General features: G+C 35.7%; 2 protein-coding genes across 13 annotated transcripts; both read right to left on the bottom strand.

Moving 5' to 3' along the window:
• Positions 1 to 7672: 7672 nt before the first annotated feature.
• LOC6049490 (transmembrane protein 87A) lies at positions 7673 to 16164 on the bottom strand. The gene is made up of 7 exons (XM_038257575.1): positions 15928 to 16164; positions 15627 to 15687; positions 15469 to 15566; positions 14789 to 15414; positions 14339 to 14732; positions 14198 to 14285; positions 7673 to 8033 (listed from the first exon to the last, which is right to left on the bottom strand). Exons 1-7 carry the CDS (start codon positions 16021 to 16023, stop codon positions 7810 to 7812), a joined length of 1587 nt encoding a protein of 528 aa, XP_038113503.1. The 5' UTR covers positions 16024 to 16164; the 3' UTR covers positions 7673 to 7809.
• Positions 16165 to 22182: 6018 nt separating this feature from the next.
• Positions 22183 to 84811, bottom strand: LOC6049489 (dachshund homolog 2). Of its 12 annotated transcripts, none has more exons than XM_038257571.1 (11): positions 83071 to 84808; positions 56080 to 56106; positions 49992 to 50173; positions 43398 to 43602; positions 43214 to 43323; positions 42910 to 43110; positions 42455 to 42757; positions 34790 to 34873; positions 34268 to 34414; positions 33790 to 34191; positions 22183 to 24440 (listed from the first exon to the last, which is right to left on the bottom strand). In XM_038257571.1, exons 1-11 carry the CDS (start codon positions 83901 to 83903, stop codon positions 24310 to 24312), a joined length of 2625 nt encoding a protein of 874 aa, XP_038113499.1. In that variant the 5' UTR covers positions 83904 to 84808; the 3' UTR covers positions 22183 to 24309. The 12 variants fall into 12 exon arrangements, with proteins under 12 accessions (XP_038113499.1, XP_038113500.1, XP_038113490.1 ...); XM_038257572.1 differs by having other exon boundaries at positions 49992 to 50167; XM_038257562.1 differs by having other exon boundaries at positions 49986 to 50194; positions 83071 to 84804.
• Between the last annotated feature and the right edge of the window lie 44633 nt (positions 84812 to 129444).

The raw sequence follows: 129444 nt of genomic DNA, 5'->3' as shown, positions 1-129444 counted from the left end.
AACACCTGCCTCAAGGCAAGTCTAGTTGTTTTGTAATCATAAGTTTTTCAAAATATCCAAGTATTGAAAAGATTTTTATTTCGCTGAAAAAAAAACTTTTTTTGGTGCTGTACATTGGAATTCCACAAAAATTGAAAATATTTTTTATCGATTCCAGACAAGCTAAATATGATTTCAAACGCAGGAAAATGCATTTCTGGTTGTTTTCAGCTGATTAGACTTATATTTTCTTTAAAATTTTGAAGTTTTTGAAAAAAAAAAATGTTTTTGCCCCGATTTTGAACCGATTTTGAAGCGGGGCGACAGAAACCTTGAAATTTTTTTGCAACGGCCTAAAAGCATAAACAAATTAAAGCGTAAATTTTTATGGTACGTAGGGTAGAGTAGTCATCAATGAGACACGGGGAACAATGATAAAATGGCTCTCACAAGTCGTAGTTTCAACCAATCAGGCTCATATTTGGGGGAAAGGTGTGTCTACTGGATACACGTCTGCCATATTAGTGGCTTTGGTTATGGACGCTCCCTTGAAAAGTTATTCATAAATGTTTGATTCTGGGGTGTAAAAGTAAATTATGGACAAAAATTACTTTTTCGCTCGTAGGCTGCCATTTACACCAAAACTAATATTTCTTCAAATTTCTTTCGACGTTCCATAGGGATTAAGTTGGGCTACAATGTCCTTTCATTAGATTTGGCCAAAATTTAGAATATACTCAGAATCCAGGGCTGTCTCATTGTTCCCCACTCATTTCAGCCCATGGGTAACAATGAGACACTTTGATTTTTCTTCAATAAACTTTTCGAAATCGATGGAAATCTTTCAAAACATGAATTAAAAGTGATTTTTGGCATATTTGTAGAGTTTAAACTTCATTAAACCAAAAATACAAAGTTATTTGGTATTAATATATGGATTTTACAAAATTGAAATACTTTTTAGTGTAACTTTTGTTATTAAAAGTTTCATGTTGGCAAAATTGCTCTAAAATGTTCAAGGCAAGTCACCTGCAATGGAACAATACAAAAACATGATGTTTTGCTAGAAAAATGTTGATTTTCGTAGAGTGTCTCATTGTTCCCCAGCTGTCTCATTGTTCCTGCCAAGTGCGTCTACAATGAGACAGTTGAATAACTCTGGCTGTAGATGTCGGATCGATCTCATATTTTTGTCAATGTTAGAACACATTAAAAGAATGATAATGCAACTAAAAGCTCATTAAAACATGCTGATGAAAAAATTAGAAAAATCGTTGAAAGTTGAAAACCAAAAGTGTCTCATTGATGACTACCCTACCCTATTTTATAGATGAAGCACTAGCAATAACTTCACATATTTTTAAATATTTTTTTACATTTGATTCCAATACAAGTTATTATTTTTATGAAAAGTGTAAGGCTATAATAAATTTTATCACAATTTTTATTCCTCAACTTAACGCATTTACCGTACTACATGATTAAAAAATTGTAATGAAAATTAATGTAGTTAGTCGTCTTTTCAATTACTTAAGCTACGCATAATTTCGCAAAAGGTTAGAGCAGGCCTGACCAACGTCCGGCCCGCGATGTTATTTTGAAAATAGTTCTATGACTGGCCCAAAAGGCTGTTCATGAAATACTCAATATATAAATTGAGTGCCCGAGCAGACGGAAATAACTTGGGAAGGTCAGTTTTTGATATTGTGAGAAGATCGAAATATGTTATTGGGATGATCGGATTAGTTGTTAAAATAACAAAAATCAATAACAAAAATTTGTTCGAAGAATAACTTAAACTGTTATTATGTTGTTATTTCAATAACAAACCAATAACACAGAAGGAATCATGAAGCAATAACAAGATTTGTTATTTTGTGTGGAGAGGTGGAGCAGCATAATAACAAAAAATGTTATTGAACTGGTTTGTCTCTATAACAAAAAAAGTTACGGTTTTGGTTTATTTGTATCTTGCAAATATACCTGCAGTTGCCATAACTCTTCTGTACTAGTCAGGGCTGCAGAGTCGGATTCCTCCAAGCGACTTTAATTCCATACTTTGAAGACAACTCCGACTCTGGATGCAGGATATGACGTCAACGACGACTTCAGCTCTCCAAAAATACCCGACTTCACAGATTCCGACTCCAAGTAAAAGTTGCTGAAAATTAGCTGAATCCGCTCCGAGGTCTCACTCCAGCTCGAACTTCAACGTCAGCTCCGACTTCCTGGTTCTGTGAAAATAATAACAGTTTTTGTTATTCACGCTTCAAAAATTCTCAATAAATAAATCAATTCCGTTAGGGAATTTAACAAAATTAAAAAAAAAATTAACTCTCAAAAGTTAATTTTATCGGATAAATTTTTGCTTGAAATAATGACCCCGACAAAATTGGTCAAAATTATCCCAAAGATCTAAACATATTTAACAAAAAAATAATAATAATAATAACAGATTATGATTGAAACTTTTCCATTGGTGCGATTTATGGTAATTTTATTTCTAAGTCAATATACCGAACGAATAACAAATTTTGTTATTAGGAGAGTTTTTGAAATGTATAACATTTCCTCTTATTAGCGTGTTATTAAACATTTTCAATATAATATCACTCCAATACCAAATTTTGTTATTTTATCAGAAACTGTTATTTTTTTTCTTCTTGAAGTTGAACTTCAGGATAAAATAAGAACACTTTTTGTTATTTTAACAGGATTTGTTATTGAAACATTATTTATTTTGTTATAACCGTCTGGCCGGGATGTCAAAAGAAAAATAATTTTGGTTTTAAATTTTCAGATATAACAAAACATTTATTTGATCTATTTTTGCTTTTTACATAAAATTCTGCTTATTCATCGTTTTGTTTGGATTTTGTTTTTTTTACATTTTACATTTAAAAATTCATTATGTTTGAATTTAATTCTTATCATTTCTATACTCATATTGTCAGAATCAATTATTTATATTGAAAATGTTCAAAAAGACTGAAAGACTTCAAATTCATTTTATTTTATTTTTATTTTTCATAGGCAAAATAATGTTTTTTTTTTCAGAACAACTTTTCAATGATAAAGTTTTGCTGGAAAAAAAGCTTTAAAAATCAAATTAATCATGTCGAAAATTAAGATCGTTGCTAATTTTTAAAAAATACTAAAAAAAATCTAAATACGTAAAGAAATCCAATTGATTTTTTTCAATAATTTTCAATAATAAATAATAATAAATTTTAAGAAAGACGAATAAAAAACTACCACACCCAAAGGAAAAATATGTATCAAAATCTGCAACAGTGGATTTGCTGCAGAAAATGTTACATTTTCTAAAAGTTTTTGCAGCAAGCTCATAGCTCATTTTTGCCCGCGTGTAAACATGTCAGCGATCTGCAGTTCTCACCAATACATATAATGCTGGGGCGTCCCCGAGCAACACTCCAGAGAGAAGAATATGTTGGTGCTCTGTTCCTCTCAATTCATCAAGCGTCCATGGCGCGGTGGTAGCGTGTCGGACCAATAACCAAGAAGTTGATAGTTTTTTTTTTCTCCAATACAATCAATCAGCCGTCGGTAATGGCGATAATTGTTGGTAACGGGCAAAAATGTCATACCCCTACATCACAAAAAATGCATGAGGACAGAATGCATGCAGATTCTGATATAATTTCATGCCGTCATGATTCACAATCATGCGACTGCCAGTTGGGTGCAGTTGGGTGCAGAAATATATTTTTCTACACTGTTTTAAATTTCGTGTCATAAAAATTATTTTAAAATGTTTTGTAAAATATTTGAATAAAGATGCACAACAACGCAACGATTCAATAATTTTTATCTTTTTTCATTGATTTTTCAAACTTTTTTTTTACGGAGCGAGGTGGGACAGCTAGGATCTCGGCTAGGATCAAGTCAGTCCAAGTCCGGTAATAATTTTTATCTTTTTTCATTGATTTTTCAAACTTGAAAAAAAAACTTGCAACGACGACATTAGATTTTTCAAGTCAATAATATCAGCGTATTTTATTTCAATCAACAAAACAATTTTAATACGATTTTAAACAAAACAAATAAAAATAAAACAAATAAACACATAATTGAAAGTTATCTTTGTTTTTCTTTCAGGATATATGAATTTTATTTACAACACTACATTATTTATTTGTTTACTTGAAACAACCTAACAAAATAAACTTTATGAAAGAAAATGTTTACTTTTACCAACATTAGTTCCGGCCCGCCACTGCATCAGAAAAATCCGATCTGGCCCACAATGTCAAAAGGTTGGGCACCCTTGGGTTAGAGTTAGAGTTAGAGACCGAGCCATGTAGCCCAGTGGTAACGCTTCCGCCTCGTAAGCGGTAAATCGGGGTTCAAATCCCGGCTCGGACCAACACAACTGGCGATCTTTTCCCTTCTGGATTCGATTGCTTAGTAAAGGGAAGGTAGTGTATCGTCACAAACTGGACCTTATCAAGACACCTTAGGGAGACAAACTATGGAATGTTAACATTAACCTTAACATGTTAACATTAAGTTGATTAATAAACTGTCACTGAATCCGCTTTGTAAATGCCGGCCCGATACTCTTCACGGGTGTTCCCCTCAGGAACAGAGAAAGATTTACTTTTTTTTGAGTGTTTACGATTAAGCACTTAAACTTTCACAAAGATCTGTATTTTTTTTCGAAAGCACTCAAATCTTCATAATTTACATTATGGATATCAAACAACACAGAATGATGTCTATATTTTTATGGCTAAAATTTCCACAAAATACTGTTTTCTTTTAATACTCATTTTTATATAATTTGCATTTTTTTTAACTAGCAGATTAGAGGATTTACCATAAAGTACAAAATTTTAGAACAAATTACCAAATTTTTTAAATCTAAAACTTGCATTTTTGCATTAGGCTGGTACAAATATTTTTAAAAGTTTTAGTCACCCCCTTCAAAATTGTCCCGAAAAATCAGGGGGCAAAAAAAAATATTTTTACAATAAACTTCAAAATTTCAATGAAAATTCAAGTGCAACCAGCTGAAATCAAATTAAAATACATTCTCCTGCGTTTAAAATCATTTTTTGCATGTTTGGGTTTATTAAAAAATCTTAAGATTTTTAGAAAATTTTGATGCAAAATCTTTTTTACGATACAATTTTTGTTTTTGTCAGATCTTAGATTTTTTGAAAACTAATGATTGCAAAACAACTGAACTAGTGTAAAATGCATTTTAAAACACTTTTTTCATTTAATTGTGAAGATTATGGCTTGTTATTTTAATTTTTATATTTTTTTATTTTTGCCATCCCCCTTGACCTCAGCTAGGGCCGAGGGACAAAAACTTTTTTAAATATTTGCATCGACCTTATGGGTTTTCCCAAAATCAAAGTTTCCAAAAATACCATATTTAAAAAATACTCTTATTTTAATAATTGGATAAGATTTAAACGACGATTCCAAACTATAAAAATTTACGTATTTTCAAAACAAAATGAGCATGTTTGAAAAAATACACACTTTTCTTCATTTTATGCAAATTCAACTATTTTACAAAAAAATAAGGTATTTTGTAAAATTTCATAAAAATTTCGAAATAAAAAAAATATCAACAAATTTCAAAATTTTAACGTACCTAATTGTAAGTGCAATCAGCTAAAAACGAAGAAAAGTTCATTGCCCTTCGTTTATAATCAGTTTTAACAATTTTGAGTTAAGTTTTCTTAAATATTTTTATTTTTTTTAATTTTCTTTGTTTAGTACCGCAAAATGGATTGTTATTCCATTATTTATTATTTTTATATTTTTGAAACTGAAATCTATATTTTCTCTACAAATCTAACTAATCACCTCAAATTAATTCGGATGAAATGGTGCGGAGTCATGATTTTTTGAAAGTTATCATTTTCTTTTGGTCATCCTAATGTCCAAACAAAAAAACGTGGGGAATTGATGTATTTCAAATTAATATTTTTTGAAATATTTTTCATGAAAATACGGAATTTTGTGTACATTTAAGTGGTTTTTTACCTAAAGCTCTTGTTCAATAAAAAAATTTGCAAAATTTTACGTCGTTTGATACTCATATTGCAAAAAATAAAAATACGGGTATTTAAAAAAAAAAAAAAGACTCGCAAAAATATAAAATTTCCCATAAAACGCCACATCCCATGATTTTTTACCTGTTCTGTCACGAAAAATTGTGGAGATTTTGAAACCATTTTTGTATTATTTTTCATAATAAATACATGTTTTCGTAATTTTGAGTACGCCATCAAATCAATCAAATCTGTTTGTCATGTTTGATTAAATTATGTTATTGGAATGAGTTTTATTGAATGAACGATTTAGAGTAGAATTGTTGCGCAGTATCTGACCCTAAGCCTACTGCGATCACCGGCTTTGTTTCGATTTCGGCATTTTCTCATTCGAATTCAATCACAATCACTGATCTTTTTTTATTTGCAACACGGGTATTTATACACAAAACCGAATTTGAGAAGCACTGCTTTTGCAACTTCCTTTGTATAATTTTATCCGATTGGTGTCTACCCAAAATTGTGTAAAGATAAGCTTGCATTAAGTGCTTTATCGATTATCCTAAATGGAAGCTTTTAACGTGCTGCCATCTATATTTCAATTTGCAAAGCATCAGCTGAAGTCATTCCAAGTTCTTATTGGATTGTTCACCGTTTCTCCAAGAAAACTAGGATTTTCGAAGTATTCAACAAACGACCCGCTACTCTCAATGTCTATTTTATTTGTAGTTCTCAATAGCTCCTGCGGAATAGCGCTTAATCACGCGTCACTTTCTGTCTATGGTTATAGTTATGCAATAAATTTACAGAAAAATTAATAATGTATAAATGTCTCACTATTTACAAAAAGGAGCTTTGTATCATCAACCTACCCAATAGATCCAAATTGCGCTACACTCTAAAAGGAAAGAGGAAAAGAAACAGACGAATCTCTGCGTTTCTTGTTTTTGTCATTGATCCTAAACTTTTGTTAGGTTAAGGTTAAATGTTTGTAGTTCACTTTGAAGTAGAGACGTATGTTTAATATATTTTTCATGATGAAAAAACGCATATAAAATCGCTAGACGGAACTTGTGTTTTCCTTGGAATTAGAGGAATAGTAGCTATTTCATCGACATTTCTTTTCTAGAAGACTAATAAAAAACGCCTAACTAAGATCCTTGCGTTTTGTCGGACTTTTCTATAAATATTACTGTGTTTTTTTTCTCTCTACAAATATGGATTATTACAACTTAAGATGAGCCAAAGTAAACAGTCACAGATACGCACAAAAATAATCGTACTTTTAAGCAAATTATACTTCGGATACGTTTATACTAAAGAGATAATTCGCGGAATTGTGGATACACTAAAACCCCCGATTACGCTCAGGCGTTACGCTTTTTGTTAGGTTGATTAATCGAAAACAGTGTAATGTTTCTACAATCTATTGAAATCAATTTGTAGATCTGCACAAGACGTATAAATTGCTTTAAAAAGATTGCAAAAATGTTGCGTCGTTTCAGAGAAATCGACAAAATACAAAGCGTAACGCCTGAGCGTAATCGGGGGTTTTAGTGTAATCGAAATAATTCGGATGGAAGTGGTGTCAAATCAAAATCGAACCTGCTTCTTCTACTTCCTGCTGGTACTGACTAGCGCCTGACTCTTCTCGTCTATTGTTGTTTTCTTGTCCGGATTTTTATCTTTTGCTGTAAAAACCAAAATATCTAAACCATTTTTTTCTTCCGCAAAAAAAAGAAAGAAAGCATTTCGGTCCAACTTTGTCCCCAACCCTCCCCACCTAAATGTTTTTTGTTTATTGCATCTTGGACACCTCGAACTTGGTGTTGACGATTTCCTCGTCCGAGTCGAGCACCGGCAGGGCCGCGTCCGCAATCGCCGCCGGGATGTTGTCCTCGACCCACTTCAGGTCGTCCTCCTCGGTGGTGGGACTCTTGGCCGAGTTAGGCTTGGGGGAGGCGCTGCGAGCGCCGCGCATCTTGACGCCGTACGCGTCCGACACAAATTGTTCCTCCTCGTCTGGAAAAAAAAGCAAGGAATAATTAAAAACATTGTTTTAATTTATTTTATTTTTTTCACTGACAATCCAGGCAAAAATATGTAACTGTGCCGATTTTGAGCCAATTCATTAATGGTTTATTGATCGAAGATGTTTGTATGAGAAAATTTGCAAAAAATTCACAAAATTTTCCAAATGTAAGATTTTTGTAGGAACTTCAATTCCATACAACTTTGTCGAAGGGTGCGAAATGCTCCGAGTTGATCCCGATTTTTGGTGATTTATTTTTGTTAAAAATTATTTTCCTTATAGGGGAAGGTGGGGCAAGACGACCATATGGGGCAAGAGGAACAATCGCTCGTACGGCCGTAATTTTTACAATTTTGATTATTTCCAGTATGAGGAATTGTTGCTAGCAGTGCAATTAACTAATTCTACTACCACGTAACCGCCAAAACGACGTAAACGCCACGGAGCATAAGATTTAATGAAGTTTTTTAAAAACCTTTGTTTTCTTATAATATTTGGAAAGTACAAAATAAGGCTTACGGCTCGTTTTAAGGCTCATTTTATCAAAATCCTATTTTTCCTAGATCAGTAGTGTTCCAACCAATGATTTGCACCTATTAGAAAGTATGATTTAACTTTTGGTTCTTTTTTTTGTTGAGAGCTTTTAGAAATCTTGTTCAGGTGGGGCAAGTGTACCATATGGATTTTTAGTATGGAAAAAATACGAATTTCTGCAACAACATATTTTATTGGGAAATAAATACAAAAAAGTTCTTAAAACTGATAAACAAATGTTAAAAAAAAAGTTCCTACAAAATAAAGTGATACTATGAAAATTTACTATTTATCATCTAAGCAATAATTTGTTTTCGTAAAAACGATCAAATTTTTAGTAAAATATTATTATTAAACCTAAAAGTGAAAGAAACGTTTTAAATACATTCTAATCTGATGTTTCAAAGTGATAGCAGTTCACTTGTTAGCAAATTAACATGTTGTTTCATGCATCGTTCCTCTTGCCCCAACGGGTTGTTCGTCTTGCCCCACTAGTTGAGTAGAACGTACGGAAAATCAGAAATTTTAAAATCAATTTTTAACATTGAAAAACAGGATTTTTTCAAAATTTGTTCTGTCAAAGTCTTAGTCAAGACCTGAAATAAGATGATTATTAAAAAATCCGACAGATGTTTTAACGTTTTAATGGGTTTTAACGAGGATTTCCTTAGCTTGTTACACTTGCCCCACTTTCCCCTATACTTTCTTTTCAAGTATGTAAGCTGATTTCTTTTCATAGCATTGCTAATAACTCATCGGAATCATCTTGTTTTCTCTTCAGGGTGATCACTCAAATCCCATTTTAAAATTCCCGACTTTTTCCCGACTTTTCCAGCAACGCAAATGATAGACATTTCTTAACTTAAGAATGATTTCAAACAAAAAACCCTTTATAAAACGTCACAAAAATCTTAATGAATTTTAACAAAAAATTAACAATTATCATAAAAACAGAAACTTAGTTTTTATTATTTTGATTCAGAGTAGAAACATAAACAATAAGTCTTTGAAAAATAACCGAAAGCTTTTTAAAAAATACTTATAATTAAAATGTTCAATGTTTTTAAAACTGGCAAACGTTGAGTTCGTTTCAACTGGAAACGAAAAAAAGTTTTTTGATTTTATTTTAATATAAAACAAAGAACGCTTCAAAACTTATAGCTGAATTCAAAGAATTTAGAAAAATATCTAGGAATTCGTTTAAAAAATGTTTTTACCAAATTCCCTTTTTCAATTTTGTAAATTTAGATATTAAATTGTTGAATCAATGATGATGTATCTAACTGTCAGTATTGAACTATTTTAATTTTATTCAATGAAAAATTCAGTTAGATAAGATTTTAGTCTAACAAATTATTTATATTGAAATGATTTAAAAATGCTTGCAATAACTTAAATCAAAATTTCTTCGATTTATTTTTTAGCAATTTCGTTTTTTTACTTAAAACAGTTTTGTTTTTCATTCAAAACGAACAACGATTGAATTTTATTCAATATAAAGTTTTCCGATAACTGAAAATCAAGCTTTATTGACACCTAAAAACTCGATCCGGCGACCTCTTGATTGTTAGTCCGCGCGGTAAGATTAATCCACACCGACCTCTAGCAAAAATATTGAAAATCATTTTAATCATAAAAAAAATCTGAGTCAAATGCATTTTAAATGTTTTAAATATCATTTTCTTTCTCAAACAGATTGAAATAGTGATCTTGAATTCAAGGTAAAATAATAAAGAATTAAATTGAGCGTATTTAATTTATAAATTGTACGAAATATTACAAAATATTTCCAGAGATAAAAAATAATTTTCACCTTAGTATGCTTTTGATTCCCAACTTTACCCCAGTTTTTGACAACAAATCACAAATTCCAGACGTCTACAAACCGTGAGGTCGGCGACAGGTGGGGTGGTGTGGTCGGTTACACCCGGACTGGTGGCAAGCTTGTCAAAAAGTGAACCTCACTTTTGACAGTCCATATAGGGTGAATGCTCCATAAACTGGTTGCACAAAATAGGGTATACAGGCCATTTATAAGTAAATTTGAAAATAAGTTTATTTAATATTTAGGTTTGTAATTTGAAATTGTTATTTATTGTTTAGTTATTTTTTTTGTTAAGACCGAGCCATGCGGTAAGGCTTCCGCCTCGCAAATGGGAGTTCAGAACCCCATAGCTGGTGATCGTTTTCCTTCTGGATACGATTTCTAAGTAAAGGAAAGGTAGTTTATCGTCACAAGCTGTACATTATCTTCTTGGAATATTGACATTTAACCTCATTTAACACTAAAATATGTTAATAAAGTTAACATTTAAAAAATGTGAACGATTGATTTCGTCCTCAAAAGGCTGGATAATATTTTATTTGTTCTAGTTATTTATTTTTCGACAAAACATATTAAAAATTATTCATCAAAAACACAATTTGAAATATTTTTTCACAAAAAAAAAACTTTTTTTCAATTGCACATTTGTTGGCTCTTTTACCCTATATTTAGCGTCAGAGGGGTAAAGCGACCAAATAGCGGGGTCCACGGTCCAACCAATGTGAGTATCGCGGCCCATACATACAATTTGACAATCTTGCCATCAGGCTGGTTACACCCCACTTTGGTGCTGCGGAGGCGGATGCGGAGCGACGAGCGGTCTTAGGAGTCTTCAAGAACCCGGGTGAGCGCGTTTCTTGTTAGCTTCTCAAGTATGTTGGTGTGTGTGAGGAGGAATGAATGATGAGTGAGAGCCACTTGCGGGTGAAGACTGTTTAAACATGTGAGTTCCATCCACTGAGTGGTGAACGAGGTGGTGAATTTTGACGATATGCACGCTTGTCCTGAATTATAAATTTGCTAACATTACTGAAAATTTAACCTAATTTTGGGTACGCGGTTGTTTTGGAGTTTTGATTTGTTGAAGTTTGGGCTCATTTCAATTTTGATCTGTGCATGTTGACATGTTTGCAAGAATAATTTCAGAATTAATGATTAAAGATTTAAGCTGCATTAGGGGTTCGTTCATAAACCACGCGGCCTTCAAATTTGAAATTTTCAACATCCCCCACGCCAACGTGGCTTTTTCTTCAAACAAAATTTCAACTTTTTGTATGGAGCGTGCTTTTTCGTCAGACCTCTCACCTACTTCCCCCATGTGGTGTATGCACCAGCCCTAGTGGTACAGTCTAAAATGTCTATGGTTTATGTGTGTATGAGAGTGTGGCTGAGCTTATTTGTACTTTATTTTCATATTTAAGCCGCGTAAAATCTAAAAATCGGTCGACAAATCATACCAAATAGACACATAATCGTCGGTTATATGGTGCATTGTTCAATAATTACTTAGGCATAATGCTTTGTTCTGCTTTAGCGGATTCAGTTCGATTTGCAACAATCTTGATTATTTTTCTGTCGTTCGTTTGTTTGTCAACTGTGCCGGTAGATTGATTCATCGGATTTTTTCGTTAAAATTTGTTGATCGTAATAGTTTATTCCAACTAGCAGTTTTAGTATTAACTCATCAAACTATCCATTTTTTCAAGAGTAAAGCGTCTTTTATTACTGTTTTTGATATTTACTCGCGTTATCATATAAACATTAAAATATACTGATAAGTCCAGCCCATAGCACTTCTGCTCGGTTGGCACGCGTTCGATTAAAAAAAACTATTTATCTTTCCGCAGCCGGCTGCCTAAGATTTAAAATTTTCAACCGATAAACAAAATGCTCATGGTCACATCACTGCCACTCGTGAATCCTGACCTCATACCAATCTACTAACCCCCTCAAAACTCATGTGATACTTTGTCGGAGAAGCAGTCGATTGGGCGGTCTCTATCACTCAAGTATCGGACTAACATTCCCATCCACTTCCCCGTGACTCTACCACTGGTCGTGGCCGGCGCCGGTATTGATCAGCATGATAGGGGCCTTTGAGAAGTTGCGAAGCGAGGAAAGATAGCACCCACTTATCTTCCACGGCTCGTGGATGTAACTTCTGGAGGTCCTGGTAAATAACGGAGTAGCAACTGCGGGTGGGCACCTATGCTTATGCTTATGCTTATCTTAATCACAAATTCCAGACTTTTTCCCGATTTTTGGCGGATTTTGGCGAATACCTGACTTTCCCGATTTCCCGACTTGAGTGGCCACCCTGTTTAATCTTCTTGCATCCTTCGAATTGGATTTCCTACAACTGTGAGATACGATTTTTTGAAAATAAAAACTGGGTTTTTCGATGCGCCACGCGAAAAAAGGGAAAATGACGAAATCGGCAAAAAAAAAATACACTGCGATAACTTGAAAATTTTAGCGATGACAAGGCTTAGTGATTTTTCACGCTCGGAAATAGCAAATTTTACGGGGACCTCTATTTCAAAACACCAAATTTCACGCAAATTTCGCGGAACGTGAAAAATGTTAAAATAACTCTGAAAATTTTAAGTGCTGTGGATTTTGAAATTATACATTAAAAAAAATAGTAGTAACAGTTTTACTACAGCGAATGAAAACAATACTAAATTTAGGTAGTTTCAAAAAAACTTAAAAATCTAAATAATTCTTCAAATAGTTCAAAGTAAGCTAATCAATTGAAATTACCTACACAGAAAAAAAATCATTGTAATATTACATCTGGGAAGGGGTACATCTTTTATGTCAGAAAAAAAGGTGTAATTTTACCTCTGGAAATGTGTAATTTTACCACTTTTCTGGTGTAATATCACTTTTTCTGTCTAAATTGAGGTAAAATTACATCATAAAAGAGGTCATATTCAACCTTCCAAAATTACAGCTTCCAAATTTACATTATTTTTTACTGTGTAAATAACCTCTGTAGTAGTAATATTTATCACGATTTCATTTGAAAAAAAATTCTGAAAATTGATAAATTTCAAGAATTTTACATCGTCCGCGAAATCGTCAAAATTCAATAACCCTTTATTATTAATTGAACATGCAATTGCTTAATTCTACTCTAGTTCTTATGATTATTTTCATCCCTTTCCGTTTGATAATATATTTTGAGAAAAATCGTAGCAGTTTCACAAAAACATAAAATTTCACGGGATTTCGCGGAAAAAGCCAAATTTCGCGGATTTCACGCTATCCGCGAAATCATGAAATTTCACTAACCCTAGCGAAGACCTATACATGTTAGGGTACCAAAAGTGGCGTATTTACACCGGATTCGAGTGGTAGAAATGACACTTTTCCTAAAGGAACAAATCGTAGGAAAAAGCATAAACTGCAACAATAGACTTCATTATCGACTTTTTCCCAATTTTTCGACTTAACGTGAAGACTTCCATCATTGTCATGATTTTTCGTTCAGAGATAAAAATTTTGCGTCGCGTGATGATCAATTTTCTTCGAAAATGATCAACGGCTTCACCTTAATTGCCGTCGTTTCCTACTTTACAGTGTACAACTTTGATGAAACGCACCCACATTAGTTGCTGGTATGGTTACCTCCACAGTTGGCACATTTGATGCGCGACTTGGTTGACTCTCTCAAATTTGCCTCTCGTGACAGTAAACACGCCACGAAATGTCTGTTTCAACGCATCTTAGAGGAGCCAAGTTCGAAGTACAACAGGTATAGGGTGTGCGTAGCTTTTTACTCATACTCACCATCATCCTCGTCCTCCGGATTATCCAGCAGCGGAGTGAACGCGTACCGCTGGTTGTTGTTCGTCGGGCGCCACAGAATCATAATCACCTGAATAAGCAGAGATTAGCAGTCAGATTTCCTTTAACTTTGACCATTCTTACCAGCAGCAGCGTCGAGAACAGCACGTGCCAGAAGGCGTCGTCCACCCACAGCTCCTTCCAGTCGGTCAGGCAGTCCGCGAAGCGGTGCGTCTTGATCGAGTACAGCATAAACACGACCGACGCCAGCACGGCAAAGATGAGCGTGTTGGTAAAGTGTCGGTAGAGCGAGAGTTTGACCATGTTCCGTCGCAACCGGAGCGTGCGCGTGGTCTGGACGAGCGAGGTGAAGATCCACCAGCAGATGGCGGAGTCCAGGACTGCGAGCGGGATGCTAGCGACTAGGAGTTGGTCGTTTTTGGTGTGCATTATCCGGAGGAAGCTCTCGACGCAGGCGAGGACCAGGTAGAGGACGCCGGTGCCGACGACGCGGTGCAGCATCGGGCCGAGGCGGGGCCTTTGGGGAAGGGGGTTTGTTAGAGATGGATTGATGGAGGGTTTTTTGATACTTACTTGACGATTCCAAAGCCCAGCGACACGATGATAACCAACATCCGGGCGAGGGTTCGCTTGCCGCAGGAGACCCACTCCGCGAACAGGACCATCCCCTTGACGGGGATTCCCGTCGAGTTGACGCTCTGGTACTCGCCGTAAAACACGGCCTTCTCGAGCATCCCCAGCAGGATGACGCCGCCGATCCAGAACTGAATCCGGAGAAGGTCGCGCCACTGCAGGAACGAAACCGTCAGCCAGATGATGCCGAGGATGACGTAAACTCCACACATGGCGCCGTAGAACGGCAGCAGCGGCCAATCGACGGCCGACAGGAACCCGTTCGGGCCCTTCATCTCGACGTGCACGTTCGCCTGGTAGTCCTCTTTGGACTCGATCCGCAGGATGAAGATGTACAGCCCGTCCTTGGGGATGGTGAAGATCGAGTGCGGTTCCGACTGGCCCACCTCACGGCGCGTTTTGGCCGGAGACGGGGCTTTCTCGTCCGGAACCACCACGGCCTCCTTAAGCTTCAGCTCGGGTAGGCTGATGTGGCCACCGGAGGTACACGATTCCGTGATCGGATCCGACGTCACCTTGGAGTGGTTCGGCGTCGAGAAGAACTCGTCGTACTGCGGGTTGCCCGACTGAAAAAAAAAACAATTAGCTAGTGAAATGGTCAGAAATTCTGAAAATCTTACGTTCCGGACGTATTCTTCCCAACATTTTAGTTCCAGCAACATCCAGGAGATTTGCAACGGAACTGTTGGCTTCTGAGAATCTAACGGAGAGCAGCTTACTAAAAAGAGATGAAGACATTAATATTTATAACTACTGATACCCCATCCCACCCCCTTACTCTGCGTGTAAATCCGAAATCCGGCGTAGACCGACTTCGGAATCGGCATGTATCGACCATCCTGCAATCAAAAACAAACAAAACCTCATTAAAAAGTTAAGCCGGCGCGCGTCGTCGCTGAATCACAACACCAAAACACTCACACAGCAAGCCGTGATTACTCAGCCGGCCCGCTGCTAAGCAGCGGCAGCCTACTAATTCTACAATGTTTTTTCCCTTCGCAAAAACTGAAAAAAAAACTTGCAGACGTAGCCGCCGCCGTCCCAGAAAGAGACAAGACGAAAAAAAATCTCGCACTCACCGTCGACAGCGTAAAGTCCCACTTGCCCTGCTCGGGGAAGGCCACCAGCAGGCCGACCAGGGACGCCCAACAACTGGCCAGCAGCAGCAGCTTCATGGTTCCGCGTTACCTCGAATAAAAAATTACCGATTTGTGGCCGTCGTCCGAAAATCGTCCCACATCTGCCGAGCCTCGGTCCCTTTTCTCGTTTTGAAACACCACTTTTTCACTCGATTTTGACAGCTGGCCAAACATTCGGGTTGTGTCACTGAAGAAAGGGGTGGTGGGTCGATTGGTTTGGCAACACGGCCGGTGGGTGCGATTTGGAGGCGGAGTAGGGTGGGTTTTTGTTCATAATTTTTTTAAATTTAAAAAATCCAGAGTTTTTCTTGAAAAGGTCCTATAAACTATTGTCTTTCATATGTTTATAGGACCTAATCAAAAAAAAGTCGAGAAATGTACTTAAAAAAATCTATAGGAGCGGCCGTGGCTGACTAGTTCAAGGGGTAGGACAGTGAGTAACTGAGTGACTCAAATTCTCAAAATGACTCAATGTTACTCAAAGTTACTCAATTTTCCTCCTGAACGATTTTCAACCAGGTTACGGAATGTTTGAATATACATTTTGACAGGTGTGCGTGTTAACAAACATGTTTGGTAAGGAAATATTTTTTAGCTCGAAATCTGCCGGGATGCTGCGCAAGTTCCGCTATTTTGAATTGATTCGACGGAACCATTCCGGAGTGATAACACGGCGACGATGTCGATGTGGAAGTAGTTCCAAGGAATGGTGCGGTTCGTGATCCTTAAATGCGCCCACGAGGCGGTTCTCAACTTTGTGGCAAGCTGGCTTCCGCAAACTCAACCGCTCCGGCCTTTGCTCCGGCATAGCTGGTAACCAGTTGGCAGTACATTGTGGCCTACCGGGAGCTAAACCCATTGCGGCTACTGATTGTTCTCCTAGGTGCTTTGGAAATAGCAACTTTCCGGTGGAACAAAGGAGAGCGGCCCAAATCTTAAGTTCAAGGTTGGAACCTGTCTTGGACGGCTTCTGTAACTTGGCCAAACTCAAAGCTGTTTATCGAACGAATCGCCTACCGTCGTAACACGTCGTCAATACCTAAATTAATGTAACGTTTGGACAAAATGATCGATCAAAAGAACTTCCTGAAAAGGCGAATCTTCCCGATCGAGATGAGATCACCTTTGGCGTCCGGAAATGGTTGGTAACTTGTGGTGCTGCCAAGGAAACGCGACGGTGGTCATCGGTACGATTAAAGACTGAATATTACATATCGGATGAACCATGGGTCAGAAAGCTTGTTGCTATGGGAGTGTTCCGGAACCTGGAAATTTTTGCCCCGAAAGAAGGTGCTTTTAATTGGGATATGCGTTAAAAGATTAACGATTCTTATTAAATTATACTTAAATTTATTTTAATGTGAGTGATTAACGTTGTTACATGTTGATGCTTGTCTCGGTTTCTCAATGACCATCGTTGACCTTCTAACCATTTTGTTTCCTTCCGCCTCAATGAACATATTCGCCAGGGCTCCAGGTCAAATTGGTCCCACTGGTTTTGAGTCCGGCCGGTGGCGTCGGCCCGCTCTTTCCGTTTCGAGCTCGGGTTGCGAATAATGGTTAGCCTTCTTACCATCCGTTTCCTTGCCGATCGTGAACATAATATAGCTGCTAAAACCGTCACTCTTCCCTAACTTCCCGGTGGCTTTTGCCGGTAACTTAATTATCCTACAGATAAAAAGAGAGTTCAGTTAGCTATTTCAATGTCAAGTTTGGCAAATAAACCTGGCAACGGAGCCGTTACCTTCGACTAAGGAACTGTGGCCACGATGGGATGAGAGCTTCCAGCGGTGACAGTTTCCGATTCCGGACCACCAGTAGCCGATACCTAGATTTTTCGTGTCGGTTCCAGCAAGGTAGTTCCGGCCAACCAGCTAAAAAGAAATCGTGTCCTGTTCTTCTCCATCGGCGCTTGTGTTGCTCATCCTCATCTGGAAAAAAACACATTTTCAACTTACGTAATTTTCAGTAATGCCCTTCTCCCGGTGGAACCTACCACGTCATTCATCGTGGAACGGAATTGCCTGCTAGAATCGATTTAATTGTGGCGCGGAAAAAATCCCGCTCGAAATTGTTTTCGTTATGTGCGAATTGCCACTGTCAGATTTGAAATGTCAGTGTCAAAATTCGTTACGTCCTTTGTGAAAATTGAGAAATTCTGAGTAACGAGAGTGGCTCAATTTGACTCAATGTTATTCAAAATTTCTCAAAATCACTCACTGTCCTACCCCTTGGACTAGTTACGGTGTTCGCTTTGTAAGCGAATGGTTCTGGGTTCGATGCCCATCTGCTCCCAACGAGAAAGTTTAGAACACAGAAATTAGAAATGATAAATATGAACGAAAAATCAAAGTCGCTCGAGGCGGGGTTCGAACCCCCGTCCTTTGGATTGGTAAGCAAAAATGCTAACCACTAGGCCATGTCGACTTAGTGAACTTGGACTGGAAATAAGAATACTGTTACAGAGAGCGAGTTGTGGCGCTATAACCACGGCGAATAGTGTCCAAGGCATTCGTGGAAATACAATGTCCCATCCCAGAGGGTCCCGGAGTACCAAACCTTCTTAGCATGGTGCTCCCAACGAATACAACCAAAATCTCGGAGCGTATGGTGGTGTGTCCCCACGCTTCTTCCTCCCCTGTCGATTCAGAATTGTGTTGTTGTTCGAACACTCAGTGCTCAAACTCAACCCAATTACGAGTCATCTCTGCGATACGGCTTTACGCAGTAGGCCTGGCCGCTTTAATGCTTGTGTTGTTTCAATGCATTCCGATGCAATGGCGCACTACAAATGTTAATAAATGACAAGAAGAATGCTAGGCGTCATCTAACCTAAGGCACTCTCCAGGATCCCTTCGAAAGATTGGCTGCGCTAGGGTCTGATTAGATTAGAAATGTACTTAAAAAAATCAGCGGCAAGGAAAAAAGTATTTCTAACCTTTCAATTCAATTTTTTTATCATTAATCAAGGAACCGCCCTAACTTGTTAAAAAGTTTGTGGGTACAAAGGTTTATGTCCAAGCTAAACAGAAATGGGTTAATTTATAGAGGGCAAAAAGTTTACACTCGTACTACTTGAATTTGAAATTCAATTCTGGAGTTTTTTTTTTGGAATGTTCAAATAAACCTAATTTTCTATTTTTGAATTTTGGGTGTTTTTTAATACCCCTGACTCAAGACAGTTTCAAAAACACCCAAAACGCAAAAACTGGAAATTTGGTTTGTGGACTTTTTTAAAAAAAACTCCAGAATTTTAAGTTAGCATTCCTATATAACCGAACAGCGAAAATTTGAATCGTAATTCTTCGATGCTTTGCGCCATCTGTCGGAATTATGGAGCTTTTAATCGCGAATTTCATTTTTGTAAATAAACAATTTTGTATATTTGTCCCGCAAGCACATTTGAGCTCAAAATTTAGCCCGGTTTCCAAAAACTTTGAGCACCTCTGACTTGAAAGCTTCAAGGTTGGAAATGTACACATTTTGTTGCTTTGAATCTGGTCTAACCGAAACCACTCATAAATCCGTAGAAACAGTTCAATAGGACGATTCTGCATTTGTAAACAAGCAGTCTATCCCTTTTGCTCAAGTGACAGTTCACGTCAAGTAAGAAGGGGATAGACTGCTTGTTTAAAAACGCAGATTCGGCCTATTGAAATGTTACTACGGAAATATCAAAATGTTAGCTACTATTTCTTTCATAACATACTTTGCCAAAGGTACTAATAGATTACTTTTTGCCTTCCTCACTGAGGTAAGGCTATCGAGAAATTAAAAGTACAACATGGAGTTAAATTTTCTGTCAAGCTGCTGTGAAGTTTACCATGGCAGCTGCGAAAGTTTCACTCCATGTTACCGGCTCACATCTCTCTTTTTAATTTCTCGATAATCCTGCTCTAAAAATTAACTTTTTATTGAGAGCTCAGAGACACACCTTCATGCATACTTATCGAATCAGAATCCAAAACTGAACAATGTCTGTGTGTGTGTGTGTGTGTGTGTGTGTTCTAAATCCTTGCCAAGTTATTATTGACCCTGAGTTAGGCCATGACTCTTTTTACCTGGAAGACGACATTCGAAGATAAACGACAACTGGTAGTATCAAGTGGTTAAGAACCGAAAAAAAATCACCAGATCACAGACGGGATTCGAACCCGTACCACCCACGTCTCTAGCGGGGTACTCTACCCTTAAGCCACCGTAATCCTTGAGATTCTAGTTGTCCCAAGACACCAAAGTAGTGTTCAGCTGTAGATTTGATCGCACAACGATACTAATAGAATTGTATACACTTACATTTCCATTTTTTATTACCAAACCTCAAAATTGTATGAAGACTTGTATGAAAAAACTAATGATATGTACCAATTACCTTTATAGGGAATACAAGGATGAAGTTTCATATAAAAATATTTGTGAAATGGAGAGAAGAAATGTGGGTCCAAAACTTAACTTTTGTTTGTGTAGTGAAGATGTCAATGATTTTCTGTTTATTGATTTCTGATTTTACATTGCTTTTCTGTTAGTACTGTAGGGATCGAGGCTGGTAAAAGCACAGACAAGTAAAAGTAAATACGTGAAAAATAAAATATACGTTGACAAAACAAGGGATAGGGAACGTGACCGAGAGAAAAGGGAAATAGGGATAGGAAAGAGGACCGAGAGATAAAGGAAAAAACCAAGAGAGAAAGAGATAAAATCAGTCTTGATGAGAAGCTGCTAAGGGAAAGTCAGATTACTCTCTTGATTCGAAAGATGTCGGGAGATCACAAGTATATCGTTCGCTCTCCATATGCATCCTCATAATAAATAAAAATGTCAACATTGTCCTCGTCTTTCCATTGCTCTAGACCAGATCGATCAGTCGGCGAACGACGAACAATAGATTTCAAAACCGGATCAGCTGTTACAGATACCGATTATAGCATTTGATACAATGTATAAGGGATGGCCAAACCGTACACTTCTTCCACGAAGACCAGTTCTTTGTCGGTCGTCGATTGAGCAACCTCTGCTCAAAAATAAATAACTTATTAGTAGGCAATAAGTATCAACTTTGTGGTGTAGACCCCACAGGATTATAGGTGACCATGATTTAGTTTTAAAATAAAATCAATTTGGCATTGAAGAAAAATTGCATTCAGCAAAAAATACCAACAATTTTACAGTTATTTTGCTGATGTTCTAAAATTCAATAAGCTTGATCCAGCAATATCTAGCAGTAACAAATAGAATATAAGACTGTTCTTTTACCTTTAATGTACTATTGAAGGCTTATGCATTTGAGACTCCTGAAATCATTTTGGGTGGTGGTAAAAATCCAGAATTCCATTTATTATATAACAAAGAACATGGAACTAAAGGGCATTGATATAATTAAGAGATTCTTAATGATATCTTTCTTGCGTGACATTTTAGGTACTTGAATCTCACGTCCCTAGTAGAGATGGAGTCTGCAACAATGCAATTTTTTGTTGGGTTAGCTAGCCGATAAGCCTTTTGACGTTCAATTACAGCTTATAAAAACGTTTTTAAAAATTTCCAGTGATAAATAGCTTAATAGGAAGTGAGCACGCAAGTTTCTATCCAAAGTTTTACAAAATAAGTTGTTAAAATAGTGATAATCAGCAAATTAGATGGAGTTAGCAGAAAGTGTTGAACCTGTCAAACATACGAACAAGCAAAAAAAATCATAATATCTCATAATATTAGCATAGCATAGCATAGCATAGCATAACGGGTCTGCACCACGCTGTAGGGGGTGCCACAATGGTCAATTCAATATTCTTAGACAATTTGATTGCTGCCCGGTACAACCAAAAATATCTAAGAACGTAAATTTCCACACTGTGCTCCAAGGCTACGCCCATACAGTCCCGTGGGGATTTAGGAGGGGATGTTTTTGTTGTTCACTAGTGGCAAAAGTGCAGGGAACCCATGCGACTTTTAAACGTGAACGGAATATTTTTTGGGAGGTTTGGAATGGGGGTTAGGGGACTTTCATCGGGCCGATGAACATAATATCTCATAATATTCAAGATAGAATAAATCGTAATGACTTATCTTTGGAAATAAGTTTAAAATGGATTTTAAATGGATTTTAGGGGATTGAGAATATTGCAATCCCGCCTTAGGGCACTCATATTTTATCAGGGAAATAATGGTGATATTAACTCAATCGAACTGATACAAGTGTTCCCATATTTTTGGTATTTTATTTGACCTTTCTAATAGCACAGAGCATTTAATTTTACAGCGGATTTTTTTTCTTTATCTTGTGTTGTGTGTGTGTGTGTTTTTCTTTTTTTCTGTAATGTACGTTTCATACCATAGTAAGTTTTAAAAAAATCTTGTGTTTATCTGTTTTTTTTTCTTATCGTTTTCTTATTTTCATCATCTTTTGATTGATTTTTTGTTTTCTTTATTTGCATGTTTATTTCCTCATCTACCTCATCGTTCAACAATAAGCCCTTAAATATATAGAAAAAAAAAAAAACAGAAATTATTCGTTGCGAATAATTTAACGTAATACGGTTTACTTTTTTTTTCCTCCAATAATTTCACCCCACCTACACTGGTTTACATGTTAGCTGTAATTTTACTTGTTTTATTATATGATTTTTGTTTTGTTATGTATAATATAGATACAATACGTTTGTGTGTGTGTTTTGTTGTTGTTGATAAATAGCGGTTGTTATTGATTTGATCTGTTACCTGTTAGCGTGTCTGCTTAAAAAATCGTAAAATAAAAATAAATAAATCAACTCGAACAAGAGTTGCCTTGCTTCTGTTCTCCAACTTTTGGTTCACATTTAAATGCGGAAGAGAAATACATAAAAGTGTGTTTGTGTTTTATGTCAGTGTTTTCTGTGTGTGAAATTGTGCTCAACACGGTTGCAATCTTTGTACATAAAAAAAGCTTTAGCTTTTTAAAAAATGATTCTACTTAAATCTGCGTTTTTCTTTTCAGTGTGTGTTTGTGTATAAAATAAGTTTGTTTTATTCCCGAGATGGTTTATTTATGCTGTTTTTTTTATGCGCTAACGATCACTATCACTTGTTTGTGTGTGTGTTTTTTGTGTGTGTTTATGTTACAACTTTCACTAATACTCCATTAAACAATTAGCTTGGAAGAAATTAACCCGGAAATATACTAAGTACTTTCACGATGTGTGTTTGTTGTGATTTTATTTTCTTGCAAAAACACGAAACTAATACTTTATTCACATGTTTTTAAATATGTTTTATTTATTTTTTTAGTACAAGTGTGTGTTTGTGATTACAGTACGGTCGCGATTTACGTGTGTGTGTGTGTTTGTTTCGTGTGTTCGAATAAAGTTTAACTTTTACAGACGAGATTGATCCATTCAATAAATACAGAAATATTTGTACAAAACTCAAAAGTTTGCGTAAGGAAACGAAAGGTTGAAAAAACATTTGTGCTAAGTTAGTTGTACTAAAAATAAGTTTTGTTTTGCTTTCATCCTGCTCACTTGCCCTAAATATTCATCTACTTAACATCAATTGACCACAAATAATTTTTACAAGTTTTGGTTTTAATGTGTTTTATTTTGTAGCACGGAGAAAAATGTCGTCAGCATTTTCATGAGAAATTGCACCAACAAAACTTTTCTCAGTGTTCGGATATTTTCTCGTTCTGATAAATAATGAGAGCAATCGTAGAGTTTAGAGTGCGCGTTCTGGGTTTTGAGATCTTGTCCTATTCTATTTGTTTTGAAATTGCGTGTTTCTTTCCGTGTGTGTTTATTTTGACGTTTGCAGTTTTGATTCGTTTCGAATGTGTGTTCTGTGTGTTGTTTTATTTCAGTGTTCGTGGTTTAATTGTAAAACTTACACGCTAATTCTGTCTTTCTACGTTTACAATTTTGTTTTTTTTTCAATTTTCTATCTCTTTTTTCAATACACATTCAATCAAAATTCAATAAATACATGTTTTTCTTCTATCATTAAAATCTTAGTCTCAGTTCGAAGATGTTATTTTTTTTTCTCTCCACCCGATTTGAGCGAATCAAACAAGTGCCTCTCCCTCTCTCTTTCTATTTGAAATGGTTTTGTTGCACGTGAGCCAATTTGCCTAGTTGCTGCGCTGCATTTTGCTATCAAGTTTCCGAGCCGTTTTTTTGCCTCAGTGTAATTGCACATCGCCAGTGCCAGTGCCAGTATAGAACTTCCGCCACAGCAACAACGGCAAAGTGTCCAATTCAACGCCACCATCGTCGTCGTCGTCATAGCCTCCTTAGTCGAGAGGAGCAGCAGAAGAAGAATTGCAGTCGATGAAAAGATTAGCCATAATTGCTGGAACTAAGTGGCACTGCTGTACAGGACCGAGTTTTTGTAGTAATTGGAACGGTCCTGGAGTGGGCCCTTGACTTCGCCCTCGGCCGCCTGTTGTCGCACTTTGCGCTCGAGCTCCAGCTCTTGAGCCAAGGATTCTGTGGAAATTGAAGAGTTGAGAGATACAACATTAAAACTCGAAACAACAAAAAAAAATCTCAAAAGGGAAATTTTTCACCCGAGGATATGTTTTGCGAATGACACCTGGCAGAGGGCAAAAGAGACCAAAGCAGTTATAAAAATCAAATTTTCTCCTGCGAGCGCCGAAAGCGCTCTCCTGATGGTAATCTGATTTAAATATTCATTCTTATCTGAAAAAAAAAACCCTAACTGGAGAGGGGAAAAAAGAAAGAATCTTGGCGTGTCAATTTGGTGGCGTGTGGATTTCATCAAACGGACGCGAGGCTGGGGACTGATTTGTGAAGGATGATTATTTTGTGTAATTTTTTTTTGTTTCTTCTTCGATCATAAAATTTTGTGGAGGTGCACTGCGGGTAATGTGAAAGACTCAATTAGTTTTTTGTTTGTTTTAGAGCTTTGGACCAGAAATTGAGGAGAAAATAAACGTTTTAGACAGTTGAGCAATTAAACGTAACCTCAGGCATTTAATATATCCAGTACACGAATAAAATCTTGATTCATGGTTGCAAGAACCTTAAACAATTCGGTGCTGCTTGAATGAAGTAAAACAAAAATCTTAATTTAATTTATTAGTATTCGTTTTCAAAGTTGCTCCCTATTCATAATTGGTTCGTAAAAAAGTGACTGAAATTTTTTTTTTTTCAGAAAACTTCAAAATTTGTAAAGAGCTTGTAATGGTTTTTTTTTTCAAAATAATTAGAATAGTACAATTTTGGTAAGGGACCATCCATAAACCACGTGCTGAATCGTTCGGTAGACTAAAAATTACAGAATTTGGTAAAAACATACCGAAGTTCATTGTTGTTTGTCATACAACCGATATTTGGAAAAAAAACTTTCAGTTTGACAGATCGTTTATCGATCTAAACTTAATCGATTTTTCAACCACCAAATTCGGTAAATAAAATCCAACTGTGTGAAGTTTGCATTTTAGCAAATATTTGAACTGGTCAAATGAATAGCACAAAATATTGAAAGATAGTTTTTTTTTGAAATCTAATAATGCAAACCGATTGGGCTCCAAATTTCAGCTTTATTGAAAAAAAAAAACAACAAAACAATTAAGGATCAATTATTGGAAGTAGAGTAATTGCATGTATTTTCATCGGGCATCTAATGTTAGCATATCGTTTCGTTATAAGCGTTTTCACAACATATCTTACAATAAATAACTTATTAGATTAGCTTGACGGAAACATAAAAAAAAATTGCCCTGCCAAGCAAATACAAAAGTGTTAAAGTGATTTAACTACTTTCCTTGTTTTAGAAATAGAAAAAAATGAGTAAACTTGTGTGTATAACTTTTGAGGTATTTTTTTAATTTCACCATAAAAATTACACAAAAAAATATTGATCGTTTATCAGACATTTTTCGAAGAATCTCCAAAATTAGAATTTTCGCTAATGAAAGATTAGAAAAAAACGATTCCGAAAATCAAGTCTGGACTGTACATAAGGAAATTATGCATATTGCAAAAAGAAAATTTATAATACTGTTTTTAGTCCTACTCACAAAATTAAAAAAATCCAGCTAAATATTTTGCATTTTTTTTTTCATTATATCAGGTAATGTTTTATATCTTAGGTAAACTTTCCAAAGGAAAAAATCAGTCAAACAACTTAAACATTAATAGTTAAATTATGTTGAAATAAATATTATCATTAAAAAAAACAAGTTTATGAAACATGTAAGGAATTCGCATTGCTGATAGGGAGATTTTTAATAAATTTTACAATTTTAAAATTATTTGTTGGTTAAAAATATTTCAAATCAAGCAATCGAAATAAAAAAAAACTGATATTTTTTAGAGATGTTTGTTTTATTAATGTGATTTGAAAAATAAGTAAAAGGATTACGAAACTTGTATTTTATTAAAGAAACCATCCAATATATGAGGTCTTTAGCATAAATTGATGTTCAATAAATTCATTGATTAGGTTTTTTTTAAATGTTTTTTATCAAAAATGTTAAAAAATTTAGAAAAAGTTCGCCCACATCCGTGAAATTAAATAAACTTTTCCCATTCAAACACGTACCATTATAATGTCTCACTTGGCACTGCAGCCTATATCATGGCCTACCCAGACCAGCTCCCCTTCCCACCCTCCCCTAACATTCCCACCTTGCTCGATACAATGTAGCCAAACATTTTTGGCATACCTTTTTTCGCCCTCCCCAGCCGCGCCAAACACATCGCAGCAATCCACGCGGGAAATGTAAGAAACGCGCAACAATTTTCCTATGCCTACTGCGGAGCAGCTACTTGGATTGACTTGTTCAAGGTGGAGCAAAGGGGGCGGGGTTCACATAATATCTCTGTTTGCTTTAACGTTTCTTGTTGGGGGGCCCGCGGCTCATTGCAATGTGATTTTTCGGCGCGTTTTCTTCGCGGTACAATAATATGCAAAAAAAAAGAAAAGAAAGAATCGCGCGGCTTTTCACCGTGCATTTCATCCCGACTGTGACGATCCTCCCCTCCGGGGGGAAGTGAACAGAAGAAATGAACCGCCGGAGCATTGTGACGTCGTCGTGTGCGGTAATAATAATAGCAGACAACAGAAGCTCGCTCACTTGAATGATGAACCAGCAAGGATCAGAGGACGAAGAGTTCTTTTTTTTTTAAGCTGGGGGAGACCTGCACCAAAATGAATAAATTGGATTATGTTTATGAAAAAACATTTAATACAAATATGGGAACAAGTCGAATGGAAAGTTCTTTTTCGCATAAGTACTTTTTCATTTCGGGGGTTCTTTTGATGACGAAGGGTACAGGGTGAGGTGGGGTAAAGTCTTTGTCCACAGGGCAAACTGCGGAGAAAAGAAAGTTTCCATTGCTCACTTTTAATATATATTTAAATTTGGCGAGCCCAAATTGCTCATCGCTCGCAGTACATCCAAGCGTGCCGAGCGTTCCAAATGTAGCGAAAAACTCTTCACGGCAGTAGGCTTTTCCGACAACTTTTCCTCGGGCCCGCACTAAACAGCCAAAGCCAACTTGGATGAATTACCCTCCAAAGGGCAAAAGGGAAATAAAACTGGATTGATGTAAAAATGGCAAAATGATTATGAAAATGGATCTAACTTTGTTATGTTACGATTGACATCATTATTGTCATCATTTGTTTTTCGTCGTCCTCCTCCCCCTCTCGGTGACATTACTCGGAGAGAGAAAGTAAGTGCCCTGTTTTCCCCCTGGAAATGTCCTGCTGGTGATGTTTGCGATTTCCCAACGGGGGTGCTGCTGCACTCCTCTTAGCAATATTGAGTGCAAAGCCAGCAAAGGCAATAGCAAGGTTCAGCGCTTTTCAATAGCGCGCTGATAACGCGATTTGCTCGACGAAAAAAAGAAAATGCTGGCGCGACAAAATTTGCATATTATTTCACAAAACGACTACGACGACGGTGAAGAAATTCAGGTCGCACCGGCCGTGTAATGTGGCGTGGAAATGTCTTTTTGATATCGATGAAATTACCCTGCCGCCGCCGCCGCCGACCGGAACTAATAAAATTATAGAAGAATTATGCTTGTTGCGTAAACGAGGCCGTTTTTCGGTGGTGAGTTCTGGTTCTTTGTTTGAAGCGAGGGATTAGCTCGTAATTTGAATAGAGTTTCGAACTGGTTTTAGTGGGCAGTTTACTTTACGGAATGTCTTTTATTTTTAAGATGTATCTTTTACATTTTAGTGCACGAATAAAACACATATTTTGATGATAAACAAACACTGAAATAAAAAAAGGACAAAATTCCTTTATTCTAGGAATTTGCCTCCTTTCCTTATTTAGTAATTCGAAAAACACAATTACTAAATCAGGAAAGGTGGCAAAATTCCTAAAATAAATCATGTTTATTTTTCAGTGTTTAGTTCTAAAGAAAGAGTTTTTGCAATTCCGCTGTGAACTCTCAACTTTTCCTACCCTTCTGGAGAAACGAAACGGCCTACTTTTTCACTACCTAAAAAAACTGAATGGAATTTTAATACCTTTCAATACCAGTGCTGAAAACTTCTACTTTTCAGCACTGAAATGGGAGCTTAAAAGTTGTATCGAAAAGTAAAATTTTTAATATTTTTTTGTTTTAACTGGTGAATTTACTAAACACATGAATGTTTGACATAAAATTTCATTCAAGAAGCGTTTTTCGGAATTGAGCAATTCTCTGAGATTTCGGTCATTCGATTTTTTTTGTATTTTTTAATCCGGCTGAAACTTTTTTGGTGCCTTCGGTATGCCCAAAGAAGCCATTTTGCATCATTAGTTTGTCCATATAATTTTCCATACAAATTTGGCAGCTGTCCATACAAAAATGATATGTGAAAATTCAAAAATCTGTATCTTTTGAAGGAATTTTTTGATCGATTTGGTGTCTTCGGCAAAGTTGTAGGTATAAATATGGACTACACTGAAAAAAATTGATACACGATAAAAAAAAAATTGGTGATTTTTAATTTAACTTTTTGTCACTAAAACTTGATTTGCAAAAAAACACTATTTTTAATTTTTTTCATTTTTTGATATGTTTTAGAGGACATAAAATGCCAACTTTTCAGAAATTTCAGAATGGGCAAAATCTTTGACCGAGTTATGATTTTGAATCAATACAGATTTTTCAAAAATCGAAATATTGGTCGCAAAAATTTTCAACTTCATTTTCCGATGTAAAATCAATTTGCAATCAAAAAGTACTTTAGTGAATTTTTGAAAAAGTGCACCATTTTCAAGTTATAACCTTTTTTAGGTAACTTTTTTGAAAATAGTCGCAGTTTTTCATTTTTTAAAAATAGTGCCCATGTTTGCCCACTATTGAAAAAAATATTTTTGAAAAGCTGAGAAAATTCTCTATATTTTGCTTCTTCGGACTTTGTTGATACGACCCTTAGTTGCTGAGATATTGCCATGCAAAGGTTAAAAAACATGAAAATTGATGTTTTCTAAGTCTCACCCAAACAACCCACTATTTTCTAATGTCGATATCTCAGCAACTATAGGTCCGATTCACAATGTTAATATATGAAACATTTGTGAAATTTTCCGATCTTTTCGAAAAAAATATTTTCAAAATTCAAAATCAAGACTAACATTTCAAACAGGCCAAACATTCAATATTACGCCCATTTGAAATGTTAGTCTTGATTTAAAATTTTGAAAGTATTTTTTCGAAAAGATCGGAAAATTTCACGAATGTTTCATATATTAACATTGAAAATCGGACCTATAGTTGCTGAGATATCGACATTAGAAAATGGTGGGTTGTTTGGGTGAGACTTAGAAAACATCAATTTTCCTGTTTTTAACATTTGCATGGCAATATCTCAGCAACTAAGGGTCGTATCAACAAAGTCCGAAAAAGCAAAATATAGAGAATTTTCTCAACTTTCCAAAATATTTTTTCCAAAAGTGGGCAAACATGGGCACTATTTTAAAAATGAAAAACTGCGACTATTTTCAAAAAGTTACTTAAAAATGGCTATAACTTAAAACGGTACACTTTATCAAAATTTCACTAAAGTACTTTTGATTGCAAATTGATTTTACATCGAAAAATGAAGTTGAAAAATTTTGCGACCAATATTTCGATTTTTTTAAAAATCTGTATTGATTCAAAAATCATAACTCGGTCAAAGATTTTTGCCCATTCTGGAAATTTCTGAAAAGTTGGCATTTTATGTCTTCTAAAACATATCAAAAATGAAAAAATTAAAAATAGTGTTTTTGCAAATCAAGTTTTAGTGACAAAAGTTAAATTAAAAATCACCAAATTTTACCGTGTATCAATTTTTCAGTGTAGTCCATATCCATACCTACAACTTTGCCGAAGACACCAAATCGATCAAAAATTCCTTCAAAAGATACAGATTTTTGAATTTTCACATATCATTTTTGTATGGACAGCTGCCAAATTTGTATGGAAAATTATATGGACAAACTAATGATGCAAAATGGCTTCTTTGGGCATACCGAAGGCACCAAAAAAGTTTCAGCCGGATTAAAAAATACAAAAATTAAAATTAAAGAAAAAAGACCGATTCCGTAGAGAACTGCTCAATTGCAAAAAATGTTGTAAGCAACTCGTTGCAAATGAAGATTTTTTCAGCACTCGTCGTATTTATCCAACTTGTTGCATAAACTACTATTTCGTAGTTTTAATCGTTTTTGATCGGGGCCGCTGCAAATATTTTTTAAAGTTTATGTCCCTCGACTCTGAATAAAAAAGTTCAAACATTGAAATAACGAGGCACGTTTTCGTTTTCGTTTCGTTTCGTTTTACGGAGCAAGGTGGGGGACGCGGCCTCAAGTCAGTCCAAGTCCGGTTTCTTGTGGAAAATAGGGTAGTGGCCGAACTAGTATTGCATACCAAATGAACACCACCGGAAGACATAGAGGATCAGAAGGGGGAAGGTAAAAAGAATTTAGTGTAGGTGTGAGTGGTAAGAACATGGATGACTTGAACCGTTACGTTAATCTAAGTTTAAAACTGAATGAAGGAAATTTAAAATTATAACTCAAAGTGAAAGGCCCGGAAGAAATTGAATAAATATTTCTGAAGATTTTTGAATATTCAACTAACTGTAGATTAATACGAATGAGTCTATGATTTATTCCAACTCTTGATGGATTTTTTTAAAAACGTTACTGGAAACGAACAATGAAAACTAACTCGACTAGGGAGCATTAATCCCCCCATTCAATTTTGCAAAAATAAACAGGTACAAATAATAAATTAAATAACAATTGAGGAAAAATATTCCACATTACCTGAAAAACTAATAAATATAAACAAATAAAGATGACTTACTTGTTGGGGACATGTAGAAGTATGTGTTTCCGTTTTTTCGAAGCCAATGCATAGTAGTATAAATTCAACCAGACTTCAACATTTTAATGAAAAAAGTGTTTTAAAATGCATTATACACTTGTCCAGTTGTTTTGCCATCATTAGTTTCCAAAATATCCAGGACGAAAATTTTATTTTTCGAGAAAAATATTTTTTTTTGCGGTGCTGTACATTGCAATTTTATAAAAATGCAAAACATTTTTAAACAAGCCCAAACATGCTAAATATGATTATCAATGCAGAAAATGCATTTTAGATTGTTTTCAGTTGATTAGAATTCTATTGTCATGGAAACTTTGAAGTTTTTTGGAAAAATATTTTTTTTGCCCCCTGATTTTAAAGACCAATTTTGAAGGGGGGAGGGGGTGGGGCGACAAAAACATTGGAAAATATTTGCAACGGCCTTATCGGAATTTCATAAATATTCAAAATATTTTTAATCCACCACAAACATGCTGAATATGATTATCAATGCAGAAAAATGCATTTCAGATTGTTTTCAGTTGATTTGACATTTATTTTCTTTAAAATTTTGAGGTTTTTGGAAATGTTTGTTTGCCCCCTGAAATGACAGAAAACGAATTGTGAAAAATAAATCAGTACAGTCCAGACTTGATTATCCGAAGGCCTTGCAAACATTTCACTTCGGATAATGGAATTACAATTTTTATTTCACTGTCTTTTTTTGATTGTCGAGATTGAATATGAACCCTGCACTACTCTAATTTTTATATAATAGGCATTTTTTTTTAATTTAACTAAAATGGTGTCGAAGAACTCGAGTTTGATGTTAATAGTTTGAAATTGAAAAAAATCCGAAAATATTTGTTTGTTGATGATTCGATTATCCGAAGTCCTAAACAAACCTTCGAGTCCGTGACCGTGATTGAAAGAAAAAAAGAAAACTGAACTATTTTAAAGATAATTTTGTTTATTTCTGGGAGTTTCTGTTTTAAGTCGAAATAACCAATTCTTTGAAAATTGTTCGTTAAGAAAAATCTGTTGGTTTCTTATTTTTATCCCTTCTTGACAAGTTCTTTGAAAATAAATCGGGTTTGAAAACAAATCTATGAGTTTTCTCATTATTTTTATTGTTTAATTATTTTTGATAAATTTTCCTTCTTTAAGTTTTCGCATTTCCTTGGAAATATTTTTTTTTCTAAACGTATAGTGAAGAAGTCTATGAAATTTGGAATTCAATTAAGCATTTAAAGTTCTGTGAATGATTTAAAGAGATGGTTTTTGAATGTTTTTTCGGTGTTTTTTGGCATTAGCTGTTCTATTAAAAAATAACAGCTAAAAACCATTTTAGAATTACGCTTTTTCATTGTTTGCATTCTTCAAAACATGAGAAATTCTTCAAAAACATTTAGAAAGATTATTTATCCCAAAATTTATATAATGCATTTGAAAAAGAAAATTTCGAAATATCATTCATAATTATGGCCTTATTTTCAACTATTTCTGTGAGAGTTTGTTCTGAATACAAAAAAATACGAGGGGTAGTTGAATTATTTTGCAATAAAAAATAAAATAAATTATGACGGCAAAATAATACAAGCAATCCCTATCCATTAAAAAAACGTCAATTTGCAAAACGTCCCATTCGTCCTATTCAAAATGAACCAGATTTTAAATATGATCCCAAAAATGCTCTCAATTGGTTAAATTTGAACTACAGGATGGCAGTGTATTAAGAAAACGAATTTGATAACGAAACAGGCCATTAATCACTCAAATTTGACCTAATTGGAGTCGCAGAAGTCGAATTAAATTTTAAAAGTAGGAAGAAGAAAAACAAAACAAAAATGTCAAAAAATATAAAAAAATTAAAAGCGAGTCATAGTTTCAACAATTGAATGGAAATAAATAGTCATTTAAAATTAATTACAGTCAACTCTCTGGCTGTCGATCTTCTCGTTATCAATATTGCTCCAGCTGTCAATAAATTTTTCAGTCCCTTCAAGAAGCATGCTTTGATTTTTCGTTCTACAGTCGACTCTCTGGTTGTCAATATCCAAGGGACCGTCGAGGAAGAGAATCATCAGTTTACAGAACGGTGCAAAATGAAGACTCGATTGAAAATATTTTTTTTCCTGATACCCAGCTATGGGACAGAACGATGGCAACGTCACTAAACAAAAATAAACAAATGTCAAACACCCTTCAAAGCTTCGTTGGCTTTCAATCTATATCAGACCAATAACAAATTTTGTTATGATAACATAATATGTTATTCAACTCTTATCCAAAAAATGATTTTTCAAGAAGAATTCATAACACTTTTTGTTATTTTAACAGTATTTGTTATTGAAATGGCATGAATTTAGTTATTACCGTCTGTTCGGGAACGAGACAACAGGATTGCACTGAAATGTCATCGATTTTATTAAAATTATCAAGGACTGCTTAGATATCAGTGTCATTCGCAAAGAATCCTTAAAAAAGTTCATAACAATACTCTCAAACTCACCCGAATAGTTCTGCCAGAACGCCCCGGTCGCCATAATGTCCAGCCCGGGATAGTTCCAGCCCTTGCCGCCCTCCGGAATGTGGTGCGGCTGGGGTGGGCTCACCTCCTGGCTGGCCCCCCGCGACGACGAGTGCACCGGACTGCCCTCCTTCGAGAACCGTTCCGCCGACGATCCGCGCTCACCCCGGTCCCGATGCTCACGGGACTCCCCACCGCCGTGTTCCGCCGTGCGACTCCGGTCCGGCGTCGTCCGCATTCGGTCCGAGTCCGAGTTGTTCCGGTCTTCCCGGCCCAACTTGCCCTCCCGATGCTTTTCCCGCTCGCGCTCCTTTTCCCTCTCTTTCTCCCGCTCGGCCTCGCGTTCTCGCTCCTTCTCACGCTGCTGGTCGACGCTGATGTTTTCTGGGGGTTGGACAAAAAAAAAACGGCGCAAATTTAGCATTTTGGAGGAAACCCCGGAAAATCCCCGCCCTAGTACCTGCGATAATCCGTAACGCTTCGGTTGGCGTCCCCGAGGCTTTGATAATCTCCTCCAGCTGGGTGCGCCGCTTCCGTTCGCTGTCCAATCGGTCCTTGAGCTGAACTCGCAATCGGCGCTCCTTTTTGAACCGCTTCTGGAACAACCCTGCGGAAATTACGGTTCGTCAGAAAACAAGTCGAAATCAAACGTTATCGTGATTTATGACGCTAAATCGTTTGACGAATTTCATCAATCATTTGGGTGAATTATCTTGGACACACAAAGAAAGAAAGAAAAAAGCCCAAAATTATCTTCATTTTTGGTTGCGAAGCTGCTTTCTTCAAGGTATAATTTGCTAATCCAATTTAAAATATATGTGTGTATTCAACTAAGAGAAAAAAAAAATCGAGAGCAAAAGTGGCCGATCCGAAATGTATCGGTTCGCACCAGGGGAGGAAGAGGGAGAGGTGGGAAAAAAGTGGATCGAAATAAAAATAATAATAAAGCATTGAAAAAAAAACAACACAGAAAAGCCCTTACCTCGGAGTCGTTTTTCGTCGGCCAACTGGCGTTCCAGGGAATCTTTGACTTCGCGCTCTCGGATTACGTCCATCTTTAGCTCGGCTGAAAAGTGGGAGGAAAAAGCAATGGAGATGGGGGGAAGATGAAATAATCGCCAAGTTAAACAGCCAGACAAAACAGTATTGGAAAATGCGGACAGGTTTGATTAAAATTAATGGAAAAGAAGAGACTGATTGTTTGAGATAAGCCATGAGTAGTAAATGATACTGACTTAAGCGATTGTGTTATTTGAATGTTTTTTTTTAGAAAATTTAAAAGACCGTTAGAATATACTTTAAAAAGCAATCAGAATATAGCAAAGGGATCATCCATAAATTCCACTAATTGCCTCAAAATTTTATAACTCAACTCCGCCTCGAGACGAACTTCGATCTTAAAATCCATATTCAAAAAATTTTTGATCTTTAAAAAGCGTTGAAAGAACAACTACTATATTTTAAGAAAAATACAGGTTTGGTGAAGCATTCCTGTTATGCAAATCAGATCCAAATATAATTTGAATTACATTTCATGCAGAATTCATATCATTTTAATAATTCAAATCAAACAATGGATGGTTTCATATTTTATTTTATTTTGAAGTGAATTCACAATAATTCATGGCGTCCTACACTAACTTATTTTTTTATATTTGCATTTATCGACGAAAACTAAGAGAGGAGACATAATTGATGATTGCAAAACTAATTTTTCAATCCTTTTTGACATGGTCGACGAATCAACTTTAAAAAAAAAATGACGAAAAATTATAATTACGTACAAAAATTAATTATAACCCGTATTGAAAAAACTTTTAGTGGGGACAATTTTATCACACATAAACAGATAGGGGGAGAGGGGGTAATATGCAACCCCTGCTTTTCTCGGTATTTGGAAGAATTTTCCGGGGAAAAAATCATAAAAATTGTAAGCTTAACACTGCTAAACCATGCTGGAAAAATTTGAGCATCGTGGTTTAAAAACAGCTTAAGTTATTTGCAAAACTTTAAATTGTTGTGTTTTCATCTAATTTTCATTGAACATTCATTATGATTTTTTAACAATATAAAATGCATTTATTGTTATTGTTAAGTGTTGAGGCATATTTGTTTTGCCATAATCTTCATTATTCTGTAGATAGTTGAGTCCAAAAACATCAAAAAATGCATTTTTAATTACATTTTCAGCAAAAAGCGTGGTTGGGGCAAAATGCACCGCTGTGAAGCTCCTTTGTAAAACAGCGGTGTCATTTGACTAGTGGTGATTAGTGAAAACTCCTTTTACCCGGTGCATTTTGCCCCAATGTTGCGGTGCATATTGCCCCGCATGGTTGTTTGAAATGAATCAAAAATATTTTTAGAAATCTGCCATTTTTAAACAATTTTAAGTTTTCCAAGATTTTTTTTCACTTGGATGACGTAAAATAATAGTTATTTATGGACATCTAACGAAATTCTTTCACAGAAATGCTGTTATGGATGAGAAATCACAGTTTTCTTATAGGGGGTGCATATTACCCCATGTCCCCCTACAAAAAACTGTCAACAGCGTCATAATAAGCTGTGGTGAATTTAAATTTGCTGTGGTGAGTTTCAGATTACAGTCCAGACTCGATTATCCAATGTTCCAATGTTGTTAGGTTTCAAATAATCCGAACACGAAAAGAATACGAATTTTTTTATTTTCTTGCATCAAATTCGAGTTCTTCAACCCCATTTTGGACAAATTTAAACGGTTATCAAATCAAAAAAAAAATCAAACCATCCACATTAACGACCCCCGGGTCTTTTGTGGTCTCTATTGCAAGTTTCTGCTCGAACCTAGGAGTCCGAAGGCTTGAATGGGGAGAGCACCCAAACCTCTTTCTACTCCAAGGGACCTTCTACCCCAGTGTTTGAACTGACGACCTTCGGATTGCGAGTCCAACCGCCGCCAGCGATTCCACCGGAGTAGGCTTGGTTTGGTGTGTTGTTTGTATCTATGGCATGGAGACAACTCCTACACCTGGAATGACTTAACGGCCTAACAACCAAGGCCGGGACCGACATTTTACTTCCTCATCCGATGGAAGGTTGCAGCAGATGGGAATCGAACCCAGAATCATCCGCTTACAAAGCGGACAGCGTAACCATTCGGCCACGCACTGCCACGATTTAAACGGTTAATTAAAAAAATGCATTTTTTAAATATTTCATCACCGCCATTTCAGCTGCCATTTTGGATTTTTAAATTCTAAATCACTTTAGAATAGTTCAGGGGTCAAACTAAGTTCAACAATCAACAATATGACAACGATTTTTGATTCGTGATTTGATTATTCGAAGTGCATTTTTGCCAAGGAATTCGGATACTCGAGTCTGGACTGCAATTAAATAAATCGTTTAGTTGTTGACGAATTAGGAAAAAAGTTTAACTTTTGTTTGTCTGTGCTTCAATCCTTTCAGGCCCGAATATAAAAAAAAGTTAATGATAGGAAAATGATTCTTATGACCATATGAAAGTTATATGCTAGTTTTGGAATTATTGATATTCAGCAAATCTATTTGAAAAGATCCTAAACCGAAAAAAAAGTTCACCGATCGGGCTCAAAATTTTTCTAGGGTTCCTTGGCCAAAATAATAAGACCCTTATTTTTTGTTTGCCCATTAGGGTGGTTCAAAAAATGGCAATTTTCGTCATTTTTCACAAAAACCACGTTTTTTCAAAGAATCATGTCTCCGCGTCATTTCATTCGATTTTAGCTGTCTTAGACGCAAAAAAAGGTGATTAGTTTGGCTATTTGAGAAAAATAGTAAGAAGTTTTATAAATCTAGCTTAACATTTGAAAAAGACGTATGAAAACTTAAAATGGCGTTTTGACCGTGTCTGGACCAAAGAGCACCCAAAATTCAGAATCGAGATAATCGTTCTCACAAAATTTATTGAGGGCTCAGTGCCAAAATCGATAGAATAATGGTACCAACTCACACCATCATAACAAATGAGTTCATTCGTTAGTTGAATCAATAAATCTCCAACAAGTGTCATACATCGACTTCTGACTTCTCCTTGGTTACCAAGCTGTGGTGGCCGAGGCAGCTAAGTCATTGGATTGGTTTGTCAAAGGTCTCTGGTTCGATTCCCGTTGTCGACACTTTTGGTTTTTTGTTTGACGGATGAACTTTTTTTGCAAATGAACCTCGAGAGAATAGTTCTATCGCCCATCTCGAGCTGTGTTCTCTGCGTCCGTGAATGATACCACAATTCTCTCGACTCGAGACCATCATTCTCTCGGACTAGCGCTGCCAGTTTTGGGTGAGCCTACGTCTGAAAATATTTTTATCGGATTCCTCGGAAAATTTCACATCATATATCAAAAAATTGACGATGTCGAAACCGGAAAATGACGAAATCGGCAAAAAATTACTTTGTTACTTTGTTCACTAAAACTGCGATAGCTCCAAAATTTAAGCGATAACCTATGCATGTTTGGGTACCAAAATTTTCGTAATTAAAATACGAGTTTTTTGAGTTTAAAAAAAATCCTAATACAAAAGCACCACCGAAAAAATATTATCATATCTCAGAAATTTTCTGGACTACCACATGAAATAGGAAAGTTATCTTTTATAAGACCTTTTTAAGCTTGATTTGAAGTTTTTGAAACATTGTTATTGAAAAAATCGGAAATTTTGCAAAAGTTTCAATTTTTTACATTAAAAATTGGACCAATAGTTTTTGAAATATCGTCAGTTGAAAATTACAGGCTAAGAAAAATCTCAGAAACTAATTGCTTGATTTTTCCAAGTTTAAGATAGAAATCGAAAAAAAAGTAAAATTAATTATAAATTTTTGTTACCCCTCTAGGTACATAAGAAAAGTAATAAATAACCAAAGTTGATCAAGATGAATTTGAAAATGCTAATAATTTCGTTTCCAGTTAAACATGACCAACTCCGTCATATCCCGAAGGCTACAAGACATTCCAAAAAAAAAATCACCATTTTTATCCACTTCTAATCTTGCCTTCGAGAAACAGACGCCCGATAATGGCCATCATTGATCTGCGCCTTTTGATAGCGCGCTTTAAACGCGATTAAACGCACAATTTGACTGCCCAAATCCACACTGCTCGGAAAAATGTATCAAACAAAGCCTCCCCGAAAGAAACGATTTTTGTCTGGAAATTGATCACCACAATTCACCTTCGCCACAACCAATCAACTCCGCTTCTTCTAATCAACCCGGGGCGAATTGACGAATAAAAAGCTGCCCCAGACGCATGATGGGGAGAGGTGATCTATAGTTTTGCTTCCTCGCCACCGATCTGGGCTGAAATGTAAACGGTTTCTTCAAAAAACAACAACACCAAAACAGAAAAGAATAAAATAAAATGTGTACCATTTGGTGGGGGTAGGAAAAATTCGATCTGCATTGCTCGGAGCGTGTTAAATTGAGAGGCTACATTTTCATTTCGGATTTTTTTTCCTTTCCTTTCCATCGTCATCATCCCGGGAAAAAGGGGGTTGAGGAGAGAGGAGTCCAATATTATTTAATAAAAACTAAGCAGAAAAATTGAGCGAATGCAATCCGTCAGCCCCCCCTGAGAAGGACGAGATCCAAGTTCGACCCAGGGTACAAGTACAAGAGAGATAAAAAAAAAACCGCAAATCGAGCCTCAAAAAAGGAGAAGCAAGACTGAAAAAAATGAATTAATATAAACGTAGATAAACGTTTTCACTTTATAGGTCCATAATTAAAGATAATTTTTATCGATTTTTGTGCAGTTTTTGTGGTCGTCTTCGCTGTTCGCTTTCGCTTTCCTTCCTCTTGCACGGTGCATTTCGAGCCTCGAACTTGGCTCAGCTGAAACAAGAGCGAGTGACTTCAAACTCTGCTGACTGATGGACTGACCAAGGGAGGTTCGTCGCTTGCGTCCTTCGCTCTTTTTTTGCGGCCCTCATTTCTCGAATTTCAATTCGCGCGCCCGAATTATTCCAGCAACCAATGTGTGGGCAATGGAATGTGTCTCACAGACGGCCCGGAGTTCGAGTCCCGAGGGGGGACCCCAAATACGGAGAATGCGCCTCGGCTAGCAATTATGCGCTTAACTTTAAGAACAGACTTCTATTCGCATCTGTAAAAGCAATGTTTAGTTCGATTAACCTATCATTTAGCCATTTTTCGATTATATTTTCGCTTTGATTTCGGGGGATCGATTGGCCGACCCCGAACACCGCAGTGCGGATGGTGATGATGATGATCGGTCGATCGATCGATACGCGATCGATCAATTTGTTGGAATCGATCAGGGGTTTTTTTTTCTCTTGTTCATTTCATTTCTCGTCAGGTTGGGTTCGTCGTCTGTTTTGCCTGGGTGGATTCCTGCTAAACGATTGCCCACTGCTTCAGTTTAGTCTGGGAAGGGCTGTAATTGGATCGTTTATCGCCCCAGTGACACCTTTTGGATTGAACTCAGCGATGGGGAAACGGGCTGAGAGTGGATCTGTTTCGATAGAAACTTTTTATGGATAATATTGAAGGATTTTTTCTGTATTTTCTAAATCTTTTTCAGACGAAAATCATTTTTTTATCGAAAAACAAACCCTAAGTTCAGATTGAGTTTCGTCCTACAATCCTAAAAAAGCAGAAATTAATATTGTAAACTAAACAAATAATAATATGTAATTGAAAATAAAAAAAAATGTTTTTTTTTAATTTTCTTTATTATGCGTTTTAGTTCTGTCTATTCTCCAGAAATCCATTCGCTAGAAACATTTTTCCCCAATCTTTCATCTGAAAAATATATTTTGTGAAAACAATGAAAATCATAGAGATTTACTTTTCTTTTTGATATTTTCAAATCTTCAGATTTAAATTGAAATTTATTTGAAAATAAGAGGAAAAAATTATACTAATTTTTAAAACAACAAAAATTTCTCGAAAATGGTTCATTCTGGGGAATGATCGTTTCTAGCTGAAAAGCGTCCAATTTCCCGGGGTACCAAAAATCCTGAGAACAAATTTCTCTAAAAATCCTTATAGCTCTGGGGAATTTTAAAATTAATTAAAGGTTATATTGATCCTGATTTTGAATAAAATTTTGCATCAAACTTGTTCATGACAGCAACTTTAATGGTTAAAATAAGTGCGAGGATCGATAGTTGTAGAAAAATCAGGTTTCCATTATTTACATTTATCCTTCTAAGTCCATTGCAGCACAAATGTTTCATACAGTTTCTATCACAAAAAGATTAAACTAATTCTTCTTGCAAAATCCTAATTGATTTTCTGATACTAAATTTCATTTAATTTGGTTCAGGGTAAACAAAATAGTAAAAATCTCGATTTGAAACTGTGCCCCTTAAAAAACAATTTGTGTAAAAAAAAAATAGAAAATATATACCTTCGCCTGAATTTCGAGAATTGTCAACAAATTTATACCAGAAAAAAACACGCAAAATTTATTAATTTATTTGAAACATAAAAAATTACATTAGAGAACCTATAAAGAGAGGCGAAATGTTACACTTTCTGTGTTCGAATCGAGCTGTCAAAACAAAGTTCTTATCGAGCGACAAGAACTTTTAAAATTAAGGTTGGAATCTATTTTTTTAAATCGGATCGAAACTGGACATTTTTTTGGACTTATTTATCTATAGAATAATGAGGATTGCGCCAAAAACTATACAAATCGACATTAACAATATCAACAAATGCTGTTTACCTAGGCCAATGTTCAAAAAATCATAGCAAACGATAATTGAACATAATGATTAGCCTTTACCTTCATTTGAAAGCTTTTCTTGCGATCTTTCGAATGCTGTATCGAACAACTGCAAATTTTAACTTTAATATCAAATTTTTGAAGAAAAACTTTGGTCCTTGAAATCCTCAAATTCAGAACACTTTTTTTCTTACGGATGTAAACAAACTTTGGTTCTCTCCATGAGTACATAATTTTTACAAAATAATGACTTCTCGCACTGAAACCAACGAAATTCAAGCTTAGTTATGTTTCATTAATGGTCTGATAACTTTTTTTTTGTGAAAATATTGGTTAAATTAGGGTGGTCCACAATTGGGGGAGGCACAATAACATCCCACTATTATGGAACAGGATATTCGGAGGAAGTGTTTTGCTGCTCTGAATGAAATAGTCTTGAATTGCAGTATATTTACTAGTGAAATAGCAAGAGAATGTCCAAATAAAGATCCTAAAAATAGTAGGGTAACCAGAAAAGATGCATTTGGAATGCTATTGACAAATTATCACAAAAGTGTTCCGAATTTGTGGGTGATGCGAATATGTGGGATGACTGTATTGTTCTTTTCCTACTAAACCAAAATAATCATATGATCATCGATGCATTTATTGCAAAAAACTAAACAATGTTTTAAGTTACAGTTGTTTACTATTCAGTTGGAATTTTGAAACATTTTTTTATGCAATATTTTCAAACTCAACTGGAACTTGAGCTTGAAAATGGTCAAAAAAAATAAAATAGGAAAATATCTGGCATTTCTTTATTATTTTATGTAATTGCATTTATTGCACTGGTACTGTTAATCTTAGTAAGCCTTGATTCATTGTCCAATCGCTCCATCCAAACATCTTCCAAACAAGTCCCAAAATTTCCCCCACCATAGCCTCCTTCAACTCACCCTTCTCGTAGCTCGTCTGCCGCTCCTGCTGCCGCGCGTTATCCGCCGCGACCTTCAGCAGGCCCTGGATGTTCCGCAGCAGCGTCTCCGTCGACGAGTGCACCTGGCTGGGGTCCTGCGCCGACGGAACACCTCCGCCGACGGCCACCGCAGCGGCCGCCGACGCCGCCGCCAAGCTGGTGTAATTGAGCGCCGCCTGCTGCTGCTGCTGCTGCTGCTGGTCACGGTTGCCGTGCATCTCCTGCGAAACCGGAACCGTCGCCGGAACCGGAGACGAAATGTCCCGCTCGCAGTCGCTGATGTCTGACGGGGAGAAAGAGAGAGTCACGTGATGTAATGACACACATTTTGACATGTGTTTTGGTCGTTTTTTTGTTGTTATTTTTTTTCGACGACGAGATCGCGATCGCGACGACAGGATGATCATTGACCTTTCGTGTTTTGTGCCTTCGTACCTTCTTCCTTCTCGTTGTGGCCGCCGTCCTCGGTGTCCGATATGTTGGCTTCGCTGATGTTTTCGTCCTCTTCGTGCACCGACGGTTCGGGCGAGTTTTGGTTGCTCCGTTCGCTGGGCGCTCCGCCGCTGGCCTGGTCGCCGCCGGATTTGGACAGGTTCAGCACCGGGCTGGCACCGTTCGGCGAGTCGGGCGGGGGTGCTGCGGAGAATCGAAGCGGGGATGAAACGAGATTAGTGCGGGATTAGTAGGGATCAGATCTTGGTGGGGGAGAGAGAGCGATGTTCCGGCGTAAAACACGTACCGCTCAGGGAGCTCAGATCACGTGGTTTCTGGTCGAGACTTGCCAGCCGTTCCTCACCTCGTTCTTCACGCAGCCGCTCCAGGTGTTTGACGATGTCCTCGTAGGCAGCCCTGTGAGAAAAAAAAACCCCGAAAATTTCAATATATTTTTAAATAAAATACTACAACTTTTCAGAATAACTCACCTCGCGATCGCCTCGCCAATGTTCTGCCCCTTGATGATCGACCCATCGGGCCGCGGGATGCCGTGCGGGTTCACACCCGGGCTCATCAGCGGATGGCCACCGCCCGGATGGGGGTTCATCTGCATGAACGGGATGTGGTTCAGGTGCGTCGGAGGGGCGTTGTATCCGTTCGCCAACAATGGCGACTTGTCCAACCCTCGAAGATCTGAACAAGTAGAAACACAAAGGATTTTCAGTTAGTAATTGCATGCAAGTTGCGCCAAAAAAAAGTCAAAGATAACTTGGATCAATGCAGGCTTGTTTTGATACGATGATTGCTTGAATTTTCTTCTAAATAGCCTCTCAATTGTAAAAAAAAGCCCGATTCGATTCGCCTTTTTTGCGGCCTTTTATTCCCCTTCACAAGTTCTTTTTATGGTCACCCGATGATTGCGTTTGATTTTTTCCCTCGTTTCGTGCAATATGAAGAAAAACGTTAGCCCTCGTCCAGACTGTAAAATTACCCCCGTCTTTGAGTATAGCTAATGAACCACAAAGTCCAAAAAACGAACGAACAATGTTTAGACAGCCAAAATAGTGCCTCGATAAGGCACATCACGTGATTTGTTGCGGGCACCCCCATCTCGAATCCCTCAAAGCCTGCCTAGATCTGTCAGAACCCCCCAAAAAACATTTATGCGTGGCATACTTATAATTTGCATAATCGCAAATATTTCGGCAGATTTTTAGCATTAGCGAACGATCGAGAGGCTATTTATGCTAATCGCGTCAAATCAATGGCCTCAGCCCTCAAATCAACCCAAAGAAGGTGCATTCCATCCAAAATTCATATTGATCAAAAATGCAGGAAGAGCGCGAATGTTTTTTTTTTCTGCAGACTCGCTTCAGAATGGAAATTAGGTCCTTGCAGTCGAAATCGAAGGAATTTTTACGATATGTCCAGCCCCAGACAGACGTTGGCCACAGTTGGAGTAAAAGATGCAGCTTGAACCAGGCAAAACAAAAACACAAACAAGAAGAAAACATAATAAATAACAGCTGAAATCGTTTAAAATGATTATATGGAGTGGAAAACGTGGCGGGCATTAAGGTTTTTCGGGAAAGATAAGATTCGAGAAAGGTACACACATTTGCACACACACACATGTGTGTGGATTCACCTCCGAAATAAAAAAAAGGAAAAGTGGAATTGTATGTTTGCGCAACACCGCTCGCGCCGCGTTTTGTTGCCCTTTTGATAATGCTGCAGTGTCTCCCAGTTAGGGGAGAGGTACTAATCGGTTTGCAACATTGTTGAGGTGACACTGGGAAAAATTGTAGCTTTTTTAAATAATAAACTGAGCTCAACTTTTACCACGTAAAAACATACGTAAAAATAAAAATAAGTTTTTTTGAAACAACAACAGTGTCAACAAAACATAAAAAAATTGAATTGATCCGATCAATATTTACGGAGATATCGTCAAAAAAGTTAGTGTATATCGGTCAAAATGGTATTTTTTACGACAATGTCAATAACTTTGAAATGGTAACAGGTAGCTGAATTTTTCGAAAAGCATCTGAAAGTAGACATTCCGAAATAATCATGCTGAAAATGTCATGAGGATTGGTTGAAACACGAGCGAACACCAACAATTTACATTTGGAGTTAGGTTTGACAAATCGTCCAATGTCATATTCATTTGACCACTACTGTATGTAAAAATAACCATTTACTGACTTTAAATCTTTTTAATAATAATTTTGAATAACATAAATTTAAAATTTTGAAAATGGATATGATGTTTATACATTATGATTCAAGCCAGTGATTCTAGGCGCTTCAGAAAATATTCTTAAAACGATACTTAATCCACCTTTAGGTGGTTGGTGCCTTCCTCACATTCATAAAGTCAATCCAGGTTTTTAAACGAAAATGGCGTTCGAATGATGAACACTTGAAATGTCAAAATCACGCGGTGATACCAACATTACGAAAAAAGTGTATTATGGCATGACAGCCACATTTTTTCTTATGTTGGTGCTACTGCGCGATTTTGACATTTCGGACGTTCACCATTTCGAATGCCATCTTCGCTTAAAAACCTGGATACATTCAGTAAAAATAGCAACATTCCCTTAACATGTTTAACAAATCAATTCTATTATTGATTTCTTTTGATAGGGTTCGCAGACCTTCAATTTTTCTGGCTCATCGGCAAGGTCTGATAAAAAAACCTATCCAACGAAAGTTCACATGGAAGATTCAGACAATATTTTTTATCACAATATCTCAGATCCGGCCTCATGAAAGTATATACATAACACTTAAGTGCTACTAATTTTTGATAGGGTTGTCAGATCCTTGATGTTTTAGGCTCATTTTAAAGGTCTTTCAATTATCTAACTAACGATGGGTCGCATGATGGACCCGGACATCATTTTTACTGAAATATCTGAGATCCGGCCTCCAAAAAGTGTATAAATAACACTTAAGTGCTAATAACTTTTTATAGGGTTGTCAGATCCTTGATGTTTTAGGCTCATTTGAAAGGTCTTCCAATTATCTAACTAACGATGGATCGCATAATGGACCCGGACATAATTTTTTACTAAAATATCTGAGATCCGGCCTCCAAAAAGTGTATAAATAAGACTTAAGTGCTAATAACTTTTTATAGGGTTGTCAGATCCTTGATGTTTTAGGCTCATTTTAAAGGTCTTTCAATTATCTAACTAACGATGGGTCGCATGATGGACCCGGACATCATTTTTACTGAAATATCTGAGATCCGGCCTCCAAAAAGTGTATAAATAACACTTAAGTGCTAATAACTTTTGATAGGGTTGTCAGATCTTCAATGTTTTGGACTCATTGGAAAGGTCTTTTTAATTCCTTTCTAAAAATGTATAACATGATAGGGTTTCTTACAAAAACCACCCTTTTTACAATCTTCCGGACATACGCCAAAATCGTTTTTTTTAGCATAACTTTTGAAGTACTTAGCTAAACTTGCTGATTTTAAATAGAGACCTATGGGACCCCAAGACGGATCGAATGAGACTAATACGGTCAAAATCCGTTCATTCAGTCCGGAGATAATCGAGTGACAATTTTTTTGTCCACCCACCTACACACATCCACACAGACATTTGTTCACAACATGATTCTGAGTCGATAGGTATACGTGAAGGTGGGTCTACGAGGTCGAATTAAGAAGTTCATTTTTCGAGTGATTTTATAGCCTTTCCTCAGTAAGGTGAGGAAGGCAAAAACACAAGATTATAACAAAAAAAAAATCATCAAATTTACTTGAATTTCATATGTTTTGGAAATCTGAATTCTGGGAATCTCAGCATCTCAATATTTTCTAGCACAAAGTCAACATTCAATTTCAATACTCTCAAAAACTGATTAATTTATAAATTACTATCATTTACTAAAATGAAATAATCGCAGTAGGAATGCTGTTATGAAAAGACTTAAGTATCCTTTAAAGTAGGAAGGAAAATTGAAAAATTATAGAGTCATCTGAGGGTCTTTTATAGAGCGTCCAATTTCCCGAGGTTACAAATTTCCCGGGAAACGGGAAATTTTCAGCCAATTTCCCGGGAATTCCCGGGAAATTTTAAATTTATTGTAAATTGTTATGATCTTGATTTTAATTACCATTATGCAACAAGATTGTATAGGGCACCAACATTAATGGTTTAAATAAGTGCGAAGATCAATTAAAAGCTTAACTGCGTGTAAAAAATCATTGAACTACAAGAAATGTATTTTGGTATTTTTTGATGAGAAATTTTTAACTTGTCTCTGTGACCAGTTTATTGAAATTAGAAAAAATACATGCAGAAATTATGTTTTTCATGACAAATACTGGTTTCAGCTCTTGAACAAATGGTAAAGCTGTTTAGTGTTGTCTTTACTCCAAACAACCCAATGTTTTCAAATATTTGAAGCAAGCATTGCATATATTTTTGCATTTTTTGAGAACAAACAATAGAAACTAACTTTTCAATGTTTTTTCTGTATTATTATGCAATATGATTAAAATTATACGATAAATTAACATCATTCCACAAAAAGTCTTCTATTTTTTCACATTTAACCCTATAAAACCTGTAATTGCACCAGTGCACTATAATTCTTTTTCTTCAAATTGTAATTTCTTTAGTATCAGGTATTCAACCAATTAAATTAATTCTTTTTGCACAAAATCCAATTTTCATCTCATTAGGTCATGGTAAACAAAATCGTCAAGCTTAACTAATTGTAATAATTTAATACTCATTAAGCAAGATCTATTCCCAGTTGCTTCAAAAATTAATATTACCAGAAATAATTCTGATATCATAATTTATGATAATCTGATTAATATTATATAAACCAAACAATACATTTAATTGAACAAAATCATGTTGAGTTTGTTCATTTATTATTTTTTCAGAGCATTTTCAAAAAATAGTTCCAAAAATATAAGAAAATGTATACTTCCGCTTAAATTTCGTGAATTCCCGGAAAATTCACAAATTTCCCGGAAAACGGGAAATATTTTTTTTTCGGGAAATCCCGGGAATTCCCGGGACGGGAAATTGGACGCTCTAGTCTTTTATTATGAAAATTAATTTGATAGCCTTAGAATACACAAGCCAACAAAATTCACCTTTCGAACACGCTGGCAATATTTGCAATTTAAATTGAATTAAAGGCGAAGTGAAAAAAAAAATGTTAAATTCATGTCTTTCTATAAGTACAAATAACCTGAAGGAACTCGAGGATGCATTTTTTTAAAGAAATACCATATATCTTATTTTTATTTTTTAAAATGTATGTCCTCTTTAAAATATTCCAACAAAATTAAAAGGGTTGTTAATCATCAAAAATTGTAATTTGTTATCGGTATTCCGGTACCTGATTCTGAACAGATGCAAGGATCAAAATCTCCTTAATTAAAAAGTACGAATGTCATGCAAAAAAAAAAGATTTTTTCGGAAAAATACTTAAGAAAGTTTGAGTTTATTTAATAATATAACTTATAATGGAGGTAGTATATTTTATGTTTGTTGTTTCAATAAACTTCCTCTATGAAAAATGCACATCGACGAAAAAATAAGTTTGGGGTAAATTCAGAAATTTGGCATTTACCATAAAAATGTGGTTTATGAAATTAAAAATGCATTGAATAGTTTCTGGTAAATTTTTTTCAAGAATCAAAATATTCTTTCACTTTTTTTTAAATTTCTATTAGTTTTATGAAAACCATTTTTGAAAATAATGTAAATAATCCAATGAATAATTCAAATTTCATTAAAAAAAAGTTGTTCATTTCTATACTTACGAAATGTTTATAAAAGTAAAATCATTGATTGAGAGACTGTTAAAAAATCAAGGTTCAAATAATGCAACAAATTTTAAATTTACGTAAAATTACTAACATCACTCCTAATTTGAAGATATATTTTTTCTTCTCATTTTATTTTGGCCAACTTAATCTAAAAGCATGGCTGTCCTTACTGATTTTTCATGCGGGTGAACAAAACTTATTTGAGTTTAACATCTGCACTATTTTCAATTTTTTCAAAGTCATTTAAAGTCATATAAATTTCCATGTCAAATTTCTAACTGTTGGAATTAACCTAATTTTTGTTTTGTAATTGTTTGAAAATATGCAATATGATCCTTTCAAATTTATTTTTTTATTTTTTCATTTAGCTGGTACATTTTTTATTTAAAGTTTTTGTTCCTCTCTCTCTTCAAAGATGGCCCGAAAAATCGGGGAACAAATAAAATATTTTTTCAAAAAACTTCAAAAATTATATTAAAATTTAAGTACAATCAGCTGAAATCAATTTTGAATTTGAGGTTTATTTTCGCAGTATTTTTTTCGCTTTGTGACTTTGTGAAATCTTACATTTTTTGAAAACTAATGATTGCAAAACAACTGAACTAGTTTAAAATGCATAATAAAACACTTTTTCCATGCAAATGTTGAAACTTTCGCTTGTTATTTCAATATTTATATTTTTTAAATTTTAGTTAGGAAAACCAGCAAGTTTGGTACAAAAGAGCACAGAGGCTCCGAAATGTTAGTTTGGTGGTCAAAAATTTCAAAAATAACATCGAAAAAGATCTTTTACGGTATTTGTTTTTTTTTTTTTGCTAAGAGAAATAAAATTGAAACTGTAAGTTACTTGTTTCATACAAACCGTGAAAAATTATAAAAAAAAACTTTAAATATTTTCTAAGTGACTTTTGCAAACACAACGACGAAAACTATAACAGAACATGGTTTGTTATTAATCGATGAATTTAAATAGAGTTTAATAAAATATAAATGATAATTTGTTTAGTGCTATCATGATAGCAAAAAACAAAAATGCGAAACACAAAAATCATTTCAGAAAAAAATACAAACGCAATGCTTCTTCTTGATTTGATTGATCTCCCAGCATACTTTGACCAAATCAATCGCAAATCTACCTGGTGACCACAAACTTGACCTGCCCAAAACCAAAAATCTTTCGCGGCCTACTGCGAAATCCCCTCCCTCTCCCCTCTATCAACACTCTACTCTAAAGATTGAAAAAAAAAAAAGTTCAACTCACACTCACCGTTCAGGTGGCCGTTCTCGTACACGAACTCGCCGTTGTCCAGCCGGTGCTTCTTGATCTGCTGGGCGGCGGCGGCCTGGGACGCGGCGACGGCTGCGGCGGCCGCGTGGTGCGACATGTGCGACGACGCCGGCATCGACAGTCCGACGGGGCCTCGTTTCGGCGGTCTACCGGGCCTAGAGCTGTGCGATAGCAGAGAGTTACTGGTGTTAAGACAGGGTGTACGAGGTTAGTATCAAGGCTCTCTAGCTAGGGTCGTTGGTTTTTTGGGAGGTTTTTATTTTTTTATTCTGTGTGATCTTCTGAGAAAGCATAGTGGGGTAGGGTGAGGTGGGGCTGTTGGGAACAAGAAGGGGAGAGAGGGTTGGCACAAAATAAAGAAGCGTAATGATTTCCGACTCATTGATTTCTGCCGCTTTGGCGGCTAAGGCTTTTGTTAAATCGTGTGATGATAATTATTGAACCGTCTTTGGTTGCCAGATGGTTGCCAATCTTAAGGGGTAAGTTACCAAGTTGAGAAGTTATTATTATGGAAGGCGTTTTGTCCATCACCCCTTAAGCAAACTTTGCTTTTTTTTAGAAATTCAGGACAACTCGTGACCAATTCGCAGTATTCCACGTGTCAGTTCGATCATCATCAAAGTAAATTGAAAAGAAGAAATATTCAGGCCGACGGAGTTCGATTTGTTTGGACAGCCTGAAATAAAGCTTCCCCTATCGACGAGGGGTTGACCTCCGGGTGTGTTCCCGGGAACTCCCGGGTTTGTGTGTGTGTGCCAAAATATAATATCGTGTATCATGATGGATTCCCTGAAAGAAGGCAAATTTCGCTAAAATACTATGTTCCGTACTATTTCGTTTACGCGAGAGAGAAGGATTTATGATTTCTGTTTCTCGCAAAAAAAGAGAAAAGAGGCAGCTTTCAACCTCAACCTCAACATTTCGAAGCTAAGGTAAAACACCAAGTACTTGTAATTGCAGGTTGAAATTTGATTTATGCATTTTATTATCTTTATTTTTATTATATACGATTGTGCGCGCGGCGCGAGGAAGAAGTTCTGCCCCTGCTGCTGCCGTCGAGCCTTCATCGTATAAATAAAAGAAAAACTTTTGCTCCCTCGATTTGCAGGGAGGACCACCTTAACCGCAGAAACTGCAGCCCAGCACAGCACCGACGGTAACCAGCAACGTGAATTACACGCTTATACTAAGAAGCGAGCGAGAGAGAGGAGAAAATACACGTCGAGTTTGATTTATTTCTGGGTGTAATAAAATATTAATTATATTTTCTACAAATTAATTTCGAAACATAAATATTCCATTAAAGCCCATTTCCCCTATTCATAATCCTTATTAGTCGGCGTTGGCTTGCTGGGATGAGGGAGGTTTTTTCTTTTCTCTGTTTTTTTTTTGCTTGTAAGGAAGAATCAGGTGAGGATGATCCAAGCAGGCCAGCTGGATTGTCTCCGGGAGGAAATCCATCGACACCAGGGTGGTGAGGGATAAAAGTCAGGGTTTCTGGGGTCAAAAAGTTAGTTTTTTTGTATGATAATAATTGATTTCAGTTTGTCGAAAAAAAAACGCGTTGTCGCGAAAACTTTTAGGCTCACACGGATTTGAATGGATGTGACAGGAACAATATTTGCAAGCGTAAAATATACCAAAACCGCTTAGAGCTGTTGATTTGAGACTATTTTTTGAAAAATTGCCTGTTTTTATTGAAAATACCTATATTTGTTCTATATTATTTTTTTGTTTTTTATATTTATCAAATCCCACCAATTGATATTGATCCGGAAACGCATTTCTCCTCAAAACCCAGCAAAAAATTTGCCGCAAAGCCAAAAGTAGAACATACCAAAGCTGTTAAACTCAATCCTGAAAAGTTATTAGCGATCTAAAAAAAAAAGTCATTTTTGTATGAAAAACATTTTTTTCACCAACATTAGGATCGGGTATCAATGGGTTAATCTGAACGAATTTCGCTAAAAATGTGCACTGAAATAACCCAAAAAAAAAAACGTTTTACGCTTGTGGAGCAGAGAGTCATTTTTTTCTGAGCACCCTACTGTCCAGTTGTTTTGCAATCATAAGATTCCAAAATTTCTAAGCATTGACGAAAATTTTATTTTTAAGAGAAAAATTGGTTTTTGCGGTGCTGTACATTGTTGTTTCATAAAAGTTTAAAATATGTTTAAATGAGCCAAAACATGAGCTTCTGCAATTTGTTTTGTTTCCACACCTTTGCAAATTTCAAATTTATTAAATTACCTGCTAAATTATTGATTTTTACTTATTTGACAATGTGGCGTAAGCGCTAGTAAGAAAATAGTATATTGAAATTCACCGTATCAAGTTTATCAAATTTACCCCATTGCAAATTTTATTACAAGTTTTGTCCTTCAAAATTTACATACAATATTATTATCAAAAAAATAAAACATTTGCATTTCTGTGTGGAATATTTTCTTCCCCAATTTTACTTCTAGGACAAAAAAAAATAATTGCAAAAACAAAATTTCGATTTTTTCACAGTTTTGCGAAATTGTGGCAAACTTGTTAGTTCAATACAGTCAAATTTACATTTTTGAATAAAATTCTATAAAATTAATGTAAAATCAAGTGAAAAAATTGAATTCTGCACACTGCAATTTAACTAAAAAAGTTGTTGGAAAGTGTTTAATTCTGGAGCAACATTTGAAAAGGGCGCATAAGCATTTTGACAGCTAGAACTATTTCGCAAATTCCGGTACAACAGGTAACTATTTATCAAAATCCGTAGCATAACAAGGTAGCTGAGAAGGGCAGCTATTGTTTAACACTTCGAGTTTTGAGAAAAAAATGACTATTGTCTCGGAATTTGCAAAATAGTTCCAGCTGTCAAAATGCTTATCCACTCTTTTCTCGTGTTGCTCCAGAATTGTTTATTTGTGTCGAACATTTTATTTCACAACATTCTTATTTGGTGAACGAAAAAGTAGTAAATGTTTTGTGAGTTTTATCTTATGTGGTGTTTTCAGTTTACAGATTTTTCCAGCAGTTTAAAAATTGCTATTTTTTCAAATTCAATTTAAAATAATAGAACGTTACGATCAATCGATTTCTTTTTCAAATTAAGCAATCAAATAGTGAAAAAAAATGATCTGTTAAAATTTCTTTAGCGAAATGCTTAAAAATTACATGATTTCAAAATAAGTCAAAATGAGAAGAATTCTTGCTTAGTAAAGATTACTAGGTCTCAGAATGAATATATTGATCAGCAAATCGGTTAAGAGAATGCTAAAATTAATATTTTCGAACAAGATCAGGTGAAATAATTACTAATATGTTATTTGGTAAGCCAAAGGCCAGAACGAAATTGGGTCGGAAAGGTATCTTTTACTTTTCGCGCTTCCGATTTGTGCAATAAGTTTTCACAGCAAGGCATTTGAAAACATTGAAAATAGATGTTTTCAGGGTAATCTAATTTTCCTAAATTAGCCTCTGGAAGTATGCAACTTTTGCCATCAAATTTATCATTTTATTGAACTCAGTTATGTAAAACCTTTAGTATTCAGTATTTGAACAAAAAAAAACCATGCCAATGTTATGCTGATTTCAAAGATTTTAATAAAGGTATGAAAGATATTCCAATAAAAAGAGAATAATAAAAAGAACTAAAATTAAAAATTCATTCAGTAATTCAATAATGTAATTGAGAAAACTATACATGAAACTGCATTTGTTATAAATTGTCACATGTCAGATTGAAAATATAATCGATTTTAATGATCTAAGATAATAAATATTATTAAAAAAGTTAGCAGCAAAAAAAATTATATAAAGAAGTGAGAGAGGAATGAAAATATATTGAACCCTTATCATTTTGATATACTGTAAACATCCTTTTTCACATAAGCTTTGTTGTAGAGTTTATTATAATTATAATTAAATTCATTTCTTAAGATGGTTTAACAATCAAAACTTTACAGATAAATCAACTTTTGAATGCAAGTGATTAGGATATGTTTTGAAAGAAAGGAACAAAAAAAATTTCTTATAGGGCTTATTCAAATATTCCAAACAAAATCATTTATGATTTAAAATATAATTAGGAATCTTTTATTAAAATCAATTTTAAGGCAATCATTATTCATACAATATTTATCTGTTCAATTTCAAAACATATTAAGTAACTGATAAGGCAGTCAAAATATTTCTAAACTAAAAAATACAGTCTTTTATAAGATAAGGTTTGCAAACCCCTGCCCTTCCAAAGATTACGCAACGGAAATCCATAACACGCGCCCGAAAACGAAAATCCGTCATCACCACCAGCATCTTTCCCCCCAATCCATTTCCAACCAAAACCAGGAAGAAACAAAAAAAAACACCACCCACACACAGATTTTCATCTCGCGGTTTGCCCAGCTGCAACGGCGCCTCCGTCGGCCAACGAACTTTTTTTTTCGGTGGAGGGCGCCACGACTCGGTTTTCGTCTTACACGCTTTATCACCCCCCCTGCTGGCGCTGGACTGAAACTAAGACCAAGACTAAGACACAAGGTGGTGACCACGGCGCAGTAGGCGCTGAACGGGGGGGTGGTGGATCAATAGAATTAAAAGTAACACGGAGGGAAAAAAGGAAGGTAAAGTATGAAAGAAGCTTGGAAATTAAAAATTAGAAATGGATACATAAATAAAAATGTTTTCTTTCAACTTTTGAAAGGTTTTTTTGTTTTGCTCTTAAGGGGAAGTGTAAATGACCGCGAGGGGAATAAACGGGTCATATTTCAGCGCGGGCTTTAATTGAAGGAAATGGTTTCGAGCTCGTCGTGAATCCGCAAGAATGTGTTTTTTCTTGCTTTTATTTTGCCAGTGCTGTCTTGAAGCAACAATGAGATTATCCCCACGACACCAAGGACCGAAAATGTGATCTAATTTCGGGGATGGACTGGAAATGGATTTAATTTGAGGGCCCATTTGTGTTTTGGGATGACTTGATGCTTTATTTGACGACTAGAGGAAAGATTTTGAACTGATATTAAATTTTAATTATTTATTAAGCTTACAGAAATTAACATGAAATATTTTCACCACAAAAAAGAACGGATATTAAACAAATACATTATTGTGATACTTTAATGGTCAGATTAATTTGAAAAAGGCACCAGTCGTCTATAAATTTGAAGTCTTCTGATTTTTGTCCATAATGCATATTTTTTCTGGTTTTAAAGTAATTTCTGCTCTTTAACACTTTGATGAGTTTTGGCGAATTTTTATTTCAAATAAGGTGAACAATTCAACTGAATAAATAGATAAATAAGGGTACATCAATTCATCAAGTCTTTCCAATGAATTTAAAAAAAAATACGGTTATTTAGCCTTCAACAAGGTTTCCACAATGATAAATAGAGTTAAACATACAAAGAGGCAATAATCCTTCACCAAGATCTCATAACCATTCCAGCTGGGGCTGCCCAAGTGAATCAACAGAAGAAGAAAGCAGTTGCTCAGTTAATTTATAGCTAATAAATCTATAATTTATTTGTACATCAAGCGCCAACCCCCTCCTTGCCTTCGACATGATAGATGCATTCGTACTACGAAGTCGTGTCTTTTCCAGAGTATAGATAAAACAACTTTTGATCAATGTTCAGAACGGAAATCATTACTAAAGAAGGTGGGGGAAAAGTGAGGGGGAGGGAAGTTGATTCGACTACTTATTTTGCTCAGTGAACCATAGCTAGAGAATTGAACTAACTTCACTAGATATTGGCAACTGTGCTGAGTTGTGGTTGAAGACCTTTTAAATTTTGAGCACTCCAAGTCATCCGCTGGAAATTTAGCACATTTTCATGGTTTTAGCTGCACGGAAAAAATAAACTTGAAACAATTTTGAATTTTCTACAAAAAAAAAGATCAAAATGGATACCTACTGCTTTGGGCGGATGATCTTGGGGGGGCTCGCTAGAAGAGGGTGTGTGTGTTAGGGTAGGGGGGAGAGGGGAGGTAAAATGGCTCAACCACACACTCAGACACACTCTCTGCCCTTGGGTGAATTATGGACACAGATCGTGAATTTGTGCTAAACATTGTTTGCGCCTACCTCTCAGGTGGTTTTATCGATAAGCATCTGAAATTAAAAAAGAAAGAAAAATCGTCCATTCGTTCAGTGAGTCTTTTTTTGTTTGGGTTGGTTCAGTTTGGTTGCAGTTAAATTTTGATTTGGAAAGTGGAGCTTTTTTGATGTGAAAAACAGTAAATACCATACAGAGGAAAGAACAAACATTTACTGAATAGACACGTAATATATAGGAAAACATCTATCATTCGTTAGTACAATGAATACAAAAGAACTGAACGCCAATTATTGCCAAAAAATAGAGAAAAGGAAAAGTACACGAAAGAAACCGAAAAAATCACACACTAGAGCAAACTTTCAGAAATGAAGAGAAACATTGATGAAAAGATTGGAAACATTATGAAAAAAGGCACATCTATCTTTCACAGAACAAACCACGACAAAGACGAAGTAGAATAAAACTATTCACAGAAATAAAACATCAAAACACACACGCATATGAACGCCCCTCGCCACATAAGTAGGCTGGAAAAACTTTCAATAGCTGTTTAATTTTAATTCCTTCCCCTTTTTCGACTCATTGTCTGCCCCTAACTCTCTCCTTGAGGAAAATTTGTTAGGGGAAGGTAAGTTACACACACACAAACTCCACCAGTTGACTTCAGCTTGTAGAGGCGCGCAAAGGTCGTCCATACGCCCCACGCAGCCTACTGCGACCAGGTCCTGAACTTTTCCTTTTTTTTGCTGTTGCGTTCACACACATGCACGACAAAACATAAAAACAAGGAAAAACAGGTTACGCTGTTGTTGCTGCTGCTGTTATTGTTAGACATTAATTCGCAATAAAATAAAATCCCACTTTTCCGGCTTTTCCCCCCACGCACACACAAAACCAGAAAAAAAGAACACTCTATTTATTTCCCCCCCTAGTTAGTGAAATGGAAGTAAAAATCACGGTAAACGATTCGTCGCCACTTGGGCCGAGGATCCTAAATCCTGTCACCACCAGTAGAAGGTAGGTTGGTTAGGTTGGTGAGAAAATCTTCATGCCTCTCCCACCCGTGCCGGAATTGTCGGACGACCCCGGCCGGGTGAGCCATTTATCACAGGGAGGTGGCGTCGGTGAAAATGTCCTCGAGAATGTTGTTGTCGCCGCGCCACCACCGAAGATGGAGTGGAAAAAGAGAGTAGGATTTTCCGGAAGATTTTTATCGTCGGTTGGACACCGGCGAAAACAATTTTCCCGGAAGAGATTTATTTGCGCGTTGAATGTAGTAAATTAAAAATTAAGGAGTCGAATTAATCTGGGCAATAAATCGTGGGTAATTTGACGAGTGAAACATTTTTGAAAATTTTGGGGAGACCAGAATAGAACCAGTTTAACTAGTTTCACATTCACATTAAGTGATTGTACAAAATTATGATGGTTGACGAAGAGTGTGATCATACTTTTCAAACTAATGGTTATTTCAGCAAAATAGTTCTCAAATTTTCTTAAATTGTTTTTATTTGCTGATTTTAAACATAGAAGATTAGAATAAAAATCCCTGTTTATTTTCATGTTAAATAACCCTTTTGTTAAAAAATTGGTTCATTATGGTCTCTTTTTCAAACATCTTTAACACGATTATAATCAACAGCTTTATTCCAAGTTTTTTTTTCACGAAAGGCTGCAACTTGCTTTTTTTAGAATTTGGATCGATATTCGTCCAAACGCGATTTTTTTTAGTGAATTGAAACTGTAGCAAAATCTTTGACAATTATTTCTAAAAAAAAATTTTTTTTTGTAACATGATATTGAGAGCTTTCCCGTTAAAAAAAACTAACTTTATCTGTTATCTTCACCAAACATAAAAGTTTGATTTGAAAAACTTGAGAGAAATTAATCCAGAGTTCTTCTTGATTCTGACAAAATCAGAATGAAGACGGGAAAAAATCATCCAGAGAATTGAAACCGAAATGAAAGAACAAATCATGAAAAGATAACCTAGTTACATGTTATTCAGAGTTTTTTTTACCATGACCTAGTTAAATAATAGTAGTTTATGCAACAAGTTGCAAAAAGAGGATTTTTTCAGCACGAGTCGTACATTTATCCAACGAGGTTCACCGAGTTGGATAAATACGAAGAGTGCTGAAAAAATCAAGTTTTGCAACGAGTTGCTTACAACATTTTTTGCAATTCCAAAAAACACACACTGAGTGAAATTTTATGTCAAATTTTCATGTATTTTGTCAATAAATCGTTTAAATCCAAAAAATGTTGAAAAGTGTTACTTTTCGAAACAAGTGCTGAAAAGTTCAACTTTTCAGCACCCATTTGAGTGCTGAAAAGTAGAACTTTTCAGCATTTATTTTGAAAAGTGTTGTTATTCGATTCTGTTATTTTTGGTACATAAAAGTAGGCTATTTCGTCGTTCAAGAATGACAGGAAAAGTAAGTAGTTTCACGACGGAATTGCAAAAAATATTTTTTTGCAATTCCGTCCTGAAACAACATACTTTGCCTATCATTCTTGAACGACGAAACAGCCTACTTTTCTGTACCAAAAATAACAGAATCGAATAGTAACCCTTTTCAAAACAAATGCTGAAAAGTTCTACTTTTCAGCACTGAAATGGATGCTGAAAAGTTGAACTTTTCAGCACATGTTAGGAAAAGTTATACTTTTCTACATTTTTTTGATTTGAACGATTCATTGAATCAATGCATGGACATTTGTCCTATAATTCTGTCCAAAGGGTGTTTTTCGGAATTGCAAAAAAACGTTGTATGGAACTCGTTGCAAAACATGATTTTTCAGCACGAGTCGTACATTTATCTAACGAGGTTCACCGAACCTCTTTTTGCAACTTGTTGCATAAACTACTATTATATGCAGTTAAAAAACAATGTCATTTTCAAAATACTAATTTTCTCTATTATTCAATAGGGACGAAATGGCCTACTTATCATCACCAAACATTACAGTGACAGTGCTGAAAAGATCTTAACAGCACCTATTTGAATGCTGATAAGTTCCTTTTTTTAGCACTTGTATCAAAAATAATACTTCTTGAAACTGTTTTGAATTTTAATTTGACCAAGCATTCAGACGCCAACCTAAAGCAGGGAAACAAACTATTGACTGATTTTTTTTTTCGTTTTAGAGATGTTTTAAGGCAAACAATTTAAATTTATTAGTTTACAAAACATGAAAATTTCAAGGAATCCTTAAAACTGTTTTTTAAGAAGCCAAAAATGTATTACTTCAAAAATGTTATGTAAAGTTATTGAACTCCAAGATTTGGAACAAAGTAAGCAGATTAATATTGAAGAAATATTGTTTTCTTGGCCTGAGAAACACTGAAATGGAATATTATGAGTTTAAATTTTGAATATCAGCTCTGAATAGACTATTTAGTAAGGCTAGTAGAAATTTTACTTAAAGTTTTTGCCCGCCGGCACTGGTCCAGGTAAAAATAGCAAAATTTCCTTCCATCATAAATTCAAAAATTAACGATAAACTATGAATCTTAAATAGTTGACAATCACATTTTCTTCTTTGAAATTTATGTTTTGAGAAAAACAATTTTTTTCCTATGTATAACATAACCTGGGAAAAATAAAGGAGCATCGACGAAAAAAACTACAAATAAAATTTATCTAGTTGAAAATTTCGACAAAATTGAAACATCAAAAATTCTGAAAAATAAAAGTGAAACAAATTGGTCACTTTTACTTTTTCGCATCAAAAAGGATTATCTTGGTTTTGGCATCTAGTTGAAAGTCCATTTGTAAACTAAACATTCAAATTGATTTTATATAAAGTTTTTATGTTTTTGATCCCGTTCAAGCAATCTGAAACTATAAAATTGAAAAAAAACTTCAGGAAGAATATTTTATGGAATAAAAAGAATATTAAAATTGCTTAGGATTTTTTTTAATATTCGATATTGAACGGCATCTCACTGTATTGGTCAAATCTCACGATTCAGAGCAAATTTTACGGCTTACACGAACAAAAAAGAACAATTGAGAATTTTCTCAGCTATTTGAAAATATGTTTTAGAGATAAACGAGAATGGATAATATTTTTTGTTTTGAAAGACCTTTTTTTAATGTTTTAACATGAAGATAGTTTCAAATTTTAAATAGTGCACAAATAAAAATGTCAAAAAATTACTTTTCAATTGCAAATGGTACATCCAAAAATGATTAAAACAATCAAAAAATTTAAAAATCTCATTGTTTTCGGAAAATAATAGCTTGGTTACAGTAATAACGTCTGTCATGCACTTAATTTTAAAAGTGAAGTTCTAATTATAACCTACAACTTTGCCGAAAATACCAATTCGATCAGAAAGACCCTTCCAAGACTTAATAGTGATTTTAATGTTTTATAGGTGTTTAATATGGACAGCTTCCAAGTTTATATACAGGTTAGATTCGATTGTTTGAAGGCCTTGGAATATTCTTGATTTTCAAACCCAGACCAAAGTCATTTAAAAAATTAAATCCAAAATTGCGGCCAAAATGGCGGTGATGAATTTCGAGTATGGATCGAGTATGGACTTGTTTGCGTAACCAATTATGCAAAAATCTTATTTGGACATAAGGAATCAATAGACTAAATTTCAATAAATCAATAAAAATACAATGAAAAGTCGATTTGCAATACCGTTGAGAACTGTTCTATTATTTAAAATGTTGGTGGTAATTCCATGCATATTTTTGACAGTTCAACCAAAGTCGGTGATCAAAGCAAACTGCGGCCCTGAACAACACAAAAAATTGACCCGTCGCATAGCCGTGGCACACTGCGTTCTCTGTTAGAACTGTGTGAGTGTTGATATTTCTTTTTATCATGTTATGGACCCCTCGTCCCAGCGCTAATTTGTGGACCCCTCCCCTCCCACTCCCACTGCAGACCAAGTCAGTTCAGAGGAAAGCATGACCGTCTGACGTTGCGTTGTTCACATGAGTTTAAAAAACGGGTGTGTGTAAGTGAGTGCATGTTATTATAACATAAATTGTAACATGTTCTCAATCGTCCTCGTCGTCGTCGTCGTCGTCCGGTCGGTTTTGTTGTTCCTCGATCGTCTAGTTTTGAGCGAAAAGTGGACACATTGGCTTGGGGAGCCCTCGCTTTTTTAACCCACTGATTTGAATAAAATTGCTCCCCGGTAATAACGAAAGTGGAAGCTCCTCAAAGTGGATGACGAGGGGGAAGGGGAAATTGAAAGATATCCGCCACATTTAAACATTTATTGCTTTTTACGGCGAAAACAAGAAACGGAAATTCATATGTTTTGAGGAATGTTTACTGCTAAAAAAGGGTGTCGGCGGCAAGGTTCTTTATAATTGGCCTCTTCTTTAAACTTCCCATAAGAATTTACTTAAATTTTATGTAATTTATTAAAGTTTCGAACTTAAAATATCAGCTCACCACCCTCTTTGTTTGTTGTCATTGTCGTCGCGTCACCTCAGCCTCATTCACCACACCGCCTACTTATGTTTTAAAAGCTCATCGTCGTCGTCGTAGTCGTCATCGCCGAAGCCGCGCCGCCAACTGTGTGTATTAAAATGCGTTTCATCGCGCCCCCCGAGTACGGTCTAAAGTGGAAGGTGGAAGGTTGCGGGTTCGAATCCCAACCAGGACCAGCAAATTCTCGTAAACGGAGGGGATGTGTGTGTGTATGTGGAGGGGAAGGGTGGTACATCGTGTACATACTTCACTAAGAGCAGCACTTTTATTGAATTCAGCAAAGCAAAGCGGGAAAATTATGCTTCGATGTACACATCATATCAGAGAGAGAGAGGGAGAGAGAGAGAGCGCGCGAGTCGTTCTGTTCTGCTCACTAGTGCCAACTCTCGCCCAGAGTTGGGGATCAAAAACACAATGTGCCTGTTAGCATTGCTGTACTTTTCATTACAAATTATCCCTTCATGTTGTAGTAAGAGAAGTGAGCAAAAAAAAAACTAAAGAGTTGAGCTGTTGTAGTTGCAGTTGCAGCTCAACATTAATGTTGAGTGAGTGAGCGACAGGGAACGGAAAAGGGAGGGGTGAACGGGGAGGAAAAAAGACAGAATCGAATCGACAGTGCGCCAAGTAGCGACGGAGATTTCAACGCGATGAAGAGTGATTTTGCCATGACTTCTGCGCGATAGTTGAGTGAGCGGGAGGCACTTTTAAGAAGGGATTACTGGGACATGGATATTTATACACATGATTCTACTATAAAGAGTAGCTGGTTTCAATATTGTGTTGCAGTCAGTATTCATAATTAAATTATCAAAAATAATGCCAAAATTTTAATAACAAATGGCTAAATGATTTTTTCTTATAAAACACGTAGAGGAGATTTCTCTTGAATGTTACAAAAAATATTTATCCAGTTTTTCAGATAATTTTGGATGCAATTCCGCAAATGTTAGTCCGGCAAGTTGTTCAACTAATCTAACTAATTCTTTTTAGGATTTTTTTGAATACCATTGCAGCCTGCGAAGCTGATTATTTTTACCATGAATATCTGAATGATATCTGTTGAGAATAAATTTTCTGATCGATTTGGTGTCTGTGGCAAAGTTGTTATTAGGACTATTTAGAAAAAAATATACAAATTAAAAAAAATCTTTATTTCACTTATTTCACTCCAATTTTAATTCCTAAAATAATCAATTTTTTAACAACCTTTTTATATTTTTTATGCGATTCGAAAAGACATCTTTTAAGCCATAGTGCATGACGGTGCAAAGTCTAATTCCAGAGATATTTTTTGGAAAAAATGTGAGATTTAAGAATATCATAAAGGTGAATAGAAAAATATTTCTAAAAGTCTAATGAAATTTGTAATTAAAAACTACTTCGACCATTTTTTGATAAAGTGCACTGTTTTGGAGTTTAAGTCATTTTTAAATTTATAATTTCCGGAAAAATAAAATAAAATAATATTTTTGGAAATGTCAGAAAATTCCCATCAATTTTTTCTCTGATACTTTGAAAATTTGACATTTACTTTTTTAGTAACAGCCTCACAAAGCATTCGAATCAATGAAAATGAGCTGTTTTTTTTTTAATTTTGGATTTTTATGATTTGCCTAATTAACCTGTAATTTTCAACTGACGATATTTTGGAAACTATTGGTTTGATTTAAATTGTCGAACGTGTCATTGGTTTTGTTTTGTGAAATTTTCTGATCTTTTTAAAAAGATAATTTCAAAAAAGGTCTGCAAATAAATATTTGTTCATGTAAAATATAAGACCAAATTTGATTTTTTAAAATTATTTTTGTAGAAAAGATTAGACAACTTCACAAAAGGTTGTAGAAGTTTTACGGAACGGTTGATATTCAAAATAAAAGGTGTAAAGTCGACTAATACAAACAAGAGACTAATACAAAAAATTCCTTTCGAGTTTGCTATTTTTAAAATTGAGATTTTTTTTTTAAATTCCCGGTGATTAATTTTTGTTCTATTTTTAAGTTAAACTTTTCTTGGAGAATGCATTGTTCAATGAATTCAACATTATTTTTGATTTAAAATAGGTAATATAAATCAAAAATACGACCAGTCATACCCGGGCAGACGGTAATAACAAAATTCATGCCATTCCAATAACAAATACTTTTTAAATATCATAAAGTGTTATGAAATCTTCATGTGCTCATAATTTCATTTTATAATTTCTACTAGTTTTTTTTTTGTAAACACTGTTATTTTGAAAATTATGATTTATTTTTAACATTTTTCCAGATTGAAACCATAATGAAAAGTTATTTCCGAGTGTGATTCCAGAAACACTGGGCAAGGAAGAAAGGTGATAGTGGCAAAGAAGGAGGTGGTGGTGGATAATGATGACCCTGGGATTTGCCCGTGGCTGTGCAAGTGTAGTTAGTACATTATGCATGCAAACTGCAAGAAAAGCTAGACGGTTTTTTTTCGTGGGCCTTTTTTTCTTCCTTGCCAAAGAAAGAGGAATTCCAGTGCGATGCAATGATGATGATGATGGTTGGATTTATAGCGGAAACCCTGCCGGGACTTGTGGGATATATCGCATTAGCTATAGACATGCAGCGTTAAGTGTTTGTTTTGAGCGTTATTGATGTAGTATATTATTAATGGATGCATTCATTGAAGCGTTAGTGAGCGTACGTGAAGGAAGCCTCCAACCCGAAGAATTTTACAAAGAGTTAAGCCACATTTTATCGTCCGTGTCGCTAATTTTGCCCGCTGGCAAACCCGCTCCCGAGACCAATTCAAAAAGTAGTTCAGCAAATTTGCAAACACAACGCTTCCGAGGCGCGTCGATAACGAGCAAATTGGCTCGAATCTATTGTACTCACACTCGCACAGCACAAATAAATTATTGCGCCACGTGATAATTGCGCGATCCGGCCCTTTGACAAGCAATTATAATTACAAAAGTACACGCACTTTGCGCAATAAATGTGCGCATTCCATTTTGGCACCAACTTGGAATGAAATGCAACTGTCGCCGCGACACAATCATCATAACTCTGCCAGGGCCGAAAACCCGGGTGGAATTTCTCATAATTTCGAATTGTTCTCCCTCCCGGAGGGTGAAGAACATGAAGACGCCGAACATGAGCACAATTAAATGGTTCGTTATCAGTTAGTGTGAGCAAAGTAGGCTTTGTGAACGGGTGGACGACCAGTAATAATATCATTGACGGAATGAATGACAGAGTGACTGGTCAGGGCCATCACATCACTTTGTTTTGGCGCGAAATTCATATTCGACGACATTTCTTTTGTTTGCTGCGGACGTATTGCGGCCTCGGGGGCAGGTGCCACTGAAAATTTTGCGGGAATTCGATATTGGAGCGAAAGAGAGGAAGATGCATTCAGGTTGAAGTGTTGGAATATTTTTCATGATTATAGTATACAAATATATATGCTCATTACCAATCATTTATATTTTCTACAAATATAATAAATGTGTAGTTTTGGCATGCCTTTCACTACAATCGGAAACTTTTATTTTTTCTTAAGATTTCAGCATTTTTTTTACAAATATTTCAAATCAAAACAGACAATAGCAACGACCACGACCAAATTGTGGGACCGTTCTTACAACAGGATTTTTAGATTTTCTTTTTTGTTTTTCAAAGTTGATTTACGGGTACCATATCTCGAGATGGGACAGACCAAATTGGCTGAAATTTTAGGTGAAGACTCTGAAAACATATCCCGTGAGTATGACGAATCCCGAATTTTAAATTTTGTTCTTTCAAAAAAAAAACAAAAACGGACAGATTTTTTATATAAAATATTTTTTTAAATAAACCAGTTTAACGAGTCCTTACCAAAAAAAATATGTTGAAACTTATGACTTCAAATCGCTACATCTCGGCCCTGCTGCAACCAAATGTCTTCAAATTTGTTTTGTTAATAGATGAAAATGTATTTTTATGCCCTGAAAAGACTTTTTTTTAAATGTGTAAGTATGTGCTCAAACCAACCTCTGACATTTTTACCGATTTTCATCTATGTAATCCCTTAAACTGAATTGCACAAGTTTTTTTCAATGAAAACTGAAATTTTCTGCAATCATTATTTTCGCACAGTCAATTTTTTGAAAAGCTTTTAAATTTTGATTTGTTTTTTCATAGTCTGATAAAAATGTATGCAACAAACCAATTTAAATGTTATTTGTCATATTATCAAAACACTTGTCCTGCGTTATTTTTCTATTCAAGGAAATAGCCACAGATTGTTTTGCTGTTCAAAAAATATAGCAACGATTCTTATGATGTTTCGAATATCTCATCCATAAAAAAATATTATGCAGTCATTTCGCATGAGTTTTGAGAAAAAAAAGTTCTCAAGGTTTTATATATAACTAAGAAATTTGAATTGTGTTGTTTTTTCAGTATAATTTACGTTGATTCTGGAAAATATTAGCAAACATCGTGAAAATCGTATTTGGCATCAGAATTTTCACATTTGCGAATTCCTAACTTTCCAAGAACCTTAAAAAAGGTTTTTTTCTGTAATGATTAGAAAACTTTACAATTAAGTTAATATTATTCATCAAAGCTTATTTATAATCAAATTGAAAGAAGAAATTTTGCCAAGCATGGAAAAAAATAAAATTTAGCAAATTAAAAAATATTTTAAAAATGAAACCAATAATTTTGAATCACAGAGAAAATTTGAACGATCATCGATTTCAACACTAGTCATTTAGCAATAATAACAAAGAATTTTTAAGATTCGGTCCGTTGATTGTAACTGAAAATTAAAGAGAAGAAAAATTACAATAACTTTATATACCATGATTCATTTCAATCTAAAAGCTTTGATAACAGTTATCATTCTTATAAAATTTCAAATATCAAAGAACTTTTAAGTTTTCTGAATTTTTATATTTAATTAAAAATTAAAGTTGATTCATCCAGTTGTCAGTAGCTAAATATTGAATTTTTACTCAATGAAAAATCCAGTTTGATGAGAATTTGCATTTTACCTCTTATTTTATGTATACTATATTTATTGAATATATTTTGTCTGCTTTACAATTTAAATATTTTTTACAAATTTTCAAAAATTTAAAAAAAATGTTTTTTTTTAACTAATACGAAAACGTTTTGATTTTACATGATAGTTGAGTTTTTTCCGATCAATGATAATTTTAAGTGTTATAAACATTTGGTTACCCATTTTCGTATAAAAATTGACAAGAATTAAAAACAAATATAAAGACTATTGTTTTCCTCAAAAAATGTTTCATTCTCTTGTAGAATGAAGATTCCTTTTACTATATCTTTTGAATATTAAGAAAAGTGCTCAACACGAATTGAGAGCAATTATTTTTACAAAAAAAAAAAATATTTTTTACAATATTTTTTAAATGAAATGTTAGCTTAAATGTTTTATCTGGGTAATTCTCCGCCAACTCACACAGCAGTTGCCCCGAACCCTCTTCGATTTGCGTGAAACCTTTGTCTAAGGGGTAACTTTTGTCCCTGATCACGAAACCGAGGTCCGTTTTTTTGATATCTTGTGACGGAGGGGTGGTACGACCCCTTCCATTTTTGAACATGCGAAAAAAGAGGTGTTTTTCAATAATTTGCAGCCTGAAACGGTGATGAGATAGAAATTTGGTGTCAAAGGGACTTTTATGTTAGCCATGATCGATGACGACCAACTTTTTCAAAACTTTTTGTCGTAAAATCGCGATAACTCGTGATGTTTATAAGCAAAGCCCTTATGTCTATATATCCAAATTTTTCTAATTGTCTGTTCTACAACTTTGTAGAACATTATCACACTCTAAAAAATAACTCTGCAAAGTTAGAAAAAACATGAAATTTTAAAATGAAAATTTTTGTTCCAAATGAAAAATTGACCCTTCTGGGTCAATGTAGATTCGAAAAGTACATTAAATTTCCCATAAAATGGCATGTTCCAAAAATTTTTACAGTCGAGTAACGGAAAATGGGAGAATTTTTAATTTTTTTTAGTGTTTTTTCGATGAAAAATACGTTTTTTCGGAATTCTGAGTACGCCATCAAATCGGGCGTCTAATTTAACATAAAAGTCCCTTTGACACCAAATTTCTATCTCATCACCGTTTCAGGCTGAAAATTATTGAAAAACGCCTCTTTTTTCGCATGTTCAAAAATGGAAGGGGTCGAACCGCCCCTCCGTCACGAGATATCAATAAACGGGCCTCGGATGCGTGATCAGGGACAAAAGTTACCCCTTAGGACAAAGTTTCACGCAAATCGAAGAGGGTTCGGGGCAACTTTTCCCGATTTCGTGTGAGTTGGTAGAGAATTACCCATCTTCTTATCCCCGAAATATATGGTTACATATTGAATGCTTAAAATATAGTTTTTTCTAGTATTTAGTCATTTAAAATAAAAACAATTCCAGTACCATTCCCTGGCAAGCCTTTCAAAGTGGGAATGCCCTCGCTCGTGCAAAATACCATATCATCAATGCAAATACTCTCGTTTTTTTTCGCTTCTGGTTTTGTTTCTTTTTTTCCTGTTTTGGCGTTGATGTTTCATTTTTGAGTAGGACGCTCGGGGTTGCAACAGTTCATATATCGCCCATCGCATCGATTACCCAAAAAGGGAAGGTCGATGGGGATGGGGGGGACAGGTAAAACGCCCCTGCTCGCGCGGGGTGGCCACCACACAATTACACACTACAGTGGGAATTTCCGAAAATGGGTTTCTCGTATTTCTCTCCTCTTGTTCTGCATTTCTGTTTCGAATGTCTGATTGATTCTGGGAGGATGCTGGATGCAAAAGCGATGCCATTCGAGATGTTCCGCCGGCGGGGAGTTTTGCCTTTTGTCGTGACCGGTCCTGGTCCAATAATCATCCGAAGAAATCATGAAGTACCACTTTTTCATCGCTCGATCTTCGCTCTCGAATGCCGGTAAGTTTCCCCCGAAGGCTGCGAATCGAAATCGATTCGCGATTTGAATATTGTTCATTTTTGTTGGTTGCGGCAAATAACCGACATCATCATCAGAGCTGCTGAGTCGTTTTGTCGGGGCGTAATGGCGCAATGGCGCGCAGAACAAATCTCACAAAGCTCAGAACAACAATACTAATTGCCCGGCGTGGCCACGCCGGGTCATTATAATAAATCAGTCAATCTTTGGAGGCGCTTCTCTTTTTTAACTGTTCTGAGGAGAGAGGATAAAAAATACAAGGTAGAACAACTGGGAATCATTGATTATCCCGTTTCTTTAAGTTAAGTTTCTTTAGGTTAAGGTTAAGCCCGTTCGATTCAGCGCTCCTTTTAATTACATTCCAAAGCTCCCTCTCAAAAATTAACTGGAACTAATGCTTAAATTCGAAACGAAGATTTCAATCAGCAATATTATTACCATTGGGATTTATCCTCTCTGTTTCACCTTTGTACCTCTCGTATTTCTTCAAAAAAAAAAAAACACTCACAAAGCCCAACAACAACAGGCCAAATCGTAATTTACAAATGAACATTCATTACAATGTGTTTGGTGCGCCAACGAGCGAACTCACCTTAACGGAAAGCCATTAATCATATTTGTGCCTTTTTTTTTGCTTTTTTCCATACATATTCGTTTTGTTTAGAGAGAGATGCGCCCGGGACAACCTTCGGAAGCCAATCGACATGTTTTCAAACAGTTAGTCAGTCAGTCAAAGCAAATGGAGAGAGAAAAAAAAGTTGCAGAAGCCAGAAATCCATTTGAAACATTGTGCCTCTTTTTTTGCTCCTTCCTCAGTTTCTACGAGAAAATTCACAGCATCCCACATATGACTCGATGACGACGACGACGACTTCGAGGGAGGAGGGAAGATCAATAAAATATTTTCACATAAAAATAAACTGAACTTCGAGGTTCGAGCCAAAAGCAAGCACCAGCGTGTGTAGTTTTTAATGCTACTGGCATTAAATCTGTTATTGGCTGCAACGAAAGGTGATTTTCTTTCGTATTTTATTGTTGTTTGTGGCTTTGGCAAAGGTGGGCCCGGCTGAAGAAGGAAGATGAGACCGGCTGACCTCTCGGGTCCACCTCCTCTGGTTGAAGGATTGAGGAAGTTGTTGGGATACTGCTGGAAGGCTGTGTTGATGGTTTGTCAGAGAGGTGGCCTTTCGGAAAGGTCAGTGGAACTCTATGCTGTGTGGCTTTGCTATTGACAAGATGATTTGTTGGGGGAAACAAAGTGTTGGAAATTGTGGGCTTTGAATATTTGTAAATCAAGGAATTTCCAAGCACAGTTCAGATTGAAGATTCTAGATTGCTTTTTAAAATGCATTATTACAAGCGATAACAAGCCAAATTTCTCGAAATTATTATTTTTAAATTATTTTAATGCTGTATGCAAAATAAAAAAAAGCAGTACTGATCTTTAAAATTCCATTCGAAATGATGATAAAATTCTATTTAATAAATAAATTTAATTCTTATCACACGAAGGTCAAATCAAGTAATTCATGAATCTCAAATATTAGAACGATAGAACTGTTTCGTTAAATCAGGGAAAACACAAACAAATATTGCAAACACGAATTCATTCAGATTCAAAACATTTATTTCTCGTTATAACTCAAGTAAAAAAATAGAGTGAAATTTGAGTAAAATTTGAATGTAAAGTATTTCTTTTGACACTGTCATCTAAAATGAGGCATCGTTAAATAAATTGACAAAATAAATGTCCTTTTCGATATATGTCAATGTCTGATAACAAAAATAATAATGGAAGTTGATAGATTTCATCGGTAATTCAAAGAATATAAAATCAAAACGAAAAATTCAAAAACTACCCACTTAAAAAGCAAAAAAAAAACGAAAACTGAAATTTTTGAAAAATATCCTTTTAAATGGCAAAATTTGTCTTTTATAAAAATTAGCTTTAAGAAGCCATTTTCTCTAATAGTAAGCAAAAAATATTGTTTAACATTAAATTTTAAATTCTTCGATAGCTCCAAAACTAAAAACACTTTTTGGTAGTTATTATCATATTTTCAAAAAAAAAAGTCTTTTTGAAATAGAGGTGGGCAAAAAAAGAGCGAACCGCTCAATGCGCCGGTTCACTTAAAAAAAGCGATCGAACCATGGCTCACAAAAAAAGAGCCACGGTTCTTTTTGAAACTCTGTTCTTTGAAAGTACCTTTCCAAGATGGAATGATTTTAAAACCTGTATATAAATTTAAGTTTTTAAACAAAATTCATTGAATTTCCAACAAATTTGAGTATTAAATTGTGTATGAGAGTTGAAAATTTTACCAAAACAAGTTAGGCTTATAAATCAATTCAAAATTTGGAAAAAATCTCACAAAAGGCAGGCAGGCACCAGAGGGGCTATATCCCGATATTCTGAAAACAGAATCAATATATTTCGTTGGAGTTTTATGGCAAATTTCCCATCAATATTCATTGAAATACCTTTAGTAGCATTTATGGTAATATTTTAACACAGATGTACTAAAATACTAAATTTAATTAAATAACTGTTAAAGATTTAATTAGAATGTAGATAAGAATATATTTTCTCAAAATAAAATCTCAGAATTTATTTATTTTTTACAGAAATAAACGCAATTTTGTAAAATTATTTACATTGTTCTAAAAGATCCTATATTTAATTTTCTGTGCTCTCCCCATCCTACTGTTTGAGCGTTTAGGTTCGAGTGAAAATCTTGACAAAGACCTATTCTGCTTTTTTTTACAAATTATTTTAAAAAAATCAATGAAAAAAAAACATAAAATCACCCCATTTATAAAAATCGGCTAATTATAATTTTTTTGGAAAAGAGCGAAAGAGCCGTTCAAAAGAAGGCTTCAAAAAAATTGCGAAATGTTGTAGAAATCAAAAAAAATGCGAAATGTTGTAGAAATTAAATTTAAAAAGCTTTGACCAAAATCATGCTATTTTTTAAATTTACAGATATTTTAAAAAGCAATCACTTCTTGATTAATGTAATCTATATACCAAACCCAAGTAAAGATAAATTATTTTTAATTTAGAGATACTTGAGGAAACAAACATACTTTCAGGATTCAAATATTTCGCTTATAAACTCGATATTCGCTACACAATTTAAGACATTATTTATTACTTAAGTTTTAAATTTCCATCTCTTTCGTTTCATAGTTTGTACGTTAGTAATTATGTTCAAATTTCGCATTCTTTAGTTAATAAATTCTTATTACTATTTTTCATTGGCTCAATTCGATCTACACTTTCTGTTCTATGTTATGGTTTATGCATGAAAAACAGAAGATTTTTACTGTATGTTCAACGAATCTAAATAATTATTTTGATCCGCAATTTAAACAGTCTTTAATCACATTTTTTTTAATTTCTGGCATAACTACGTCCTGAAAATATTTCAACTATTTATTAATGTTATCTTTGCTCTATTTCTGTATACAATCTTATTAAAATATTTCTATATTTTTTTAAGTTGACAATGTTGGAAGATTAAATTATTTGCTGAATAGCTTTCATTTTTTTCAGCCGAAATGGTAATCCTACAATATTTTTGATTTATCACTTAATCTTTAAAAAATATTGAATAGCTCCATTCGATAACAGCACAAACCAAAACAAAAAAGGTCGGATCGGACTCATTGGGACTAGAAGTTCCTTGACCAAAATAATTTGACCCGTATTTTTTGTTTGGTATTAGGGTGGTCCAAAAAATGCAAATCCAAAAAAATCCAAATCTCGTCGGTTTTCGCAAAAACCGAATTAAAAAAAATCATGACTCCGTGACGTTTCAATCGATTTTGCTTCTCTTAGACGCAAATGAAAGGAGATTTGTTGGATTTTCAAGGAAAATCAGTCTGGAATTTGAAAAAAAAAATCTAGCCTGGAAGCTTCGAATGCTGTTTTGATCAAAGAGCCTATGTCTGAGAATATTTGTATCGGATTCCACAGGAAAATTCAAGTAATTTAGCTTTTAAAAGTCTACAAGATTATCATAAATTATCAAAAACTTGTATTCTCAATTCTGACGCCTGTTCTGCTGAAATTGGCAAATCCATTTCATGATTTCTTCACTTTTGATATGCAAAAGGTTTAAAAATAAATATGTTAAAAAATGCTTAAATTTGAATGATGATTGTCGCACCTGAATAATTCATGTTCTTTTAAGTTATAGAATCGTTTTTTTTTTTCATCGTATGATTTTGATGTCAGTAAAGTTTCAAATTACTCCACTCCAAACAATCCTCAAAACAATGTCTACTTTGATAGATCATCAACATCCCATCGGTGGCGCTGCCAATCCAAAAATAGTCCGGCCTTCATATTCCACGGCACACTGCGTTAATTTGTGGCCGAGCTTATTATTTATTATTGATTGCATTCAGAAAACACTCCACTGCTGCTGCTGCTGAAACGCACATATTTTAATGCAATGTTTTGTTTTGCAAAACTCTCCCATATATAATATTCCGCAATTATTTTAAGGGGAACATGCGGCTACTGTTCTTGTTTCGACGGTCGATTTTTTTTTCGTTATTCTGTATTCTTATATGTCGTCATAACTCGTCGAGCAGACACTGACTCCGAGGAGAGGTGGTTAGAGCGAGACGGAGCAGACCACATTTGAATTCCTCGCCGACCTCCGTCGACATCCCGCGATGTCGACGGTGCTGCTCAATAATGTTCGGCTCGGCTATTATTACTCGCCGATGAAAACCCGCCGAACCAAGCTGGTGCCTGTTTGTTCATCATTATTATTTCGCCGTATAATAATGTTGTATGTATTTATGCATATAAACTATGAATCACACGAACAAAAGACTCGGCTTTGGCTCAAAAATATATTACATTGAATGCACATGTTTTTTCGTTAATCTCGCGCTCCAAGTCGAGGATCGATCCTTTAACCCCAATATGGCACACTCCTGCGAGTTGGTTCGTGGTGGGGATTGTTCTACCAATTTCGCCCAGAGCGATACACAGCAAAACGCACACCTTCCACACTTCTTCCCGCCGAAGATCCTCGGCGCAGTAGGCCATGCCAGCATGGCTAAGAAACGATAAGAACAAAACTTGAATTACATGCATTCTGGTCTTGTGGCAGGTTACAAGCCACCACTCGGACAGACGGTGGCAATAAACTGACGCGCGGATAGATCGTCGGCACGAGGAGCGCCTAGATTTGTCGGTGGACTTGGCCCTCGGGGGTTGGCCACTACCGTCCGACCCGTCCGTCAGAGTTGGCGGCGCGAATAAATGCGATCGCACGCTGATTAGGAATGCTACAAAAATGCGCGGTAGAAATTGGTAGCTATTATGCTCCAGGTTAATCGCGATCCGAGTAGGCCGATAATTCTAAGCAGCAGCAGTCGAGGCACGGTGAATGTGGCCAACTGCGATTAGTGCGCCTGGTGGCGGTGGTTGGTGGGTTGCTGCTGCAGTGGAGTGCACTTGCGAATTTGCGTTTTGCATGTCGGACACAATTGCGCGTTGCTCCAGTTCAGCTGGTTCGATGGTGTATGCATCACCCCACCCCACCCTAATGCAGTGTGCACGTGGAATAAAAGAGGGGGAGTGATTGTACTGGGTATGTGATCGAAGCGTTTAGAAGGGTTTTAGGTGGGGTGCCTTTTGAGTTATGGGCTTCCAAAAGCACCGCAGATTAGACACTGTTGATGGGCCTTGAATTATTGGGCCAATTACCAAATTTGAGGGTTACTTTGTGAGAAAAGATGAGATTTTACTGAAATCAGATAACAAAGAAATAAACATCTTTATTGTTATTTTTTTTTTTTTCAAAAAAATCATGATATTTTTATATGCCCGGGTAAATTTTTTCTAACATGAACAGGACGAAATCTGGCCGCTTCTAAATTTAAGTATGTGTAATTTTTGAAGGTGTACAATTGAATGGTTTAATATTTCAACTTGCACAAAATCTGTACATATTTCAAGTTGTAATAATACACAGTTTTTTTACGTTTTGAAGAACTCGAAAAATGTCAAATGAAGTGTGCTATAACAATCAATGCAATATAAATCACGTAATGCTCTAAAATATGTTTTTTTTCTTATAAATATTTCGAAAAAGAACGAAAGAGCCACTTATTATAATCTGCGAGCCAAAATGAGCGCCCCAATGAAAATAGTGATTTTGCCCACCTCTAGAAAAAAATGTTTTAAAGTTTAGATGCATTTTAAAACAAAATAGTGATGTGCGTAACTCCACTCTCCGAAGTCCTTGCCAACATTTTACACAGGATAATCGAATTTACAAATAGTCTGATCACAAAATTATATTTTTATCAAAGTATGGATCTCAAACTTCAAACATGACTCCAAAAATGCTTCAAAGGGATCTGATTTTGGTTAATCCACGATGGCGGCAAAAATGGTGTCAATGATACTGTCAAGGTAGATAGATAAGATAAGGTAAAACGAATTTTTCATCTGTCAAAAACATAGTTGGAACCTGATTTCATATGGAGATATTCAGGAAAGTGAAAATTCAACGTTTTTTTTGTGCTGATTGGGTAGCTGCAAAAATAAGATTTTTTGCAGCAAACGTCATACATTTATCCGACGAATCGAAAAGTATTATTTCTTGATTATGTTATTTTTGGTGAAGAAAATAGGCCATTTCGTCGTTCAAAAATGACAAGAAAAGTGACTAGTTTCAAGACGGAATTGCAAAAATGATTTGTTTTTCCTTATTTTATTCAGTTTATATACCATAAAAAAGCAATAAAATTTTCACTTTTCTGAAAATCTCCATTTATTACCCGGTTTTAGTGACAAATATTTTGTAACTCGAATCTTCGAGAAGTCGAGTATGGACTGTATTTTATTTTTGAATGACTTAAAAATAATTCTTTAATTAAATAATTATATTATAAATTAGCTCCTTAGCACTTTGATGAATTCAGATCAGAACAAACGCTATCCCTTTTTGCTCCTCACCAAAAAAACCCAACAAAACTGAGTGAGCAATTTCCGCGCGCAGTTCAATTGTAAAACAAGAATTTAAAAAAAACGGTAGCAAAACAAAGCGCGCGCGCTTAAAACGGGTGCAAATACACAATTCGACAGTGCGAGAGGGCCCCCAGCTGATGACGGCACACCACGCCGATGGGGAGGGCGCCACGCCACGCTGGAAAACCACGAGGGGAAAAGGCTTTCGCGAGGCTCGCGAGCATTTAGCTCGCGTTTCTCGTCGTCGACTCGTTTTTTTTTGTTTTGTTTCATTTTCAATTTGCATGAATAAAGAATGCACTCGATAATTACACATGATTCGAGGCTGTGTTTTTGCTTTCTCACCTGTCAAATGAAAAGCTTGTAAAAGCCATTAAGCATTGCTTCCCCCCGCCGTTTGCACAGCCTACTTTGATACTTTTGACTGACTGACTGCTCTGTCGAAGAGTTGGCTCGGTGCTCGTTTGACTGAGCTACCGTTTTTTTTTCTCTTTATTTTTTCGAAAAATTTGCACCACCGCTAAACGAGCAACGCGTAATGTGCACTTTCGCACAGTTTCAGCGATACCTGTGTGGGTAAGGTAAAAGTTCGCAACTTGCTCAAACCCACGAGGAGGGTACAACGAGATCAAACTGGGCCCTAAACTGCACCGTTTACCCCACTAATTGACTAACTGGGCTCTGGTGCGTTTACGCAGCTAAACTGTCGGAAAATGTTGCACCCCGCAAATGACCAGACCAGAGTCCGCGGGCGCGGGAAATAAAATTTCATGCGTGAGCGCGCGCGTCACTTTGGAGCGGAATACGCAATACGAAATCCAATCCAAGTTGGCGTGCCATTTCCGTCCACGTTCGTTGATTCCGCTTCCTATTCCATTTCGTACTCTCACTCGCAGAACACCTTGGATCTAGTGAGCCGAAAAAAATAAAAATAAAATCGTTCGAGCCAGCCAAAGCCTCCTATGGTGTAAACAAGGGATTAGAAGCAGAAAGATTTCGCGCTCCAATGAGTTTTCTCATTACAGTGCGCCTCCTATGGCTTTCGGGGTGGTGCTGATGAGATGACGGTCGGTTCGGGGTTCGGGGTTTTGGACACAACACAAAGTCGGTCTACCGGCAGAAACATATCTGCTGAAAGGCTGAAAGCGTGTGCGGTGAAGAAGATATTTTTATCGCTGAGGGCAGGCAAATTCAGACAGAGCATAGAAATCTGCTGGGCATCTGCTGCAACACTAGAATTATGCTTATGATTAGTATTGTATGTGCGGTAGGGAGGCGCATGAGCGCGAAAACAACAACAGCAAAAAGCAAAAAAAAAAACTTCTATGCGCTGTTCAAGCTCATGTTGTATGAATGCATGTTGAGCGATTTTTTCGTTTGTTACAGTTTCATTCTGACGAGAGAGAAAAAAAAAATTATACACATTCGAGGGCCATTCGTTTTTAAGCCGGAGCGCAATGAGGGGATGAAGTTATGATGGGTCTCTTTGTTGTGCTGTTTGAAGTCTGTGTTTTTTTACAGACGAATATGTTGTGTACACACGGTTGCAGATGCAGTTTTGCTGTAGTTGCGCTGGTTTTGCTGCATTGACAAAGTTTGACTTGACACGCCAAAACCAAATTATGGGTCTCTCCAGGAACTGGTGTAATACGAGGCCTTGACAATCGTTAATGAGGGATTTCCACGTAGAATCGTCGCTAATCGTTGTTTTTTAGGATTTTGGTTTTCAATTTAATTCAAACAAGGTAGTGATTTTAAAAGAAATGGAATTCTGGCGTAAATGATTAATGTGTTTCACTGACATTATATTATTTATCATAATTTATTCCACTAAACAAAACATGAACTGTGCAAAAATGTGCAGCAGAATCATTTTTGTAAAGGCTTGGTTCAAAGTTAAACTTCAATTTTAAGTCATTTCCATACAAATTTTAAGTCATTGCCATACAAAAGAAATATTTTTTGTATGGATCGTGGACAATCATCAAATCCAAATTATATATTAAATTGTTTGTTTGTATTTTTTATAAATTGCACTATTAAAAAATGGAATTTGTCATTTTCAATTTATTTGCTTTACAGTCATCCCACATATTCGGAACGGTTTCCAGATCGGCCAATGTTCAAAAAATCATAGCAAATCGATATTGAACTTAATGACTCGCTTTTACCTTCATTTGAAAGCTTTTCTTGCGATCTTTCGAATGCTGTATCGAACATCTGCAAATTTTAACTTTTATATGAAGTTTTTGAAGAATTACTTTGACCCTTGAAATCCACAAATTCGGAACACTTTTTTCTTACGAATGTAAACAAACTTTGGATCTCTCCAGGAGTACATATTTATTACCAAATAATGACTTCACACACTGAAACCAATAAAACTCAAGCTAAGTGATGTTTTATACATGGGTAATTCTCTACCAACTCACACGAAATCGGGAAATGTTGCCCCGACCCCTCTTCGATTTGCATGAAACTTTGTCCTAAGGGGTAACTTTTGTCCCTGATCACGAAACCGAGGTCCGTTTTTTGATATCTCGTGACGGAGGGGCGGTACGACCCCTTCCATTTTTGAACATGCGAAAAAAGAGGTGTTTTTCAACAATTTGCAGCCTGAAACGGTGATGAGACAGAAATTTGGTGTCAAAGGGACTTTTATGTAAAATTAGACGCCCGATTTGATGGCGTACTCAGAATTCCGAATAAACGTATTTTTCATCGAAAAAAATACTAAAAAAGTTTTAAAAATTCTCCCATTTTCCGTTACTTGACTGTAAAAATTTTTGGAACATGTCATTTTATGGGAAATTTAATGTTCTTTTAGAATCTACATTGTCCCAGAAGGGTCATTTTTTCATTTAAAACAAAATTTTTCATTTTAAAATTTCGTGTTTTTTCTAACTTTGCAGGGTTATTTTTTAGAGTGTAACAATGTTCTACAAAGTTGTAGAGCAGACAATTACAAAAATTTTGATATATAGACATAAGGGAATTGCTAATAAACATCACGAGTTATCGCGATTTTACGAAAAAAAGTTTTGAAAAAGTTACTTTTTGCGTTTCTCTTTGTTTCGTCGTCCGTGTCGGTCGCGGGTGACCATGAACGGCCATGATCGATGACGACCAACTTTTTCAAAACTTTTTTTCGTAAAATCGCGATAACTCGTGATGTTTATAAGCAAACCCCTTATGTCTATATATCAAAATTTTTGTAATTGTCTGCTCTACAATTTTGTAGAACATTGTTACACTCTTAAAAATAACCCTGCAAAGTTAGAAAAAACATGAAATTTTAAAATGAAAATTTTTGTTCTAAATGAAAAAATGACCCTTCTGGGACAATGTAGATTCGAAAAGTACATTAAATTTCCCATAAAATGACATGTCCCAAAATTTTTTACAGTCGAGTAACGGAAAATGGGAGAATTTTTAAAACTTTTTTAGTGTTTTTTTCGATGAAAAATACGTTTATTCGGAATTCTGAGTACGCCATCTAATCGGGCGTCTAATTTTACACACAAGTCCCTTTGACACCAAATTTCTATCTCATCACCGTTTCAGGCTGCAAATTATTGAAAAACACCTCTTTTTCACATGTTCAAAAATGGAAGGGGTCGTACCGCCCCTCCGTCACGAGATATCAAAAAACGGACCTCGGATTCGTGATCAAGGACAAAAATTACCCCTTAGGACAAAGTTTCATGCAAATCGAAGAGGGGTCGGGGCAACTGCTGTGTGAGTTGGCGGAGAATTACCCACATGGTTTGATAACTTTTTTTGTGAAAATATTAGTTAAATTCAGGTGTTCCACAATTGTGGGAGGCACAATAATATCCCACAATTATGAAACAGGCCATTTGGAGGCAGTGTTTTGCTGCTCTGGATAAAATAGTCTTGGAATGAAGTTTTTTGTTCAAAAAGTACTACTTTTACTAGTGAAATAGCAAGATAATGTTCAAATGAAGGTTCTAAAAATAGTAAGGTCGACAGAAAAGCTACTTTTGGCATGTTATTGACAAATTATCATAAAAGTGTTCCGAATTTGTGGGTGTTCCGAATATGTGGGATGACTGTATTTTAAAATTGGGTACTAAAGTCCTATGTCAATTTTTATGTACAACGGTAAAAAACACGATTAAAAACCATTTCTGATCACTTTTTTTCATTTTAATGCAAATATTTTTTTGACAAGACAACATTTTTTCGATGGATCAACTATGATCCCCTTGGAACGAGCTGTCAAGTAGGAGCTTTTCTGTCAAGAAGGACCGCGAGGTTAATTTTTCAAAATTGATTTAAAAATCCATTTGAAACTCTTTGTGCTCGTACAAAGGGTCATTGTACTCAGAAAAATAAGCTTTATCGCTGTAAATAATAATATCAGCAATCTGAGCTTCATTTTAGGACCCAATTGCATCACCTGATTTTTCTTGAGCCAGTCATAACAAATATTGAATTGTTTTGATTTGCTTTCATTTGTTACAAATACATGAAATAAACTAATAACAAACATAATGCTCAATGGCAAACGCTCAAGACTACAATTCAATTAATATTATCAAAAAGTCTTTAAATACACATATCGGATTCAAATGACCGAGGATTAGGATTCACCAAAAATGTATGTGCGATGTTAACTAAAAACCAGTTTTTTGCCGTTCTAGCAAATACTCATTTAATTGAAGTTATTTTTAGTGTAAAGTTTTTTCCCGCATGAATGTTATTTGCAGTTAAGATTAGTGTCAAATTTCAAAATAATATCGAAAGGAATTAATTTTCGGCACAAGTGTTGATTTAAGACACATCTAAGGAATAAGTTCCTGTTTATTCGAATACTGTTTATTCATCGAATACACAAAAAAACGTTTTTTCTTGTTTGACCGTTTCATCATTTGATCAAATAAAATAAATAAAGAGAAAATACTAAATTTATAATTTAAAATGGGATTCATAAAAAAGATTGAAAACAATATGAAAAACGAAAACACAAAAACCTCCATACTGAATTTAAAAAAAAATGTATATATTTTTATTTTAGTCCTAAATTTTGCAATTGGACACACAAAAATATCGTGCTCTTTTCTCAATAATAAGTTTTTTTTACGAAACGATGGAAATTTACAAAAACTCACAAAAATATTTGGAATAACTCATATAGAGTGAAGAAAAAGGGTGGTAAATACACACACTTTTTTTTTGTAAATTTGGAAGGTTAAATATTACCATTATTATGATGTAATTTTACCTCAATTTAGACTGAAAAGTTACATTACATTGGTAAAATTACATTTTTTTTCTGACATAAAAGATGTACCCGTTTCCAGATATAATATTAGCATGATTTTTTTTACTGTACAGTTCAATTTAAAAAAAATGCGAAGGGTTTTAAACAAGCCATATTTTTTAGCAAAATAATTTCTTATTAATTTTACACAATATAAAATTATACAAAAAACAGAACTGTGGTATTTGCGAAAAATAAATTGGAAGCATGATTTGATCTCATTTTTTCAAATGAATTTAATACGGATTGGTTGATCTCAATCATACTTCAAGAACTCAACATTCATGTTAATTTTAATATTAAAAAAAATTAATCAAATGAAGAAATTTTCAAAAATGAGATTTTATCAAACTAAGCTTCTATGCGATATTTTAGAAGATTTATTTTCTAAGCATGAGTTAAAAACTTTGATTTATTCATGTTCTTGTTGACATATTTGTTTAAGATTTGTTAAGAAGTCGATTAGACGAATAAAACGAAATAAATATGAATTTATTACATTTTAAATCTGTAGAACAACAAAGAACACAAGATTTCTAAAAAATAAACAAGCCTTGAGTTGTAATTCGTATCTGGAATGTTTTATAAATTTATGATTTTTTTTGCAGTTTTTTAACTTTTAAAATAATAAATAGTTCGAGAGGAAAATGTTTCTTATATCGGACTTGACTAAGGGAAAACTGTATTCAATTATTATTTTTTAAACTTTATTTATCTGTCTAGATATTCATTTATATAAACATTCAATAAATGAAAAGATAACTGAGTGTCCAAAAGGGTGACAATAAAAAAAATCGATATCAGAGAACCCTCTGACTCGATTCCTTAGGCCAATTTGATTTGAGTTGTTTTTATTTGCAAGCTATTGCTTCACCTTTATTAACTAATATCAAATCTGTGAAAAAATAAATAAACCAGCTTACCACCAAGAAGATTAGTTAAGGCGTCCAAAAATGCTTCTAAATATGTTTAAAGTTTCTTTTTATGTCCTTAAAGACAATGTGTCGAAAGTATGAAATGATAATGATGAAAATATTTGCGTAATCAAATAAGAATATACAATGATAAACTCATTCATCAGTGTCTACAGAGCTCTAAAATTAAATAATTTGAAACTGCTAAACAAATAATAAACCGAAAACATTTCTTTTCAAAGATGACATGAAACTATGTTACTTGAAGTAATCTTTATACTGCCCATAATTGAAGATTCGGCTATTTTGCCAAATCAAACTCCGAAATAATCGTGTTTTAGTGTTCGTCACCAAATCTTCACCAAGGCAATTTCAAAGGGAAAAGGGATATTAGCCAAAACTAAAGAAATTCAAGTTTTGGAAGATGCGTTAGAACATCCTCTACCACCTTGAGCAAAAATCTCGATTTTGCCAAAAGTTGATAATAGCCGGTTTTACAATGATGGGCAGTAAACTTAAAAATATTTATTGAAATCAAGTTTCTTCCAATTAAAGTTGATGCAAAATAAAGAACGTTCTGAAAAAATCATATAATATAAAAATGAAATCATCATATTAAATATAAAACAGCATTTGATATTGCTGTGTATAGAATTTATTTTGTTGTAGAACAAACATTCATCTGAACAATTTTTGATTACATTTTGATTTTTTTGACGTTGCAGTGTTTAAAAATGAATGATACATTTTTAAACGTAATAACGATTCGGTTTATTCCAAAGCACTTTAAAACTATACGTTTGAATCCAAAATCAAAATTTTTACTTGATAAATTAAATAAATATGGTTAAATTTAAGAGATAAATCCTAATAATTGGAAGACAATTTTTGTTGAAATTTATTTTGAGATTCTTTAGAAAGCAATTTAACAACAAATCCATCGTTGGATTGAAATCTTTCTGACAAAAATGATTCACAATTCCACTACAGCCCGTCGCAAACCTTAAATCATCCCCTAGTAAGCACACCTGACTACACCGACGACTTATCATCGTTCATAGCTCAACCTTAATCACACGGTGGAGAGCTCGAACGCGCGCGCGACTTGCTAGTAGATTATTATCGCCCAGTCCGCAAGTACGAACAATAATACGCGATCAACTTGTACTTCTATAATTGGACGCCGATCTCCTTGGGGTACATGTACGTGTCCTTCAGCCCGCGCGGTCGTCACCAATTATGAATTTTGAGTTTGGAGTTTTTTGTTACGCAGAGATGCAAAGAAGCAGAACTTAAGAAAAGGCAAACACAAACAGGCACCACACACCGTCTAAGGTTAGAAGTTTAAAACATGAATAGACTAGTTTTTGTTCTAGGAGATAAGAGATTCAGCCTCACCTGGCGGTGGTACAGTCGCGGTAGAGGACGTCAAAGTCCTTGCAGGAGAGCAGCTTGCACCGATTGACGCCGGGTTGGATGGCACCGAGGCCACGCAGTATCCGCACCTGTTCGACGTTGCAGACGAGCGGCACGATGTCCAGCCGCTTGAGCTTGGTGTAGACGGTGTGGAGTCCGCCGACGAGGTGCTTCAGGAACAGCTCGAAAGCTTGCGGGAGGCAGAGCATGGTATCGCCCTGGATCATGAAGGCGGCCACTTTGTGACCCCGGTAGTCGACCAGTTTGCACTCGTTGGCCGTGGGGTCGGAGCTGGAGATCGGGGGTGGGCTGTTGTACGACCTGGGAGGAACATGGTGATGGGCGGCGGCCATCAGATCGAGCGGGCTGGCGTGGTGCATGAAGGAGTTGAGCAGTCCGAGGCCGTGCGGTGGAATGTGGGACAGATTGCCGGCCATCCGCGGCGGCATCCCGACCATGGCCATTGCACTGGGCGTTGAGACGTGCGGTGGGCTCAACGGGTGGGGCATTCCCATCATCTGCTGCGGGGTCGCTCCCAGGGGACTAGAGGCCATCTGCCGGCCGCCGGACATGTCACGGTGGTTCATCGAAACCGGTCCGCGATCCGAGCCGCCGTGACTGCCGTTGTTGTGGTGCTGCCGGCTGTCCATCGGCGGACTGCCCGGCGTCGGAGTTCGAGTCTTGTCCATGGTGTGGCCACCACCGTTGTGCGTATGGGGCATCGCTGGCGACGACAGGTTGCGACCCCGGGAATCGTTCGAAGACGCTACACTGTGATCACTGGCCGTCGATGCCGAATCCATTGCACTGTCCATAATATCTTTGCGTACACGCAACACTTTTGCAGCCTTTTTGATGGTCAGTTGGTCGTAGAGTTGAGGACAACACACAATATACTTCAATCTCACAACACTTGCACTTGTTAATTTCTCATTCAACTAAATTTTCTCATATTTTCAACCTTTCTTAAAACCAGCTTCTTCACCATTCAAACCACCACTAAATTATTTCTTTCTCATATTTTCATCCCTAAAATCCCACCACATCACGCGACGCAGCGACGACGACGACCTGAACCGCGGGTGTGGGCGCGCGAATGCCAATTGTACGACTGACTGTGAATTGTGTACGACGTTTTCGGCGGGAGACCCCGGTAAGCCGTTAATTCCCGCGCCGTCCGGCCGTTACTCACGAAGAAATTAAAGCCCGCGCGCGGCCCACAAACACACGTTTTTCCTTCACGCGCGCTGCGGTCTGCTCCACAATCGTAATCGAATTGGTCTCGGAATCTCAGTAGGCTGCACCGCACCGTCGTTTTCTTCAGCGACGCTTAGAGCAACACGCAGAGACACTCACTCACTTCAAGCAGGCGTTGCTGCACCTCACAAACTCTTCCAAGTCACAGCGGGCCCAGTCGAAGCAACCCGGGAGCACCGTCGACGAAACACACGAGAAACCGTCGCCGCAGTCACACGAATAATAAATAACAGTTTTAAAAATATATATTAGAGAACGAATCACTTAATCGTATAACATTGAAATGAAACAAAAATAGGTGGGTTGTATTTTCATTTCCATTTCATTTTCAATTCAACTCCGACTTCATCTGTATCTTACATATGTACGAGAGAACGGCGAGCGCGCCCACCAACACCACCACGGGCGCGCGTATGCTCGAGCGAAAGCTCGAGCGAGACAACAAACGTCGACTCTCACTCACACACCACAAACCCCGCACGCACACTCGGACAGTCGTCGGTGTCACTTCAGGTTATCCGCGCTCCAGCATCGTGCTTTCTCTATCGCGCTCCATGGCCTGCTGCTGGCGGCGCTGGCAGAGAGTGTGTGGAAAAGTGTGTGGAGTGGGTTGGTGCTACTGCCTACTGTGTTTTTTGCCCACACACACGCACTCACACTCGTGCACGTGGAAGAGAGCGTTGCGGGAAGAGAGTGAGAATGAACGAGAGAGGGAGCGAAATTGTTGTTGTGGAGCAAAGCTCGCGCGAACGATAACAAGTAGGCGATGGGGTGGGCAGTGTTGCAAGCTGGAAGAATCGGTTTCTTTTTTGTTTGATTCCGGAGCAAGAATGTTTGAGGAGGTATGTTAGCGGTTCCCCATGGCCATAACATACCTAGAAATATAGTAACTTCTCTACTATGGACGTGATATTTAAGCATAATAGAGAAAGCGTAAGGCTGGTACAAATATTTTTAAAAGTTTTTGTCATCAAACATGTACTCGGTTGTCATTTAAGTGACCATTCATAAACCACGTGGACATTTTTTTTTTAAATGTCAGACCCCCGCCCCCCTCCGTCATGGACAATTTTCTTACAAAACAAATCTATTTTGTATGGAGCGTGGACAAGCGCTGAAACCCCATCCGCCAAGGATGGTCCCAAATGATTTTTCCAAAAAACATAATATGATATTAAATGATAGGGCTCTTACAATAATATTTTGAGCTAGGGGTATGAATAGTGTTACCAGACGTATTCTTTTTAGAGTACATGTATTTTTTTGAGCCGAAAAAATTGCGTACTCTTCTTTTGCAAAAACTAGCTTTGTGTACTCTTTTTTGAACTTTGCGGGTGATGATAGTCTTTTATTTTTGCCTTCCTCACCTTACCGAGGAAAGGCTATATAATCACTTGAGAAACGAAATTCTTAATTTGACCTCCTAGACCCACCTTCATGTATACATATCGACTCAGAATCAAATTCTGAGCAAATGTCTGTGTGTGTGGTGGGATGTTGATCAAAAAATTTGCACCGGATTATCTCGGCACTGGCTGAACCGATTTGAACCGTTATGGTCTCATTCGATCCGTCTTGGGGTCCAATAAGTCGCTATTGAAAATTATAAAGTTTGGTTAAGTACTACAAAAGTTATTCTAAAAAAACAATCTTATCAAAAATCCGGAAGATTGTAAAAAGGGTGGTTTTTGTAAGCAACCCTATCATATTATACATTTTTAGAAAGGTATTGAAAAGGCCTTTCCAACGAGTTCAAAAGATTGAAGATCTGACAACCCAATCAAAAGTTATAAGCACATTAGTGCCCTGAGTTATGAAGATCTGACTACCCAATCTGATGGTATGAACAGGGATGGGATAATCGCGAAAAAATCAATTTCGCTTGCGAATTTTTTTCACCCGCGAAAAAGAAAGGAGGCAAATCACGCAAAAGAAAATCGCTCCCGAAATTCTCCCAGAAAATCAATCTGCTGATGATTTTTTGTGAATTTCCTTGTTAGCACCACTCAAAATTATTTTTTTTTCTTTTTGTTTACGCACATTGCCCATCTACAAAATGTTACAGGCCAATTTCCGACGTGTAATGTTACACTTGCAAGTGTAGTAGTGAAAGAGATGATCCGCCGAATAATCAAGATGATGATTTTTTAAGATTCTTTTTACCGATCTTTCGTGCGCGAGAGAGGAGAGCATGCTCCCTTCGGATTTTTTCTCTTGATGAACATCCAATGATTTTCTTTTGATGATGATTATTCCATCGCTGGGTATGAATAATAAATCAAGTTGATAGAACACTGAAAGGTCTGCCCTTTTGTATCTATTTTGGCTAGCATTACCCTCTAAATGTGAGGAAGGCACCAATCACCTAAGGGTGGATTAAGTAACGTTTTTAAAATATCTTTTACATTTGAAACAAAGGCTTAAGCGGATCTGTTTAATATTTCTAGACTTTTGCACATATTTTGCGCAGTTTCTTATCATTTTTATTAAAACCATTTACAGAATTAATCAATTTGAACAACAGTTACAAAGTTATTGTTAATTTCTGAAGTTTTTTTTTGAAAAGGTTTAATAAACCAAATTCTCAGTTTTCGCTTTTTGGGTGTTTTCCAATACCCCTGACTAAAGGCGGTCAAAACATCCAAAAAGCAAAAACTAGAAATTCGGTTTATTGGAACGCCATTATTTTGTTCTTTTGTTATTTTGTTATTATTTGGGCAGTGATTATTTTTAGAAATTCAAATAAAAAAAATAGTTAACGAAAAAACAAAAACTATTTTAAAATAATAACTTTTTGTGGGTTCTTAAACATTTTACCATTTTTATCATTTAGAACACTTTGATTGATTTTTAAGTAGGATTAGTTTTTGATTTTTCTTTCAACATTCATTTTTTAAGTTTAAGTATTTTCCTCTGATTTTTCATAAATTGAATGATTCAAAAATCCTCTATGTCTTCGTAAATGCTACCATTTTCTGAAAAAAAATCGGCAATTTTATTTTTATTGAAAACAAATTTTAGAAAATATGTTGGGATTATATTGATATGCATTTCATTTATGATACTTTTATCATATTGAAAATGTATATTCCATTTTCACGGCCTCATTTGCTTACCTTGAACCTTGAAAAAAATTTAGCGAAGTTATCGTTTTATTATTAACTGTTTAAAGCCTAACATCAGAGTTTGGAGATTTTAAACAACTTTATAAGAATAATGAACAAACTCAATTAAATTTAAAATCCATGACCTCTTTGCAAATTTTAATTAGAATAGTTTTGTTAAAGATATTTATCGTTCAAATAAACAAAAATAAATTGCATTTTTCAATTTTGTGCTGTTTTAACAATCGGTCAATTCTCAAGTCCAACTTATAAATTGCTCAGCGAAGTACGAATTGTTCCTCTTCGTAAGATGTCTGACAAAATATTGCTTTATTGAACTTAGTTTAGTCATCACCTTTGAAATTTCTAGAAATAAAGTTGAGGAAGAATTTCGCCTACACGCCAAAAATTTTAAATTAATTTGGTGTCACAAAAATGAACATTTTTGAAAAAAATATTTTTCAAATTCAAATACAAAGCGCCAGCTTCTGTTTCGTCCAATCAAGCTTATATTTGGGATTTGGGCTCAGAACGCCAACCATAAGGCCCCGAATTTTCGGCAAAAACTTTTTTTTACATCCATGTGCCTCATAAGTCCGAGTTCTATTGAAAACTCGAAGTCGGAGTGGTCAAATTCTGAAAAGGCGGAGTCGACAGATTTTGAAATCCTGGTGTCAGAGTCGGCTTATTTCTAACAACTCTGTACGGTAGATGCTGGAATCAGACTCGGCCGAGTCGAGTCTTTCTGGAGAGCTGAAGTTGGAATCGGAGTTCACTATAGCATTCCATTCCATTAAAACTCAAATCTTGTTTACAAACTTTTCAAACAATCTAGTTCACGATCTTTCGACCAATCTGGCACCCCTGCCCGCGCATCAACCAGCATGCCGTACTCAATGTTCGCGATATCATCCTCCACAACAGCAGCAGCATCGCAGCAAGCTGTATACGCTCTCTCCGTCGGCCAAGTCCTGCCAGCAGCAGTGAGCCGTTGGCAGCTCACCAGTCTGAAGCAGCAAGTGCTTTGGCGTAGCGGTCGCCGTCGCCTACTGTGCCTTGTGTTGTTGCTGCTGCTGCGGCGGAGAGCGAACCCCGCAAGTCGCTCGTAGTGTGAGTGTGAGTGAGTGCAAAAACAGAGAGACCGATCTCGGATTGTATGTATTTAATGCTCTGCGGGCTGTTATTCCGTTCTCTCTGTATTTCGTTTATTATTCGAATTGGAAAATTTTATTTTATTTGTATTCTCGGTGAGTTCTGTAAATGTTAGTTGCCGCTCGGTTACGAATGTTTCCGTCATGCGCTTGTAAATATGTGGTAGTCTTCGTCGTCGTTGTCGTCGTAGCAGGCGTAGCGGCGGCGAACGAAGCAGAAGGCGTGGCCTGCTGCAAGCTCGACGAACCTACTGCGATCTGAGCGCTGAACACACCTCTCGCGTTCGGGATTCTTCGTGTGGCTTTCGGGTTCGGGGTTGGAAACGTGTGTGGAATAGTTTTTCTTTTCTTCATTATTTGCCCCCGAAGTGTGTTGCATATTTAATGTTTATTTTATATGATTATTTTTCTTCTGTGTTCCTTCCTCGCACGAAGGAGGACTTGTGTGATGGGGGGGCTTTCGCTGCCATTTTTCGGATTTGAAAACGCAAACAGCAAAATAAGTACCTATCGGGATCTCTCTGGTTCGTTTCGTGTGTGTAACGTTCTCTTGTTGTTCCTGTTTTCTTTCTTTGATTGGTATTTGCATGTTCGGTTCGTGTGTCGCCCTTTTTCCATGAAAAGTTCTGAGTGAGTTCGACGGAGGGGGTAGAGAGGTGCGCTCCTTCGTCCTTTCGCGTGTAATTGGAAGAAATCACACCCCTCGTCGTCGTCTTCGTCCTTTTCCGGGCAGTGTGCTATACTATACATATACATTTGCATCATTTTTCTTAATTTAAGACAACGCGCGGTGCATGAATATTTTCCAGCGGTTAATATTCACAAACAATACTTTATCAAAAAAGTTTGCTCTTTCCTGAGGACAGGAAGCCACTTTCGGGAATCGATTCCGTAAAAAAAGGCGAACCGAAAATGTTGGATTATTTTTTATTTCCATAATCATTACCCTCTCTCTCGCGCAATATCGTTGCGGAATCGAAGATTTTTTTCTTCTCAAAAATAAAAAAAAGCAAAAAACATGACGAAACACGCATAAAATATGGAAAACGACGCGGCGACCATTATTGGAAGATGAAGTTAACGATAGGGATGCAGTTTTTTTTCTTTCAAAAAAAAAAAGCTTCTGGGTAAAATATTGGCTGAATGTATGTGAGTAAAAGGTTCCAACCGAAGGATGTGAAATTACTTGCAGACATGTTTCTGTAATTCTTGAGATATAATTCTGCATTTTTTGTCGTGATGAGACTCAAAAAAAAAAAAAACAAAATAATTCCGGAGGGGTTTTCAGACCCCGAAAAAAAGTAGCAGCAAGCATTCCGTCAGACATCAGTTCGCCGACATAATGGACGTTGATGACAATCATTACACGAGTTATCATGCGACGTGGACATCGCCGGTTGGTCCAAAATTCTCGGCAGCAGTATTCAAGTATTCAGCAAACCGATCGATTGGATAGTTTTCTGTTTTTGGGTGTGGTAAACGGTGTATTTCCGGAGGCGGTTTTGTACAGTTTTGCTTCCATCCGTGGAGGTTCAACAATATGGTAATGATATGTGGAAACGGCATGCGAATATATCAGAGTGAGTGGAATTTCAGCATGAGAAACAACAGTTTTTTTTCGGGCAGATAATTGTGTAGGAGAGTGTATAATTTGCATGAAGAATGCGAACCGTGCAAGATTTGAAATCATAAAATGGTGTAAAATTGTTAAGAGTGCAACAATGTGGTACATTGGTTCAACAAACATTTACGATGGACTTTTTTCTTTTTGGAAAAATATCATGAGCATGAGCATGAACTTTATTCTTTTTGGAAAAATAGGTGAAAAACGATAGCAAAACTCGTTTCATTAAATCACTGCTGAAAATAGTAGTTCATGCAAGAAGTTGCAGAAAAAAAAGATTATTACAGCACGAGTCGTACATTGATTCAACAAAATTAACCGAGTTGAAAAAAAACGACGAGTGCTAAATAAAAATCTAGCTTTGCAACGAGTTAAACACACATTTTTTTTTTGCAATTCCGAAAATCACCCTTCAAAATGATTTTTATCATTAATTCATTTGTTTCTATGTTTAAATGTTATTTGCCAAACTCCAAAACAGTGTAAATAAGTTGATTTTTCGATACAAAAGCAGAAAATTTGAAGTTTTCAGCATTCAAATGGATAGTTATTTTGAGCGATGAAGAGGAACCCGTTTTATGATTCGAGATTGACAAAAAACAAATTTTTAGGCAAGCTGGTCATCAAAGATTCTGGCTCAACAATATTCACTTGTATTTTTTAGTAAACTTCGTTGGATAAATGTACGACTCTTGCAACAACAAAAAAAATAAATCCATCCTTTTTAACGACCCCCATGTCTTTTGTGGTCTCTTTTGCAAGTCTTTGCTCAAACCTAGCGGTCCCCAGGCCTTTGGATTGCGATTCTACCGGAGCAGGCTTGGTTGTTTGTCTTTACAGCAGGGAGATGACTCCCAAACCTGAAATGACTTAACGGCCCGACGATTTACTTCCTCATCCGATAGAAGGACGACTCTTGCATAATCTTCTTTTCGCAACAATGCAATATGTACAATTTTTTTGGAATTTCCAGAAACATCCTTTGAATTGGAATTTGTTATTTTGTGAATTTTGATGTGGAATAAACGCTTGTATCCCCGCCTGATTGACTTTTTCCATCAAGAAAATTACCAAACTGAAAAACAGTTTCGAGAAGTATTACTTTGCAATACAAGTGCTGAAAAGTTGAACCTTTAGGTTTTCAAAAGGATGCTGAAATAGTAGTATGTGCAACAAGTTGCACAAAGACAATTTTTTCAGCACGAGTCGTACATTTATCAATAAATAAATATGACATGTGCTGCAAAAATCAAGTTTTGGAACAAGTTTCATACAATATTTATTACACCCTTTGAATGTTCATGTATTTAGTCAATTTGCCGTCCAATTCAAGTGATGAAAATTTAAACTCTTCAGTACCCATTTTAGTGCTGAAAATTTTAATTTTTCAGCCCTTGTATCGAAAAGTATTACTTTTCAATTCAGGAGCAACACGAGAGAGGGACCATCCATAAACCACGTGGATGCTTTTTTGCAAATCTCTACACACCTCTGGATTTGTTAAATAGTTACTTGTTGTCTTGGAACTTGCAAAATAGCTGCTGTCGATATGTTTACGCCCTTTTCAAATGAATTTAAGAATGTTGAATACGGTTTCAACCGAGTTGCCATTCAAATTTATAACATTGACCTTGTCCTGAAAATTATTTAAACATTGATAGAAATTTTCCCAAGTTTTTTTAAATATCAATTGATTTGGCAAAAATAAAAACGATTTGTTGATTTGTGGCTGTTCATAAATAAAAAAAATTATTCAAAAAAAGAAAAATAATAAAAGAAATCTTTAGAAATATCAAAGGTATTTTTTCAAATAATGTTATTAAAATACTTTTCAAGTTCATTTAACCCTAACTCTGGTCTCTGGTAAGAACTTTTTTCAAGATTTTTGAGAAAAGCATTTTAAAATACATTGTTTGGTTGTTTACAAATTTAAAGAGCGAGTCCACGAACAGGGCATACCCCTTTGTATGGGACGTCGTAGCCCTTTTAAAAAAAAAGTTAAAAAAATCTTCGATTCACTTTGATTAAAAATCAAGTTCGTTTCCAAGGATACTAGATGACACCAGAATAAGCAGCTTCTAAATTTTTTTTAACTTTCATTTTTTAAAGGGTTAAAATGCATGAAAATAAACATTTGTATGCATGTTTCTATTGTGATATTGTCTCAGGAACACGAAAATGATAACATTATTACCCCCGAGCAAAAATATACAACAACAAAAATCACTAAAAGTAAAAGTGTCTATTTAATATGTTAAACTGCCTTACTCAAAGCGTTCTTAGTCTCAGATGGTAGTGCCAGATGTCCCCTACAAGCTGCAGGTCGAACCGAGTTGATATCTGGATGGAACACTTTTTTATTTGAGTTTGAAAAATTATGCTATTTTTTTCACTAAAATGCCAATAACTCCTTTCAGATTCAACCAATTGGGATGCTTTTTCCTGCATTTTGTTGCATTTTTTGAGCCCTTTCAGATGCATTTTGAATTTTAAAATTTAATTGAATTTTGTCTAAGTTATAACCTTTTTAAGTATTTTGACGTTTTTGAACCTTTAAACTTTGTGTCCCGATTTGCCTCACTTCCCGTTGACCTAGAGTGCTCATATTTTGGCCAGATGCTAGTTTTATATGTACAAACAAACCCTGAAAATTTCAGGCAGATTGGTGAGGTCGTTGCGAGATGGGTATGCTTTGCTCGTGGACTCGCTCTTAACCCAATCTCTGGTATCTGGCAAGAACTTTTTTCAAGATTTTTGAGAAAAGCATTTCAAAATACATTGTTTGGTTGTTTACAGATTTTAATTTTGGTAGCTTAGCAAACTTTACAGGTCCTGTTGTTGCTCAAAAACACCGAAAATTGTTAAGGCCGAATTGTTTTACGCAAAGCAATTAAAATTAAATTGAAAATTGTGGTTGAATGTTCTTTTGTATTTGAATTATTTGAAAAATCCAGTTTACGCTATTGTTGAACGAAAATCATGAAAATTTTCTCTGAGGGGAGCAGCGTGCTCAAACTGCTAAATCTAATATCATAACAATGAAACGAAACTATTGGCACTACGCCCCCCGGGGCATGGCCTTCCTCTAACGTGGGATTTCTGCTCCAGCGCCTCTGACGAGACAGGAGAAACCGGGACCGACGTTTTACTTCACCATCCGATAGAAGCTCAGTGGATAAGGCGGGAATCGAACCCGCGTCTCATAGCATCATCGGGATCGGCAGCCGAAGCCGCTACCTCTGCGCCACGAGACCCATATATATCATAACAATATCCTGAGCAAATTTATTCTTCAAATTGTTTGCAACAATTCCGCGTTTTTGTTTTAAACATTTAGAAAAAAAATTATTAAACAGCCTATTAAAACTGGCACTAAAATTTTTCAACCAAATTTTATTAATTTCGGACAGTTTAGTGTCTAGTGCTAATGTAAATAAATGATAATGTAGATTATGCTCTTGGCGAGATGGGGTTAACAGTACTTGAGAGTATTTTTTTTTGTGACAAAAAAATACTCTCAAGTACTGTTCTTCCCTTTAATTGAATTCTATTTCTTTTCATCACTCACTTCTGATTTGAATTTAACCAACACGGTTTATCGAAACTGACCAGTGAAACATTTGATAAACCGCTGACTAAATCTATCCTTTGCTTCTTATTGTAATTTGTGACTCTGTTTACACCCAAAAGAAAAATATATCAAAATCTGCAACAGTGGATTTGCTGCAGAAAATGTTACATTTTCTAACAGTTTTTGCAGCAAGCTCATAGCTCATTTTTGCCCGCGTGTAAACATGTCAGCGATCTGCAGTTCTCACCAATACATATAATGCTGGCGCGTCCCCGAGCAACACTCCAGAGAGAAGAATATGTTGGTGCTCTGTTCCTCTCAATTCATCAAGCGTCCATAGGGACGTGGCGTTACATCGTGCTGCCACCTGGTTTTTTTAAGCGCAAGAGTGGAAAAGTGCTGAGTCATCGTTTAAAAATAGACGGCGTCCTATCTCGCCCAGCAAAATTAAGTCGATAAAGTAGTCGGTTTCGATGAGAAAAAGTGGAAAACGTGGTCTAAAAATAGCGACGCCATCCCCAAGAAGTTGATAGTTTTTTTTCTCCAATAATAATCAGCCGTCGGTAATGTCGATAGTTGTCGGTAACGGGTAAAAATGTCATACCCCTATATCACAAAAAATGCATGAGGACAGATTTCATGCAGATTCTGATATAATTTCATGCCGCCATGCTTCACAATCATGCGACTGCCAGTTGGGTTTACTGTCAAAATTTTGGAATTTTTTCCGTGTTTTTCTTTAAGTAATTTAGAGCAACTATTAATGTAGGAAAAGCCTTCCTTTTCTTGTTTTATGTCAACTTCGTCAAATTTATATATTTTTTTTTTTTACAATGTGAGGCTTATGCCTATTCTACAATCTTCCATTATTACCTTTTGACTACTTCCTGTTTTTTTCATAATTGTTCAGTTAAATTTTCAATTTGTTCACATCTAAATTTTTTTTCCGTGTTTAAAAATTCAATCTGAAACAGAATAAACTTTTTTTTTACAAAAAATCTGCGACACATGTTAAAAATACGCCTCAAGTTGAACACAGAAAATGCATTTTCTTCAAAACTTTGACAATGTCACATAATACAAGTAAAATCATCAAATCTAAGATTTTCTAAAAAAAATCAATAATTCATCTTTCCAACACTTTCTGTTCCATAAATAATGCCAAATGCTTTTTGGTCAGCTGAATTACTACTTTTTTGCCATATATATTTTGTAAATTCTAAATTCTTGTAATTATTTTATCACATTAGTTCTACAAATTCCAGATCTTTCTCACAATTAAACGTTTAAATGGATAAACAATGTACTAATTAAAAAACATACGTGTATCGAGCCCATTTCAAGTAGCAGTAATAGTCTGAAATACCGGTGTTTCAGTGAGCATCCGCTTGATGCCATTGTTGTACTTTGCTCAAATCACTGATTCACTGTAAGCAGTCAGACGGTATCAGTTACAATTATTGAAACGGTTGTACCGCAAACAACACCGTCAATTATTTCAAACAATTTCAACAGGCCCATAAAAAAACGCCGCAGCACACCGATGAGAAATGCGAAACTTACATGGAATTTGTTCAGATGATTGATTTAATTACAGCCCACTCGGCCCGAACTTCACCGTGCAGAACTAATTAACAGTGTACAAAACACTCTTCATCTGTTTTGCGTAATAGAGAAATGACGCAAAGTAGGCGACGACGTGTCGATCACCGCACATCTGCTCCTTCCTGAGGGAATGCAGCAAGAAGCAGCTCCACAAGACCGTATGATTAAAGTAGGCCTCGACTAATCATCGCATTATTCTGGCCGCCGCCGCGCGCTAATGAGCATCACAATCACGAAATCGCCTACTTCGTTCTCGATTTTTCATCTATTAGGTTGTTGCCGGAGATTCTCGCCGCCATGTGATGAGAACTTATTAGTGGCGCTCAGTCCGGGAGTGTTGCGTGAGGAAAAATCCCCCGGAAAAACTGTGTTTTCCTCCTCCACATCTGCTTGATGAAGACTTGAAGTAGGTGTGATATGCGACGATGCGTCAACGACTTCCACCTTGCCTGTCTGGTTGGCTGGTTGGAATCTCACTCACATGTTCCCGATAGTGATCTCCTCTTGGCTCATCAACAGCCAACAGAATAATATCATAATTAACGACCGTCTGGGGCCCTCGGGAAGCTTTTTTTTTTTTTTTTTTTTTTTAAATTTATATTTATTCAAATTTCTTTTCCATGTACATTCATTCAGTTAAAATATTATTGAGTGTCCAATCACAAACGATGACTTTTCACCTCAATTTTAAATACTACCAACTTTCATTTATTCATGAAATATTGTAGCTTTCGCTATTCAGTGATTTCAAATGTAGGCGATCCTACATGTACAAAAGGGAAAAGGGATACCTTAAAACTAACTTATAAACTATATAAAGAGCGGATCAATGCAGCTGAAGACTGCAATGATTTTTGTCGAAATGCATCAATTATCTTATTGGACATAACATCCAAAGTGTCAACTTCGGCTAATTGATGAAGTTCACTGGTGCTGAACCATTGAGGAAGTTTCAGAATCATTTTCAGAATTTTGTTCTGAATCCTCTGAAGTTTTTTCTTCCTGGTTAAGCAACAGCTTGTCCAGATCGGCACAGCATAAAGCATGGCAGGTCTGAAAATTTGTTTATAAATTAACAGTTTATTCTTGAGACAAAGTCTAGAATTCCTGTTTATAAGTGGATACAAACATTTAATATATTTGTTACATTTAACCTGGATACTTTCAATGTGATCCTTGTAAGTAAGGTTTTGTCAAAAGCAAGTCCAAGATATTTCACTTGATCCTCCCACTTTAAATTTACCTCATTCATCTTTATAATGTGATGACTTTTTGGTTTAAGAAAATCAGCCCTTGGTTTGTGAGGGAAAATAATAAGTTGAGTTTTGCAGCATTTGGAGTAATTTTCCATTCTTTCAAATAAGAATTGAAAATATCCAAGCTTTTTGTAATCTTCTTGTGATGACACGAAGGCTTCTGCCTTTGGCGGAGATGCTTGTGTCATCAGCAAAAAGTGATTTCTGACATCCTGGGGGCAAATCAGGCAAGTCAGAAGTAAAAATATTGTATAAAATTGGACCCAAAATGCTTCCTTGAGGGACGCCAGCACGTACAGGTAGTTGATCAGATTTGCTATTCTGATAACATACCTGCAGAGTACGATCCGTCAAATAATTTTGAATAATTTTCACGATATAAATCGGAAAATTAAACCTTTTCAATTTCGCAATCAAACCTTTATGCCAAACACTGTCAAATGCTTTTTCTATGTCTAGAAGAGCAGCGCCAGTAGAATAGCCCTCAGATTTGTTGCTTCGAATTAAATTTGAAACTCTCAACAACTGATGAGTAGTTGAATGCCCAAGGCGAAATCCAAACTGCTCATCAGCGAAAATTGAATTTTCATTAATGTGCGTCATCATTCTATTAAGAATTATTCTTTCGAATAATTTACTAATAGATGAAAGCAAACTAATGGGCCGATAGCTTGAGGCTTCAGCAGGATTTTTATCCGGTTTCAAAATCGGAATTACTTTGGCATTTTTCCAACTACTGGGAAAATATGCCAAATCAAAACATTTGTTGAAAATTTTGACCAAGCAACTTAAAGTTGCTTCTGGTAATTTTTAATTAAAATGTAAAAATGCCATCCTCACCAGGGGCTTTCATATTTTTAAATTTTTTGATAATAGATTTTATTTCATTCAGATCCGTATTAAAAACTTCATCTGATGAAAATTCTTGTTCAACAATATTCTGAAATTCTATTGAAATTTGATTTTCAATAGGACTCAAAACATTCAAGTTGAAATTATGAGCACTCTCAAACTGCTGAGCAAGTTTTGAGCTTTTTCCCCATTAGTTAATAGAATATTATCACCATCTTTTAAAGAAGGGATGGGTTTTGAGGTTTCTTAAGAACCTTTGAAAGTTTCCAAAAGGTTTGGAATAAGGTTTAATTTGTTCGACATCTCTTGCGAACTTTTCATTTCGCAGGAGAGTGAATCTGTGGTCAATAACCTTTTGCAAATCTTTTGAATTCGCTTCAGTGCAGGATCACGAGAACGTTGATACTGTCTTCGGCGAACATTTTCAGACGAATCAGAAGCTGAAGATCGTCATCAATAATGGGAGAATCAAATTTGACTTGGACTTTAGGAATAGCAATATTCCTAGCATCCAAAATTGCATTAGTTAAAGATTCCAAGGCTGAATCAATATCAGCTTTGGTTTCTAAAACAAAATCATGATTTAAATTATTCTCAATATGATGCTGATACCTGTCCCAATTAGCTTTGTGGTAATTAAACACAGAACTATTGGGTCTGGTAACTGCTTCATGAGAAAGTGAAAAAGTTACTGGAAGATGATCAGAATCAAAATCAGCATGAGTCACTAAAGGACCACAAAACTGACTTTGATTTGTCAACACCAAATCAATTGTTGATGGATTTCTAACAGAAGAAAAGCAAGTTGGCCCATTCGGGTATAAAACCGAATAAAGACCAGAAGTGCAATCTCTGAACAGAATTTTACCATTGGAATTTACTTTTGAATTATTCCAAGATTGGTGTTTGGCATTAAAATCACCGATGATCAAAAATCGAGATCTATGCCGAGTAAGTTTATTCAAATCCCCTTTGAAATAATTTTTATTTTCCCCAGTGCATTGGAATGGCAAATATGCAGCTGCAATCATAATTTTCCCAAAAGAAGTTTCAAGTTCAATGCCCAAACTTTCAATAACTTTTAACTTAAAGTCACGTAACGTGCTATAAGTCATACTACGGTGGATAACTATTGCAACTCCACCGCCATTTCGATTCATTCGGTTATTAGTTATAACTTTATAATCTGGATCACTTTTCAAATAAGTGCCAGTTTTTAAAAATGTTTCGGTTATAACAGCAACATGCACGTTATGAACTCGTAAAAGTTGAAAAATTCATTTTCTTTCGCTTTTAAAGAGCGAGCATTAAAATTCATAATATTGATGGAATTACTTAGATCCATGATTAAACTTCAGGGTAAGAACAACATCATTCGCAAATTTTAATCCAATCTGGATTGCTTCCATCATGGATGTAGCATTACTCATTGTTTGAATCAAACCAAACAGTGAGTTTTGCAAAAAAGTCATTTTTTCAAACGTAACATCGCCGAGATCAGAAGATCCCAAAGCGTTGCCAGCAGAAAAATTTTCAAATGAGATTTGAGGTACCTGCCCAATTTCAGAGAGATTGGTAGAGGATTTAAAATTCGTGGATGAACCCGAACCCGAAACGACGTTAGCATATGAAATGCCATTGTTGTTACCTAACTTTTCCACGGTAGGGGTATTTCTAGCATTGTTCGAGTGAGACAGCACGAACGTTTGATTTAAAGATGCAGGTACAACCTGACTTTGAGAAAATTTCGGTTTGGATTTCGGCTGATGCTTAGCACGAGAATCCAAAACCTTTTTTCTGATGGGGCAATCCCAAAAATTTGATTTGTGATTTCCACCACAATTTGCACATTTAAATTGGGTGACTTCTTTCACGGGACAATTGTCCTTGTCGTGAGAAGAATCCCCGCAATCCATGCATTTTGGAACCATGGCACAATGATCAGTACCGTGACCGAATGCCTGGCAACGCCGGCACTGGGTCAGATTCTGGCCATTACCGCCATGTTTCTTAAAATGCTCCCACTTTACCCGTACATGGAACAAAAACTGTACTTTGTCCAAAAGTTTCAAATTGTTGATTTCATTTCTGTTGAAATGAATCAGATAAAATTGTGAAGTCAAACCAAAGCGAGAAATATTCCCGTTTGATTTTTCTTCATTGGTATTACTTGGGATGGGGCAAAGCCAAGCAACACCTTAAGTTCATTTTTGATCTCATCCACCGACAAGTCGTTGGAGAGACCTTTCAGGACCGCCTTGAATGGGCGAGCATTCTTGGTCTCATACGTGTAGAAATTGTGTTTGTGGTTTTTCAAATAACCAACAAAAGTTTGGTGATCTTGTAAAGATTCCGTCAACAAGCGACATTCTCCTCTTCGACCAAGCTGGAACGAAACCTTCAAATTGCAAGTTTCCTTGCAATTCTTCAGTTGCGTTCGAAAGCTGGCCAAATCGGAGACGGAAGTCACTACAATTGGCGGAGCCTTTACTCGTTTCTCGACGGCAGAAGGCTCAGTACGAGGAGAAGGTTCCTTGTCATCAGTTTCGGATAAAACACCGAAACTGTTTGTCAATGGAATTGGAGGATTGACCTCACATTCAGAATCAGAATCAGACCTCAGAAGAGGCTGTTTTCTTTTTCTGTTTCCGTTAGCCGGTTTAGCGTTCAAACGCTTCACCGACGTAACGACCAAATCTTCAGAAGATTTGCGTTTACCTTTGTTTTGACGCATTTTGCAAGCAAAGTTTTCTTAAAAAGATGGCTTCGTTTGTAAAATACAACAAAATTTCAGGTGGTGTTAGTCTTGAAAAGACTGTTTAGAATTTTGGAAAATAACTCAGGTAGTCTTTAAAAAGACTGTGAATTTTGTTTTGAAATAACTCTGAGCTTAGGTAGTAAAAAATACCGCAGCTCTAGTGTCCGTTCACCACGAAGGTTCGCAAGACACTGCCCTCGGGGAAGCTTTGGATGGCTCGAAACACGGCGCACAACCCCAAACAGCAGGGATTCTCATCAAATTCATTCATTTCGCACTGCAAAGCCCAACTTCCTGCCCTCTTGTATTGAAATGAGTGTGTGTAGTACAAAAGCTCGCGATTTGTGAAGGAAAACACTTTGTAATTGAAATAAACAACACCTTCTATGCAGCACCAACGATCTAGGCTCATTTTCATTCATTCAGATTTTGTAGCCCAGACTTTGAGAAAAATGGAAGCAGCAAACCCGGCAAGGGGGATGGCGTGTTTACTTTTCTCTAATAACATATTTTACACTTTTGTCTTGACTCCACAAAACTGCAGTAACTTATCAGTCAGTGTTGGCTTAAAGCCATTTGAGAGTGAGAAGTAAAAAAACAAAACCAAGGCGTGAAACATGAGCTGTCGAAGTTTATTTGGAAAATTATCTCACTTTCGTGAGGTACACATACACACACACAGCCAGCTCAACACAGAATAAATTGTTTACGTTACCATATTAATGAACTATAAAAATCCGAAACCCCTCCAATAATGATACACATTACTGTGGAAAGTAGTGGGTGTTGGCCTGGTTTGGGGGGAAGGAGGTGTGGATCGGAATACAATGTTTCTCGGTGTTCAGAAAAGAAGCGAAAAAATGGCTCATAATTGTTCACATTCCAGCCCTGATAACGGCTTAAAGTATTTTTGTGGTGCATTTTTTGTTGTTGAATTCATCATTTTCGTGGTTCACGTCGATTAAGCAATCGACATGTGTGTAGAGGAGCTTTAAATATGCAAAGAAAAAAAAACGACTCGTTAGTGCAGCAGTTTGAGAGCTTTAAACTTACAATGAAGATCTTTTTGTCTTCATCTGGGATTGGATTGATTGAAAGGAAAATGGCTGTTGGACATGGACGATATTGGAGTACCTTTCACAGCACATTTATTTGAGAAATTAAATCAAAGTGAACGAAGAGAAGCCAGGGTTTATAAAACATCAATATTTTGGCAACAGTGATAAGCATCACTTCACAAGCTGAATATTGTTCCTTGAGCTATTTTAGGACTCTGGGCTAAATATGAGCAAAATCAAAATTTTTTCAAAATTTACCCATTGATACAAAGGTAATGTTTGTATTTTGAAATATCGGAAAAAATATTATAACCCAATTTTCTTACGGGTTTTGTTTGCAGGGTGCGCTATTTCCATCCAAATATTCCTAAAAGTGAGATTCTCATTAAATTTTTAATGCTCTACAACTTCGTTGAACATACCGAAGCTGTAAAACTCGCTCGTAAAAAAATATAAGCGATTTACCAAAGCTTTGATTTATGTCGTCTTGTACTTGTCTTCTACCATTTTTTATTTAGTTTATTTCAAAATATATGTTTTGGTAATTTTTTGAAAATATTTTTTTTACTAGAATTCAAAGTATTTGAGAATTTTATCTGTTTGTTTTATTATGTTTTTAACAATCTAACAACATTTTGAAATCAAGCCTTACTTAGCTAAAAGAATAAAGAAATTAATTTTGAATTGAATTCAGTTAACTTTTTACTTTATTCCAAAGAAACCAATAAAAAACAATTAAGAAAGGGGAGATGTTTCGAAAAATCGACTCAACTATTATGAAGCATAAAGCATAAAGCATTAAGCATAAAAGCATTTGAAACTTTGCCCATGCATCCCTTTGTCAAAAGAAGCCATGTTGCATTACGAGTTGTGTCTTACAAGGCTACATTGAATTTTGCGGGATGTTCATACAAAATGGGCATATGAACAGGGTTGCCAGGTTGCCAGATAAATCTGGGAATGCCAGATTTCTCAAGTGTCAGCCAGAATAAAGTTTAATCATTATCTCTGCCAGATTTTGAAAGATTTTGCCAGATTTTTCATTTTCGGCTAATTTCGAAAAGCTTTTTGATTGAAATAAACGATTTTAATCAAATCTCGCAAAAATTTAGTAAATATTTATTTTATTAAAAATGTCTATTAAACCTTTTTGAGGCCAAATAATTCTTTAACCATCTGAATTCTACAAACTTTTAAACACGTTCATGTATCCTCCCTCCTCTTCCTTATTAAAAGTTGTATGATCTTCGTCTGTCAGGTTATGCCAGATTTTATCAAATTGGTCCTGGCAACCCTGACTGACGACAACAAGACTTGTTGTCGTCAGTAGTGATTATGAATTTTCAGAAAAAATAGGTTACATGTAAAAAGAAAATAAGCCGATTTTTATTTTACTTTGTATGACTTAAAATCAAATTTCCAAAAAACGTATTTTTTTATTTTTACGAATTTCCAAAAATTTTCAAAATTTGCAATTTTTTCAAGCGAAAAAAAAGTGTAAGCATTTTCTCTTTGTTAGGGTATTTTTTTAGTAAGATATTATCACAAAATACCGTATTTTTTCGAAAATACTTTAATTTTAATAATTCGCATTATTGGTATCAAACGAAGCGAAATTTTGTATGCATTTTCACATAATTGGATTTTTTTTGAAAATATCTTATTATGAGAAAAAAATATTATTCTACAAAAAAAATATAATAGAGTAAAAATACACACGAAATTTCATTTCATTTGATACTCATGATGCAGTTTACAAAAATTTGATTATTTAAAAAAAGCGGTGTTTTGAGAAAATTTATGTATTTTAAAAAAAACACCTGACTTAGTTTAAAATGCGTTCAAAATTTTGCTTCGATTGCAAATATGAGAATTTTTGCAAAAAATATGGTATTTTTTGAAAATACAAGTACCTTACCTTACCTTACCCTTATTTAATAAAGCGAAAATTGGTTCCAAATTTTGCTTCGTTCGATACCCATATAGTAAATTATGAAAACTAAAAAAAAATGAAAAATACGGTATTTGGTGAAAATTTTAGTATTCTGCAAAAACAAAAAAAAATCTTGTTAAATAAAAATGCAAGTTTTCGTTCCGTTTGATACCCGTATTGCGAATTATGAAAATTAGAGTATTTAAAAAAAAAAATGAGTATTTAACAAAAAACCTAAATAAAGTGAAGATATAAAAAAAATTTCGCTTCGTTTTATAAAAAATATTGCAATTGATATAAATTTCAGTATTTTACAAAAAAAGCTACAAGAGCTGGCAGAGAATATCCTAGAGTAACTTTTCAAAGAGGCACTTATTTTGGATTTTTTTTCACTAAGTTTTTTTTTACATTTTTTGGTGATTAAAGCAACGTTTAATTAGTATTAGTTTTTTTTAAACCAAGTGAATGGACAGGACAAAAGATTGCCCATCATTTGTAGAATTCAAGAAGGCTAGTCTAACTTGAAATTAAATTAATATCTAAATTTCTGTTCAACCATATCCCACTCCAAATTTTCCCACCGAGACTTTTCCGCTCGGCAAAACAATAAAATTATCAAAATTATAGTAATCGAGCGACGAACCCGTTCCAGTGCAACAATTTTGCCGATTGAGCAAGTTTTTCCCCAAAATCGATTAGCTCCCAAAAACCCTTTGATTAGTGACTCTCAAAAGTTTCAAATCGAACGCATCAATTAGCTTCTTGCGAGTCGTCCTCGTCGTCGTCGTCATCATCCTTGAGATCCCTTCTCCGGTTCGCTCCATGTGATACACTTCGTGCGTTAAAGGGAAACCGATTACATCGCCGAGTCCTGACGGGTGGTGGTCCCCTTCTATTTCGGATGAAATAAAATCTTGAAAAACCTTCCTTCCCAGTCTCTCCACCGCAAAATCTCCCGGAGCCAAACCGATACAAGAACACATCAGGACCATATTTCATCAATATTTAATGATTCAACAGAAACCGTATCGCACTTCCTTCTCAGCGCTCGTTTTGCTCCACTTTGAAATCCATATTCCTCGTGTTAACCCTCACTGCCGCGGTCCCGTTTTGGAAACGCCATCGAGTCATCAGCGGTGCTGCCGGTTCGGGTTTTTGTTTCGCGTCAGCCGTTTCCCGACGCATCCTTCCAAACCCCCTAGTCTCAGTCTCAGTTGGCGCTGATCGCAGTAGTCGTTGTCATTAAAAGAAAACGACCTAACCACACCGCACACCGAAGATGTGTGCGTCTCTATACAAATTTGGTTGAAGATTTCGCCTATTTCGACCCACCACCGTCACCATCACCACCACCCGCAGCATAATTAATATTATATTTTCAACTTAGTATCAAATATCATCCCGCACAACAGTTCCCGAAAACATCCCGAAACAACCCCGTACCGAATAATAACAATAAAAAGTGAAAATGTGGGGATTCGAATTGCACGCACCACCATCGCGCCAAGAACTCGATCCAGCTGCTGCGGTGGCCACCACCAGTAGGACAGAGGAAATCAATAAAAAAAAATGTACGGGCCCCCAGATGGGACCACACCGAGGTCGCATCTTCGGAGTCTTGAACTGTCAGTGCGAATCACCGCATGGCCGGTTTGGCACGCACTACCACCTTAACCACATCCTTCTTGCCCCGACCGACGGTGGGTCGCAGCAGGCCGTTCGACCGTCGCCGTTTGACACCGTTAGGTTGGGGTTAGGCCGGGCTACTATGTCAGACAGAGGGAGAGACCTGTCGAGCCCCCTCGTCGCCGTCACCACACACCACGGTCGGCCTGCTTGGGTTTCATCAGGTTGACCGACGACTGATGGCGAGGTCAGTGTGATTGAGATTGTTTTGACGGTTGGTTTGGTCAGATTTTTTTTTGTTTAATTTTTTATGATTTATTGAAACTAATTCAGTTAGCAGGAAATAAGACAAATTAATCAGAAAATAAATAGTTTTTCTTTCTATGAATTGCAATTTATGGGTCAATACAGCTGTGTTTAATACTGGTTTAAAAATGTTTGATTTTTTTTTATTGATATTATAGATATTGATTTTTCAGAAAAAAAGTTTTTATTAAGTTGTCCTTTTTTTCGTTTTATTTATTTATTGATAGAACTTTTTCAGAAAATAAATTGTTGTGCTAAAAAACGATTTTTTTTGCCGGAACCGTACTGTAGGGGTAAGCGTGGTTGCCTCTCACCCAGTCGGCCTGGGTTTGATCCCAGAAGGTCCCGGTGGCATATTTTGAGACGAGATTTGTCTGATCACGCCTTCTGTCGGACAAGGAAGTAAATGTTGGTTCCGGTCTAACCTAGTGATTAGGTCGTTAGCTCAGTCCAGGTGTAGGAGTCGTCTCTCTGGGTCCTGTCTCGGTGGAGTCGCTGGTAGGCAGTTGGACTCACAATCCAAAGGTCGTCAGTTCGAATCCCGGGGTGGATGTAAACTAAGGTGTAAAAAGAGGTTTGCAGTTGCTGTAGAGGTTTGCGCCAAGGCAATGCTGTAGAGCGAATAATTTGATTTGATTTGGATTTTTTTTGAAAACGATTTTTTAAAAATCCGGGAAGGGAGCGTTCTTTTATTAAGTAACGAAAAAAAAGGATCTTTGCCCCTCTCCCTCCTCTTTGCATTACGGTTTTACAGGACAGACTATGCTAAACTAGGTCCTATCAACAAAATGATGGAAACATATAACAAATACAGTGACACAATCGATTTTACTATGACTAAATTCGTTATGAAAAAAAAGTTTTATAACCAAAGAAGATAGTTTTTTACTTAAATAATTTTCACCTGTAATTAGTAATTAAGCATTGATCAATGTTGTCTACGTTTTTGACGAATGAATAAATAAATCCTCGTAACAGAATTTCCATTCAAATAAAAAAATATAAAGCGTACACGGAGAAAAAAAGTTCCCAAAATCCTGAACATACGTTCATGAAAATGGGAACCACGAACAAAGTGTTCAAATCCCATGGTACGTTTTCGAAAAACGTACAATGAAATTTGAACACTTTGTTCGTGCTTCCCATTTTCATGAACGCATGTTCACGTTTTTGAGAACTCTTTTTTCTCCATTTTGGACATTTTGGTGTTTTTTTTTTTTTTGCAAAATCCATATTTTTTAATAAAATTAAACTCCGCGCCATTTCAACTGAATTTAGTTGACTTAAGCGCAAATGAATGTTGGCCTTTCAAGAAAAAATAATTTGAGGACCGAAAAAAACAGCCTAACATTTGAAAAACTCGTATTAAAACAAAAAATGGCGTTTTGACCGTGTCTGGACTAAAGAAAATATTTTTATCGGATTCCTCGAAAAAAACAAATATTACGCAACATACTCAAAAATGAATGAATTTTAGGATAGAGGAGGATATTAGGATTCCGATGAGCATGAGCATGAGCATGAGCATGAGCATGGTTGACTGCCAATGAGCTGCTACTCCGTTATTGACGGATCAGCTGAAGTTACACAATGAACCAACAGATGAGTAGTGGGAGCTAATCATCCTCACTGTATAACCCCTGAAGATCTCTGCTTTATGTCAATACCGGCGCCCCCCCAAGGAGATGCAGTTCAACAAAGGTAGGAATGTTAGTCCGATAGTTGAAGTTGCAGACTCATCAGACACAGAGTTTGTCGCTCTATACCTGTTGACACCGCATGAGACCGTTGAATCCACAGCATCTCCTTCAAGCATCACGGGAAGTGGGGGAATTGTGTTAGTAGGGGAAGGAAAGGGAAGGTCAGGATTCATCTTGGTAGATGATATGACCAGAATGTGAAACATAATCGTTGCCTTCGGAGCTACGACGCTATGAGAAGGACTTATTATCGCGTATATTTTTACTTCTTACCGCCGGCGTGCCATCCGAGCAACGATGCTTTGGGATGGGCTTTCAAAACGAAATGAAATTTGAATCAACGCATTATTCGGTGACGTACGATTTAAAATAGATCCGGATTCATTATTGGTAGATGATATGACCAGAAAGTGAAACATAATCGTTGCCTTCCGAGTTTCGACGCTATGAGAAGGACTTAATTATATACTCAATCCCGTATTTTTTTTACTTCTTACCGTCGGCGTGCCTTCCGAGCCACGTAGCTAAGGGAAGGGCTTTCAAAACAAAATGTTGAACTGTTTCAATCGATTTCATGAAATTCTTCGCGCACGACATCTTTGTAACAAACTTCACCACGAATTTACCCAGTCCGGACCGCGAATAACCGGCTCAAAAACAGAAAGACAATATATACATGACGACGCGAAGCCTTCTATCAATAAAATCAAGAATCTTCTAGCACTTTCTCGCGGATGCTCGCGCTTCGATTCGCCTACTGATCTCCCCCACGAACACCACACGACTGAGGGCCCAACTCGCAAGGCCACGACGCGACACATTTTTTCAATGAATTCAAGAAACTTCGAGCACTTTCTCGCGGATTCTCGCGCTTCGATTCGCCTACTGATCTCCCCCACGAACACCACACGACTCAGGAGGATATTAGGATTCCGATACACGATTTATTGAAAATAAAAATCAGATTTTTGATGCGCTGCGCGTAAAAATTACAAAAAATGACTTTTTCACTAATACTGAGATAACTTTAAAATTTGAGCGATGACTTATATACTTGTTTGGGTACCAAAAGTGGCAATTTTCAACTACAAAAAAATGGACTTTTAAGCACTCAAACAATTTTTCCTTAAAAGGCAACTAAAATCGGTTGATATGGCGTGGAGCTACGATTTTTTGAAAAATTGTGTTTTATTTGCGAAAATTGATGAAACGGTCATTTTTTGGAATACCCTGACACGGCGTAAGTCACCCTTATAACCAAACAAAAAATATACGGGTCTAGTAATTTTGGCCAAGGAACTCCCAGGAATAGTGTTGAGACCGATCGGAGAACTTTTATTTCGGTTTTTGCTCTTTTCAAATGGCTTCGCTGTACAATAAATCAAAATTGTTTGTTTGGCAATCAAAACTGAATTTCCTTTAATCGTACGGTAATTTTTTTTTTTGCAATTCTGTCTGGAAAAGTAGGTAACTTTTTCGGTCATTCTCAAAAGACGAAAAAGCCTACTTTTCTCTGCTCAAAATAACAGATTCGAAAAGTAATAATTTTCGATAAAAAGGCGAAAAAGTTCAGCACTGAAATGGATGCTGAAAAGTTTAACTTTTCAGCACTTATATCGAAAGGAAGTACTTTTTAATATTGTTTTATGACGATGAATTGAATAAATATATGGACATTTCGATGTCGTCGTGCTCTCTTGTCGCACCCGCCATTTCATAGTTCCGAGAAAAACGCGTTTTAATGTTTGAACTTGAATAAACAAAAACGAAAGCACGCAATGTAAACAATAACAAACACGCTTTGTTTGGCTGACCATTCTGTGCATTGTCCCAAAGTTTGGTTGAAGTTGGTTGCTGGAGTCCCGAGTTATAATTACAAATGTTTACGGTAGTCTAACTTGTACGTGCGTCAAACGCGTTCTGACCTTAAATCCCTTTGACCAGTTGTCGCACTTACATCAATTTTCAAGGAGTGAAAAGATAGCACGACAGGATTGAAACTACTTTCAAATGTTAAGTGACAAAAATGTACGGAGTTTTTTCGGTTTTTATGGGATATCTCAGGATTGAAATCAAATTTTGGGAATCTGTGAAGGTCTAAAGGTGAGACATTGTGAGCTGCACAAAATGGCGTTCTAAACTCAATTTGGGCCAAAATGCACGTACGACAAGTTAGCACGACGGCGACGATTTGACTTAAAATTCTATTCAAAGCGTGTGTTTCGGAATTGCACAAAATGTATGGAACTCGCTGCAAAAAGAAATTATTTCAGCACTTGTCGTATTTATCCAACTCGGTGAAACTTGTTAGATAAATCGATACCTCTGTGCTCTCTTGTTCTAAGCTTGCTGGTTATGCTATCTGGTTAGCATAAAACAGCACAGAGGCATCGAAATGTAAAAACTCGTTTTGAAAAAATCTTCTTTTTGAAACCTGTTGCACAAACAACTATTTCTGGTCCAGAATAAAATCGAAAAACGTTCTTTTAGACACTAAACCAGATTATTTGTTTTTATCAATGAAATTATCAATTATACTTTTTGTATTTTTAAGATCAGTTTTCATGACTATTTTTCAATGAATGAACAATGAAAAAATCAAATAATTCCAAACATATTTTTAATCAATTAATTTAAATTTAATTAAATGTTTTCCATGATTTTGTCTATCATTAAATTAGTTTTGTTGTATAAACAATCAAAACAATACAGAATAAAATGCGAGTCTCTAAGATCATTTTAAAATATATGCGTGTTTCTATGCAATAAAACTGTTGACAAATTCTAGAAAAGTGGATCGAGCTGAGTTTGCCCTAAGTTTAATGAAAAATTTATCAACCAATTGAAATTTGAGAATCTATGGAAGCAAATACGAAATCATTTATTTTAGTATACTGCTCATACAATTTGGTTTAATCAATTAAATTGCTTGATATTTGGGAAACCATCCACTTAAATTTATATTTTCCAAAAAGATCACTCCATACTGGGTGTTAAAACTTATTCTAATAATTTAATTTGTTTAGACTCTTCATATTGATAGATATTAATTTTAGCCAAACATACATCAAATATTCAATTGCAGAATGTGTTACTTTCTCAAACAAAAAACGCCAAACGAAACAATGTCTCCCTCCATCTTTTTAACAAATTAAGATGATCCTTCTCGGTACAAACCCCACTCGAACCGGAAACCATCCACGCTACCTGTCATTCAATAACTCCTGCAAGTTTGATTTTTTTTGTGTTCAGCCCTCCCCAATCCGTCCCGTACTCCAATATGTTCAAACATGTTTCAGGAAGCCCACATCAATGATTTCGATAATGAAATGCAACACTCTGCCAAAACCCCAGCATATTGGCCGAACCAAAAAAATCATCTGAAAACTTAACCACCATGCCTGGCCACTTCCTTTCTTGGTGGTTTGGGCTCGGTTATGTCACCATACACACACAAATTGTCCTTGGTGCAGTCCTGTCTGGTGCCCCGCAGCAGCATAATTTTTTAATAATTTAAGATTAAATTTCCTGTTCATCTCTTTTTACCGAACCCCCAAAGTTCTTAAGGGACGCCTCCTCTCAGTGTTCGTCTTTTGTTTGATTATCGTATCATATTCAGATAGATTTTTTTTTATTCATACACTTTTCGGTGTGTGTCGAATTTTGCGTTTTCTGCTTCCAGTTTTTTTTTCGTTGGAGTTCGTTCGTTCAATACCTCCAACGAAGAATTTCCCCCGACGACGACGACAAGCAGCAACTGCGTCTGTCAATATTTGACAGCGCCGAAACCCCTGGCGTGGAACCGCCACCAAGGTAGAAACACACAATGCGTTTGATAATTGAAAAATGGGGGCACTTTGTTGGCACAGGAATTAATAAAAATTAATGAAGCGGTGCCAAATTCAAGGTAACGTCGCTTCGAACCGAAAAAAATATCGCCAAACTTTGGAGAAAACGGTAAAATGACACGGCCCAAATTGGGTCCTTCCTGAAATTGGCATCAGAATATGATATTTGACGACGGGCAGCAGTTTTTGGGGTTTTCTATTTTTGCACAAAAGTTTCAGCTTACATTTGCAAATTTTACTTTCGACAACTGAGGGAAGGGGAACGACCACCACGTGAAATCACAAATTAAAGAGATAAATCGAAGCAGGCCTGTCTCAAAGGAAGCCGCGGCGAGCGCGCGCAAAATCAATGTCTCATTTGGCAAATTGGACGTGACAGATGAAATCGGTGTGGAATTCTGCGAAATCAAAGCTGGCTCTGAGGGGGCAACGTGGTTTGGGATTTGGATGAGGAGTGCGATTTGAGTATAGTTTTTGAAGCTAGCATTTTTTTACCATTTCAAATTCAAGTAAAACAAAATTTTCCATGTTCAAAACTAGGGTGATTCACGATAAGAAATAGTTGTATAATTTTATTTTTGAAGAAAATGTTTGGGATTATTTGACTCTTTTGGAAATTGTTTAGCTTGCAAACCCAAGCATTTTGACCTGGTGAAAATTCACCAGTTTCTCATTTAATATTGCACATTCAGTAACCATTTCCTGATGAATATTTCCATCTTTTTTTCTGTGAACCCGGGCAGACGGTAATAACAAAATTAATAATATTTCAATAACAAATCCTGTTAAAATAACAAAAAGTGTTATTATTTTATCCTGAAGTTCAACTTCAAGAAGAAAAAATAATAACACTTTCTGATAAAATAACAAAATTTGGTATTAAAGTGATATTATATTGAAAATGTTTAATAACACGCTAATAAGAAGAAATGTTATACATTTCAAAAACTCTCCTAATAACAAAATTTGTTATTCCTTCGGTATACTGACTTAGAAATAAAATTACCATGAATCGCACAAATGGAAAAGTTTCTAAGTGTCCATAACACAATCTGTTATTATTTTTTCTTTGTTAAATATGTTTAGATCTTTGGGATAATTTTGTCTAATTTCGTCGGGGTCATTATTATGGCCATGAAATGGGGTCCTTAAGCTAAAATTATTCTAAAAAGTTGAAATGTTGGAAGTTGATTTTTTTAATTATTTGATATAACCCTTAAGGGACTTTGCTAAAATTGGCTAGAACTATGGGATAACTTTGACCAATTTCGTCGGGGTCATTATTTTGGCCATGAAATGGGGTCCTTAAGCTAAAGTTATTCTAAAAAGTTGAAATTTTGAAAGTTGATTTTTTAATTATTTGATATACCCCCTAAGGGACTTTGTTAAAATTGGCTAGAACTATGAAATAATTTTGACCAATTTCATTGGGGTCATTTATTTCATCATGAAATTGGGTTTCAAGTTAAAATTAATCCGATAAAATTTACTTTTGAGAGTTAATTTTTTTTTAATTTTGTTATATTCCCTAACGGAATTGATTTATTTATTGAGAATTTTTGAAGTGTGAATAACAAAAACTGTTATTATTTTCACAGAGCCAGGAAGTCGGAGCTGACGTTGAAGTTCGAGCTGGAGTGAGACCTCGGAGACGGCATCGGATTCAGCAAATTTTTAGCAACTTTTACTTGGAGTCGGAATCTGTGAAGTCGGGTATTTTTGGAGAGCTGAAGTCGTCGTTGACGTCATATCCTGCAGATTCGAAGTTGTCTTCAAAGTATGGATTCAAAGTCGCTTGGAGGTACCTGACTCTGCAGCCCTGACTAGTACAGAGGAGTTATGGCAACTGCAGGTTTATTTGCAAATTACAAATAAACCAAAACAATAACTTTTTTTGTTATGGAGACTTACCAGTTCAATAACAATATTTGTTATTATGCTGCTCCACCTCTCCGCACAAAATAACAAATCTTGTTATTCCTTCATGATTCCTTCTGAGTTATTGGTTTGTTATTGCAATAACAACATAATCACAGCTTAAGTTATTCTTCGAACAAATCTTTGTTATTGATTTTTGTTATTTTAACAACTAATCCGATCATCTGAATAACATATTTCGATCTTCTCACAATATCAAAAAATGACCTTCCCAAGTTATTTCCGTCTGCTCGGGAAACCAACGATTTTATTTTTGAAATTGTATTTAGACCTTTGGGTCAACTATTTCCTTTATTTAATGGTAAAAATGATGGAATTTTTATAAAATTAAATATTTATTATTGTGTATTGGAAAAAGATCTACCATCACAAACTCTGGAAAAAAACCAAGGATTTTTTTTCTTTTAGCTCGAGATAGCTTCATTTTAAAATGTCTAATTTTCTAGAGAAATAGGTATAGGATCACCCTAACAAAATTCGAAAATTGTTCAACTACAAGTTTTTCTTTGTATTTTTTCCAGTTCCAGTCTGAATCTGAGATAATTCTGATCTCAACATGTCATAATATCGATATTGGTCGTATTGTGTGTTTCTCTGGTCTTATATGATGGATTTACATGGTCTTTATTTTGTTAACATTTTAAAACAATTCTGAGGGCAGATTAAGACTCAGTGGACAAAATAACATGGAAAAAACATATGGTTGACTTTTGTACTTTTCCTTTTAAAATAAGTAATTTCTATGGAAAGATTTCTCAAGCTTATAGAGATTTTTTCAACCATTGAAATGCTTTATATCTAGAGCTTGCTTTTAAGAGCTATTATTTTTTTAAATTGTATCTTTCTTACAATAAAATATTGGTGAGTTCGACCAATTAATTTTAATTTTTCAAAAAGAAAAATTATGGATTGTTTATGCTCAAAAAATGTTCGTTTTGTAATGTTAAAAAAATATTTTGGAAGTTTTGCTTTCGAGAAGAGAAATATCACAAAGTATTCAATACAATCACCCATGTTGTTGCTATTATCCATTTGCAACAATTGATTCTAAGACAACAATGCTCTACAATTTCTCAATTTTCCTCTTAATTTTGTAGTCGAGACCACTGTGTTAGTTTTGATTTGAAATTATTCATTTTCAGGAACACAAATTACATTCATAGAAGAAAATAACAATTGAGCAGGTTCTAAGCTAAAATTCAAAATTAAATTTTTTAGTTGTTTTTCAATTTCTGAAGAACTTTCTCCGATTTCAATGAAACTTTGCAGATATGTTTATTCTAGGCATATACAAGTCATTTTTATGTATATTTAGACAGTTGCACTCAAAAAAAAACATTTGAGAAGGGTTAGTATTCAAATATTTTTGTATTTTGTAATATAAAAATTCCTGTATCTCAAAGCCGTTGCATCGTATCGTATCAGACAGTGGTCAAAGACAATTTTTTTTTTATTTTTAAAATCGCTGTATCTTCACAAGGATTGGACATAGGACAATGATCAATATGGAGACTTTTATGTAAAATTGTCAGGGAAATCGATTCCCACTATCGATTTTCAAAACTTTGATGTTTGATGATTTTTGTATTTTTTTTAGAAGAGACATACCAACCTGCTTTTTCGTGAATCTTTTTGTAACATCTTTGGGTATTTCCTCAAAAAAATCAAAAAATAATTCGTGACATCACCTTTAAATTTATCTTTTAAACCTAAAAATCAAAAAATCTCATAGAAGTGGCGTGTATTTTTATTTCAATGTATTTTTTACAGAAAGCTCATCCAATATCCTACAAGTTTGTCTTTGACCACTTTCTAATACGATGAAACGGCTTCGAGATACAGGAATTTTTAAATTACAAAATACATAAATATATAAATGTTTAACGCATTTCTCAAATGTGTTTTTCGAGTGCAAATGGCTTCATATACACTAAAATGGTTTATATAGGCCTAAATAACATGTCTTGTCTACAAAGTTTCATTGAAATCGGAGAGGGTCGGGTACAAAAGTATCAGAAAAATTCCTGATTTAAGCTGGAATTGCTCAATAAACTTCACCTTCATAGATATTTTGCATTTCAAGTTAAAGCAATTTTAATGGACCATAGAACGAATGACTCTGTTATATTGTTTTGCTAGATTTTATTTATGAGTTTTTAAAAACAATAATAGCATCATTTTGAGGTGGCAAGGATAAGTCCGATATTAGTTTCTTCATTAGAAGTATGACGAATTATTGAAATAGACTTCGTATTATTTGCAAAACAGCAAACAAACTTTTTATTTGATCTAACACTTGTATTCACCTTTGTTTTTGATGTTTTAGTATTTTTTCATTAAAAGCCCAACTTTTGAAACGAGGTGAGCTTAAATTTAGAAAATTCGTTCCGGAGATATGATTTTTTTGAATTGCGCTTTTTGTGAAATTATTTTAATCTTTAATTTTTGGGACCAGCCTTTTCCAAAATTGGCCATCTTAATCAAAAACAACAAAAATACAGGTTTAATATTTTTTGCCAAGGAACCCATGACCAGAGCTGAAAATGTCAGGGGTCCTGACGCGAAAATCAGCGACGCATACACGATTTTTTCAGATCCATTCACTGAACCGCAAAACCGTGACAGAAACAAACCTGACTCAGTCACGCAGAAAAATGAGGCATATTTGAATCAACAAAACGTTTTGTTGATTTGAAAATCATAGTTTTTGTTGAATCAACGCTAAACGTCAAAGCAGCTTTTTCAAAACAACAAAAGACTTTTGTGGAATCGAGAAAATCAAGGTTTGTTTCAACGCAAAATCGGCGTTGATTATATTCAACAAAAATTTTGTTGATTCAAATCTCGTACAGGCTGATTCTACAAAACTTTTTTCTGCGTGGTCGTGAGTGCCCTAGCTCACTGAGCAGCTGCAATGCGAGGCAGTAGTCGACCAACGCTCATTCGACGTTGCACGCACACACATAAAGAAACAAGTTTTTACACAAAAAGTTGGTATTTATGCGTGGAAATGTAATTTTGATTATAAGTAATGGTTGTTTTAAGTGTTTTGCACAGTCTAGAACCATTCAATTGTTTAAAAATAGTCAAAATAATGTTTGGAGAAGATTTTACGAGTCAGTCATACGACATGAATTGAGTGAGTGTAGCTCATTTTTTCACGTCTCTCATTCTCCAGCAGCCGACCGGCACGAGTCAGGCGGCAGTGGTTGAACGGACACAGTAGGCTTACAGTCAGATGCTAGCAGTGAATTGACATTTTGGTTTGCTTCATATGTACGCTGGGTTGGAAACATTTTGCAGACCTGCCCATGACAAATTTGAGACAAATCGGAGCACTTTTGATCGGGAACCGACTAGTTTGACGTGGTACTCAAAACGAGGGTATAAACACAAATTTAGGGATAAATCACGCTATTGAAATGTACAATTTTATGTATTGGACGGGAAATCACTAAAATTCAATTCAATCGATTGAAGCGTGTTCACAGCGCCCGAATCTATCACACCTTGACGAACCTAAACTGTTTACTGACATCAACTTCAAAATTTTCGAAACTTGTTTTCAATTGACGATATTTGCAAGACATGTGTTTTCATTTTTTACTGTGAAAAATGGAAAGTTTTGGTGTACAGAAAACCCTTTTTTTACGCGGTGGCATTACGCTTTTTGTTTCGTAGATTTCTCTTAAACCATGCAATATTTTTGCATGCTTCAAAAAGCGTTTTGTAGATATGAACAAATCCTACAAATTTCTTTCAAAAGATTTCAAAAATGTGGCGTCGTTTCAGAAAAATCAACAAATTAGCAAAACGTAACGCACCGCGTAAAAAGAGATTTCACTGTATATTCTAATCTTTTTTAAGAAAAAAAAATAATTTGAGGATCAAAATGAGGGGGGCATCCCTTATGTAGGGGAAGGTGGGGCAAGACGACCATATGGGGCAAGAGGAACAATCGCTCGTACGGCCGAAATTTTTACAATTTTAATTATTTCCAGTATGAGGAATTGTTGCTAGCAATCCAATTAGCCGATTCTACTACCACATAACCGCCAAAACGCCACGGAGCATAAGATTTAATGAAGTTTTTTTTACATACCTTTGTTTTCTTATAATATTTGTAAAGTACAAAATAAAGCTTTGGGTTCATTTTAATGCTCATTTTATCAAAATTCAATTTTTCCTAGATCAGTAGTGTTCTTACCAATGACTTGCACCTATTATAAAGTATGATTTAACTTTTGGTTATATTTGTTGAGTGCTTTTAACAATCTTGTTCAGGTGGGGCAAGTGTACCATATGGATTTTTAGTATGGAAAAAATACGAATTGCTGCAACAACTTATTTTACTCAGAAATAAATACATAAACGTACTTAATAACTGACAAAGAATTGTTAAAAAAATGTCCATACAAAATATAGTGATAATATGAAAATTTCCTTTTTTTCATCTTAATAATAATCTTTTTCGTAAAAACGATCAAATTTTTAGTAAAATAATATTATTTAATCTAAAAATGAAAGAAACGTTTCAAATGATAACAGTTCAATTGTTAGCAAATTAACATGATGTTTTATGCATTGTTCCTCTTGCCCCACTAGTTGAGTAGAACATACGGAAAATAAAAAAAAATAAAATATTTTTTTTTGCATTAAAAAAACAGGATTTTTTGAAAACTTGTTCTATCAAAGTCTTAGTCAAGACCTGGAATAAGATGATTATTAGAAAATCCGACAGATTTTTAACGTTTTTAATGTGTTACAACGATCATTTCCTTAGCTTGTTACACTTGCCCCACTTTCCCCTAAGTATAGATGCTTGTCGGAAAAACACATGAAATAGAAATCATACCAGATCTCAACAAAAAATGCAACTGCATTGTATAATATTACTGATTTATGATATCAAAATGTGGTAATATGTTGAGAGAAAATTTTCAAAAATAGAAAATTGAAATGATAACGCGTCGCCTACTATTCTCTAAATCCCAATTGCAAATCTAATTCAATCGAATGCCTTCCAAGACATTTCCCATCCGAGACGACCCCTTTTCTAGTGCTGAGATTACAAACACGTGGTGCACACGGAGCGGTCCAACAATAACACTCCTCGAAGTCGTCTCCCTTTTCTCCAGAGAGAATGGGCCCGCACCGGAAAATAACCGTCCCGTTTTCGGTCACCGGCAAATCATCGAAATCTTATAATCTGGCAAAATATAGAACCCCTTTCTGTGGACGTCGTCAGAGACAAAGTCCTATTTCCCTTCTCTGTGAGATGATATGCATACATCCTTGGCGAAAACGAAGCAGAAGTGAATCCTGCTCGATGCTGGTGCTGCAGCAAGAAAAGATTATGTTTCCGGATTCACAACTTCTTGTAAGACATAGGTGATCACCAGAGAGAAGCGGAAGACTGCTGTTGTTGTTGTAAGGAAGAGGGCAGCCCTGGGGCAAGGATCAGTTGGGCGAGAATAGCCGGAAGGATGGTGGTTGGGGCAAGTGGGGCAAAACAATAATTTCGTGTCTACGAGAGAGAGAGAAAGGGCTGCATCACACGAAACATGACACGGTTTGCTGGACGAAGGAGAGGGTTTTTGGGAAGATGTTGGCAGTGTTTAATACAATGTTGCTTTTGGAGAAGCAAGCAGGAGGATTTTTGGGAAGAGTATAAGTTCAAGAAGAAGAACTCCAAATGTCGGAGTCAGTGTGCGTAAAAATTCAATTAATCTCAAATTTCAAAAATCTTTCATATTAAATTATAATTTATTGTTATGCTGTTCAAGGCAGGGACGGCAGTATCACAATCCTGAACAAGTTTTCATAATAAGTTCATATCGAACATTTAAGCAAAAATAGCCGTTCTATGTTTGATACTTTCTAAAATAACATCCTTCTACCTTCAATTCCTGTAAATCCTGAATAAATGAGAACATAACCACTGTTTGCAGCAAAACCGCAAACTCGTAACGCCTTCCTGGTGTTTTTGTTTCAGCAAAAAGAAACCGCCAACCAGCCCGCCACCTCCCCGAGAGAGCCGATAAAACTGCATGAAAAATCGATTAATTCCACCACTTTTCTTATGTACAGCTGTAAATTGATACAATATTTTGCACTCTCTCTCTCGTGCCGGGTGGTGGCCTCTTATTTCCCAGGAACAAATCTCGAAAAACCTGGCCAACTTGCTTGCAAATGCGCAGAATCGTTTCCTTTGTCTTTTCGGTGCTGGTCCAATTTTCCTTTTTCTTACGGGGTGTGTGATGTGGTTCACTCCTAGAAAAATGCCAAATTTCCATAATTTTCATCATTTCAGCGAACATTGAAATTACCATCAAACGGCGCACACAGTCCCAGGTAAGTCATTAAAAAGGAAGGAAAAAGTCCGTCTTAATGGGTGAAAAAGAAAAATCAGCTTATTGTCTTTATTGCCGTCGAAGAGGAAGTAGCACCACACCGGTGTGTCTAATAATGGTCCCTCTCGTATTAAAATCCAATATTGAATTTTAAAGGTTTCCTTCCCCCACCCCCCCTCCTCTGGAAGCCGGATGCTGGACCTGTTTCAAGACGGGACACGCTTTTTAAGGTGAGGGGTGAGGATTTGGTATTAAAATCTTTTGTGGCTACTTACGGGCCAAAACCAGGAAGTTTGTATGCACAAGTTTATTAGTCCAATAACTCGCCCGGCGGCGGCTGGCAGACGGTGGTGGGGATGTTGCTGGGCAATATTTAGCATATGTTGCATATCTTCTTCTTGGGTGATGCTGCAGGAATATTCAGCTGCTGCTCAATTTGGGGGCGACTGGAACATGTTTTCTCTCCCCCTCTGTCCCTGGCTGGCTGGAGTCCAGCCGACACGAAATTTGTACAAATGATTTAATTCATATTATTTGGCAGAATCTTGCGGGAGTTTGGCTTCGCCTTCAACTTATGCTGAAATTATGCAGTAGGGTGAGTAAGTGTCTTCTTTGGAGATTTAAGCCATCCCAATTGGTTTGGATTTCATGCAATTTGCGTTGAAGAAAGATGAGTTGGAAAGACACATCACTTTATATTAGACCCACATAAGACATTAAGATGATGTAGATTAGTGTTTACCAAAAAAAAGTGATGCGATGTGGCAAAAACCTTTGGACTCACCCGAATTTTGTTAGGGTTTTGCCTCATTAACAATGTTTTCATACAACGAAAAACTCCAAAAAACGTTAAGAACTCGCGATTTGCGATTAACTGAAAAATGGTCTGATTCCATACAAAAATCATGTTATGTTCTGAAACCTTGAAAATGCGTTAAAATTTCCCCGTAGTGAATATTAAAGATAGTAATGTTGTATTCATATTGATCCTAGAAGTCGTCAGGTCAAAGTTGGAAAAATTACATTTTCTCCCTGATGCTTTTTGAATAATTAATTTTAGTCATTTCAGTGCCAAGATACAAACATTTTAGTTTTATAAATCGCGAATTTTCAATGTTACCTATGAAAACTAAACTTTATTACATACATCACTGTTTCAGCTACTGCCACCATTTTATTGTTTCAAAGCCTTTTGCATTATTATAAGTCCGAAATTTACATGCAAAATCAATAGTTTTCATTGATTCTTAAATTTCTTGAATTTTTTTGAATTTCTTGAATTTCTTGAATTTCTTGAATTTCTTGAATTTCTCGAATTTCTTGAATTTCTTGAATTTCTTGAATTTCTTGAATTTCTTGAATTTCTTGAATTTCTTGAATTTCTTGAATTTCTTGAATTACTTGAATTTCTTGAATTTCTTGAATTTCTTGAATTTCTTGAATTTCTCGAATTTCTTGAATTTCTTGAATTTCTTGAATTTCTTGAATTTCTCGAATTTCTTGAATTTCTTGAATTTCTTGAATTTCTTGAATTTCTTGAATTTCTTGAATATCTTGAATTTCTTGAATTTCTTGAATTTCTTGAACTTCTTGATTTTCTTGAATTTCTTGAATTTCTTAAATTTCTTGAATTTCTTGAATTTCTTGATTTTTTTGAATTTCTTGAATTTCTTGAATTTCTTAAATTTCTTGAATTTCTTAAATTTCTTGAATTTCTTGAATTTCTTGAATTTCTTGAATTTCTTGAACTTCTTGATTTTCTTGAATTTCTTGAATTTCTTGAATTTCTTGATTTTTTTGAATTTCGTGAATTTCGTGAATTTCTTGAATTTCTTGAATTTCTTGAATTTCGTGAATTTCTTGAATTTCTTGAATTTCTTGAATTTCTTAAATTTCTTGAATTTCTTGAATTTCTTGAATTTCTTGAATTTCTTGAATTTCTTGAATTTCTTGAATTTCTTAAATTTCTTAAATTTCTTAAATTTTTAAAATTTCTTGAATTTCTTGAATTTCTTGAATTTCTTGAATTTCTTGAATTTCTGGAATTTCTTGAATTTCTTGAATTTCTTGAATTTCTTGAATTTCTTGAATTTCTTGAATTTCTTGAATTTCTTGAATTTCTTGAATTTCTTGAATTTCTTGAATTTCATGAATTTCTTGAATTTTGAATTTCTTGAATTTCTTGAATTTCTTGAATTTCTTGAATTTCTTGAATTTCTTGAATTTCTTGAATTTCTTGAATTTCTTGAATTTCTTGAATTTCTTGAATTTCTTGAATTTTTAAATTTCTTGAATTTCTTGAATTTCTTGAATTTCTTGAATTTCTTGAATTTCTTGAATTGCTTGAATTTCTTGAATTTCTTGAATTTCTTGAATTTCTTGAATTTCTTGAATTTCTTGAATTTCTTGAATTTCTTGAATTTCTTGAATTTCTTGAATTTCTTGAATTTCTTGAATTTCTTGAATTTCTTGAATTTCTTGAATTTCTTAAATTTCCTGAATTTGCCGAATTTCATGAATTTCTTGATTTTTTAAATTCTTGATTTTCTTGAATTTCTAGTTTTTCTTGAGTTTCTTGTATTTCTTAAATTTCTTGAATTTCTTGATTTTTTTGAATATCTTGAATTTCTTGAATTTCTTTGAATTTCTTGAATTTATTAAATTTCCTAAACTTCTTGAATTTTAGATTTTTTTTGAAATTAACTTATTTCTTATGTTTCTTAAAAATCCTGATTTTCTTTTCAATTTGTTAAAATTTTTAAATTTTCTTGAATTTCTTGAACTTTTAGAATTTCTAGAATTTTTAGAATTTCTTAAATTAGATTTCCAAAATTTCTTAAATGTATTATATTTTAAATTTTTCGAATTTTTCGATATTTATTATCCATTTTCTAGAATTCTTAAATTTTGATTTGATTTTTTTGATGCATAATATTACTTAACAAAAATATTTCCCAACATGACATATTAAAAGCACCCAGTACCGTGTGCACTTCAATTGGCATTTTCCCTCCCAGAAAATAATCGCAACCTCATCCTCTCCATTGTCGGTTGACATTTCCCCACACTCCAGTCAGTCGGTCCCGGAGAAATGTGGTGCAACCTTCCCCTTTGTCACGGTCTCGTGTGCTTCTGTGAGTTTGTGTGTTTGTGTTCACTTTTGTCCTCGAAGTCGAAAAGCCAATGACATTGCACAAAAGAATTATTCCGAAAAAGGATGGCATCCTCTCAAATCAAACGTAATCCCATAAATTATTTTAAAATGACTTTTCTTGCACACAAACACACACTCAAACGCATTTTTAAGCAGGGATCGTGATTGTGCAACCACTCGTGATTTAACATATGCAGAGGGTTATTATCCGCATGCGAAATGATATCGCTTTCGGTGCAGTTTGCGGAGCCCTCGTTTTTTGTCGGGGGGTGAGGAAAATCCACTTGAATTCCTTCTTTTTCTTCCAGTGTCAAATAGCTGAACGGAGGAGATTTCGTCGACTTCAGCAGGAAATTCAATCATAAATAAGTTTTCAAGCTCACCTTCCTTCACGGGGCGACGGATTTGGCGCTTAAAAATTTCCACCCCCTTTCCAACGCTCAACCCATCAACAAACCATCAAATCGCAGTTCGATTCTACTTTAGAAAAAAGTGGAAGAAGGAGGAAGTGGATCGAAAAAGGTTATCGATTTTGACGATTTTCCGAGGCGTTATCATCATCCATTTGGCTCACCCGACGAAAATATGACTTTCTGCATGATAAATGTTATTCCAATGTCGCCTCTCCGTCAATACACTCCTCTGATACGTGTCGATCGTCGTCAAGAAGTTTAATAGTCTGGAGGAGGGCCAGAGAAGAGATTCTCTGGGAAAATTATTTATTAAAAGGTTCTATCAGAGTTAAAAGTTAAGAGTTAAGAGTTAAGAGTTAAGAGTTTAGAGTTTAGAGTTAAGAGTTAAGAGTTAAAAGTTAAGAGTTAAGAGTTAAGAGTTAAGAGTTAAGAGTTAAGAGTTAAGAGTTAAGAGTTAAGAGTTAAGAGTTAAGAGTTAAGAGTTAAGAGTTAAGAGTTAAGAGCAGAGTTAAGAGTTAAGAGTTAAGAGTTAAGAGCAGAGTTAAGAGTTAAGAGTTAAGAGCAGAGCAGAGCAGAGTTAAGAGCAGAGTTAAGAGTTAAGAGTTAAGAGTTAGAGAGAGTTAAGAGTTAGAGAGCAGAGCAGAGCAGAGCAGAGTTAAGAGTTAAGAGTTAAGAGTTAGAGCAGAGCAGAGCAGAGCAGAGCAGAGTTAAGAGTTAAGAGTTAAGAGCAGAGTTAAGAGCAGAGTTAAGAGTTAAGAGTTAAGAGTTAGAGAGCAGAGCAGAGAGTTAAGAGTTAAGAGTTAAGAGCTAAGAGTTAAGAGTTAAGAGTTAAGAGTTAAGAGTTAAGAGTTAAGAGTTAAGAGTTAATAGTTAAGAGTTATGAGTTAACAGTTAAGTTAAAAAAAATGATTTTATGTTTGTGTTGATGTCTACGACAAACTAAAAAGAATACATTTTTTTTTAATTTCACAAAGAACTTCTCCGAAGAAAACAAGAAAAAAATATGAAATGTCACTGTCGTAGGTGGCACTTCACGGTGATACCTTTTACTCCCTTCCGAAGGAATCAGGATTATTACCCACCACAACCCATCAGTACGGGAGGAAAAAAGAAGCCCATAATAGCATCCGACCATCGAAGACGGCGACGACGTCGACCTGGTGAAAGAATAAAAACAGAGTGAAAAGGGTGGTGAATGATTTTTCGCTTCCTGAATTCGTCGATGGCAGCAGGCAGGGCTGCCCTTTTGGCAGTCCCGAAATTCTTTGTTTGTCATTGCTTGCTTTTTTTCCCCGTTGTTGCTTTTTTTTGTGGAAATGTCGTAATATTCATATTTTTATGTGCACAGGGGTTACGTGTGGTGGCGCACGCAGGGTTGAGAGGTTTGACTTTTTTGTGGATTAGGTTGGGACATTTTTTCATATTTTTTAGATTTAATTTTTTTTAAACATTGCCAAAAAGTTTCTGATTATTTTTAGTTTCAAGTTGATTTTTTTTTTCAAAATTCCAAAGACTTTTTTGTATTTTTGTATTTTTGTATTTTTGTATTTTTGTATTTTTGTATTTTTGTATTTTTGTATTTTTGTATTTTTGTATTTTTGTATTTTTGTATTTTTGTATTTTTGTATTTTTGTATTTTTGTATTTTTGTATTTTTTATTTTTTTATTTTTGTATTTTTGTATTTTGTATTTTGTATTTTTGTATTTTGTATTTTGTATTTTGTATTTTTGTATTTTGTATTTTTGTATTTTGTATTTTGTATTTTTGTATTTTTGTATTTTTGTTTTTGTATTTTTGTATTTTTTTTTGTATTTTTGTATTTTTATTTTTGTATTTTGTATTTTTGTATTTTGTATTTTGTATTTTGTATTTTGTATTTTGTATTTTTGTATTTTTGTATTTTGTATTTTGTATTTTGTATTTTTGTATTTTGTATTTTGTATTTTGTATTTTGTATTTTGTATTTTTGTATTTTTGTATTTTTGTATTTTTGTATTTTTGTATTTTTTATTTTTGTATTTTTTATTTTTGTATGTATTTTGTATTTTGTATTTTTTTGTATTTTGTATTTTTGTATTTTTGTATTTTGTATGTATTTATTTTGTATTTTTGTATTTTGTATTTTTGTATTTTTGTATTTTTGTATTTTTGTATTTTTGTATTTTTGTATTTTTGTATTTTTGTATTTTTGTATTTTTGTATTTTTGTATTTTTGTATTTTTGTATTTTTGTATTTTTGTATTTTTATATTTTTGTATTTTTGTATTTTTGTATTTTTTTTTTATTTTTATTTTATGATATATTTTCTGACAATGTACTTAAACATTTTTAACACAATAAAATGCAATTTTCCTCCCCTAAATCGATACCGATTCAATAGATTCGCACATATCCTCGCTCCAAACATAAATTTAATATCACCCATTTCGCGCGTGTGTATCCCAAGTGATGATGACAAAAATTGATCGTTTTGCCGCCTCATCCACACCACTTTCCTTCGAAAATCATCGGAAAGCGGCGAAAAATCCCGCCAAAAACCGATTCCACGTCGCAACAACAGTGCACAAAAGAAAAGCGATGACTATTTATTATTTTTTATTGCACCCGATACTCGTGAAGATATCGCCAAAAGTGAGTTTTATCAATTTTAACGTCACAAATCCCTCGTAATGGAATGAAAATGTATTGAAGATTTTTTTCGCTTTTGTGAAAAGGGACTTTTCTAAAGCATCTCTCTTTCTGCTTAGCATAAATCTTCAATCCTTCTTCGTCCTCGCAGCAGTTCAGGCGAATGTAATTGAATTTAAAATCAAACCAATGTTTGTACTTAATTGTTTGTGTGATGACGAGGCGGTTTTGCGCTTTTTTAAGGATCCAGATTGAATCATTCCATTTCCATGGTATCCTTTCTCCAAATCGGCGCTAGATGAGTTGGCAAAGTTTCGAGTTTGAAAAGTTCATTTATCATTTGGCTAATTTCGAGGACGAATGTTCGTTTCGATGAAAAAAAACAAGTTTTTCTTCTTCTTCATCGCACCGGATATATGTATTACTTTCAGAGCAAGTAATTTTATTGACTTGTCCTGGTGCTCGTTCCAGGACGACGACGACGTCGAATCACACGGACAATTGCATCCACAAGTCCGAAATTGTATGACTTACGGTCCTAATCCTGGCCGGACTGCCCGCCTGGACCGGTAGTAAAAAGACCAAGCAAGTGAGAAATTTATGTCCTTCTTGGCACTCCAACCATGGGAAATGAAACACGATAAAGGGCCAAACAGTTCTCTCCGCCTATCTCTGCGGAGTCAAGATGAAGGTTGACACTGGGACACTCTTCTTCATCTTCATGGAATTTTTCTCAGAAGAAGTAGACAAAGTCGAGCAAGTGTTATCGTACTTGTGCCAGGTTATTACAGAACTACTGCTGATATCGCATATTTTACTTTTATTGTTATTAATACCATTTTATTGTGGGTGTGTGCGTGTGACCAGCAAGAGAGACGACGACTGATGGGTGCAATATTTGCCAAGATTGACCAACATTTAGGCAATCGACACGAGTTGTGCCCTCCTTTTTGGTTGGGATGCCTCTTGGCTGGATGACTGATGAGTGTGACGAAGGACAGACAAGTGTTGCGAAGAATGAAGGACGAAGGGGAATCACGTGTCTGCAATGAATTTCATGGTTCATTGAGGGAGGTTTAGTTGGGTCAGTAAATTAGCTGGTGTCTTACCTAAAGCTGATTGTTGATTTCCAAATGAAATATTTTTATTTGGATAGAAAAGTATAACTTTTCAGCCCTTGTATCGAAAAGTATAACTTATTGGTTCTGTTATTTTTGTTGAGAAAAGTAGGCCATTTTATCGTTTGAGAAGGACAGGAAAACTAAGTAGTTTCACAGTAGCTTTTAAAAAATACCAAGAAATCATATTTCAAAAATTTTTATCAAACAAGCAAAACATTTAACTCAAAACTCAGTGAAGTGTTTAATAATTCTTGTTTCAACTCATGCCACACATACGTAAGTCGCACCTAAAGCTGATCAGATTTTGGTAGCTAAACTTATCTCGAGTTCACCATCACCTTCTCCGCACAGATTAGAACCAACACATTCTACCACAACTCTTCACTCATTTACTTTTTCCAGATCCCTCAAAAAGGGGTTTCACAATTGCCCTTCTTTCGCAAAATAAGACCAAGTTTCATCCCCTTTCAGTCTTCGACCATGGGTGAGGAGAGTGTGTTGGTTATTTAAACTCAAATTTATTTTTCACACTTTTTTCAATTTCTTTTTTTTGCGGCAAACGAGGTGCGGAAAATTCATTTCGAATGTTACACAACTCCAACCGACGACGAGTACTCACTTGAGTCGGGGAGTGCCTTTGATCCTGAAGCTGAATGAGTTTTTTGGAGTTGGGTAAAATGGGTGAAATCGGACGAAAGCGGTGTTTGGACCTCAAGTGACAATTTACCCCTTTAAAGCTTTTTTTTCCCCGGAGTTTGGGTGACACATTTGCACAGCAAGAAAAAGCGAGCGGAAAACAATATATAAATCTGCATTTGATATTTCCACACAGAACCAACCACGTCGTCTGTGACCCTTTCGGTGGTGGTGTGGGGGAAATGACCCGAAGGGTGGAGCAACTCTGCCAAAGTTGCCCCTTTGATGTCCAGTCGATGACAGTTTTCACGCCCTCGTGTGACGACTCACCACACCAAACTGACCACGTTGTCACACGGCGAGAGAGAGAGCGAGCATATTTTTCTGGCTTTTTCTTTCGAGCCCTTGAAGAGCATTACATCAGCTTTCCCCGGGGTAACCTAATCTCTTCTCCAGACGTCGCTGGTCCTGAGCGTCGGAAAAAGGGTTCAAAGTCAGTTTGGCAAAGTTCATTTGCATAAACAGGGATTACGGTGGACGGGAGGCAACTTGTAACAATAACCAATGAGTATTTAATTAAAACCTTTTTATCCTGTTTCACACTCGATCTTTCGGATTTTGCTGGGACTTTGGTCATCAAATGGCAACAATCGGGCTCGTTTGGGGAGGTAGGACACGTCACCCACAGTCGAATCATCTTTCAAGATGGTCAGAGAAGAGAAAACAGCCGGAAACATTCATCACAAAGTATTTGTCGTTTTTTGTTGGAACTGTTTGAACAACTGGCTTGCAACGTGTTATTAAGTATAAGTGGTACTTTTGCAGTGAACAATGTTTCCTGGATTTAAAGGGCGTAACAAACGCAACAGGCTTTCTATTTTTTGTCAAATAGATGCAATGCAGAATTTGAATAATCGTTTGTTCTGGTAGTTGAATGATCTTTGGAACAAAAAAGAATAAAATAATTACAAATTAGATTGGAAACAGGGAAGCTCCACTGTATGAGAACGGTTTAAAACTTTCTGATTTGTAATGATGTCTTAAAAATAAAACAATTGAAGTATTTGTAAACGTATCTTCTTTGTTTGATCAGACTGCCTCTACGACGAATTTAACGACTCCAACTTAACTCCAGCTCTCCAAAAAGAATGACATCTCCGACTCCAAGTCCATCGTTGACTCCGACTCAACCAAAAAATCCTATACAAAATTGTTGGGAATTTTCCGACTTCAGCTTCTCAAATTTTGTCAACTCCGACTCCAATTCCTCAAAAGTACCCAACCCCATAGACTCCGACTACACTCAACTCCCGGTGGTTGGTCACTTTTTTAGTTTGTACCCCGTTGGTTGGTCAAAGTCAAACTAAAAAATTAAGAACTGTCGCTTGTAACACGGTGCTCACGTACACTTTCAAAACAATTTTCTAGTAGTGTGTGTGAACTCCGTGTAAAAGGGGTTTCAAACTAAAAAGTGACCCCGTTCGTTTGACAACAGTTGGTCTCAAACCATCGGGGTTTGAGTGTATTGCTCTGACTCCACAGTCCTGGTTAAGAACGAAATTTCCGACTATTCCAAACTCCTACTCGCGGCACAGTAGGCCGAGCAAATCTTTTTTTCCCTGAAACACCAACTTTCCACTTGAGTCCGCCGCGTCCAGGCCAACTAGATGAACATTTCCTGGAAGCAAAAAAGGTCGCATGTAAATTCATACCCAACGCAGCGTCCGTGGCCTACTACGATGACGTGCAAGGTGGTCGAAAGGGTGCCGAGCAATAATGCATAGCTCCCTCGCTCTGTGATCATCTCGAATCGTGAAAATGAAAAAGGGGAAAAATCGCGGGAAAAAAGGGTTCTGCTGTCGAGAGCATCGCACCACGCGCAATTATTACCGCGGCGAGAGATGTAGAAATGATTACACCAGCATTTTTTTCTGTTTTTGCTTTCGCTGATTTACATTTGCATTTTTATTATTTATTTTTCCTAGAGATTGAACTTTGGCATTTTGAGTGTTGTGGAAATAGGGAACGGAAAAGGATGAACATTTCGCCACGGGTGTGGTCTGACCCGAAAGTGCGAGAGATGCCATTAAGATTAGTTGTAATTATAATTGTTGTTTTAATGTTTGCCTCTCGTCACATCTCGATAAATGGTTCCCTTCGAGCTGACTGTCAGCTTCGATGGGTATTTACAGGAGATGGGCGTTGTATCGGGGCATCTGGCCTTCTGTTCGCTAAATATACCGTTTTTGCTCGGGCCATTCTTCGCGGTGACCTTCTGCCAACCGGAACGACGACGAAGACGACGTCGATGTGCATCTTGTTAAGTAGCTCTAAATCGATTTCACTTATTACTTTCGTCGTGTTTCTTTGCGTTCTTCCAGCGAAAATGACGATTCCCCTTAACAAGGTGTCATTTCTTGAACTGAAATTATAAACGTGGATCATTTCGTGGAACATGACCGT

Source organism: Culex quinquefasciatus, chromosome 2 (assembly GCF_015732765.1).
Source record: "Culex quinquefasciatus strain JHB chromosome 2, VPISU_Cqui_1.0_pri_paternal, whole genome shotgun sequence".
Classification (NCBI taxonomy): domain Eukaryota; kingdom Metazoa; phylum Arthropoda; class Insecta; order Diptera; family Culicidae; genus Culex; species Culex quinquefasciatus.
Note: the sequence above shows the minus strand (reverse complement) of the source record. Positions and strands in the feature narration are given on the sequence as shown.

What these genes read in the sequence shown, in the direction of transcription:
- LOC6049490 (XM_038257575.1), bottom strand. Translation starts at nt 16,023, where the DNA reads ATGAAGCTGCTGCTGCTGGCCAGTTGTTGGGCGTCCCTGGTCGGCCTG. An exon ending in GGGACTTTACGCTGTCGACG is followed by an intron (nt 15,688 to 15,927) that starts GTGAGTGCGAGA and finishes TTTTGATTGCAG; the next exon opens with GATGGTCGATACATGCCGAT. An exon ending in CTGGGCTTTGGAATCGTCAA is followed by an intron (nt 14,733 to 14,788) that starts GTAAGTATCAAA and finishes CCTTCCCCAAAG; the next exon opens with GCCCCGCCTCGGCCCGATGC.
- LOC6049489 (XM_038257562.1), bottom strand. Translation starts at nt 83,903, where the DNA reads ATGGACAGTGCAATGGATTCGGCATCGACGGCCAGTGATCACAGTGTA. An exon ending in GCAGACGAGCTACGAGAAGG is followed by an intron (nt 34,874 to 42,454) that starts GTGAGTTGAAGG and finishes CCCACTTTTCAG; the next exon opens with CCGAGCTAAAGATGGACGTA. An exon ending in AGCGTTACGGATTATCGCAG is followed by an intron (nt 34,192 to 34,267) that starts GTACTAGGGCGG and finishes TCCAACCCCCAG; the next exon opens with AAAACATCAGCGTCGACCAG.